Here is a 121896-nt window from a genome sequence, read left to right on the forward strand (position 1 = left end):
GGCAGCGTTCGCGGATGATTCATGTTCTCATTGCGGGAACATGACCATCGCAGTCCTGCGCTCAAGACTCCGTGACCTCACTACAGGTGGAGTCCCCTCTGCCACACCCCAATCTATCCCCTCCTCGGGAGGTGATACTTTGGCTGGTTGTCAGGGTGACCTGAGGGTTACGGTGTGGAATAAAGCCCCGACGATGCTTCCTCTGGCCACACCCCCTCTTGCGCACCACAACCCGCGAGTCTTCCAAGTGGAATCGCGGGGCCGTCTACGGACGGGGCTCCAGATGATGAGACGATGTCGATCGCCGCATCACAAGGTGGGTTGGAGTCTTCTGAGGATGAAGATTCGGCTGTGCTGCCGCCTTCGGGTGTGCCAGCATTGTCCGAGTCCAACCCAAAATCGACAGCCATGCTTTCCGGGGCCGCTGCGAGCATCGAACTAAAGTGGAACCCTCCACCCTCTCCTGAGCTCTCGCGCTTGGATGAATGCTTCTTGAGGGGGCTGCACGCACTGACACACGTCAGCGCACCTCCCCAGTTCCTTTCTTCCCGGAGGTGCAGGAGGAGGTCACAAGATCATGGAAGTCCCTGTTGTCTTCCCGTGATCATTCTGTGACCTCCTCCGCCTTCTCTACCCTTGAAGGGACTGCAGCTAAAGGGTTGTAGTGGATTGTTTAATAGATAAAGATTAATTATGTTACTAACCATAAAGATCTGAAGTATATTAACATTTCATGATAAACTTTAACACTTCCTTTTCTCCCTATGTCTGAAGATGACTAAAATTTCCATTCCTGATTCTAACAATAAATCTAAATCAATCTTACTTCCTTTTTCTCTAGGATGTAGCCATCAGACGAAATGGAAAGGAAATTGGACTAACCGTTATATTTTGAAATGATTGACACTTCACAATGTTTTTAATGATACAGGATATTTTTGCTGATGTTACTGACAACATGGTTAACGATGTTGGAATGGAAACGGATATGAGTATGGAGAGTACTTCACAAAAGACTAGTTCAGGTTCTGCAGTTAGCAAAGTCATTGAACTCCAAGCTTGTGTCTGTGGCTGGAGCAAGGCGACAACGGTCAGGGGGTTGAAGAGTCATCAAGGGAAAATGAAATGCTTGAGGGAGAAAGGACAAGGGCCTCGCATTGATCAGTACTTCTTACAAAGTCAGTCAAGTCAGTCGAATGAAATCCAGCGACAGGAAGCAAACCACAGTTCGCAGGATATCAGTACCCCTGTCATAGAGGAGATGAGGGTTTAAACAGTTAGTGATGAACACATTGATACTTGTGAACCCGGTCAGACTAACCAGCATAAGAGAGAAAAGAACCTCAACGGGCATACGCCTGGAGTTAGATGGCCAATAGCTTGTGAGAAAACTGCATGGGACACGGTAAACACAGATCTATGCTTTGCATTGGAAAAATTAACTGGTACAGTTGAAAAGAAGCTGGATCAATTTGGGGACATCATTTACGCATATGGAAGTGAGAGGTTTGGTGTGGAAAAAAGGAAGGAAAAAGTACAAACTACTCCTGCTGTATCTAGACGGCAGCAGAAAATTGAAGGGTTAGTTAGAGAAAGGAGACAGCTGAGGAAGCAATGGAAAAAAGCAGAACAAAGTCAGAAGGAGGGACTCAATCTCTTACAAAGGGCCATAAAAGATAAGCTTGCAACATTACGCAGAGCTGAGCGCCTACGGAAACGCTACAAAAAGAAGGAGCGTGCGAGGGCTAATTTCTATAAGTACCCATTCAGATTCGTAAAGAAGTTATTCACCAGTGAGAAGAATGGCACTTTAAAAGCATCTAGGGTTAAGCTAGAGAGATATTTGGAGGAAGCGCATACAGATGCAAAAAGGCATGAGCCTTTGTCAATTCCGTCAGATATCCCACCTATCAATCCACCAGAATACCAAATGGAGGTCTGTGCACCTAAGTGGAAAGAGATAGAGCAGGTTGCGAGAAAGGCAAGGGCTTCATCATCTCCAGGGCCTAATGGAGTTCCGTACAGAGTGTACAAAAGTGCTTCAGGAGTTCTACGAATTCTGTGTAAATTAATAAAAGTGGCATGGGAAAAGCAGGTTGTACCTAGAGCATGGCAACGAGCAGGTGGAGTCTTTATACCTAAAGAAAAAGATGCTACAAGCATCAGTCAGTTTCATCCTATTTCACTATTAAACATCGAAGGTAAGATTTTCTTCAGCATTATTGTGCAGAGATTGTCAACCTACCTATTAAAGAATGGCTTCATTGACACTTCAGTTCAAAAAGCGGGCATTCCAGGGTTCTCAGGATGCTTAGAACACATCAATGTTATCTGGCAACGAATTCAATCAGCTAAAAAGGAGAGGAAGGAGCTCCATGTGACATTCCTGGATTTGGCTAATGCATATGGTTCAGTGCCACAAGAGCTTCTTTGGGCAGCATTTGTTTTTTTTAGAGTACCAATGTCCATAACAAATTTAGTGAAAGCCTATTTTGGAGATTTGCAATTTAGTTTCTCAACTCCGAAATTCAGCACCACATGGCAATGCTTAGAGGTTGGAATAATGGCAGGATGCACCATTTCTCCACTGGCTTTTACCATGGCAATGGAAGTAATCATTAGGGCATCAAGATGGGTAGTAGGAGGAGAGCGCTTGGCTTCTGGGATGCGACTACCACCAATCAGAGCATACATGGATGACATGACAACCATGACTACAACAGTAGCCTGCACTAATCGGTTATTGGGGAAGTTAACAGATAATATCGAATGGCCACGAATGCAATTTAAGCCCTCTAAATCAAGGAGCATCTCGATAGTTAAAAGAAAGGTAGTAGATAAAACATTATTCACTAATGGTGAGGCAATCCCAACAGTTTCTGAGAAGCCAGTGAAGAGTCTTGGGAGATGGTACGATGGGGATCTAAAGGACACAGTTCGAGTGGGATAAGTTAGACGACAAGCAGTGGAAGGGTTGAAGAGCATAAACAGATGTGCTCTATCAGGCAAACTAAAACGCTGGCGCTTTCAGTTTGGTCTACTTCCAAGGTTGCTGTGGCCACTGACTGTGTACGAGGTTTCTTTGACAACAGTGGATAAGCTGGAGGCGTTAATAAGTTCATACATCAGGAAATGGTTGGGAGTTCAACGCTGCCTCAGCAGAGTGGGACTTTATAGTAAAGGAGTATTGCAGCTGCCAGTCTCCACTTTAACCGAGGAGTTTAAGTGTGCCAAGGTCAGACTGGAAATGACTTTAGCAGAGTCACACGACAAATGTGTAAGGGAGGCAGCCCCTGTGGTAAAAACTGGTAGAAAGTGGTCAGCAAAGAAATCTGTAGTAGAGGCAAAGGCTGACCTTCAAATTGGGGATATCGTGGGACAGGTACAGCATGGAAGAGGGGGTTTTGGGCTCAGTTTAGCTCCTCCTAAATGGCACAAGGTAGGCCAAGCTCAAAGGAGGAAGCTGGTAGTCAACGGGGTGTGAATGCAGGAGGAGAGGATGAGATTTATAAAGGCTATTTCCCAGGCCAAGCAGGGAGAGTGGATGAGATGGGAGAGTGTGGAACAACGCAAAATGGGCTGGCAAGACCTTTGGTCAATGGAAGAGAGTAGGATCAGTTTCCTTATTAGGTCAACATATGATGTTCTCCCATCACCGCAGAACCTAAACCTCTGGGTAGGAGAGGATCCCTCTTGTCCTTTGTGTTCATCACCTGCCACATTAAGGCACATTGTGACAGGATGTAAGGTGGCTCTTAGCCAAGGTCGGTTTACTTGGCGCCATGACCAAGTATTGCGATGTTTGGCTTTAGCATTGGAAGGCAAGCGTAGTATGACCAATAAGTTGCCGCCTGTTCTAGCAAAACATTACACGCAGAAGACAATATTCCTCCGCCCAGGCGAGCAACCACCAAGAAAAGGTGCTAACACCAATTCTCGTCCAGGACAACTGGAAGCTGCTAGGGACTGGAAGATGCTGGCTGATCTTGATCAACGGCTTATTTTTCCACCTGAGATTGCCACCACTAACCTACGACCAGATATTGTTTTGTGGTCTGGATCAGCACGCATTGTTCAACTGATAGAGTTAACAGTGCCATGGGAGGATGCGGTAGATGAGGCATATGAGAGGAAGAAACTGCGGTATGCTCATCTGGCCACTGAAGCAGAACAGCGAGGATGGAGAGTCCAGGTTTATCCAGTGGAAGTGGGTTGTCAAGGTTTTGTGGCACACTCTACAACCCGGTTCCTCAGAGATGTCGGATTCAGTGGCCAAGAGTTGCGTCGCACAGTAAAGAACTTATCTGAAGCAGCAGAAAGGAGCAGCAACTGGCTGTGGTTGAGACGGAAAGATTCTAGCTGGCTGTGTGCAGGCCGCCATGCTACGGTTTCGTAGAATTCTTGAAAACTTGAAGAGTCTGTTGGTTTATTTGTATAGGTTGTATAGTATTTACAGTCATTACGTTCCTGTGTATATTGCGTTAATGACGGGTGGTTGGGCAGATATTGTGGTTTGCGGTAGGTGGTATGCCATACGGAACCGTTGCCACTGAAACTGCATATTAACGCACCAGTGGGGCTCGACAGCCTTAGTCAAACGGGTTGGCGCGTATGGTTGGGTTGCGGAGAGATTGTGAGATTGTGGTTAGGTCTCAGCAGCAGGAGGGTTGTAGAGGTCAGTAAGCTGGGCTGAGTTGAGTGGCGGACGGAGGGGGGTGACTCTGGGATGCCAGAGTCACTGTCGAGCCCTCTTGAGGTGTCGTGGGCTAGTCGACGAAACACTGAGGACGGAAGGTGCCCACTTGAAGACCCTAGAGATGTCCCCTACTCAGCTCAATCCAGACGGTTGTCATGGGGGGACCGCACTGTGGTTGCAGCCGTTGTTCGACAGAGGGACCCATTCCAGACGGGCTAAAAGGACTTAAAGTATTAAAGGGATAATCAACTTTTTTGGGGAAATAGGATCATTTTACAACTCCCCCAGAGTTAAACTGTTGAGTTTTGCCGTTTTTGAATCCATTGAACTTCCACACGCAATAACCTAGAATACTGTTTAACACTTGATGGCTGCTCTGTCAAGTCTTCGTCGTCAGTTAGGAACCTGGGTGTGCTCTTTGATGCCAATCTCTCATTTGAAAGTCACGTGTCTAGTATCTGTAAAAGCGCATTTTTCCATCTTAAAAATATATCTAAATTACGTCATATGCTCTCATTGACAAATGCGGAACAATTAGTTAATGCGTTCATGACCTCAAGGCTAGATTATTGTAATGCTCTACTGGGTGGTTGCCCTGTACGCTTAATAAACAAACTACAGCTGGTCCAAAACGCAGCCGCTAGAGTTCTTACCAGAACCAGGAAGTATGACCATATTAGCCCGGTTCTGTCAACACTGCATTGGCTCCCTATTAAACATCGTATACATTTTAAAATATTGCTGATTACTTACAAAGCACTAAATGGTTTAGCTCCGCAGTACTTGAGCGACCTCTTAACCCATTATTGTCCTTCACGTCTATTGCGATCTCAAAATTCTGGCCAGTTGATAATACCTAGAATATAAAAATCAACTGCTGGCGGTAGATCCTTTTCCTACTTGGCACCAAAACTTGGAACAATCTTCCTAACATTGTCCGGGAAGCAGACAGAGTCTGTCAGTTCAAATCTAGACTAAAAACACATCTCTTTGGCTTAGCATACACATAACACATTATAGATTGCTATAATTCAATGTTAGGCTGCATAGTTTAGATCAGCCGGAACCGGGAACACTTCCCATAAATCCTGATGTACTTTGTACATCATAAGAAGGATGGCGTCTACGCTAATATTAGTCTCTCTGTTTGTCCCGAGGTTTACCGCGAACCGCCGGATCCCGGCCATATCTAGATCTGAGGAAGGACCATCACATGGCACGACAACAACGCATCCCTGAAGTGCCAGCCTCATCAACACTGTGAAGGCCTCATGGACACCTCAACAAACTCATCTCCATACCGGCGTGATGACTCCGACCCCGACCAGATGAACTGGATAAATATTGTGAAAGTTCTGATCGAATCTGACTTCTGACCTATTATGCCGCCTAAATCATAATCATACACTGTTCGTTTGTTGGCCAAAGGAGGAGTGGCCCCCCGACTGAGCCTGGGTTCTCCCAGTTTTTTTTTCTCCATTCTGTCACCTGATGGAGTTTTGGTTCCTTGCCACTGTCGCCTTTTTTATTCGCCTTCATTCGCCATTGGCTTTTGACTTGCTTAGTTGGGGACATTTAACATTTAATTTTGAATTTAACAATACTATTACAACTTTACTTTCCTGTTATCTCTGTAAAGCTGCTTTGAAACAATTTGTATTGTAAAAGCGCTATGTAAATAAAGGTGACTTGACTTGACTTGAAAGTTAACATTCCCTGTTAGCTGGGAAGGCATCAAGAGACGTCCAAATCCAATGATAGCTTCACTTCCTGTCTCCTGAGATGCCTTGATCTATATATTTTTGAAGGCAGCATAGATGTATCCTTCTCTGCCTTTGATATCCAACAATCCTGTGCTTTCCATTCTGTGACAGTTGAGCTAAAAATTAAAGATTGCTTCTGAAAGTTGCAGTTGGTGGTCAGTTTGTGTAAATGTATGTTTTTGACCAACATTTTCCACTTTTGATGTCATTCTCATGAGAAATTACTTTTGTAGTAATCAAATATTCGGTTAGTTTTCACCAAAGCTCGCTCCATTCTGCTGTAGATCATTAAACTGTTACGCTGCATCAGATATATCTGTCCATATCAGTTCCGTGAGGTGCCTTCATCCACAAACGCTGCTTGCAAAGTCATTGCCTGATAAGGCAGCAAGGCAACAAGCCAGTGTCCCTTCAGCGTTCCTGCTGTCCCTGTAAGACAAAGACATATTTTTTTGTTATTCATAACGGTAACCAAAATGTGTGTGCGGATATAGCCTACTTACTGTAATGATTATATCCACTGGAGTGTTGTATCGTAGATACCGAGGAAAAACTCAGAGACAACGGCAACTTCAGGATGGTCTCGTTTTATTAGGACTCATCTCTGTAGCTAGCAATACACACACAAGTTCCCCACACTGCGCGTTCTTCTCTGCTTTTAACAGTGCAACAGCCCACAAACACAATGCGCCATCGCCCCCTACTGGACAAACCCAATACCACCCTTAACATACAACAGGAGGCAAGTTGAAGTGAGAACCCAAATGCAATTTATTTACAAAACGTGATCAAACATAAAACAAAGGCATGAAACTGGAAACTCAAAACAAGAACATAGACAGGAAACATTTACTCGACCAAGACAGAGGGCAAACATGAAGGCTTAAGTACACAGACTAATTACAAGACAAGGGACACCTGTGAACAATGATCAGACAATTAACCAATGACAAGACACATGGCAGGATCACATGACAAACAGGGAATCACCTGACAAGACAGAAACATGACAATAGGCTTGTTCGACTTCATGCAGCTCTGCGCAGACCGATCGGCGGCAGACTTGAAGCAGTGCATGCCGGTTAGAAATTCTGTCCGACTTGATGCAGCGCTGACTCCACATGACTGTGACGTGTGCTATCAAAGTACCGCGAGAGCGATGCGAGAGCAGCCGCAGGATTCAGCCAGCGCAGATTCTCAAGAGCGGCTGCACAGGTTCTGATGACGACACAACTGATCCACGATTGGCCGGATTCACTGACAACACCGATGACGTGCGTTTCAAGTTTATTGCGAGGAATTCAGTTCCAGAAATTCTCATATATGGACTTTTAAAACAGTTCATTACGTTTTAATGTCGTCTTCATCTTATAAATCATATTTATTAAATATTGTTTTACTGTATTTACTTTATTGTTAAAAGCCTATAGGGTTTGTGTATGTTTATTTGGCATTATTTTTCATACAAACCTTTTACAGTAGCCTATTCAGCTGCATAACCTATTCAAATGAGCTTTTTTTAATAACTCAAATGTTAATCTTAAAAACATACAATCTAATGTGGTTATAAATGTATGCTCATATACAAATGATGCATAATAGGCTACATCATGTTCCTCCATTTGTTCATATGGTTTCTTCATATTCTCTAGTTTATTTTGCTGTGTTTATACTTCACCTGCATGTGGTTAACAAACTGCTAACAACTTGCTGTATCTTCAACTTAACAACAGGACAACATTCTGTTCACTTTCAAAGAGTTGGTCTAAATCACAAAATAAATCCAACAGAAATGTGCTTTTTTTTGCATATGAAAATGAATGGTGTTTTGTCTCAAATGTTAAAAAGAGCTCAGGTGGAGGGTAATGTAAATCATGTTGCTAAAAAAAAAACATACCCAGCAGGGAATATAGCCTATATATTTTTTTAAAGGTAACTTTTATCATTTTGCATTAGCAGAAACACCCATGTCAAACTGCTAAAGTATATATCCAATATGTTATCTTGTCCAAAACACCTCTTATACACACATCTCAAAAGTGCGTTAATACCATGGTTAATACATAAAGTTACTTAAAATCACTAAATCACGAAAACAATGGAAATCACTGCTAATTAATGTTGAGCCAAAACTGAAGGTTGACTTAAAATGGTAATTGCATTTGTTGCTAACTATTAGTAATAATGAATGCAACAGGTGTTGGCTATGGTCCCATGGTTCCTTAGGATATATAAATAACCTGGATTACCCTGTGTAACACACAACAAAATGGACAACATAACCATTAATGTGTTAGACAGCAAAGGTAATGTTGTCATGCTAACAGTTTCCAAGGACATTGCAGAGAGGATGCAAAATGGTAAGTAAACAGCATAACTGAAATAATTACAAGTCACCAATGATTTGTGCAAGTGTTTTATTTATCATTTATTCCCCCAGATCAAATGTTCCTTTCTTCTGTCATGGAGCAAGTATCAGCTGTTGAAACAAAAGGTATACATTTACTTAATGAACAAGAATATACTGGAATTATTTCTTGGGTGACACTGACCACATCTTCTCTCCAAACAGCTCTCCTCAGTGGCCCAGCTTCTGCTGCAAAGCTCCTCCAACCTCCTATTTCATGTCTCACTAGGTCACCGGTACCCCTAAACCTCAGTTTTGTGAAACCATCATCCAGCCAGTGCCCCACTAGGCCCTCTGTACCACCATCATCCAGCCAGTGCCCCACTAGGCCCCCTGTACCACCATCATCCAGCCAGTGCCCCACTAGGCCCCCTGTACCACCATCATCCAGCCAGTGCCCCACTAGGCCCCCTGTACCACCATCATCCAGCCAGTGCCCCACTAGGCCCCCTGTACCACCATCATCCAGCCAGTGCCCCACTAGGCCCCCTGTACCACCATCATCCAGCCAGTGCCCCACTAGGCCCCCTGTACCACCATCATCCAGCCAGTGCCCCACTAGGCCCCCTGTACCACCATCATCCAGCCAGTGCCCCACTAGGCCCCCTGTACCACCATCATCCAGCCAGTGCCCCACTAGGCCCCCTGTACCACCATCATCCAGCCAGTGCCCCACTAGGCCCCCTGTACAACTTACCTCCACTGTCAAGTACCCACCGCCTGCCACTCTGCAACCTGGTGCAATGTGTGGAAACCCTTCAGAATCCATTCAACCTTCATCCCCCTCCTTCCAGTCAGACAGACATGAATCTCAAGGTATTGCATCAAATAATAAAAGGAAGATTAATGTCAATACTGTGGTTAATTTACATTTTTCTTTGTTTTGTAGTGTTAATCTATTTATCTCCTTATCCCCTCCATTTTACAGAAATAACACATCAAATGACACTATTTCTACTGGACCTTACAAAAACTCATCAGCAACTTTATTTTAGGAACAAAATGGCCTTCTATAAAAAAAATGCAAAACTCCTTCTCACAAAAGGGCTACAACTTATCAAGTGAGAAAATTAGAAAAAAACTAGCAAACATGTTAACCACATATAAAAGGGTAAAAGACAGGCGCCGTGCAACTGGGGAGGGGAAGATCACCTGGGAGTACTATACAGTAAGTTGAAGACTGCTTTACTTTGTTTCTGAAATAACATTGTCATGTCTTACAAGAAACATTGGTTATTTTTCATTTTACATTTGAAATTCACCCCCACCAGCTAATGGAAGAGTTATTTGGGTCATCGGGAATCGGTACTGCACCACCTGGCACCATCCACTCCACACCTCTGGGTTTGGAAGAGACCTCCTCCAAAAGTAGGCCCACATCATCTTCCCAAGACCAGCCAGCAAGTGCTAGTATAGATGAACAGCCAGGAACCTCTACCATACCAAATACAAACATCACAAACAGGCAAAGACGATCACAACCCTTACAGTTTCTGGAGGCGTATGAAGAGCATGCCGAGAGAAGGACTGCTGTGCTTGAGTCCCTGGTAAGGCCAGATCTGGAGAGATGGCGGCGACTTAAGGAGAGGCGCAGAAGGTCCTTTGAAAAAAAGATGTTGACCAGCTTGGGAACAATTGTTGAGGAGCTAAAGAAAATGGGAAAAAGACAAGAGCAAATTATGCATCTATTACAGAACCCATGAACCTCAATAATGTAAAGGTTTTTTTTTTTCTTGATTTGCAGCTTTCCCCAAAATGTTTTTTTGTTTTTGTTCCCAAAGAACACAATTTCCAATGACAAACTAATCATGTTCAATAAAATATATTTCCTAATTTCAACACAAAATGTGTTTTTTTTTTATCATTTGTTGACTATTTCTGTACATTCAAATCTTTTTTTTTTTTTTTTGTATGTTTAGTATACATCAGTTAGATCTGGCCACAAATCTGGTCTCTATGATGACATGCATTAGTGTTGTGGGGTTGCTGGTGGTGTGGTTCATCATCAACACCATCTACCACAACAACTTGATCACTGGGCTCTAAACAAAGATTATGCAAAATGCAGCATGCTGAGACTGCTGAACTGATATTAGAAATGCTTCTCATTTGCAGGTAATGGAGCCTCCTAAACTTAGATTTTAGAATGCCAAATGCATGCTCAATGACCACACGAGCTGCATTGAGCTTTCTGTTAAAGTATCTTTGCCTAGCAGACAAGTGGCCATTGTCTCTATAAGGCCTCATAAGTTGAGGCAACAAAGGGTAGGCAGAATCCCCAATTATGTGCATTCCCTGTGGAACAAGGGAATGAGGATCTTCTTCAAGAAGACGACAAACTTCTGTCAAGCGAAATGCTCTGGCATCATGCCAACTCCCAGGGTGACCCACACTGATGTGACAGAAGCGTCGCTGACTGTCACAAAACCCAGTTAAATTTACAGAATAAAACTGTTTCCTATTCATGTATGCTAGGGGATTATCACAGTGGGGTCTCATTATAGGAATGTGACACCCATCCACTGCACATACAGTGTTGGGGAAACCTGCTGCGTCAAACCCTAACTTTGACATCTCCAGCCTTTGACCTCTGGGCCAGGAAATGTGGTGGGCCATGTATGTGTTCACATTAAAACAAAACTCATGGAGATGCTTGGCAAGAGTGGATTTTGACATGTTGAATCTATCTGCCACCCCACGATATGACTCCTGATTCGCCAATGTCCAAAGGCAGGCAAGAACACTGTTTGTGAGTGGAAGTTTGGTCTGTTGTAAATTCATATAAACAGGACCAAGGGTAGTAATGACATCCTGCAAAGGTAGAAAAATAGGTTATCAAGACAACATACTAACACTTGTTTTCAATTAATTGTATATTAACCGATATTAACCAGTACAAACCTCAACTTGTTCTTTGGAGAGCCTGAAATGACCTCTAAATTCTGAGGGACTGTAGAGAGGGACAACATCCTCCACAAAATTGTCTATTTTTGGAACCATTCTATATAAGAACAAAAGGAATTGTACTCATATATATATGTAGCCTAACTGAACACACATGTAGTCAAAATTTTATTATCAGTGTTTTATGTTGAATGGGGATTTTAATGAAATAATTAGTGTATACATAAGTGTTGAAATTGGAGTAACACTCCATTATTCTTTGTAAGAATGAGTAATTTTCTATTTAAACCAAAATAATAATAATTATTATTATTATTATTATTAAAAGGCAAGCAACAGTAGCTATTGATTACAAAAACCACCCATTACATTAGTAATACATTGCAAAGACTACAGTACAGTATTGTAAAGACTATCGATACAGTATTTGTATTCAACATATAATTGTCAGATATAGTAACTTGACAAGTAAATTGATAATGTGTCTATAATTTGTTTAAAAAGATACTCCTTACATTTAACCTTTACTCACTTTCGTTGCTCATTGTGCTCAATGTCATGCAATAATAATGGAATTTCTATCGCTTCCAGCTCGTCTGCGATAAAGAAAGCAAACACCACGTGATCTGCCATGACTGACGTAATTGCAGCAAACTACGGCAGCCACAACGTGTCCGGCTTTATATCTCCGTTTGCAGCTCCTCCCCGCCTGCACGCGGCTACTCTCGCCGATCGCTTACATCCAGCCGCAGCCGATGTCGAACACACCTAATGACAAAACCAAAACGTGACACTTACTAAGTGAAGTTACAACCTCTATCATCATCTGCTACCCTAAGAACTGAAGCATTATTCTCATCGTTTTTGGTATATTTGGACACTAGCTGTTCAATAATTTTATTTCATCCATCTCTCTCTCGAGTCTGATATTCCCTGACATGTTTTACCAAAATAATTATTAAAATCTTGAGGTACTTCATGTTTAATGTTCGCTTAACACTAACACCTTACACATGGTAGAATTCACTTTCCATATTAAGAAACTTCCCTTCAATGTATACATTTGAGATACATTGCATCAGTGGAAACATTCCTTTCCTTGTAAAGCATGGCTACTGTACACATTTGAAGTATCACTATCAGTGGAACATCTCTGCTCAGTGAACATGTTACATTGCACACATACCTCTAAGCAAAATATATAACTCTCCCAGCTCTCTGCTCAGAACACATGTACAACATACTCTGACTTCACAATATATATTATGACATTTTTATGAAACTGAATAAAGAAAAATAATACAAAAAAATAACATTAAACAGTAAAATTTTTGTCTTCAATGTTCAATGCGCAAAACTCTTCAACATTTTAAAATCCTCTTTATTTCTTGCAGGATCTGTCCTTATAATGCTTCTCAAAAGTGGTTCTGCGAAACAATACGTGCAAGCAAGAACACAATTTTACTTTCACAGAAACCTTGGACCATCAGCTTTTCAGTTCTTCTAAAGCAGTTACTCTTAATTAATCACATTGAGAGAATTGTGAAGGGCATGCTTACATGTTGTTGTCATAAGAAATGAGTGAAGTCATTTCAGAGGCAATTATCAGAGGCATTTTGATTTGAAATTTACCCAAACAAACCTTGTTTTTTTTTTCTTCTGTAGAAAAACACGTATTAATAAGTCATGCAAAATAAGACCAGAAATGCACGAAGAAAGAAAATAGGGAAAATGTGAAACAGAAATTTGAAAAAACACTGAAAAAAAGTTGCTGCCTTAAATTAAGTACAATCAACTTGGATGTTCAAGTAATTTCAACTTAAATTACATTAAACTGACTTAAAAAAATATTGAATCTTGTATAACTTATAAAAGTAAAAAAATTGCTTAACTTATTTTGATGAGTTAAAGCAATGTAAAAACATATGTTCTCATAACTTATTGATCATATAATTTTTTTTACTGTAAAGACCAGCGTGACAAAGCCTGGCCCAAAAGTAAAAAATTGTTTTAGCCTTTAAGTTTAAAGAGATTTTTCGAAGGTAAGTTGTTGCTAGAGCACTCTGAGGGATGCTAGGTGGTTGTTATGGCGTTTTGGATGGTTTGGTATTGTGGGTGACTGAAAAAGCAAGACAGACAGATAGATAAACAGATCCTTCTATGCACTTCCGATGGAACAACATGTGCTCTAAACTTCAAATCGAAACAGATCATTATTCACAAATACAGCCATCAGACAGCATAGATTTGTTTAAGTCTAAAATGTCAAAATTAACTTGATAGATACAGGCAGCATCACCCTCTTAGTGCTGCATGGACCTTCAGTTAGACAAGCTGACAGGCTTTCTCAGGTGTTCAAAAAATGATGAAAAGTGCATTGTCTTGTTTTTATATGGATCATTTGAAGCAAACATGGTTGCTCCCCTCCTTGTTTATTTCAACACAAACAGTGGTCTTTGTGCAGAAGATTATAGTACATCTCAAAGGAGGCAGGAACCATATCAAAACATCGCTATATAACTGCATATAGTGCTCAAAAGCTTGCTGTCGGTAAGATTTGTTCATGTTTTTTTAAAATAACTCTCTTATGCTCACCAAGGTTGCATTTACTTGAATAAAATACAGTAAAACTTTAATATTTGAATTTAAAATAACTTTTCTGTTTAAATATATTTTATGGTTATGAGTAATGTTAATAAACTACATGTACTTACTATAGAGTTACAGTTTTAGGGTTAGAGTTTGGTTTAGGGCTAGTTACTTATAATTATACACAATTTGCTGGTATTACTAAGTACATGTTACTAACTACTTTACCTTAATATAAAGTGTTTCCCATTTTATTAATTACTGTAATTTATTTGTGTGATCAAAGCTGAATTTTCAGCATCATTATCCAGTCTTTAGTGTCACATAATCCTTCAGAAATCATTCTAAAATGATTATCTACACTGTAAAAAATGTTATGTAATTTTAACAGTAAAAAACTGTAAAAGAGCAACGGATTTGCATTCTGGGCGATATTTGTCCTTTTTCGAGAAAGTAGCCTAAAGGAATATACTGTGAACTAACAGCACTCAAAGTTGACACTGAAAGCCTGCGTTCCAGATCATATCCTACACCCTCATTCACTATTCCCTTCATTAGTTCACTAATATAGTCCTCTTGACTGAGTGAATAATTACATAGTTAATTCAGTAATTTTTTTAAGTTAATGTAGACAATGCTGAACACCTGCTGTTAAAAAGCAGGATCACTGAAGGAAAGAGGAACATGAAGAACAGAAAAAATATGAAATCAACTGAAGATAAAATACATTAAATCTTAGAGGAGGATTAAACAACTCCACAAACAGCATTACCAGCTTCACTTATTACTAACCAGATTGACTTTATTTCTGTCAGACATCTACAGAAGTTCTTATTAAAAGTTGACAGAGGTTTAAATGTCATTTTATTTTAATTTGATGTGACCACGACGGTGATCAGTGTTTGCTTTAGTTGGGCTCTTGACCCTTTACTTTTGAACATTAGTTTTTTCTTTGGCTGCTGTAGCTGTGTCTTGAAAATAAATTTGCTATTGCAAAAAAGCTGAAAGAAAACATGATCAGATGACATTTTGTCAATAGTCACAAGCATCATCTAGTGGCTCGATTCATTGATCTCTTTTGTTGTCAACAGTATTTATTTGGGTGATGTTTTACATTTACATTTACATTTATTCATTTAGCTGACGCTTTTATCCAAAGCGACTTACAAATTGCTATATTTCAGAGGTCGCACGCCTCGACGCTCACGTCGTCTTATTATATTAGCGCGCGCATCATCTGCTCCTCAGATTTCTCTGCCGAAAAAGGAAGCTTGTCGGTAGCGCGAGGAGCTTGGCAGCGAACGCAGCGTCTCGTTCCCTATTCAGAGAACATAGGTTACATCAGTAACCAGAGACGTTCTCTTTCATAGGTTCACTCTACGCTGCGTAGCTAAGACGCAGTGAGAATACAAACTCGCCAAGCGCTGCCGTTCTAGTGCAACGACCAGATCACTTACATGACTGGTTCAAGCAGACAAAACATGGGAACCTGTAGCCATGTCGCGATTAGATTACCCTGGTAGTAATCTCTATTAATCTCCAGTATTATTACATTGTTTGATACAATATTGTTTTATTTGATATTATGTAAATGTGACTTTTTATTTTATATTGGTGTATTTATTATTACCATATATGTTACTTGTATTTATATTGTTTAAAGATTGAAGTTAATATTGTGTCAAGTTTGGCCCTGTAAATAAAAGGGTATTATTTTTTGACAAAGTTTTGACAACACATTTGTGGGCATCAAGATGGCTGCCATGCTCTGTCTCTGAGTTCTCCAGCTCTCTACAATCTAATACAAATCATTGTAATCATATATTGGACCATTACTTTAAGGTCAACATTTGTTCAATATATGCACTTAGTCTTTACATTTTGAATATAAGAGCTTTGTTCAAATCATTATGGATGGAAATGCAAAAGGGCTGGATGGTGTGATTAGAGATGTACAAGAACTAAAAACTAGTTTGCAGTTCACACAAGGCATCATGGATGAGATGAAAGCTAAGAAGAATGACATTGATATAAAAATTAGATCATTTGAGAGCAGCATTTTAAAATCAAAGAAGGAATTGGAGGATCTGTTTGAGAAGACGGATCACATTGAAAATCAGTCAAGGAGATCTAATCTTCTGATTGATGGGATCGCAGAGGAAAAAGGCGAAACAATCAGTGGATTAGAAATGAAGATTCAACAAATGCTGTCCAATAATTTGGGTCTGGATAGTTCTACAATTGAGATGGAAAAGTTCCATCGGATTGGCCAAATCCATGAGGGGAGAACGCCAAGAAAAATTGTTGTGAAGCTTCTTAGATTTAAAGATCGACATCGCATCCTTTCCTCCACCAAGAAATTAAAGGGTACAAACATTTATATCATTGAAGACTTTTCTGATTTGGTGCTGCAGAGGAGACGTGAACTGCTGCCAAAACTGAAAGAGGCAAGAGAGACAGGTGAAAATGCCAGCTTAAGGTATGATAAGCTTATAATTTGGCCGGCAAATGGACAAAGGCAAGCATCTGAATAACTGTTCATGACCTTTATTTGTATTTTTATCCTGATGTTTTTGTATTGATGTTTTTAATCTTGTTAATATTACAAATTTACTTTCAAACTAGCCTAAGAAAGGTCTAGTTTTAGCTCATTTGAACATTTGTAGTCTCAGAAATAAGGTTCATGAAATTATAAACATCTGTTCAAATGGGATTCATGTATTGGCCTTATCAGAAACACACTTAGATTGCAGTTTTGATAATTCACAGCTAGCTGTTGAGGGGTATAGACTTTGTAGCGACTGACCGAATCCTGTTTTCCTTTCACTACTGAACAAATATGAACATATATATGTTTAATTCACAAAACCTTGAATCATGTGAAATGGTGCCCCAATGTCTGCCAGCAGGTCATTGATTAACTCCATTTATGACGCATTCCGCAATCAAGAAACAGGTCCCCGTTGTTCTCGAAACCCTCACGTGGTACACACCACGGATGGACAGATGCTGAAAATAAGGATATCCACACATACCCGCACACAAACGTCCTTTGTGTGCAACTTAGGATAGGAATGTCCTTAATGTATATAACACAGAATTGTATCTAACCTTCCTGTATGCATGCATATCTAATTAGTTTTGTCTTATTCTATAGATGTAATTGGAGACTGGTCTGTAACTTCAAATCTTAAGGGTATTTCTAAAGAAAGATTACCTAACAGTATCATCTTCTGTAACTCTCCCTCTTGCTAGGTCATAAAACTTTATGACCCCCAAAAGGAATTCCAAGGGAATCACAGCTCCCACTTCTGATAAAGAAAGAGGAATAGACTCTGCAATTATATATTTTCTATAAGTATAACCACTTAAGAAATGTATAAACATGAATTTGATCTTTCCTAGGTCATGGTAGCCGGTATTATGGCTTTATAGTCGTGTGAGTGAACATTAAATGTGTGTAATTCTGCATATGAATGTAACTTTATGTTTCTTCTACTCTTTCCGGCCATTCTTGGTACCTGTTTGACCGTCTTGTTTTGACTAAACAAGATATACATAGGATATTACAGTAAAATGTATTGTTCTGTGTGTACAATCTTTCTGGCTAGAAATGACAAAATGTTATACCATCGTAAATTATCCTGACAAGACAAAGAAGAACTTTTCCCGCTCGAGATGCTCTAAGATGATTGGTTCACATGTGCGAAGCAGGCGTGAACCCCTCCTCTCCATAAGAGACGGACACAGAAGTTTCTAAAAGAGCACTTTCCCTGTGAGAGGTTTCCGGTCCCATGGCTCCTTAGGGAGCTTTACACCGCGTTTCTTTTCTTTTCCTTTCTTTACTAAGTTTTATTTTAATTTTCGCCTCTCCCTCCCGAGGGAGATGAACTCTGAACTATTTCCTTGGTAACTTCACGTTCGGTGAACCTTTAAAACTTCCCGCGAGTCTGCTCGCCCCGGAAGACACGAGAGAACAAGCCTATAGCGCCGAAGGACAAACACGCATACGACTCTGCGTTCCTCAGCAACACAAAGAGAACCATATGCATTCGCAAGTATAGGTTATTGATTTGATTTTATTGAAGTGATTTCTTGTTGCCTCTCTAAGGGTTATTGTCTGTGATTTTTGCCATGCTGCGATCACCCCGGTGATCTCTCTCATCCTGACCGTTAGTTTCACTTTCTCATCCTCTATCTCTCTCTCTCTCTATATATATATATATATATATATATATATATTTCACTCTCTCTCTCTCTCACTCAATCTCTCTCTCTCTCTCACTCCCGTTGTTATTCGTTTGTCTCGTTAGTTTTACTGTTTATTGTACATACATGTATCCCGGGTTTAAATGTAGAATTCTGTATCCGTAGTTTCATTTTATTAAAACCATTATATTCTTGATTGCTAATTGTCTAAAGTGCTCATTTTTACAAAGTCAATGAAGTTTTCGACCCTTTAGCTACAAAGCTTTACAATTCGTTACTATTTCAGTAACCTAAATTTTATAATAACAAGAAGGTGATTTTTCATGGCCAGAAAATAGCTTTTTTGGAATTATAAGTAAGAGATACTTTTTGTTGAAAATTGATAAGTTAATCTTACGGCCGTTTGCTGGACAAACAGATTGTTCATAACTAAATTAATTCCATTTAAGGTTATCTCATATAATCGATCTGTGATAGGAATATTGATTTATTAATGACGAACCATAACCCATTATGGTGATCATTCATATATACAATCGATCTATTTTCAGCTTCGATAATTTAACTGTAATATGCAATATATTAATCATTCATGATTAGTTATTAAATTCCCTATAATTTGAGCTAATTTAATGTAAGACTCATTGTCGCTACAACTTTTTAGAAAAGATAGAAATCAAAATGGTGGGGGTGTTGCATTCTATATTAGAGAGAACACTGCAGTCACTCCAAGGGAGTATTTGATGGGCAACGAGATTGAAATGATATGGCTAGAGTTAAATATTCAGTTTAACAAACCCATTTTAGTGGGCTGCTGTTACCGACCTCCCAGTTCAAATGTAGATTACTTGGAAAAGATGTGTGATAACATTGAGAGGGCATCTGCTCAAACCAAAGATATCTTTCTTTTGGGGGATTTCAAAATTGATTAGTTTTCAAAAAAGTGTTATTTACGTACAAAGATGATTACTATAACTAAGGCTTCTAACCTTAAGCAAATTGTTACACAACCCACAAGAATTTATTTGAATGGTAAATTTAAATCGACATGTATTGACCACATCTTTACAAATGTGTACGAATTGTGTTCACATGTCATCTCAGTTGGAGTAGGATGCAGTGATCATAATTTAATCATCACAACAAAGAAAACTAAATTGCCTAAATTTGGTGCAAGGATTGCCATATCGAAGATCTTATAAAACGTTTGATCCCAATGCGTTTGTGGAAGATGTTGAAAGGTCCACTTGGTCGCGGTTTGTGAAGAGGAGGATGTTAATGCTTCTATGCGTATTTTTATGGACAGGTTTGTGGAAATAGTTGACAAACATGCACCAATTAGAAAAAGGTAAAAAAAAGGCAATAATGCTCCTTGGTTAGATGCCGAGCTAAAATCTATATTGAGGGAAAGGGATCATGCCAAAGCCGAAACTCTAAAATCTAAAAGTGATATGGATGAGGGTATTATTGTAAGTTGAGAAATAAAGTGACAAAGTTAAATAGATTAAAAAAGAAAATATATTTTAGCCAAAAGATTAGTAAGTCATCAAATAATAGCAAGCAATTGTGGAAAGTTATAAATGAAATAATGTGTAAAAAACCAAAGTGTTCTAATATGTATTTGGAAACAGTAGAAGAAATAATCACTAAACCTTTGGATATAGCAAATCATTTGAATGTCTTTTTTAAAAAGAAAACTGCAAATTTAAGATCCTAGTATGTTATCATACCCTAAGGATTCACCTTGTAGTAATATTATGAATATTATGAGGAATAAATCTTGTTCATTGTCATTTGATACAGTTAGAGAGGAAATTGTGAAAGGATGTTGCTCTCCCTCCCGGAGGAAAAAACTGCAGGTATAGATCACTTGAATGGCAAAAATTTTAAAACTGTTGCTAATATCTTATGCAAGCCTATCAGTCACATTTTTAATAGATCTGTAATAAGTGGGGTGTTTCCGGAGATCTGGAAGCAGACTAAAATTATACCGTTAGTGAAAGATGATAGATTAGGTCTCATAGAAACAAATTGTAGACCAATTAACATTCTACCTATATTGAGCAAAATATTTGAAAAGTTACTTTTTAATCAAATGATGCAGTATTTTGTAGCAAATGATTTGCTCTCTAATTCACAGCATGCTTATAAGCCAGGATACTCCACTAACACTGAATTGGTACAAATGGTACACCAGTGGCTAGCTTTTATGGATGACAAAAAGCTTGTGGGTGCTGTGCTGCTGGATTTCACAGCAGCTTTTGATGTTATCGACCATGATATTTTACTGTCTAAGTTTAAGTGCTATGGTTTTTCACATCAGTCTGTGTCGTTGATACGCAGCTATCTCTCTGGTCGAAGTCATTGGGTATTTTTCAATGGGAGCTTCTCTGATTGTAAGCAGTTGTCATGTGGTGTTCCTCAGGGCAGTTGTTTGGGTCCATTGTTATTTTCAGTGTTTGTTAATTATATGTCACATGCCGTTTCAAGAGCAGATGTTGTACTTTATGCAGACGATGCTACAATGTTTTACGCAGCATCTACAATAGATGACATAGGTTGCACCTTGCAGAATGAACTTAATGCCATTACAAATTGGGTGAAACTTAATAAATTAGCTCTTAATATATCTAAAACTAAATGCATAGTCTTTGGTACTAAAAGTATGCTTGGCAAGCCTTGCAACTTAAATCTAATTGTTGACACATCTGTGGTAGAGCAGGTGAGTCAGACTAAACTATTGGGTGTGAGGCTGGATAGTCAGCTCTCCTGGGCTGATCAGATTGATCACATTGTGTTTAAAATGGCTAAAGGCATTGCTTTTTCCAGGAGATGTTCAGTATATTGTCCACTCGTAGTTATGAAAACAGTTGTCCAGTCTTTAGTTCTGTCACATCTGGGGTACTGTCCAGTAATTTGGTCCAGTGCTGCACAGGGACATCTGAAAAAATTACAAATCGTTCAGAATAGAGACGCAAGAGTAGCACTTGGTTGCTCTTTTCACTCTAGTGTGGATAAAATGCACACCTGTTTGGGCTGGCTAAAGGTGGAGGACAAACTTAATATAAGTCTTTTCTGTTATATGCACAATGCTCTATTTAAAAACAATCCAAAATCTTTTGTAGATAAATTGGTTTTTAGTGGGTATTGTCACGGACATGTTACGCGTCAGGTGAGCTTAGGTGTGTTATTGGTTCCATCTGCAAGGTCCAATTGTATGGCAAGAACAGTATTAGTTAGATCATCATCTGCTTGGAATAAATTGGATTTAAAAACAAGGCATATATCCAACATATGTAATTTTAAGAAGACTCTAAAACAGATTACAATTAATAGTATTACATCAGTTAATTAGTGATTGTTTATAGGTATTGATATTGTCAAATGCTGTATGAGTGTGAATGTGTATATGTGGATAAATGTATACATGTGGTAATGTTATAGGAATGTTATATTTATCTATGTTATATTAGTGCATTTTAACTGTACATATGTTTCAGTACTTTTATGGGCCCCAGGAAGACTAGCAACCACATTGTGGAAGCTAATGGGGATCCAAATAAATAAACAAATAAACAAATAAACAAAGTCTGTGCGGTTTCGTTTTCTTAAAGGGATAATTCAACCAAAAATGAAAATGCTGTCAGTAGGCTATTTACTCACGAACTTTTCGGGGCTGGCAAGTGTCAATTCGTTAGAAGCCTATGGAGGAGTGATCCAGCTGTCAGATTTAATCAAAAATATCTTAATTCGTGTTCCGAAGATGAATGAAGGTCTTACGGGGTTGAACAATATGAGGGTGAGTAATTACTGACAGAATTTTCATTTTTGGGTGAACTATCCCTTTAAGTACCGTTTCAAGAACCGTTTAAGCACCGGAACCATTTAAAAAATACCGAGTAGGTACTGGTATCGGATAAAACCCAACCGATTCCCAACCCTAGTGCTAATGTTCACTGCAAATTGCAAAGATTTGTTAAAGTCATGTTTTTAATTAATTCACTATTACACTATTATTTTCTTTTCTAACTTTATAAATGTCTTTACTGTCGCTTTTGATAAATTGAATGCATATTTGCTGAATATAACTATGAATTTCTTTCCAAAAAATTCAAAAGACCAAAAATTACTGACCTCAAACTAACCCCAAAAAGAGTTATTGGTATAAAGTAAAGAGAGAGAACACTGTTGTCACAAGGATGAAGAGAAGGAGAGTTCAAAAAGGTTTCTATAAACAAAATGGTTCTTTAATGAAAACAAACTCAGGTAATCCACGACGACGAAGAGAAGGTACAGTGTGCCATGCACACAAAAACAACAACCGACAAACACATAGTGAAGGTGAGGAACCTAATGGCTAATACACAGTGATAATTATGAGTGTCCATGGCAACTGATGAGTGGCGGGGAAATCAAACAAAGGAACACATGTGATGAATGAAAACAAACTGAAAGTCCATGAAAGTGAAACTAAAGATGAATAAGTCCCGATAACTCTAATAATTGTGAACAGCAGCAGTGACTTAAATACATTTTTTGGTAACACTTTATATTACGACCCGCAAACAACTGCGTAAGTAAACCAAAATTAAAGTGTACGTTTCTGTAATTATAGTGTACTGCCGTGTAGGTATAAGGGAACAATATGTTAAGTTTTGGGTAATAAAGGGGTAACTAGCAGATATACAACCTGCAAAGAACTTTGTAAGTAAACTGAAATTACGGTGTACGTTTCTGTAATTATAGTGTACCTCCGTGTAGGTATAAGGGAACAATATGTTAAGTTTTGGGTAAAAAAGGGGCACAACCAGATGTACAAGCAAATTATTTATAATGTAATTATTTTAAAACTAACAGCTACCAATTCTATATATAAAAGGGGGGATATAATGTGTTACTTTGTTATTTGAGTATACTGTAGAAAAGACAATGTTTTATTAAGATGAAAAAGTGTTTTTAAATTTTTTTGTAAAATAAAAGTCCGAAATTAAATGGGATCCTATATTTACTGCACTTACCCAGTAACTACACAGACCAAGGGGGTAACAGTCGCCACTTTAATTTACAGCCCGCAGGAGTTACACTTACCCTGTAACTACAGTTGAAACGGGTAAAAAACACTACTTACTATGTAGTAATATGAAACAACACTATTTGCACAGTAATTACAGAGAAAGGTAGTCTTATTAAGAAAAAAAAAAACGTTTTAATTACACAGTATATTTGCCCTGACATTTAAGTGTCATTGCAATACAATGTGATAAGGTAAGTTCTAAGTACTACATGGTACGGTCTAAATTAAAATCATAGCAGAAACTATTTTTTTGGCTTAATGTTAAGTAGTTTAGTAAGAAAAGCCAATAAATTCAATTTTTATCATAGTGTGCTTACATACAGCCATATATATATATATATATATATACACACACGTTTAATTTACAACCCACAGATGTCAAAATTACCCTGTAACTACATTGCACAAGAACATATTTTGCCAGAAATGTGATAAAACCTTTTATATACAACAGACGTACAATTTTTGCCTGGAATATATTAACAGAATAGGTACCTGTTAGTTTTAAAATAATTACATTATAAATAATTTGCTTGTATATCTGGTTGTACCCCTTTATTACCCAAAACTTAACATATTGTTCCCTTATACCTACACGGAGGTACACTATAATTACAGAAACGTACACCGTAATTTTGGTTTACTTACGAAGTTCTTTGTAGGTTGTATATCTGCTAGTTACCCCTTTATTACCCAAAACTTAACATATTGTTCCCTTATACCTACACGGAAGTAGGCTACACTATAATTACGGAAACGTACACCGTAATTTCGGTTTACTTACGCAGTTGTTTGCGGGTCGTAATATAAAGTGTTACCCATTTTTTCCAAACAAACCGACTGCCTAAAATGAACTGAACTCATTTTAAGTGAACACATTTAGCTCAATATATTCCTACATGTAAAGCTATCTTTGAAAACAGCTGTGCTACTGTCATACAATTTAAAAATGTATTTTGTGGCATTACTGCTTAAACTTAGTTCCTTAACACTGTAAGTAACACCAGAGATTGTGTGAAATTAAAAATAATCTCCCACAACACATTTTTCTCCTTTTTTCATGGAAAAAGGATCCTCTCCCCCCATAATTGACAATGCACTCATATGCCTATTGATTATGATTTATTGCCTGTAGAAAAGCTTTTCATAATTCATCATACTGAGGGTGAGCTCTATAGTTGTTTCTCTCAGTCTATTTTCATTTCAGTTCAGATTGATAACTCTAATTAGAGAGAGGAAACTGGCTAATTAGACGAGACCATATCAAGCATGCAATTGATCATCGGAACATGTGGGCTGTTACCAAAAGAAATCTATTTGACTGACTCCCTACAAATCCATATGCAAGCTTGGATAGACATCCATTTTTCATTTCAAACTGCTCATTAGGTTGTAACAAATGTATTTGCATATGTATATGTGAATATAGACCTCAATAAAACATGTTTTCCAGTCCACTGAAGCTAACTCATGCGGCTATCAGAAATGCTGGTGTGACATTTAAGAGACAATGATTTCTTTAGTACAGTTCAGTAACTGACCATGATCATTCTCCCTGACCTCCCATGTAGAATAACGCTTTTCTACTTTGATAAATGGTTTTATGAGGAGGCATATATGTCTGTGGAGCTCCAGGTCAAAACGGACAAGTTCTTTCTTTTAAGACATAAATGACAGTGCTCCAGTAGCAGAGCAGGCTCTATAATGCATTATTTATATGTCTCATATTTCTCATGCTAGATACACAACATTCTTTTTATGTGTGTTTGTACTGCCCTTAAATTAATATCCCGTGTTCAATATAAGTTACGCTCAACCGAAAGCATTTGTCGCATAAATGTTGATTACTACAAAAAATAATTTCATCTTGTCCTTGTCTTGTAACATCAGCCTCATTCACTTCTATTGTAAGTGTCTCACTGTAACCCAGATTTATGCTTTTTTTAAAGAAAAGGAAAGGGAAGATTTTTATTTTACATTGTCACAAACGTTGCTGATTAAGAAACTTTTATTGAACCCAGAATATTCCTTTAAAATCACCATGAAAAGTGTTGCGGTGTTTATTATAAACTATTCTTTTTTATCCGTGCACATCATCTTTAATTCATGTGCCTTCATATAATTTAATCCAAAACGTTAACCTCCACTCGCCCTCGAAACGACATCTGTTCTTCTTAGGCTATGACGTGTGTAGTAGCAGTTTCATTCGGATATACGTTCCAATAGAGAAGAAAAGACTATTGCAACTTCCGTTTCATGCCGACTATAAGCCTAGCTGCATCCATTTGCACATTAGCTCTTTCCTTGCCAGCGATAAAAAAATAAAAAAAACAGTTGCCAGCAACCGCCAGCGTTTTTGATTATTTTCACCAAATTTTCATGGCACCCAGAATATGTTGTTGTATGAATATCTGAATGTAGTAGTATGGGATTTTTTGCCTTCGCATTGGTTACCCTTATATTGGAATTTGTAGATGGTATAATTAAGGCCTGTGTATTTAAATTCGTAGACAGTATGCACTAGAACGTAGCGCCCTGTCCCAAATTGTGCACTTCATGTGGACTTAAATTGCGCGTGCTCGCTGAGACTACGAGTCCGTAGGCCGTCCCATTCATCATTTTAACGCTCTGAAGTGTTCTCAGCAGCGCCCCCTTTGTACCCTTGAAGCGGTCTTCCGCGAAGCCCGCATGCAAGCCCCATACACTTTCACTACCCAGGAATCCTTGCGAAAGGCTAATCATCTAACGGATGGGAGGAGATTTCATTCACGGACAATTGCTAACATAGCTGAGAAGAAAATATTATTAGTATCATTTTTGGGTCAACTATTCCTTTAATCTCTTCTTTTTTTTTAAAGTTCAGTTTTGCAATTGCATGTCAAGTTAGCTTTGCAGATTTATTTTGTCAGCCAAGACACAACATGAATCATGGAAGAGTAGCTGAAACGCATCTTTCTTAACAGACATTACAAATTCTCATTATGCTTCGCCAGCTCTTGCCACCTTTGTTTAGGGGATATGTTAACTAGCGGGGTAGAGCTGATGTCTTCGGGCATCTTGGCACTGACATCTGCCACCTTTGCCTTTGTTAGCTGCTTCTTTTCGTGCATAGGCTATGTTTTATTGATTAGTTGAACTTTGCTTGCTGCAAAGGGTAGGCAATGTATGCAACAAGTCAAACTGGTTCCCCTACTTTCCATTTTGCAATTTATTTGATTCAAGCTTTTACTGTCATGCACTGGGAATCATGAGCACTTCACATCTTTCCATAGCTTTGACTAGTTAAATGCTTAGTCTAAAACTATATATACTCTCAGTGTGCAAGTATATTGCTTTTGAATGTTTTAAGCTTTGTTTCGGTTTTACAAATTATGTAAAATGACAAGCATCCATTGCCTTGAAACTAAATGAGTATACTTTAAAAGCTGACGCATGCCTCCGGAGACAAAGTAAAACAATAAGAATCATTGACGTTGTACAATCATTGTACAATTACGCTTAATGGATCTTTGTATCTATCCTTAATTAAGTTGATAAGTTGAAATACTCCTAATGACTGCTACTTTACTCTTACACACCATGAAACATACCATAAAAAATAAAGTAAATCAGTAATATTGTGAAATTATTTTACAATTTAAAAGCGTTTTCTATTTTAATATATTTTAAAATGTAATTTATTCCTGTGATGGTAAAGCTAAATTATCAGCATCATTACTCCATTCTTCAGTGTCACAAGATCCTTCAGAAATAATTCTATGATAGAAATATGATGATCTGCTGCTCAAGAAACATTTCTTATTATTATAAATGAAAACATTTTTTTGTGGAGACATTTTTTTCAGGATTATTTGATGAATAGAAAGTATTTATTTGAAATAGAAATCCTTTGTAACAATGTAAAATTTGTTAATGTCAACTTTTTATAAATGTAACGTCCTTTCTGAATAAAAATAGTAATTTCTAAAAATAAATACTTACTGACCCCAAACTTTTGAACAGAAGTGTACTTTCCAAGGTGAAAAGTACTTTTCCTTACAAATACAGCAAATTATTATTAATTTATAAATATCACTTAGGTTTTTAACATTTAACAATCAGAACTAACCTTGCCTTTGTCATAAAAAGGTTAAATTCTGATATTTTACGAGACTTGATACTATTTGTGAACAAAATAACATGAAAAGGGGTGTTGTACCATATATGTGAACCTGGACCACAAAACCAGTCACATGATTTATAAATCACATGAAAGCTGAATAAATAAGCTTTCCATTGGTGTATGGTTTGTTAGGATAGGAAAATATTTGGCTGAGATACAACTATTTGAAAATCTGGAATCTGAGGGTGCAAAAAAATCGAAACATTGAGAAAATCTCCTTTAAATTTATGTTCGCGATTGTGCTGCATTCACTCACAAAAATAAGTGTTTTATATATTTACAGTAGGAAATTTACAAAATATCTTCATGGAACATGATCTTTACTTAATATCCTAATTATTTTTGGCATAAAAGAAAAATCGATAATTTTGACCCATACAATGTATTGTTGGCTATTGCCAAAAATGTACCCGTGCGACTTGTGACTGGTTTTGTGATCCAGGATCACATATATCAAGTGATTATTTTCAGTGTGTTGTGATTGGTGTGTTTACACAACACCATTTTCAACCAAAAAATGGAAAAATGTATTTTGATGGCCGTTCATTTACACGACAATGGCGGTTTGGGACCCTAAAAATGCAAACTTTAGAAAACATGTTTCAAAGTGCACGTTTAAAAAAAAATGTATTTATGAAAACGGAGACGGAGGCGTGTGCGTATCACTCCTTCAGTCTAAAGGCGTTTAGTGTATCTTTACAAAGTGACTTCGCCAACTACTGGCCTGGCATGAATAATACAGTGTTTTTAGTTGTTCTCGCAGATCCGTGTGAATGGGGATCGCTTTGACAGCATTCTCGTAGGAAAAACTTGCATCGATGTCGTGTAAACGTACCCTCAGTCTAATTCTTCCTTTTTATTCAAAATGATTTGCAGAATGGATCTTGTTTGTTTCATCAAAGAACTTAGCATTATCATTATCAGAAAGCACTCATTGGGAGCAGTAAAAGTGCAGTGCAGGGATTTCTTGTCCATTAGCATAAATAGTGATTTTATTTATGATATGATGAAGTAGTCAATTTATCTCATAAGAATATAAGTGTAAGCTCAAAAAATTACGAGTGATAAAATTAGCCCTTAGCAGAGTAGTTTCACTTAATGAATAGGCTTACGTTACAGAGCTTCCTTCCAGCTATCTTTAAAGAATGTACTGCACTTTGCCTCAAGCAATTATTTTTCCCAAGATGCCTCCATCTTACACTCCAAATTACAGGTATGCATTCGGAGGTTACAGTGTATCCCATCATTCAATACTAACACACACTGAGTTAAATTAACAGCTACGCAGACAACAGCGCTGTAAACTCACATCTGCTGTAGTTCTTCTCCAACTGCAAACTCCATTGCCCCATATGCAAATGACTCTGATTATGTAAATGCTCCTAAATATGACAGCTATTCAGGGAAAAGACAATTAAAGTAGCATCGCTCTATGGAATCAAGCTCTGTGTAACTGGAGCCAAGACACATAGGGAACGTTTTACTCTGCGTGGGCCTTCCTGTTATTTAATGCATCGTTCTCTGCATGAGAGTAGGTTTATGTTACTTCACACAATTTATAATAATGCCAAATCAGATTGTTGAGGAAAACAAAGAAGAGGTCAGCCAATGTCATTTTAAAAGGTGTGTGGTGGGGGGGTGGGGGAATTCAGTGTTTGTGAGAATATTATAGTCCTTGCATTCTTTTGAATCATAGATATATCTTGTATTGATCACACATTTATATATTCTCCCACATGTAGTGGAAAGATATTTTATTAATCAAAAAAGGAAAAAATCACTGTGAAGTGTAAATGATTAGCGACATCTCAGTATCAAAATTAGATGAGAATTAACTGCTGGTGTTACCGTGGTAACAAGTTGGAGACTAGAGTGTAACTTTGCTGGAGACTTTCTGTAAAAGCACTACTATCCAAATGTTTTGTTGTACATATACAGTTTCATAATATGGACAGAGATTATCGCTGCAGAGAGCAACACAAACACAAGCAGCTTCACAGAGAAGACATTTTGCCTAGTGCTGGCTTTCAAGTGCAGAGAAGACTGAGGGGTTTTGTCACATTGGGGAATTGTCTCAAGAACTATATTTTTAAGCATCTAGTTGGGAAAAAAGATATTCATCATTATGTGATCCAAATTAAAACTTAAGTAGTGTCATGTTTTTGATCTTGGATGAACACAATTAAGCCACACAGATTATCACAGATACATTCAGAAAAGCCACATGTTAAATAAAGTAATTATTGTGGATTTTCACTGAAAGTTTTAAGTAGCCTATATACAGTCATGGTCAGAATTAATCGCACCCCTGGTAAATATGATCAAAACTGGCTGTAAAAAAATGTGCATCGTTTATCCTTTTGATCTTTCATTCAAAAAATTGCCAAAAATCTAACCTTTCATTGAAGTAAAATAATTGAAAGTGGGGGGGAAATCACATTATGAAATAAATGTTTTTCTCCAAAACATTTATTGGTACCCACAATTATTGGTACCCCTAGAATTTTTTACGAGTAAAATATCTCTGAAGTATATTCCCATTAATGTTTACCTTTATTTAGCACACCAGGGTGACTAGGAACATGAAACTGCCTAGCTATGACTTCTTGTTTCACAGGAGTTTAAATATGAGGAAACACAAAGGCCAAATTCCCTTATTAATCCATCACAATGAGTAAAATCAAAGAATATAGTTCTGATGTGCATCAAAAGATTGTTGAGCATCACAAAATAGAAAGTGGCTGTAAGAAAATAGCTAAAGAATTGAAAATCCCCATTTTGACCATCAGGGCAATAACTAAGAAGTTACAATCAACTAAAGATGTTATGAATCTGCCAGGTAGAGGACGTGTGTCTAGATTGCCTTAATGCACAGTGAGGAGGAGAGATTGAGTGGCCAGAGACTCTTCAAGGATCACAGATGGAGAATTGCAGAGATTACTTGAGTCTTGGGGTCAGAAAGCCTATTTAAAAAAAAAAATCAAACAACCCCTACATCACCACATGTTGTTTGGGAGGGTTTCAAGAAAAATCCTCCTCGCTCATCCAAAAATAAACTCCAGCATAGTCAGTTGTCAGAATGACTGGAACTTTAAACGGCACAGGCTTCTGTGGTCAGATGAAACTAAAAAAAAAAGCTTTTTGGCAGCAAACACGCTAGATGGGTTCGGTGCACAAAAGGATAAAAAGTACCCCATGTGTACAATTTAATGTACCGTTGGATCTTTAATGTTGTGGGCATATTTTTCTGCTGGAGGTCCTGGACTTCTTGTTCAGATACATGGCATCATGAATTCTATCAAATATCAACAGATAAAAAATCCAAACCTGACGGCTTCTGCTAGAAATCTTATAATGGGCCATGTTTGGATCTTCCATCTGGACAACGATCCAAAATAAATATCAAAATCAACACAAAAATATTTTACAGAGCACAAAATGAAGCTTCTGCCATGACCGTCCCAGATCCCTGACCTGATGAGTTGAGTGAACTGAAGAGGAGAAGCACCAACATGGATCTGGGAATCTGAAGGATCTGGAGAGATTCTGTATGGAGGAATGGTCTCTGATCTCCTGTCAGGTGTTCTCCAAACTCATCAGACATTATAGGAGAAAACTCAAAGCTGTTATCTTAAAAAAAGGAGATTGCAAAAAGTATTTAATAAAATGGTTCCAATAATTGTGGCCAACGTGTTTTGGAGAAAAACATTTATTTCATAATGTGATTTCCCCTCCACTTTCAATTCTTTTACTTCAGTTAAAGTTTAGATTTTTGGCAAATTTTTTAATGAAAAATCAAAAGGATAAACGACGCAGATTTATTTTTTACAGCCAGTTTTGATCATATTTACCAGGGGTGCCATTAATTCTGACCATGACTGTAACAGGACAATGGTATTTCCATGTTAAAGTTGTTTTACTTTTGAATTTGTCCTGAAAAACCATAAACTGCGTTTAATAAGCTGTTCAATGGCTGGTCCTCTTTGTGACAACATGCCCCTTACAGGTCATGTTCACACAGCAGCGGAATATGGTTGTCAGACCAGAGTAGCCTAGGCTACTCTGTGGCTACATTCACGTTGACACAAATTTTGTTTTTTAACGAGAGTAACTGAATTTTATAACCGAAGTGAGTGACATTTCCGGTAAACCTGTGGCCGCATTTTCACTATCTCCGACAAACGACCCCGCGTGGAATTCTGAACATAATGTGTTTGCCGAAATTTGGGATACGATTTGAGCTTCGGATGCATTGAAATATTTGCACCGCAATCAATGCGAGAGTCACTCTTCCCTGTTCACCTGCTTGTCTTGTGTGTGTTGCGTCATGTTTGGTTTCGGTAACTCACAAAAACAAAGTGCAATATAACTGTATGTGTAGGCCTACTTGCTTACCTGTCTATTAAAACACATGTGAGAGTCTCTGTCCATCTTGAAAACGCCACGCGGATATTGATCCTTGTTTGTTTTCTCTGTTTTTCCCAACGCCTGCTTGCCTCAGTTGATCTATGTTTACGTTTTTTAGGGGGAGGATTTTCTGTACTCGCAATCAATAATCGTGAACCATTATGACTGAACGACACAATAGCGGCGTGCGAGATACTTTATCATAGAAATATAGGCTACATAGATTCTCTTTGGTGGCTTACGTATAGCGGCCCATTGAAACGGCCGCTAATGAGGAATCTATGTATGCTATGGTTAATTCACACGGAAACCGAGGATAGCGTGGATATTACGTCACCATAGGTGACAATGACAAGGGCGAGCCATTATTTAAAACTGGAATTTCTCTGGATTTACAAAAACTTTTGGGATAATTTAGGCTAAGTGTACAACTGGGTGAAATATATCATACTGTGAAAGTGTTTTTTTAAATATTTTATTACAAAAATATGTGTTACGCAGTAGTCGCTATACGCGGTGGAAGCCCTTTTCCGACAAATAAGAAAACAAAATCATGCTTTTGGTAAATCTTAATTATGACATAAAAAATAATTGTTATTTTATGTCATAATTATGACCTTTTCTAATCGACTTAGTGTGTAATAATTTACCTTTTTTAATATTCCTCTACATAAACATGTGTAGATGATATGATGTAAAATTTCCTCTCGAGACCCACTCTCTTGTTTGTGATCCATTTCTAATTATTTTATTGTAGAATGTATACATAAAGTAGTTGACATGAACACAGTAAATGCATAAATTGAACACGCAAGTCACACGTGCACGGCCACAATCTAACTTGTATAACTTCTCCAGGGACGAGGTCACTCACTTTCACGCAATGAAATCAATCAAAGCACATGCACTGCGACGGCTAAACAAGGGGTGAGGGGGGCTTTGCATTGAGATCCCACTCAGAAGACATGTAGGCCTACCTCTCTCTGAAACAATCCGGCTGTGGGACCGAAATAGAGAAAGACTGGAGGGAAAGGTACACACAGGATGGTACCGTCGCTTACTTTTTGGGCTGGCATGTGTGCCAGTCCCCTGTGGCTCCGTGGGGAATGATGGGTGAAGAATGGAGGTGACAGAACGGACTATGGCGTTACGCAATAGCCATCCGTCGTGTGTGCCAGTAGATCTGACGTACGGCTGAGGAATCACGGACAGCATTGGGATGTCAACAGACTGAGAAAACAACAGCGATAATGAGATATCATTGTTCACCGACGGGCTGAGACTTGTGTAGGAGTGCAGGCGACTTATTTCTAGTAGCCAAATCTCAGTAATGTATTCAAATCATCTGTATTTTTAATTCTCATGTTACTATGGGGACCTAGACATAAAGAGATAATGAACTATTTATTTTTTTACAGCACATCACTCCATGAAGGAAGGTGAAGCATGAGGTGTCAACGAACTAAAAAGCTGACTGATTAGCTAACATATAGGCGTGTGCGTGTGTGTGTGTGTGTACATATATAAGGTCTACTGTCAATAATAATAGTTTTCTACTAGTTCATTCTGCAAAGCCTTCAACGTAGCAAGCAATATAAAATTAAATCCAAAAGCACCTCTGTCTAGGGCTGAATGCATAATGCATTTTGCAGACTGTATTTACTTTAGTTTTAATTAGCCTGAATTTGTGTGTTCTGTTCATTTAGTTGTGTAATGCACGTAGTCTAAAACATCTGCGGTTCTCCTAAAAGTACAACTTTTTTGCAAGGTGAGTAGAGAATGTGCCAGAAATAAATGGATCAGTTTATTTTACTGCACTGATTAAGCAAAGATTTTACAATCCCTTTGGGAATGAAACTCAACTCATTAGCATAAACAAAAATTCACCATGTCCATTCAGACACCGGCTGTCATTTCAGGTCTTCTCTTTTCATACAATCAAGATGCTAACATAATTCACTATATTATATATTATAATAAAAGTTGACACTTTATTTTACAGTATGTTACATGTGCTGTTGATTATGCATAATTACATGCAACTAACCCTAAACCAAACCCTATTTCAATTAAAATAATACAATTATTATTATTATTATTATTGCATCTTGATTATACATGAACTGAAAGATTTTCCACTATTCCTTCAAGCGAGTTCATAACACTAACTGACTTCATGCATTCATAATTTCACTCATTTTCTATCATTCTTTTACACTGTACTTACAGCTGTGAACATAATGTATACTATATAGCAATATACATAATCAAGATGGAATAATAGTAGTGGTATTGACTAAGACATACACTTTTCCCCTTAAAAATAATAATATAAAAAGACTATACAGGTATATGCAGTTTTGAAGAAGAGTGTTCAAATAACACAAACCGACTTCATAAATTCATAATTTCTGTTCCAAATCTGTATAATTTTCTGTCACACTACACTTACAGCCTGTGAACTTAATTTATCTCTGTTATGAATTTCTCATATTTCTAGGCATCTCAATTTGCACCTGTTCTCACTCCTCAAGATTATGATTGTTACCCAAAATTAAGGTCAACTTGAAACGAACTGAATAACCTTTAAATAATGTGGCCTCTTTTCTTGCTGCAATTTAATTTAGTAAAAAAAGATTCATAGCAACAGAGCAACCTTCCTCTAGCAATACTCACATACGGCGCTCACTTAAAAAGTATATAGTTTGTCTTTACTTATTTATATGCAGTACCAATTCATTCTTCAAACCCTTTGCAAGCAGTCAGGATCTCAATAAGTTATCAGAGGAGCGTCTGGATCTGCTAGATGTATATGTGATGCAGTTTCTGTATTTCTGTGAATCAAATAGTCATTGAATAAGGTTTGTTATCATCAGAAACAGACGGACTGTCATTCTCCAACCCTATTTAATCAGCCAAGCCACAGGACACCAGGACCCGCATGCCCCATACTGGGAGCCAATCGTTTCCAGCTTTAGCTCTACAAAACTGGGGAAGGAGAATATTGACATGGAAGTAACTATATTTGGATTTATAGAGGCAGTTTTCACAGACTTCCCCAAGTCTGGCTCTTGACCAAAGAGTTACAATAGAGTCGCACTGCAAAGTTCTTCATAGTCTTGAAATAAACTTCACGTAAGAATGCGAGGAAATTATGCCTCAAGATATTCATAGCTGTTCATCTGTTCATTCATACATACTTCACTCAACATAATCAACATGAAGACGCACTTACTGTACAGAGGCAATTCTGCATGAAAATGGAATAAAAATAAACAAATATAACAGAATGTTAATTCACACCACTCAGACTATATTTTATGTCTTATAACATACCATATGCATACTTGACACAAGGTGATTTAGAAAAGACCAAAGGCAGCTCTGAAAAGAATAATTACAATGAGCCATATGGCGAACGGTTCTACAGCTCGTCGAACACTTTCACAAAGGCATTTTTTCTGCTAGAAAATGGAGGGACAAAAATACTTTTTTTTCCAATCAAAATGTTTCATGAAGGTCTGACCTGAATTCACACTGTCTTTTTGTGGTTGGACTATAAAATCGGCCTATTCCTGCTGCAGTAGCTACTTACCTGACAGCTTTTAAGAATGATTGACATAATCACACTTAGCTGTCTCAGTCAATCAAACGATATGTCTGGAGAAATCATACTAAGTGGTACAATTCAAGCTTTTGTTCCTGTTTCTAATTTGGTCTCTTTGCTTATGAATATGTCAAGATCAATGGAATGGATTGGGCTGGAACGTTTAAGGCAAGCATGCTAGATATTCACCAGGATTATATTTAACTAAAACTAAAACCATGGAAAAAAATGTTAGTTGAAAAAAATAAAATGAATAAATGGACATTATGTAACCTTCATCATCTAGTGGTTAAAAAAACCTGCATGCATTGCAAAAGAAAACATTGTTTTGGTTGTGCTTCGGCTCTGCATGACTGTGTGGATGAATATGGTTATCCTACTGCTTAAAGAGAGAACCCTCTGAGGTCTAAGGTGTTTTTGGGGTCCTTGAGATGTTTTAACATGCCCTGACATTTGTGCTTTTTTCAGTTGCTTATAAACATATAAATAGCAAAGGTGTAATTACACTATTTAGCACAAACAGGGCTAACATAATATGTGAGCAAAATGTATGTACATGTTTGCATTTTTTAGAGAATATTGTTTATGCATGGTTATTAAAAAAACTAAAACGTAAAGTGTCTGAAATAAGGCCACAAAACACATACTGTGCTTCATATGTGTCCACAATACTTTTGACTAATGGTTGTTGTTGCCTAGAGTTTTTGCTTCAAAATGATCTGAAAATCATCCTGCCTAATCATTTACACAAAACAATACATTGATTTAAATTTTATAAGACACCTTTTGTTTGGAAAGGCAATATGCGCCATAATGTGCCACATACATAATGAGCTGCATATTAATTAGCCTTTCACACAGGTGTGTCACAGGATCCCAAAGAATGCAAGGACAAAAGAAATTATCTATATATACATATTTTACAATTAGAAATTGTAACCAATTACAAATAGGTTACAATTACAACAAAAATTACAATTTTAACAATATTTCAAGTGTATTCCTTCTTTGTGAAAAGTATACATTTTATCATAGGTACTAAAAAAGGTAAGGATTCATTAGTTTGAATATTGGAACAAACACTATAATAACATCTTAGTTGATAATTCAATATACCTACTTTATTTTTGACAAAACATCATACTATAGTATATTTAACATATGAGCAAAAATTGGTGAACAAAAGCTTAACTATTTAATGTGACAGTAGTCTTTTTTTACAGTCATAACTTTATAATCTATCCAAAACTAATCACAAAATCTTAAACATTCATATTTAGTCTAAAACATATTATGTATGATATATTAGCATATACATGTTAATTTGCAGTTTGTTGCTTAAACAGACATTTTATTTCAACATATTTCAGTCTATTTTTACTCATCTTAGTAGGCTATAGCAATATAGTTTGGATGTGTTCATGTAAACATAACGTTTACTAATGTAGGTGCGAGAGTGAATGAACGGCACAGAGCGCTGTATAACTGTAGTAAACAAAACGCGCGCGTCTGTGCCGTTCATTCATCATTTAGCCTACACACAGACACGCAATTCATATTTAAACAGTCTTTTTGTGGTGTACAGACACTATTCAATTTCACGATTAGAACAAAGCACTTAAGAATAAATGACTTACTACATCAGCTGAATCCGTTGCTCCTCGAAATGAAACTACCAGCACTTCTGGTACATTTTCCAGGGTTATTACATAATATTATTCTTCACAGCAAGACGAGGTAAAGTACAAGTTTTTATTAAACATGATGTGTTTTATAAACCAGCTGGTGGGCGTTGCATGTTTGAATGGCTTGCCTTAGATCATTTGCGTTTGAATACAGCGCGCTGTCCGTGGGCGTGGCACATTAGCAGAATAATGAGCTGAGAGAACGATAATGAGATCGGCTGATCTCTTTTTGTATAGATTACATAAACAGAGAATATTTATTTTAGTTTTGAATTAGATATTTTAAAAGTACAAACTTAAATGATTGTAAAGATATGTTGCTCATGCTTGGGTGAATAGTATTCGCTGAGTTTTGTTTAAGTTTAGAGACGTGCTCCAGAAAAAAGGTTAACGGAGATGGAGAGACAGAAAGCACACCCTGTTTATTTTCTTTATTTTATAAAAGCACGATGTTTTGTTTCGATTGCAAGTGGACACATAAAAAAATAGACATTCATCAGTTTATTTCTTTATATTTCTTAAGTCTGAATGACCAAAAATGACAGAGTATTTTAAGTCTATTTTCCTGCTATGTGAAAAAAATCGAGCAAAATGCGCCACGCGTTTCTCGACCCCAGAGGGTTAAACATTCAATATTGGCTTAGGAGATTGTAGCTGCATCCCAAATCAGAGGTTGCATCCTTGGAAGGCAGCATTTGAAGGCAGATTGTGTCACAGTGGCACGACGAAGGCTGTCCCAATTCAAAGGTTTCTTCAAATGGCACAAGAACAATCCATAGGCTAGAACATCCTACAAAACCGACCTTCACAGCTTTTGAAGTCCACGTCCTCCATCTCCTTTTTCCACGTCCTTCATCTACAAAAAGCCAATCCAATGGTGATTCTTGTTTTATTACGAGCTCTGTTGCATTCTCTTTTTCTCAACAGACTCTCCTCTGTTCAGTGTTTTTTTTTTAAACAGGCGATTCTCAGGAGGTTCGAGATTTAGCCTGTCCATGTCAACCTTTCTCGCTAACTAACCTATGCCCCTCCCACACCACACACGCATCAATGTAGCCGGAGCAACTTCTCTCTATTTACGGATGCGAACGAGACAGGCACGGGACGAATTTCCCACCAAAACCATCCGGACAGGTCTAAAATATAAACGCTAGGCTTACCATAGTGAATCAGGGTAAGACCAAAAAAAAAACGTTTTGGAAGAAGGATTGAGGATGTATTTACTTATTGTTTGAAACAAACAGAGTTACATAGTGTACCTTTAACTGACATAAAATTAAGGGCCCTATTATATACCTGGTGCAATGCGGCGCCAGGCGCGACGCAAGAGTTTTTTCCTAGTTTCAGCCCGACGCAGTTATAATTTTCACGTCCTGCGCCACGTTGTTTAAATAGCAAATGCATTTGTGCCTATTTGTGCATCCATGGGCATGCTGGTCTGAAAACGAGGTGTGTTCAGGCGCATTGTTGGTGCGTTGCTATTTTGAGTCAACTGAAATAGACTGCGCCATTGACCAACAAAGACTTGGTCTAAAGGTCAATGGCGCAGTATTATTTTTTTGTTATTTAAAGGGTGCATTAATATTATGCGCCAATAGAGGGGTCCACAACGTGCATACACTCTGCTTATTACACACACACATTGACGTGCAGCAGCACACAAATTAGCCAAATATTAAAATAAAATATTACAATGTAAAAGATTACTATTGTGTACATAAAGATATGGTGGAATCCGGCTTGTCCCATAGATAGTCTGCATTCGCGCTTTAACCTTGCGCACGAGCAGATCCGTTTCCTCTCTGGAGACGCATTCAGTCTTTCTGCTTGCAAATTCTGCCATGTAAATAGCAACCAGCCATGACGCGAGCGCAAATGGCTTTTAAAGGGAATGGGAGATGAGACTCGGATTGGTTTATTGCACGTTACGCCCAAAACACACCCATTACTAATTTAGAGAATAGGGACAACCCCGCCGACCATTTTTCCCATCGTTAAACTAGCAAAAGTGGATTTGGACATGCCCTAAGTACTTTAGACCATGCGCTCAGATTGTTAAAATAGGGTCCAAAATATTAAAAAACTTTAACTATTAAAAACTAATTCATTATTTATTATCTTAATGATACTACAGTAACACTGCTATTCACCAGCATAACTGTGTAATCTGCTCAGTTAGAGAATACACAAAATTGTACATTAAAAATAAAACAAATTGCTTTACATGTTAGTCAGACAGTCTTTTCCTGTTTAATTGGGCGGTTCTTGGTCAAAAGAAGCCATATAGTGGACTAAACTATGCCTTATAGGTCTAAAGTCTGGCTTCGCAGAACTTTTCTTGGATATGACCCAATACAAAGTCGCCACAGTAATTTATTCTGCACTGGATCGATATGTGAACGGCCAGAGGGAAAGAAACAACTTCCTGAACACCTTGATTGCTTTCTCTTTTTTTCCTGATTCAGGCAGAAAGACCCACTCTAGAGCCACTTACAGGCTGCCTATGAATGATGTGTCACAATGTGATTGGATAATCAGTAAGGGCTATAGGGCACAGAGAAGAAATGGCAAATGGCCACTTTAGTAAGCGTAATTTCACCGGAAGGATCTCTACATCCAGAAGGAGATGATCTTTGAAACTTGCAAATAATGCAGCCTTTTAAAGGGATAGTTCACCCACAAACTCAAATTATGTACTCGCATCATGTTGTTCCAAACATGTATAACTTTAGTTTTTATAAATTGTTAATTAATAAATTAAAAAAATAAATTGTTGAAGATTATTTTTTTATTCTCTTATCCATGGAATAACAATGAGGACAGAGGTTTTAATAAAAAGAAACCAAAAGTTCCATTAAAAAAACAATTAAATTAGACTTGGAAATAGATCAAAATTAAGTTTTATTTACGGATCCTCGATTTCAACTCACTGATTAAAGGGTAACTAAACCCTAAACCAACTTTTTTTTAGTTAATGATCTGTAAGAATGGGGCTTTATTAGTACTTTTCATTGATTCGAGTAACTTTTTTGACATTTGTGTATAAAGTGTTTTAATTCTACAATATATTGTGTAAAAACGTCTGAGTGCTGCCCTCTTCAGGTTGAACGGTGGCTACTGCAGTTGAATTTTCCTATTGGATGTTTGGGGTGGTTCGTGATGTAAGGGGTTGTTGGTGAGGCAAGTTCCATACAGAGAGATGTGTCTCCGGTGCACGCCCCCCTCCGCTGGGCTCTGCCCACTTTTCCAGCATTTTTCAAATATTGCCAGTGGGTGGAGTCAGGCTCGGACCAGGGGTTTAGTTACCCTTTAAGTGATCTAGAGAGGAAGATTATCAGTGAATAGAGACTATGAAGGGATAGTTCAACCAAAAATGAAAATTCTGTCATTATTTACTCACCCTCATGTTGTTCCAAACCTGTATAGATATATTTCTTCTGCTGAACTCAAAAGAAGATGTTTTGAAGAATATGGGTAACCAAACAATTAATGGGCCCCAAGGATTTCCATCGTATGGTAAAGATTAAAAAAAATACTATGGAAGTCAATGGGGTCCATTAACTGTTTGGTTACCAACATTCTTCAAAATATCTTCTTTTGAGTTCAGCAGAAGAAATAAATCTATACAGGTTTGGAACAACTTGAGGGCGAGTAAATGTTGACATACTATTCTTCACGGAAAACCTTGACTTCAGAAGATTTGAAATGCAGTATAACAGTTCATTTATATGGAACATTTTAAGATGCTTTTACTGTATGACTTTTTTGCATCATTTGTGAAGATTGAAAGCTTCAGTCCCCATTTATTGTAATATCAAATATCAATCAGCACAGAATTTGTCCTTTTTGTGTTTCACTGAAGAAAGTCAAAGTGGTTTAAAGACATGGGGGTGAGTAAATAATGACTGAATTTTTAGGTTTGGGTGATGTAGTGCAATATGCATGTGTGAAGTACGTGAATGGTAAAGTATTCCTTTCACAATTAATCTTTTTAGATGGTGTTTCTGGCACACGTTTGAAGGAGATGTCTTTAGTCATTTTGTGTGTGGTTAATTATTAATGTTATATACAAGTCATGCATACTAATTATGAGTGCCATATTACACCGAATTTAGAAAAAGATGGACTAGAAGAAGTGGAAACTGTTTGAGAGAAATGCAGTATGCATGTTTTTTTTTTGGACACATCTCTGCTTTTCACCTCAGCTGTGATTAATGCAGCATGTGGCATTGCTGGAAGCTTTAGATAATGATGGAGGCTGTGCACCTTAAGTTCAGTACACACGCTAATGTGACCGCCTGTAACCTGTCTGGATTTCAAAGTCCACTCAATCACTAAAAGTGAGTTCACAAATGGAAAAAAGTGCATATATTGCTGCTCAACGGAAGAAGAAAAAAATAGAGAGAGAAATATAGTGATTTGGCTTCCACAGCTCAAAACATTCAGATGAAACGTTGTGGTCAGAATTGTCAACAATGGCAATAACTCTTCCTTTATTCCTTTCCTTAAATGTCAGAAATTCCTTGTCAAATGTCAGAGGCTTATATACATGTATAAAGAATTATATAATAAAAATTAAATGTTTAAAGATGCTTGCACGGCTTTCAAGTTTTTTTTAATTCAGAAAAAAAGAGTCTGTTTGTGAAAGTGCAGCACATCCTAGTGGATATAGAGGAACTCAACTCACTTTTGGCTTTGTAGTATCTACACACCAACAAAAAAAATATATATTTTGTTGTCTTTAATCAATATATAAATCCACATACACAAAATAAAACACATAATTTGATAAAGCAACAAAAATGTAAGTACAAATTGTTTTCAAAAACATAATAATAGGGTTGCAAACAATTGGAACAATCCTCATTTTCTACAAAGAAGAGGACCTTGTTTGAATAGGCTTTGATTAAAAAGCTAAAAGATAACAATTATTTACATATAGACATATTTGCAAAGATACCATATATAGTGAATTTTCTCAGTAGGCAGTAGATGCAAAGACATTTCATACTGGCAGAAAATTAAAACTAGTGGAATTTATGTCAGTGCAATTACTGTATAGTGTTTTCTAGCATTCTGACCAATAAAAGCATATAAAGTAGAATTTAATTGCTCTAAAATGTTTTGATTATTAAAAAAAATTGGAGCTGTGAAATGTTTGGTTAAACTGTAAACAGTTCAACTTTGTATTGGCAGACTCATTAGCGGCCAGACTACAGGGCGCAGTGATACGTAACCAACTCCTGTGACCTGCAGTGCATTTAATAATTTCTTCAGTTGCACTCTGAAAGAGAATCCGTTTATAATGTTCCTCCATGTATGAGGTAGGTACAAGTGGGTGGAAAGCATGCATGCATGGAGGACCAAAGATTGTCAAGAAAACTGAAGTTTCTGCCAAATAATTACTCTAATCACATTTAAATGCATCTCCAATTTGCATGAAAACTTGAAGGTACAGCTAAAAATTATACTTTTTTCAGCATTCTGTTTCACATTCACATGATAAAATATTCATATAACCGTCCATAAAAGGGCTTTGATGAGGTTTCTAAATCATAATGTGCTCTTACTGTCAAAATAGGAATTAAAGAAGAATCAAACGGCACTCCAAAAATCAAATTTGAAAGGGGCTCATTGTAACAGCTTTAACATTTGTATTTCAAATTCAGTTTCATCAGCAACAGCAGGGTGCAGAGAGCAATGTCCTGTATTATTTATTTCCCCTTTGATTTGCAACTCTAGCACATAATATACGATTTTTAGACTACAGTTATCTTCACTGAGGTCTGGCCCATCCATCAGATAATGTAATTTCCATTAGTTGGACAGAGGAGTGTGCGTTCTTAGGTTCCAGTGTACTTGAGTGGTCCTGAGATGTCAAATTAATTGTGACACCCAGTGTCCCCTTTTATTCTGACCATTAAGATCTGTGTTGAGGGTAACCATGCTGTGTCCAATCCATATTCAAGAACATACAAACATTTGGCTACAGTTTTGACACACAAATTTAAACATCTTAAGTGTATCAACACAATTTCAGACTACTTAAGGCTAAGGGGCTTAAATGAAAATAGTGCAGCCTGATCAGCATGAATGGTGTACCTACTGTTAGTAATCAAAGAAGCACAGTGTCGGGCTCTGGGTTTGGGAATGATGTGAAGCTCTTCCGAATCTCATGAGCAAGGAGTGATTCTTGCTCACGGTGAGGAGGAAGAATACTGGGAATTTCAAAGAGTGGAACAGATTCCTTCAAGCCAGCCGGAAGGTAAAGACCTTGGGTCAAAAAGACAATGGAGATGAATAAAACCAGAAAGAGCAAAATGCCTTGAATACATTTAAGTTCAGATTTTTTTAACTGGTCTTCATAATTTTACTTTCACAATCAAAAAGAGCTGCATTATTTCCAAGGTACAGTTATGCTGTGTGGTACATTTATGGTACATGCCCACAAACCATGGAATTGCCAATGTAACATCTCCAACAAATATGTAGTTAGTGAAGGAACAACTTTTTGCTGAGTTACAATACAAAGCAAGCATTTCTCTTACTTTTTTGTTTCAGGTCTAAATCTGGCCTGCCCTCATCTTTGGTAGTTCTGCCCAGCTTCCCTTGAAATTGAAGATCTCTTCGTAGACCGGCCTTGCTCATTGATACTTTGGGGTCCACAGGATGCATTTGGACGTAAGTAGAGTCCCACTCATAAATCTCATCCACAGAGCCTTGTCTAGATCTAAAGTCAGAAGATAAAGTAATGTGCGATGGTTTTGAGTCTAATGTGACACATGGATTCCCTTACATAAATCCACTGCGGCATTGGACATGTACACGCACCCCCCCCCCCAGTAATAATAATCATTAATAATCAATTTAAATCCTTCAAAACCATTTTTATCAAGAAAGACAAAGAAAGCCAGTATTACCTTTCAGGACGCTGTAGAGCTGCCTCATCTCTGTCACTGTCCTCTGTGATCTCTGGTGAGCTGGTGAGAGGGGGGCTGAGAGAAAACTGCCTGCTGTTAGGAGCATCCATGCTGCCTCTGCCACTGCTTTGACTTGCATAACTTCTATAACTTCCCTCCGTCTCTGAATTCTTCCTGTATCTGTTAATTTCCACATCCACCTCCTGCCCATTTTCAACTTCCTCCCCTCTTTCCACCTCTTGGCTCTGTCTTACAGATGGCAAGGCTGACAGAGAGTGGCCATAAGACAGGGGCCAGCTAGAACCCCCCGGATATAATAAGGCAGTATGGGTGCTATGTCCTGATTCTAGGTTTTTGCTGGATTGTGAGTCATTGATGGAGCCATCGTGGGATTTAGAGGCCTGAAGATGGTGATCTTGCGTTTGACTTTCTGAAGGCACAGATGAATCTGTTTGCAATTTGGGACTACTTTTAGGCTTATCTGCCACAGAGTTGGGTCTGCACGGAAAGGGGGACATTGTAGAATCTCGACTAAGTGTCAGCGAATCTACCCAGGCATCAGGGGTCAAAAAGTGGTCCTTGAATAATTTAGAGTCTAAACTATGCATGCTCTTGTGTCGATTCCAATTGTTTGGCCCAGGACTCTTTGTCTTCCTAGGTATTGTTCCAGAGACATTCATTGTAGATACAGTTTTGCTTGACCAATTGTTCAACTTCTCCTGCTTTCTTGTTCTCACATGTCCTGAATCTTCTGATCTGTCCTTATCAAGCTCTGATAACCTGGGTCTCTCATATTCTAGAGTCTCATAACTGTGGTCCAAGCCCAGTATGGACCTTGAATATGGAGACTGGCTCTCAAGATCAGGTCCATCCACACTCATCTCTGAATAATCAGTAATTGGAATCATCTGTCTAGTGCTTTTTTGTATGGCCCGCTCCTGCTGATCATCTAAGGAGTCAAAATATTGTTGACTTCTGCTAGATGTCCTATGGGCTCTATGTTCTACAGCAGTTTGGGTCTTATCCAAATTGTAGTTTAAGGGTGCATCCATTACACGACCAAAACTTGAATCAACAGGCGTCCTGCTTCGTCTTCGGTCCCATGTTTGGGATTTTTGGTGTTCCCCTCTGTCTAGACTTCGAGACCGTTGGTAGTTGGATCTCTGGATAGAATGATAACCTTTTTGATTCTGCCTATACTTGCTATCCTTTCCATAAGAGGTATGTAGGGGCACCAAGCTTGCAGAAGAAATGCTGTGTCTTTCTTCCCACGGAATGCAAGAGGCAGCTCTTCCCTTCAACATGCTGGTTTTCTCAGATAAAATGCCTTGTCTTATGGCTTGGTAGTTAATATGAGATGTTGAAGTTTCTTGAGGTTTCCAGATTTTTCCATATTCATCATCTGTCTCATTATCAGATGGATTTCGATCAACAGTGAACTTGCGCAGTTCTCTTTCAAGCTCCTCTCTCTCACGAGCCAAAGTCAAACAGCGACTTAGGTTTCCTTGTTCCCTCTCATGCTCCATCTGCAAAACGAGGGTGCTGGCCGCAGAGTGGTTGGTACCTTGTTTCAGGGACCGTTGACCCAGAGTACTTTCTAAATGGGGATAGAGATAAGAGCCACTGCTATCTGACGAAAGACTTGTCTGGTCTGGTCCATTCAAGATCTCTTGCTCCCGAATGGGAATGTAATGGCCATTTAACGAAAGGTGCTTAGCCATAGCTCGTGTTCTGCTGGAAGAAGGAATATCTGATCTAAAAGGTGGAAGATCCACTGAAAGGACAAAGGGTGGCTTTTTTCTTTCATCTATATAGGATCTCAAAGACTGGGATTTCTGGATTCTGAAGCTCCTGTTTCCATCTGATGACCGATGGGAGTTTTGACTTGGGTTTCTCTTAATCTGAGAACTGACAATGTTGTCATCTTCAAGAGCATGGACAATAAAGCGTCCATCTGGGCCTCTATGGATGAACTCCACAGAGGACACAGGGGCAAGCGATGCCCGTTGGAAATGGCTCTCAGCGAGGGAATGGTGGGATGGAGGGTTAGCTTGAGGCAGGAGATGTTGGCGCTGGGCATGACAATCACTGTGACTGGACTTGTCAAGGGAGGAGTGATTGGAAGAGGAGGAAGTGTAGGAGAGTGGACGAGCTGGTAGGAGCCTTTGCTTCAGGGTTTTGCCAGGGCTGCTAAGGTCATGGATAAGAATTTAGTACATTCTACAATGAATGGAAATTTTTTGGACAAAGAAAAAAGTTGTTTAAGAGGTGATGGTGGTGCACTTACTTTACAGATGGGTTGCTTTTTATTGTAGGAGGGAGATCTGATAAGGGAACCAATTTTACAATGGAATGAGTGTCAGGATAATTGAACATGCACGAAAGGTAATTTCAGGAGTGAGAGCATCCTCAAAGGAGGATAAATTGCGGCAGACTTTAAAAACAGTTCTAACCAGTTCAAAGTGTTGTTTCTTTACCCTTGTTATTCTGCCTGCGCCTTCGGCCCCTTTTGTAAAAAATGAAACAAACTATTGCCAGAGTCAGGATAAGAGCAAGGCAAAGGAGTCCCACTCCACCCATGACACCAGCCATTAGCCTGTCAGGAAAGTCTAGGAGGCGGGAACTTGCTGGGTGCATATTCATTCCTGTGGAGCCCAAAGAAAGTGTACCATTTAATGGTTAGATGGGTTGAAAGAGTTCCAGGTTTTCTTGAAAATAGTTTGTGTAAATAGTGTTTTTTCTAAATTCCAATTATTAAATTCTAACAATTTCTTTAGAAAATATTACTGACCGATGGTGGAGACACTGATTGTTGGACTCGGCATGCTAAGCTGATCTCCATGCCGAGAAAGAAGCCTCAGTTTATACTTGCAGTCCTTCAGTGAGAGAAATACACCATGATGAAATGACAAAATAAGGATGAAAGTAAAGGAAGAAAGGGTTGCATTTATAAAAAATGGCAAGCTGACTGATTTATGAAAATTTCTTCGAGAATATTTACCTTACATAACCCCTGAAGAAAGATCTGGCTCTCAACTGGGCTAATGTCCTCTTTCAGGTTAACCCATTCTCCACCCTCAAGGCGTGACTGTATGATAAAACCGTCAATGGGTGGAGACTGGGACTGGGGTGCTGACCACAACAGAAGAATTCCCTCTGAACTCCTATTGACTGAGAGATTTGTAGGGGGTTCCAGCTTGGCCACAACAGGAAGTGCATCTGTAGAAAAATATTAAATAAGGGAGAGATTGAAATTAATAGCTTGTTTTTATTCAATTATCCACAGTGCGTAACATAAACACAGATGGTGTATTAATTTGAGTCGCCATGAGGTAGCCAACACATAGGCTAATTGTTTTAAAGATTAATACAATCAAAAATTGTTTTTTTTTTTTGTCTTTTATACCATATCTATTAGCTTTGACTATGCTAATGTACTCCTAAAAGTTGACTTAACTAATAAAAAATTAGGATGTATCCATATTCAAATTTACAGGCTTTCTCTTCTTTCTATAAACAATATTTGTCCAACAAAATGCCATCCCCCAAATGTCACATGCCACCTAATAGCAACATAATTTAGCAAATTAAAGCCCATTCATGGTCATGAAAAGTAGGCTGGTAAACTCATTTCATAGGGTTTGTAGAGTTTCTTATGCACAGCTAATGTTTACCCATAGTTGTGATGGTGGTGATCTCACTGAAGGGCCCAGTGCCAATTTTGTTTTGAGCCATGACACTGAACTGGTACTCAGTGGCAGGAAGAAGATTGGTGACCAACAGACTATTCTCGGTAGAGAGGTCTGAGAAAGACAACCACTCTTGCTTTTCCGCTATCCTTACTGCTGACACCTGCTTATACCTGGAAAAAGAATGTTCTTATGAGTTTTTAAAAACAGACTTATGAAGACATGCATAAACCTGTCAAAAGTCAAAACTCGGCTACCAACTTAGCTAAATTTTTTTCAGAAGCATGGAATTATCTCAACTATTTTTACAGTACAATTTTAGCTAATAAATAGCAATGTAGCATGACAAAATGCTACATGATTTTTTATTTTGTGTTGTGCATGCAGCTTTGCAACTTTGCATTGTATAAATTTAACAGATAACTACTGCTCTTATTACAATATTATCTGAAAGACTACATTTCAAAATTGCTTCCCAACATTTACAATGATAAACAGACACCAACCAGACAGTGAATTTCTGGGTATATCCTCCATCAAAGCCAGCCACCCAGGAGACATTGGCCTGGTTAATTCCTGGGATCACAGATACTGACGACACTGCATGAGGACTTGTACCTGTGAAACAGAACGATGAGCAGAAAACAAGATATGTGTGACATGAAGTGTGACAAATGTGTGACACATGACGACAGCAAGTTCAGAACTACTCAGGACTACTCAGCTACAAGGCAAGATTCCCTTTATTTGCCTGAAAAACAATGCTTTGTATGCTTCTTAACTAGGGTGACCATATTTTAGTTTTCAGAAAAGAGGATGGGGAGGGTGGTTAACGGGATGGGGGAGTGTTTTGGGGGGTTGAATGCATCAACAAATACTTAACAAATGCATTCACAACTTTTCAACTATGTTATTGTCCTTTAATACATAAAGTAATACATCCTTTCCATTCAACTTTTGGCCCGCAACAATAGAATAATAACAAACAAATAAAAAAAATACTTTAGATTTTAACACCTTTTACATGACACTGTTTCTTTACAATAAAAAATCTACTACACTATTTTAGTAAAAAATAATTTCAGTCCTCCTGATGTTCTCTTGTATACTTTCCTTATGTGGGCTTCTAGGTCACTAGCACCTTTATTTGACACTGACACGTACGTGCCAGCTTTGCAGGTCATGCATTCTGCTTTACACGGATCCCGACCGAGATGAAAACACATAATTCCTGTGTTTTAATATTTCTTGTGATGTAAACACTTTATATTTAACAATTAGAAGAATCTGAGAGTAATTATTACTGTTACAGTAAACATCACACGAACATAAGAATGGCCTAAGGGTTGCATGTGGTAGTGGTGACCCAGATCCTTCTAGACTTACCGAGCACAAAGACCGTTGTTCTGATGGATACAGTAGCCACTCGGTTGGTGGAGCTGCACTCCCACTCCCCCTGGTGGTCTTTACTGAGAGGATGTAAAATGAGGGAGCCATTCGCTGCTACAGTGAACAGTGAGCGAGAGGCTGTACCAACCTAAGAGGAGCAGTGCCATAACCAAGCATATAATAAGGTTAAACACCCATTTTAATTAAAAATTGATTTCCAGCTGTAATGGGGTGCATTATAATATTTGGAGAAAATTTAAATTTGCAGTTTTTGTGCATAGGATTGATGCTATGATTTGACATGTTAATCAACACAGTTTCATATAAGCAATTGTAATATATTGCTGCTGAACATTATATTATAACTTCTAACATGACATAAATGTTCTGAGTTAAATATGTGTTTAGCTCAATCAACAACATCTGTGGTACATTGATAAACACAGTCATTCTACTAATTGGACATTAGCAAAGATAATTTTCTGTGATTTTTTTTTAATAACATTTGGGTAACTATTAGGGTCAAAATTTGTTTATTGTAAATACTGTTCTTTTGTGTGTAATAAAAAAATATGGTATCATAACTTCACTCTGACAGGTGATTACCAAGGGATTTGTGCTAGAGAAGATTGTAATGACATTCACCTTTTTCCAGCTGACTTTTGGAGCAGGGCTACCATCCATCTGGCATGGAATAACAAGTATTCTCCCCACATCCTGTCTGTACTCCTTACGAGGTAAAACTTTAAATGAAGGAGGATCCTAAAAGACGAAAACACAAAGTTTAAGGCTCCTAAATTATAGCTCAAAAACTCACACTGACCATGTTTAATTTTATTTCCATAGCATTCCACCACTGTTTCCCAAACTGTTTATATATATATATATATATATATATATATATATATATATATATATATATATATATATATATATATATAAACACTAGATTTAAATAAAAACGTGGATAAAAAGTATTTAAATAATTTAAATTAAAACGTGTTTTGACCAATTTATAAGCCTTTTTATTTTCACTTATAAAGTGAAATTTTATGACAACCCACTAGTGAGGAAATTGTACTGGTCCTCACTAGTTGGTTGTCTTAATATTTCACTACATAAGAGAGGAAATTCGGCCCTCACAAGTATAGCCACTCCTGTACACACACACACACACACACACACACACACACACACACACACACACACACACACACACACACACACACACACACACACACAAACATATGAGTGTGGTTCAGGTATACCCTACATTATGGGGACAAAATGTCAAAGATGGTGAAAGCCAAAATCCTTGTGATTTGAAAATAAAATAAAAATGACAACACACAGTAAAGCCCCACCTGTAGTAAAACAGTGCTGGGCTCAGACTGGCCCATTGTCCCAAAGCTATTGTAGGGAGTACACGCGTATACGCCTGCAGCGTCATCATTAGCTGTTGCTATGACGATAGAGCCTTCTGAGGTCAGTGTCCATCCAGGATACTGTTGAAAGAATTTCACAGAGTAATTTTTTTTAAATAATGTTCTGGAGTGATGTGAGGTCTTTCTAAAGTACGTCATGAAGAGAGGGGTGTAAGTGTAAGCACAGCATGGTGTCACCAAATCAAAATCAATATGTCAAGCATTAGTAGTTCAGAGAGCACTTTGGGAAGCACTTAGAAGTAGCAGTGTGCTTATACAAATGTACATATAAAAGGTTAAAAGGTTTTTTGTATGTATAGTGAAAAAAGCAACTAACAGTTACTCACCATGTCTAAATCAAGCGGTTTGCCATCTTTGATCCAGTCTACATGTGATAATGGTGGTTCAGCTCTGATGGGGCACGCAATGACAGCCCTCATGCCAGTGGGGAGGAAGGTCAGACTGGGCATCTGGATCACCTGTGCTGGGTCTGTTAAACAAGAACAAAGTTATCAATAAGAATTACTATAGAGTCTTGAGTATATATATATTATATATATATATATATATATATATATATATATATATATATTATTTTTAAGAATGTGGTTGGTAAGATTGATTAATGCTTTTGAAAGAAGCACCCACTGGATGTGCTACATCTCATGTATACACCAATTTGAACGTATTCGTTGAAATTATTGTACTTTATTGTTAGATTAGGGTTATACTAGTGTAGGAAATCTTGTACAAGTGCAGGCAAATCCACATTAATTATTCTCATTTTGCAGCATGATATGTGAAACACTTACGCTGCACAGTGAGCATGGCTGAGGCAGAGGGGGACACATGAAGTCCATTAGTGGGCATGCAGGTGTAGTTCCCTGAATCCGCTGGAGTCAAACGTGATATGAGTAGTGTACCGTCCACTATGATCTTAACACGAGACTTCAGAGACCTAAACAAACACACAAAAGAATATTACATAAGCTACCTGTTTCCGTAAATATTAAAAGGAATGTTGACAGTTTTAGAACAGAACTCACTCAATGTGGTGAATGTCTTCTCCTTGTCTTTGCCACACATATGTCATGTTGGGTGGGTCAGCCTCAGCCTGGCACTTCAACTTGGCATTCTGGGACATGTTGAGAACAGTGTCGGTTGGAGGAATTAGGATCACCGGAGGACCTGTTGTTAGAAAAATACATAACATTACATAATGCAAAACGTAGAAAAATACTTTCACCTGCTTCTCCTTGTGAAAAAGAAGTACACTTTAGCATGCTTTTAAAAAGAGTCCGTAATATGTAAATAATATACTTTAAAAATATACTTAAGTGCAAATCGAATGTAATGTTTCAGTAATATTCTGAATGTTTTCAGACACTAAATTGCATGTACAATTGAATTAAACTGTATTATAGTTTAAATTTATATTAAAAAGCAATTAGTTGAACTTAAGAGCTCTTTTGACCCACTTATGTAGGATTTAAGTATATCTTTATATGTCATTTAATAATTACTTCTATTGTCTTTGAAATATGGTTAAATTATACTGCTGAATGTACTGACAAGCATCTATGGTAAACTAAAATAGGCCATTTCTATTGAAACTTGTATTTCATGTATTTATTTTATATATATATTTGTAATTACATGTGATGAAGTTGCAATTTAGTATTTGTATTTGTATTAGTATTTAAAATATATTAACTTTAAACAAACTACAGTTAAAATTATAATCAAGTACTTTACATGTGATTTATGTTAGTCAACACATCACAATAAGTGTACACCTGTAAAGCATTTTTGATTTGACATTATTTACAAAGTGCACTTTTTAAAAGTACACTTAATTTTGTTAAGACAGTCATGAAAGTATACTTTCTTTAAGTACACTTAAGTGGCCTTTTATTTCTTTAATATTATATTATCTGCACGTACTGAACAGTTTTTAACAAAATATATACTTTTAAGATTTGAAGTACACTACAAGTGCATGTTCAATACAAATAAGCATATATTTTATCCCTTTATTTCCTGGTAATTAAACCCATGACTAGGCACAGTACTGTACTCTTTGAGCTACAGACCCTTGTGAAAGTGAAGTTTACTTAAATGTAATATAATGCAACAGCACCACTAGATGGCGCCATTCATTTAGGAAATAATTATAATGGCATGAGCAAAGGGCCAAGGAGAAAACAATACAATTAAGGAGAAACTAACCCCATCCCTTTTTTGTCAATAATCATATTTTAAGTCTAAAACAAACCGCTGCCAATCAGTTAAATGGCAGTCAATCAACTAAATGTACAATCTGTAAGCAGTAATCCTATCATGACTTGCATTCACATACCCAATTTCCTCCAAATCAGTTACTATTACAGGGCAAATGTTATGCCACCTAATCAATATTAATATTAATGATAAAGATTGATGACAACGATTTATTTTGGTCTCCCCAACACTTTTCAGATTGTTCTAATCAAACATCAATGCTGACTTACCAATGACTTTGACCTTTGTGATGTGAGTTACATTTCCTTCAGTGTTGGAGGCGTGACACTGATACTGGCCTGATGTTTCTCTGCTTACAGCCTGGAAAGATACACTTCCATTCATGATCTGTAGGATTAAAATGAGAGATATGAAAGAGTTTGTGGAAGCCTGGAAGAAAGAGTAGGGTATAACTGTATTCTAGGTTTGGGCCTCCATTGCATTTGTGAATTTAATTATTATCAAAATGTAGGTTTTGTTGTTTTTTATCCATGTCCGTTTAAGGTCAAAGTTAGTACAGTCCTAAAAGTTGACAAAACAAATGTTCTTTTCCAGGAAAATAAATGAAGAATGCAGATGACTCATGTTGTTTGCAGGGTGTACATATTTTTGACCAATCAAATACACTCTAGAATGAGCGTTATCAAGTAGCCAATCACAATTTTTTCCAGGCTGTGATGTGAAGTAAAGGTTATTGGCAATTTTTAAAAAGGACAGGCATTTTGAAGTCCCCATCCCCACTTTCAGTAGGAAATAGAACAACACAGGGAAGAAAACAGCATTTGTTAACCATTTTCATGGACATTTTTAAGTGAAAAAACAGTAGATGTGATCATATTAACTAGATAGAAATCCCCACCTTTACTTTGTTTTGAGATTGTATTGGTCCTCCATCTTTAGACCAGGTTATTGTAGGCCGTGGATTCCCCCGGGCAGCACACTTCAGGGTTACTGATCTTCCTACAAATACTTCAATGGCAGGAGGTGAGGTTTCCGTAAGCACAGGAGGTGCTAGACATGAAAGTAAGCAAAGAAAACAGTCACAATCGTTCAAGGATGGCAAAGATTCATTAACAATCAAATGCTATTAAGAGCGAATATATTCTCCATGAAAGAATATATTTTAAAATGTAATTTATTCCTGTGATCAAAGGTGAATTTTCAGCATCATTACTCCAGTCTTCAGTGTCACATAATCCTATAGAAATAATTCTTATTATTATCAGTTAAAATCAGTTGTGATTCAAATCTTTTTTTTTTTTTTTGGGAGAAACCATGATAATTTTTTCAGGATTTTTTGATCAATAGAAAGTTCAAAAGAAAATCTTTTTTTTAATAGAAATCTGCTGTACGATTCTAAATGTGTTAAATATTTCAAGAAAAAAATATATTACCCCTTTTTATTAGCAGTTTGTAGATAACTACTAATTCAAAATGCTAATCTGACTAAACTAATTAAAATTATGAGTAGCTTGTAGCTTTGAAAAGTTTTAAAGTACTGTCCTCAGCGCTAATCATAGTTTATCAACGTTTTCTTTTTTGCTTTAATGAAAGGCACAGTGGAGTCAAGCCAGGCCTGCAAGATGCTCTTTCTGCTTGGCGTCCTGTGGCTCAAACAATTGACAAGTTGAAAACTGAGCCGAATATGAGCACAGGCCTCAGATGGCTTGTTCAATCTGGCCAACACTGCGTCTGAGTGTCAGAGAACGGCCTTAAGGTGTGGCCACAGACACCGAGCTGCTTCTGGAACAGGTGCACAGAGCACTGTCTGTAACAGGTGCATGAAAACAGGCTAGGTTGTGTATTCATTCATTGTTCGCTGCATGTTGTATTGAAGTCATTGGATGAGGATAATGGCACTGTGTCACTGGTCTGAGAAAAAGATAAATGCTTTGATGGTTCAGATTCAGACTGCTTGTAAAATTGGATATCCTTTCTTACAATAAATAATTCAGGCCTTCTCACTGGATATGGTGAGTCTCACCTGTAATGAAGAGTAGAGTCCAGCTCCCGTTGCTTCCAGCCTCATCTGTGGTTTTGTCTAGCGGGAGGATCCGGCACTCATACCAGCCTTCATCCTCTAGGAAAAGCCCCGTGATCTGCAGTGATGTTCCCCTGATGAGTGACACTCGACCTGGGCATGATCAGGAGAGGGAAGGGTTGGAGAACCAATCACAAACTTGTACAAAACAAAAGTAGAGCATATTTGTTGCAGACACATTTTTTAAAATATTATTTCAATTATCAACAAGCTACAAGGAAAGCTAAATATAAAAATAAAATTCAATTTTAAAAGTGCATTTTTAAAATGATTTTATTTTTATGAGTATTAATAGTTTTTATATTATTATTATTATTTAGTTATATTAAAAGTAAATTGAAATTAAGTTCTCAATTTAAAAAAAAAACATACACTTGCTATTTTGAGTTTGTACAAAAATGCAAAGTGCACACGCTGTAGATATAATATTTTACACTATTTTAATAATTTAGCAAGCTACAAGAAAACAAGCTAAGTATAAAATAGGTCAATTTAAAGTGGTCACAACCTAAATTAAATATGATTTTAATGATGTTTATATGAGTATTAATTTTTATTTTTATGTATAAGTGCATTTTAATTAAATACACAATTGTTTTATCAATTTAAATGATTCATGTAACATACACTTGGTATTTGTGAGTTTGTACAAAACAAATGCAAAGTATATATTCTGTAGTAGACATAATATAAATTATACTATTTATTTCAACAATTACCACAAGCTACAAGAAAAAAAAAGATAAATATTAAACAAAATTTGCAACTGTCTTTTGTAGTGTAAGCACATGTAAATGATTTTGCTTTTAACTAAACAAAGTTTTAATATTTTATTATTTTGATGTAGTCCATTTACATTAAGTTTTCAATTTAATTTTCAATTTAAATAAAAAAAATATAACAATTAAAAACATAAGTCATTGAAAGTTTGAACAAATGAAGTATATTGGTTTCAGGCTTAACATTTTTAAATGAACTCAAATTTATTTCAATAAAATATAATAGTTTTACGTACATTTTAATTTAAATGTAATAAATGAATTAAAAATCTAAAATACCCATTGAACATTTAAGTGTTCAATATAGAACCTATTTCAGTTGGACAAGGCTCAGATAGACTGAGTGTTTAGTCTCGATCTTTAGCGTTTGAAACTCTATCTCACAGTTGCCAGGTGACTGCGTCCCATAGCGACGGTGTTTGCTGACTCACCCCTCCCTCCCTCCTCTTTCTTCTCTCTCTCTTTATCTCGCTTTCATTCAACCAAATGAGCTTTTCAAAGACTTGTTTGTTTCTCAAAATCTATAGTCATTTAAAGAGACCAGCGGTCAAACTCTTCACCACAGAAGCCACATCAAAGATAAAACTGACTTAAACTAAAAATCCATCATCTGCAAATATGTGTGCGGCCGATGCATGGTGTACAACTATGATGTATTTATGAAAACAGCCGGTGAAAGCGATCATTAACTGAGCTCCCAAGAGGAGAGACTGTGGAAACAGAACTGGGCATGAGATAACAGCTGAGAGCATCATGGTCCATCCGCGCCTGTTTATTTTACCCACATGGAAGCCAGAGGTCACGGAAAAAGGGACATGGACACCAACCCAAGGGATTTGGGATATATAACCTGTTCCTGTCCAGCCCAAACACCCACAAGCCGGCACTAAAATGCTGCCATGGTACCTGCTGCCAGTGGGGTGGATTTGAATTTAGTTGCTGTGGTGACAGGGATTAAAATCAAAAGTTCGGGGGCGGGGCATAGAAGGAATTTAAATTCTCAAGTTACTCGATACTACTGAACAAAAGCTGAAGAGAAAGTAAACTGTTTCATTTAAAAATGTAAGATGAAAAACAGCTATAATAGTATGGAATTCCAAAGCTGCCAAAATAATAAATAAATATAAAAATACATAAAAAAATTATAATAACATATTTATTGATAATAAAAATGATAATAACATATTTATTTATTTATTTTTCTTTGTATATTTATGTATGTATTTATTTATTATTTTGTCAACTTCCTTAGTAGCAGGGAAAGCAAAAATGGAATGACAAAATAACTTGAATTAGATCATTTTAGTATCGCTCTGTTTCTCCAAGAGAGCAATGAGGTTAAATGGAGAGCAAACTGAGACGTCTGCTGAAGTCTCTCGCTTCACAGATTTGTCTCCTGAGAAAAGGGTCCTGGGTAAACACTCCTTCTCTAGATAAACAAGTCTCCTCTAGAGTTTCTGAAGAGATCTCAATAATGTCTCACACTCAGATTTGTAAAACTTTGCATTCGAAAAAAGATTTCAGTATGAACTCAAATACTGGTTCAGCAAAGATTCATTTGGAGTTTCACATTTAAGTATTAACTCACTTGTTTACTTATGATTTACTAACATTTCCCACTGAGCAGATAACCGCCGAAAAAACACACACTCGCTCCGTTACTTAGTCGGTGACGAGTCAAATCTCAGGAGAAACTAATATTCCTTATTGTATGGAGCAACATATGCTGTCATTTGTATCTATTTGCTTTATCACCTGAAACCAATGTTAGAACAGGTTTATGCTGTAGAAATACAATTATTTTAACGGTGTTCAAGAAAAATAATGTTTAAAAAGGAATACGCTGGAAGAATGACCTGTAATAAAGTCTGTTTGAGTAACACTAGTCACCACTTCCACCTATTCAAATTTAAAAAGGTTTGTTAGTTGCAGGTTTAATTCAACCAATGACTTGAGGCTATGAAACTTGGAGTCTAAATCCTATCCGCTGCCTTGTATCCCAGAGACATTGTGTCACCTCTTGGCACAGGTACAGGTTTCCCAGGTAGGGACTCTCCAGTTTCAGGTCAGGAAAGCGAGGGTCGGGTTTCAAACCACAGTCGTCATCTGTATTCTTTTTATTGTGTTTCAAGACACAGTTATCTTTTAAAATTTGAATCATCATGACGGGCTACTGGGAAGCTGCTTGGTTTGATCCGACCAATGGGCTTTGAAAATAGCGTGCTGCTCATTAGGAAGGTTTTTGAATGCTAGTAGTCGAGGGGGATGGGTGCTCATTTAGAATATAGAGCTTCACTCTTCACTGCAATCTGTAGATCTCGTATACTTTGTGAAGTAATCTTATATCACAAATTCCACCACTGCAAGTGTCTAATGTAATTTTAGGTTTCTAGAAAGATGAGTGTTTTGTTGAGTGTGACAATTTTACACAGAGTGGACACGAGACACTATATCCCAGCTAACAAAAACATGTTCTAAGGACGTTTTGCTAAGGTCTGTTATTTATGTTCTCTAAATGTTAAAAACATTTTAAAATGTTCTAATTTTTTTTTTCCTTGGTTATACGAGCGTTAAGGAAACATTCCATTTTATCATTCTGCAAACATTATGGGAACGTTACATTTGAACGTTGTCTGAACATTCTGTGACATTTAAAATACGTTAGATAAATGTCCAACTAAAACGTTTAAGAAAAAAAACACGTTCCATGAATGATGTATAAATAATGATTTTGTGCTAAAGATTTGAGAACATTATTAAAGACCAGATAACTTTCTATTAACGTTACTGGAAGAACGTTTGTTCATAACTTTGGGAGAACCTTACAGGAATGATCTCTGTTAGCTGGGATATAGCCTAAGGCAATGAAATTCACACCAAGCTCACCCTTCACCTCTTCCCATGCTTCCCCTCATCCCCACCTGCGGTTTGGCACCGCTCAAAAAGTCCTGGCTTTACACCTTTTGTTTCTTTTCTTTGTTCCACATCACAGAAAGCGACATTTGTGACGCCCTCTAACCTTTATTCGGCTGTTGGTGTACATGAAGCCATTCATTCCCGCCTTTAGTTTACTTGAACAGATGTGAATAAAATTATATTCAGTGGCATTCAGTCTCGTATGAGCTACAAAACACTAAAACATGCTAAAAATGTGGAGCCGTCATTAACTGAGCATTTGCCTATAAACAATAGCTTGTTTTTTGTTGTTGCTTAAAATTAGATACAATTTGCTTACAAATCATTGCTTGTCACACAAGAAAATGAATTTTAAAAAAAAAATTCTTTGTAATCCATTGCTTGTCACATAATTTAATCATAAACAAATGATTATCGCAAGAGCAAATTCATTTATCAAAACTATTGCTTGTTAAATTTGCTTATTGTCACAGTCAGTTCAGTTCAGCCACTTATGAGTTGTCGTGGTTACTGATATGATTAGTCCTCTTAGTTCAGCCGAGTCTCCTTGTTTGTACCACTACTTAAGTTCCTTTGGTCCCTCAGTTCTTGGTTGGTTGTTGTCAGTGCACTAGCTCACTGTTTTGTATGTTGGCTTGTTATTCTCAGTTCATAATACATCTTATGTTCTTTTATAATCCATTAAAAAGATGTTGTTTGTTGCACATGTAAACAAAATTGATCATGAACTGTTGCATGTTGCACAAGTAAACAAACTCACTTAGAAACTTTTGCTTGTCGCACAAATAAATATTTTTTAAATAACTTGTAAACTGTTGCTCGTTACACACAAAAAAAAATCAAACACACTTGATTGACGCACAAATAAAAAATGCACTTATAAACTGTTGCTTGTTGCACAAATAAAAAATGCACTTATAAACTGTTGCAAATTCACTTAAAAGATGTTGCTTGTTGAACATGTAAACAAATTTGTGTATGAACCATTGCATGTCGCAAAAGTAAACAAAATCACTTATAAACTGTTGCTTGTTTCACAAATAAAAAATCACTTATGAACTGTTGTTTGTCATACAAGTAAACACATTTACTTATGAATTGTTGCTTTTCACACATGCAAACTAATTCACAATTCGTTATACATTAGCATATAATCCATTGCTTGTTGCATAGGTAAATGAATTTGGTTATAAACCAAGTGATGAGTTGACTTTTTCCGTTTTTGCTGGTGCTCAGTAGCTTTGCATTCCATCCATTGCCAGGGCACCATCGCGATGCACAGGTGCAGTGCAGTCTTCAAGAATTTGTTTAATTGCAAAGGGACACACTGCGTTCATGCATAAACTGCAGGGTTGAACCTGTCATCCGCTCACTGTGTGGAAGGTGAGGACTAATCCAAGCACAGAAACTTGCAGTGTTACCGAGGCAGCCTCTTTCTTTCTATGTTAGAGCCATTGTCTTTTTAAGAACAGGGGGAAAAAAGGTATTTTCAGCCATTGAAAGACTTTTCCCTGTAGACACCCTTTGTGCTCCCAAAGACACAATAGGGACTTCTAAAATGAGAGGGGGAGAAACTAGCAGGTCCCACAGAGCATACAAAAGAGCAGAGTTACTGTAAGACGAGACACGCTATGACCAAAGTGGCACTCAGGAGTACAAATTATGAAAGAGGTGAGAGATACCGCATTGTGGATAGTAGGATGTGGGTTACAATATGGCAAGTCCGGTTCAGCAGCCGTTTCAAAATGAAGTGCCATTTTTAATTTTTCGGCCTTGGTGATATATCGGTCGACCACTAATACACTGAACAAAATTATAAACGCAACACTTTTGTTTTTGCCCCCATTTTGCATGAGCTGAACTCAAAGAAAATACTTTTTCTATGTACACAAAAGGCCTATTTCTCTCAAAAACTGTTAACAAATCTGTCTAAATCTGTGTTAGTGAGCACTTCTCCTTTGCCGAGATAATCCATCCACCTCACAGGTGTGGCGTTTCAAGATTAGACAGCATGATTATTGCACAGGTGTGCCTTAGGCTGGCCACAATAAAAGGCCACTCTAAAATGTGTGGTTTTAACACACAGCACAATGCCACAGATGTCGCAAGTTTTGAGGGAGCGTGCAATTGGCATGCTGACTGCAGGAATGTCCACCAGAGCTGTTTCCCGTTAATTGAATGTTCATTTCTCTACCATAAGCTGTCTCCAAAGGCGTTTCAGAGAATTTGGCAGTAAATCCAAACGGCCTCACACCACTCCAGCCCAGGACCTCCACATCCAGCATCTTCACCTCCTAAGATCATCTGAGACCAGACACCCGGACAGTTTCTGCAACAATCGGTTTGCATAACCAAAGAAATTCTGCACAAACTGTCAGAAACCATCTCAGGGAAGCTCATCTGCATGCTCGTCATCCTCATCGGGGTCTCGACCTGACTGTAGTTCATCGTCGTGAACCGACTGGAGTGGGCAAATGCTCACATTCAATGACGTCTGGCACTTTGGAGAGGTGTTCGTGTATGGTGTCGTGTGGGTGATAGGTTTGCTGATGTCAACGCTTTGGATCGAGGGGCACATGGTGGCGGTGGGTTATGGTATGGGCAGGCATATGTTATGGACAACGAACACAGGTGCATTTAATTGATGGCATTTTGAATGCACAGAGATACCGTGACAAGATATATATATCACCTGACCTGGGCTACAGAGAAGCAGCACTGGACTTCAGGCATTTTGGCATTTCCTTCTCCCCAGTCTTCCTCCAGACTCTGGCACCTTGATTTCCGAATGACATGCAAAATTTGCTTTCAGCCGAAAAAAGTACTTTGGACCACTGAGCAACAGTCCAGTGCTGCTTCTCTGTAGCCCAGGTCAGGCGCTTCTGCCGCTGTTTCTGGTTCAAAAGTGGCTTGACCTGGGGAATGCGGCACCTGTAGCCCATTTCCTGCACACGCCTGTGCACGGTGGCTCTGGATGTTTCTACTCCAGACTCAGTCCACTGCTTCCGCAGGTCCCCCAAGGTCTGGAATCGGTCCTTCTCCACAATCTTCCTCAGGGTCCGGTCACCTCATCTCGCTGTGCAGCGTTTTTGCTAACTTTTTCCTTCCCACAGACTTCCCACTGAGGTGCCTTGATACAGCACTCTGGGAACAGCCTATTTGTTCAGAAATTTCTTTCTGTGTCTTACCCTCTTGCTTGAGGGTGTCAATGATGGCCTTCTGGACAGCAGTCAGATCGGCAGTCTTACCCCTGATTGAGTTTTGAGTAATGAAATAGGCTGGGAGTTTAGATAGGTGTTTAGAGTTAATTAGAATAGGTGTTTAGAGTTAATTAGTTGATTCAGATGATTAGGTTAATAGCTCGGTTGGAGACCCTTTTCATGATATGCTAATTTTTTGAGATAGGAATTTTGGGTTTTCATGAGCTGTATGCCAAAATCATCAGTATTAAAACAATAAAAGACCTGAAATATTTCAGTTGGTGTGCAATGAATATAAAATATATGAAAGTTTAATTTCTATCATAACATTATGGAAAATAATGAACTTTATCACAATATGCTAATTTTTTGAGAAGGACCTGTATATCTTTATATCCCATAATTTGGACTTTTCTCAAAATTACGGGAACACAAACATGTATGAGATATAATCTCACAATTGTGAGGAAAAAAATTGTCAGAATTATGACGTAAAAAGTCGCAATTACCCTTTTCATTTTATTTTACAAGCTTCGAAATATTTTTGATGCACGGTTGCAAAAAATCAATTTTATGTGCCTAAGGTTGCTGACCCCTACAGTAAGCTCACAGTGTTGAGGCACTTACCGTCATAGCTGGGATGCACTCGAAGATTGTTCACTCCAAAGTGCATGAGGATGGGAATATCGTAGTCCTGACGCACCCACTCTATGACGTGCTGAGGGGCAGTGCTGCCCTTGTCTGGGGCTGGTAGACTACATGTCAACACAACAGTGTCCCCTTTCTTGGCACGGACGTGGGCTTCAGCTACACTTGTGTGAACTAAAATGATGAGAAAATAATTGTAAATTTTGTAAGTAAAATTAAAAGTTGTGAGTTATTTTATAAATTAGATACAATCCGTTTATTCACTTTTTAAGAATAGAATAGAATAAAAATTTCCAACTTAAACTGTCGTATATCTTGAATGCTTTAGAGCACAGACTGAAGTTTGATCTCTTTTTAAAGACAACACTTGGCAGACTATTGTTGAAGTGAAAAAAGTTTTTAAAAAGTGAACTTAAAAAAAGTTGCAAAATTATACGTTTATTGTTATGAAAAATGCACAAAGATACTATTTTCAGAAGGATATTTTTAGAAGGAAATTTACTTTTTTTGTTAAATATATATATATATATATATATATATATATATATATATATATATATATGTATATGGACAATGTCTTATGCTCTATTGTTTTTTCCTATTCTGTACTGTCAATGAAAACCAATAAACCAACTATTTTATGAAATATATATTTTCAAAAACACGTTATGACTCTAAAACTGCAAGAAAATCAAAGCCATAAATCAAAACAAGTATTACAAGGAATACAAGTGTGACTATTGTTTTCAGGACCATTTAACCTTTTCGAATCATGTCCATGATTTTTTTTTTTTGTGTGTGTGTTCACGCACTAAGGGCCCTATTTTAACGATCTGAACACAAGTATCAAGCGCTAAGCGCAAGTAACTTTGTGGGCGGGTCTTGGGCGCTGTTGCTGTGTTACCGGCGGGATAAATGACTCTTGCGCCCGACGCAAGTTTAAAAGGGGTTGGTCTGAAATAGCTTCATTATTCATAGGTGTGGTTTGGGCGTAATGTGAAATAAACCAATCAGAGTGTCATCCAACATACCCTTTAAGAGCAGGTGTGCATGTTGCATGGCGGATTTTTATTATTATGGCGAATTTACCAGACGCGCTTCAGAATCGGTTCTCAGCCGAGGAGATCGATCAGGGCCGTAAAAGAAAGAGAAGTGACATTGGGGATGGGACAAACCCACCCAAATTAGCTTCGGTTAAATTTGGGTAACTGTGTAAGCTTTATGCCTATTTTTCCCCTAGTCATAGACACAACAATGATTTCCCCTGTGTTTTAATATTTTTCCTTATAATAATGTATAATTTGCAAAAAGGAAAATGCATCTGTGTAGATGAGAGAATCATCTCCAGTGTATGCGCGTTGTTCACACTCTGTATTATGGCCAAGCATGCACGCTTAAAATAGCATCTGAATGTACGCGCAACGCGCCACTGACTTTAGTTTTTTTCTGGTCAGTGGCGCAATTGTTTTCTGGAACTGCAAAATAGCACCAGGGATTGTTTGCGCCGGAACACGCCTCCTTTTTTGCGCTGAACCGCCCCAGGGAGCGCAAGTTCATTCCCTAGTTTGCCGCGTGCGTCTGTGGAGGGAAAAGTCCGCTTTGCGCGGGTGCGAAATACGAATGATACATGCGTCAATGTAAAAAGTCAATTGCACTGGGTGTAAGATAGGGCCCTAAGTGTCAAAACCTTTACCAAGTTTCGTACCACTCCGATGTAGTAAAAAATTCTAAAATATAAAACAAAACATAACATTTTTTGATCAAAAATTACCAAAGAACACCAGAGGTTTAAACCAGTGACTTTTGATCCTGCATGTTTGTGCATCAGTTGTAAAGTAGTTACTGTAAAATACTCACTGAATAGGGACAGTACTGCAACAATGACTTCCAATAGAGGAAGATTCTTCAGTAGCATGATGGGTATTCATACAAATTCACATACCTGCAAAACATCAAACATACAAGATCAGACAACAGGCAAACAAATCTCAACCACAGTGAAAGCATACAGTAGCTTATGTCACAAAAATAACCACACCTCTTTTGCTTTGCCAGTTTCTATAATCACAGAGCACACAGGAGGATTATGGGATCTTATGTACGGATTATATTGTACAGTACCGGTATATATAACCACAGTAAGTTAGCGCAACAACACATCTGCATTGAACTAATTCATTCATGAATAAACTTAAAACTGTAAAATGAGATTCATACGCTATGACTCAATCTCCAGTACGACATGTGATGCCTTCAGCTCAAAAGAGATGACATACACTGTAACTACTGAAACAGCCTCTCGTTTATTACCAATCTATGCAAAAATTAAACATTTACATTATAATGTAATTCCACTGAAATGCCTTTTCTTCGGTGGCCGAGAGGTGCAAAAATAAATCACAATTATAAAAACAAAATAACAATTCAGAAAACACAACGACAATTCAGAAAACAAAATAACAATTCAGAAAACAAAATAACAAGTCAGAAAACACAATGACAATTCAGAAAACAAAATAACAATTCAGAAAACAAAATAACAATTCAGAAAACAAAATAACAATACAGAAAACACAATAACAATTCAGAAAAAACAATTACAATTCATAGAAAACGGAAAAGGTAGGTACATTTTGAGAATGGCAGACTTGTCGCTGATTGGACGAGACACCTGTCAATCAAACTTTACAGGAAGTAAGAAATTTGTGATCAACTTTGTTTTGGTAAATGCGAAAATGGAACACATTAAACATTACTTTGAAGAAACATTCATATGCCGTGATTGTGGACATGCTGGCGAAATCGTTGTGTTTTCTGACTTGTTATTTTGTTTTTATAATTGTGATTTGTTTTGCACCTCTCGGCCACCGTACTTTTCTTTAAAAATCTTATTTATGTCATAAATATATCAATAGCACTGTGGCAACAATCGAGCAGATGAAGCTAAAAAACACTTTGAATCTTTGAAAATATTCGGTAATCTTAATGAATTTATTAATTAATTAAAGTAAATGTATATATATAATACATTTTTGACGCATTATTTTTTTTTATCTGATGGTGTTGACTGAAATTGTAAATATACAAATGCATGTCGCACTGCAGGAAACTGGTGTCACTGCTTGACAGGTCATGTCAAAGTATATATACTTAACCTGTGCAAAGACGACTTCACAGTATACCATTAATAATGCCTATGTGGGTAGACAGGAAGTTGCAAGACGATTGATAAAACGCCCTCAGAGAGCATACACAACTGCAGCCGAATGTCACTGAGTCATCAGTCTAAGATTGTGGTCTTTGGTAAATCATTAACACATCAGGAAGCATTAGGTCTGTTAGGTGCCGCTGTAAATACTAAAGTGTGTGATTCGTGCGAAGGGTAAAGCTAGCACTCCACTTAGCTCACTGTGAGCCTGTGCTATGCATCAGGGCACAATGCAAACTCCCGCTCATTACCCCCCGTGTGCAATGAGCGAGAGCCATTCTTAAAGAGCTTGCTGAATGGGGTCCAAAGACAATCCCACAGGTCACACGTTTCTCACCGCACACTCAGCTACCAGCCTGTTCCCTATTCAGCGTCTATTTAGCGATTCAGAAACCTTGTGGTACAAAAATCTGAGAACTTGAGTAATTAAGTAGTACGTTTTTGTACATTGTAAAATGCACCACATAAGCTCTATGGGATGCTGATAAACCAGTTCTTCTCTGACAAAAGCTGGTAAGCTTTCTGCTATGGTTTGCTGCCTTCTAAGGGTAGACAACCAGCTAACAGGGAACAGAGTTATCTGGCCTTTAATATCATTCTCAAAACATAAGAGCAATTGTTGTTCATGGGACGTTTTTTCTGAAATATTTTAATTTGGACGTTCGTCTAAGACATTTGTCTAAATATTAAATAAATAATTCCCATTCATATTTTCTCTAAGTTTCACGTAACCAAAAAAAAAAAATGTTTTAAATATTTGAAATCTTGTCGTTTTGAACATTCAGAAAACACTTAGAAATACCATTTTCATATCTTCATGGGAGCATTAGCAACACCTTCTAAGAACATATTTTTGTTAGCTGGGCAACACCATCCCAGCTAGACCAAAGTCCTACATAATTTACCAAGCACACAAAAGCTGTCTTTTTGATTTACTGTTCCACTATAGTTTCAATAACCAATAGTAAAATCCTAATTATTAACCTTTGGGGGCAAGGGTTAGAGTACTTGGCCATTAAAAATAACCAGGAAACAAACGTTGTATTATACCGTTTTATGTCTATAAAGACACCAAACTGGGACCATATTGTGGGTTATGCTAATTCCAGGCTCTGAAAGAGTTGAGTCGTCCATTCATTCTTGGCTTTTACAAAGGATGGGTTAAACTCGCATAATAAATTTCTCTCAGTCCATAAATCTGTCTTTGTTGTGAAGGAACTGGGCCAAATCGAGCGTGAAAGCTAAATATAGTGCACTCATTCTAAGCTTAACCTTAATGAGAAAGGATCAGCAGTCACTCGATTATTCATATCTGACCTATTCTGCATACAAGTAAATGAAGATGACCATAACACTCAGAAATTTAGTTGGCTGTAAATATGTTCTAACATCAGATAAAGGAGTGTTAGGCCACATTTTTATTGTATGACTGGGGTCAATTTGATCTTAAGTCAACAAGAAATCAAAATTGACACTTTTGTAACTTGTTTCCTAGTCTAATTATGTAAAGTTTATTGGCATTATGTTATTACAAATAAATAACACAAAAGTTCAAGATATTTTCACTTTATTCTACAACATAAAAAATACATCAGAAATACCTCTTTGTTATTTTTTAAAGCTTTTACCTGTCTTGTAAAATAAGGTTGCTGACGTGTGGTTAAATGAGATTACAGAGGTTATCAGAACATTAAACGTCATCAGAACAAAGGTAAACTCGTCTACACACTATAGTCCGCTTTCATAGACTCATTGTGCTTATAATCGAATAAAAGAACTTACAGTGAAAATGCTTTTAAACAAAGAGCGAAAGAGTTGTCAGAAACTTAGTGATGGTGACGTCATGCGCCCGTGGTGTAGTTTGTTTATAGTCTACGTTTAGCTTTTGATGTCTGCTGATTGTTTTTACACTTCAAAATTCACAAAAGTTGTGTAATCATAATGATCAAAAACATGTACGAAATATGTACTTTTGTTGGTCACAGAGCTTATTTTCTGCAATTATCCATAAGCCTAAGGAAAACTCTTATTGGGTTTTTGTCGTGGGAATCAGGGTGATGCGAAGTTGGTCTAATGTCATCACCGTAGAACTCTACATAACGCCCAATTTTGACATTAAAATTCCCAATTTATATCCAGTATTATGGTAGTAAAATGATATTCAAAGGGTGATTCGTGACTTTAAATGAGGCCAAAGATGCAACAAAACCTCACATGATTGTGCTCCTTTGAGATGTGGCAAAGCAATAAACTCAAGCTTCAATGAAGCAAAGCAAACATTGTAAAGGACGAAACAAACAAGAGACGTTCACACTAGTAACCTGTAAGAGAACTACTAAGCCTTTCAAACAGTCATGTCATACTGTGAAAGTGAGCTCTATATTTACAAAAGCATTTATTCATTAGAGCAAATAAACAGATTAGCCGTAACAGCTGGACCTGAAACTCCGAGGCTCAGAGCAGATTCCCTGCTGACCAACTCACGGATTTAATCAGACAAATGGACTAACATCGATTTGTAGAGGTCAGAAATGTTAACCCACTTTCCTTATTTTACAAAGCTACCAACAATACCCCTTTTATGAACCGACAGATGATGTAGCCAGATGTGCACTTTAAAAACAATTGCAAACTCATTTTAGAATGATAATAGAGATTTAGCTGCTATAGATGGATTGTTTTGGTTGTATTATAAACCAGTTAAAATTATCTAAAAATGAAAGAAATGAGATCACTGTTTGTGTAAGAAAAATTTTCAGTGAAGCCAAAAGTTGACCATGAATTTGTCAGTCACCAACATGCAAATGTCCTACTGTGGCACCAATACAAACAAAACATTTCCAGTGACAGGAAAAAAAGCACGCACAGATTGTTAAAGTGTCAAACAATCAGCCATTTTGTGAAGAGAGAAAGAATCATATCCATGACAGAGTTGATTACAGATTATCCATTTTCCAAAAAAGTGATAATCATTTACAAGATTGTGTATGCAACCATCATAATCCATACATTGCATGGTGCTGTGCATGAAAGCTCAGTGATTCATGAGAACTGGGATCAGAGTGTTATCCGGGATAATCTGGCTGCAGTGAGCCTGGGAAAAAGTGACTGATTAATATCACAGTAAATGACCGGCATATACTCTGTGGTATACTGGTGAATTTGACTACATTAAGCATGTGACTCCCTCTGAATCTATGCGTGAGTCAAACTGGGCTAACTCTGACAAAAAGGAAAATCCATTGTCACAACCTTTGTGTACACTCAATAACGATTGTTTACACTCAGGAAAGTTTGATCAATAGATGCTTAATGAACGTCAGTAATGGAAATACAATAAGAGTTATATAAGAGGGGGAAATGAGTAAATGCCTAAATGTAGTATGGTGTGTTGTAGAAGAACAGGTCAGAAATTTAAGGTTAATTTACAGATTTCTAGCCTAAGCCTGTTTTGGATATTGTAAGAATGTTGAATACCCCACTTTTTCAAAAACAGCATAGCTACTGCAGCATAAAAATATTGCTGACAATGTACACACATCTTAAGTTTAGCAAATGAACATGATCCTGTGATTAAGGCTAAATACAGACAGATAGATAGATAGATAGATAGATAGATAGATAGATAGATAGATAGATAGATAGATAGATAGATAGATAGATAGATAGATAATTTGGATGTTCATACTTGTTATTTTTGAATGTTATACGAATATTCTGAAACGTTCCCATAATGTTGAATGTTCGCTTAACGTTCACATATCCAAGAAAAAAATATTGGAAGTTTTAAAACTGGACGTTTAAAGCGTTCAGGGAACATTAAAAATAAATCTTTTGTAACTTATTGGGAACAAAACCAAAACATTATTTGAACATATGTTTGTTAGCTGCATAAGCGCTTAAGCGTTTTAAACTTAGACGCTGTTGCCGCTTATTACACAAACCCCACAATAAAATGTCAATTACATTTTTAATCTATATGTTTTTTCTTCCCTACCTATCTTAGAAAATGAAACTTGTGACTGACTTAACTGTGTGTTGTGTATAGCCTACTCACCTGTATCACTTCATGTATCAGCTGTAGTAAGCAGCGCTGTTTTGCCTTGATGACGGAAAATACCACGAAGACAATATTCCAAAAGTAAGTAATTATATTCTCTCATGTGTTAATTCCACATCACAATCAATTCTCATGGGCAACTTCAGAAACTCTGCCAGTTGCCTAGTATATTATTTTCCACTTATTTCTATAAATGAGGTGAAGAAAACAAGAGAATAAACTTTGTCTCTATGGGAGGTTTGAGCTCGCGCATCGGCGCTCCTCTCGCGTTGAGTTCACTCCTCCTGCTGCCGTTTAATCAAACGAATGCTGTGCGCATGCGCAGAGCACACGGTCCAGAAGGAACGAAAAACAAGGGGAAAAGGAAAAGGGAGGAAAAAACTTTTTAATTGCCAAGAAACACTTCAAATGTTTTTAACTTTTAGTACAGTAAAAAAATTGCTGTGTGCAATTACTAATCAGCTAACGTTATACATTTATATTGGCATAAGGTAGGTTATTTCACTAGATAACACTCATACCGAGGAGTGTCTGTTGTACTTTGGTCAACATTCTGATCTTGTTTGTTATCTGGGCACACGTAAATCACTCCTGAGCCTGCAAGCACCCAGTAGGCTACACTGATGAACGATGACGATGACAATGAACGATGTGTTTGTGTTGTGGGTTGGATAAAATATGGCCTAGTGTCTAATTGAAAAAAATGCATTGTGTGTTGCCATTAATTTCAGTGCTGATAATGTATAGAATTGTATGAATAATACAAACATACACAACAGTTTATGCTTTACCAGCAATGAAAATCATAGGATCATTACCCAATAAATGTTGTCTTATGAACAATGTTTAATTATTACTATTATTAATTATCATCACCATTAACATTAATGATAGGCTAATCCTTATTCGTGTTGTTATTGATATCATTATTATTAGGCTACTATTAGATAATGCCAAATTTCTTAAAGGGAGAGGGCCTGTAACTGTTTGGTTACGGACGTTCTTCAAAATCCCTTCTTTTGTGTTCAACAGAAGAAAGAAACTCGTACAGGTTTGGAACAACTTGAGGGTGAGTAGGCTAAATGATGACAGAAATTTCATTTTTGGGGGAACTATCCCTTTAAAATCGTTTACTTTTTATTCGCCTTGACGAGCTCACTAACCAAAAGACATTTAATTTGACCAGGCCAAATGCTCCTGGTAACATGCGGTATAAAAATTAGTGTTTTTTTAAACAGTCTGTTTCAAACCGTCTATTGGGGAGACCGGGTACAGTTGCAACATGGTTTATTTCTCCAACCAGGAATGACATCAAAATATAATATTAATATTACACATTCTCAGTTAGCCTTCCTTCCTGGAAGAAAGCTGCCACATGTGACCATTCCTTCTGCAAAATAATACAAGTTAAAAATGTCTTTCCAAAACAAAGTCTGAGAAAATCAAGGAAACTCAAATCCACACTCTACGCTTTATGAGATGAAACACTATTTTGAAGGCCCTCTAGCGGAAGACAGCTTGATATGCCGTGGGTAAAAACACTTGAACCTGTTTACCAGTAGAGGACAGTAAAGTTTTTTCTCTCTCTCTCTCTCTCTCTCTCTCTCTCTCTCTCTCTCTCTCTCTCTCTCTCTCTCTCTCTCTCTCTCTCTCTCTCTCTCTCTGTTGATATGATATGGATAGAAAAAGACAAAAAAATAAGACAAAAAGGTAAGGTAGTACACCACAGGGTTGTTAGTTAACACACTAAAACAATTAAATATAAATAAAATCAATGTTAACTGAAATAAATTATTTAAACGAATTGAACTGATTTTATTTCAGCTGTTTCAACATTTCTCATTTTTTATTTAGTATAACTTGATGTTCTAAAATAACTGAAACTGAAATAAAAATAAATTAAAAGAATGGAAATGTTTATAAAGATTAACAAAAATGACAAAAAAACAATAATAATTACTAATACCAAAATAAAAATGTAAAATATAAAATATAAAAAAAACAAATTCATAATATTAATAAAAATACAATAATGATACTAAAATAACACTGGTAGCCCACACGATTCAAAAAAAAAAACTAGTTTTTTCTGGACTCTTATACCTATGAGCCAAAACATTATAACCACCTGCCTAAAATGCTGTTGGTCTTCTGCATGCTGCCAAAACCACGTCGACCCGCCGAGACGGACTCTACAAGATCCCTGAAGGTGTATCTGGCATCAAGACGTTAGCAGATACTTCAAGTCCAGTAGGTTGCGAGGTGGAGCTGTTGTGGAAAGAACTTGTTGGTCCAGCACATCCCACAGGTCAATTGGATTTAGATCTGGGGGAAAATAGGAGGCCAGGGCAAAACCTTGAACTCTTAATAATGTTCCTCAAATCAGTCCTGAACAATCAGTTGCAGGTTGCATTATCCTGCTGAAAGAGCCCAGGGAACACTCTTGCCCAGAGCATCACGCTCTCTCCACCGGCTTGTCGTCATCCCACAGTGCATCACTTTCAGGTAAACGGTGCACACGTACACGGCTGTCCACTTGATATTAAAGAAAACTCATTGGACCAGGCGACTGCTCCGAGGTCCAGTTCTGATGCTCATTGTAGGCGCTTTCGATGGTGGACGGGTCATTGGTCTAAAGCTACGCAGCCCCATACACAGCAGAGTGTGACATTCTGTGTTGTGACACATTCCTCCCATAACCTTCATTCAAATTTTGTGTAAATTTGTCCCAGTCGTCTTGCCATAACAATAGTCATAAGTCATTAGATCTTTATTACTGCCTATTTCTCCTGCATCCCACAAGATTACAAAGACTGATTGTTTACTTACCATCTAATCTACCCAGACCTTAATATGTGGCCTTGTTAGGAGATGATCAATGATTACCGGTCAAAAGTTTGGATTTGGTTTTAATGTTTTTGAAAGAAATCTTTTATGCTCATCAAGGCTGCATTTATTTGATCAAAGATACAGAAAAAAATATTATTGTGAAATATTATTACAATTTAAAATAATGGCATTCTATTTTAATATAGCCTACTTAAAAATAAAATATAATTTATTTCTGTGATGAAAAGCTAAATATTTATCAGCCATTCTGTGTCACATGATCCTTCAGAAATCATTAATATGCTGATTTGATGCTCAGTTATTATCAATGTTGCATGACATTTTTTTTTGGAACCTGTGATCCTTTTTTCAGGATTCATTGATGAATAAAAAGTTAACAAGAACTCCATTTATTCAAAATAGAAACATTTTCTAACAATATAAACCCTTACTATTACTTTATCAATTTAACTCATCCGTGCTGAATAAAAAGTAATTTCTTTCAAAAAAAAAAAATAATAATCACTGACCCCAAACTTTTGAATGGTAGTGTATATCGTTACAAAATGTGTCTACTGTAAATAAATGCTGTTCTTTTTCTTTTTTACTTTATATTCATCAAAGAATCCTGAAAAAAATATCACAGGTTAAAAACAAATATTAAGCAGCACAACTGTTTCCAACATTGATAATAAATCATCATTAGAATTTTTTCTGAAGGACCGTGTGACACTGAGTGGCTGTTAAAAATGCAGCTTTGCATCACAGAAAAAAAAAATATTTTTAAAGTATATTAAAATAGAAAACCATTACTGTTTTTTCAAATAAATGCAGGATTGATGAGTAATAAATATATATATATATATATATATATATATATATATATATATAGTATACATACTGTAATACTGTCACCCTTTTCAAAGAATATTATTATTAATATTTTAATTTATATAATATTTTAATTATATTTTAATCATATTTTATTAACCTTCTGTGGTTCTCAAAATACAACACTTTTTGCTCCCTCAAAATAAAGCAGCACGAGAAGGTGAACATCAATACTTCATTCAGTCGTTTATTCCACAAAGCAATACTGCCACAGCAACTTAACTATACTACCAGTAAAACACATTACCGCAGTCTTTATTTTTACTATTATCCACATTTTAAAATAATGGCAAAAATAAAATATTTAAAACTACAAATTAACATGTGGAAGTATGGGAACACAAATAGAAGTGTATGGAAAAATGTAAGCAAAAAAGTGAAACAAATCATAATTATCTTTAATTATTGCAGCTACTACACTGTTTTACATTGTGAAGAAGTTCACATGTATGTTAGATGCTTTTTGACTGATTTTCTTCACTTTCCAGGCTAACTTATGCAGGCAAAAAAAAAAAAAAAAAAAAAAAATATCTTATCAATTTACATTTCTGTACAAAATTATCTCATTTAAAATATAAATTGTGTCCAAACGTTTCACTGATAGTGTATATACAGTAACTAACAGATTCTCTATTACAGTAAACATACATTTCTAGATTTTAAAATGATACTTCTTTAAACGGTTGTACAAAAGCTATATATCAGCATATTTCTTGTTGGCCTTTTACGTGTTTAGCTAAATAAATACTCTTAATATTGCACTTAATATTGCACTTCGAAGAAATCATTTTTTCTTTCGGTAAAATAAAGGTATTCAGCTCAATAAAGCTCAGCCAAGTCACTGTGTGCCACGCTTTCTCTCCTAGAGACTAATAGTAAACAGAGAATAAGTGCCTGAAGGCAAATCGTGCATAACAGCAGCAGAAAAACACACAGAAGTAACAGCATTTTGTATGACTAGATCCGTTTAGTTATCAAAGTCTGGGATGTCATCGTAAGAATAACCACGGTAACCCTTGGAAGCATAATAAGCAATCCGCAAATGATAGAATCCAGGAAGAAAGATCAGTACGCCGATGATGAGAACTGGAATTGTGCGATCTGGGTGCTACAACAAGACCATATAAATTACTGTCAAACATAGTGACAATTCACCTTTTTCAATTACAATACAACAGTTTTGTCTACTCACCGTGACATTAATGTATCCCGCCAAAAGAAGTGATCCAACAATTATCAATACAGAGCCAACCAGAAATAGGAACGTTGCCAGGGCAATGGCCTTGTAGGGTACTTTAGGTGGGGTTTTCTTGAACTGTAAAACAGTGTTTAATTGAATACATGACACACTAGATACATATGGAATACCATTTACAGTCATGTGAAAAGGAAATTCTATGGTTTTACAAATCAGGACAGAATACAAATCATCTGGTGGATAGCAGGTCTTAAAATTAGGTATACAACCCAGATGAACAACAGCATGGCATATTACACTGCATCATCATTTATTTAACAAAAACAAGGCCAAAATGGAGAAGCCATGTGTGACAAACTAAGTACACCCTTACAGCTTCCATAGGAATAAAGAGTGTAAGTAGCAGTCAGGAGCTGATTAGCAAATGTCTTTGATTTATTTATCATCAGCAAGTGTGATCAGATCTATAAAAGCAGAGGTTTTTGCTGGTCTGGAGCCTTCAGGTAGATGTTAAAACACAATGCCATGGAGGAAAGACACCAGCAATGATCTTATTGAAGCTTTTGTTGCTGCCATCAATTTGGGAAGGGTTACACGGCCATTTCCAAACTATTTGAAGTCCATTATTCTAAGGAAGATAATTCACAAGTGGAAAACATTCAAGACAGTTGCCAATCTTCCCTAAAGTGGACGTCCCAGCAAATTCACCCCAGGGTCAAACCGTGCACTGCGCAGAGAAACTGCAAAAAACATGGTAAATGTTAAAGTTCATTACAGTGCAAATAGAAAAAGACTTACCAAAACCACAACACTTGTGAAACAATGTCCTTTGAACAGACGACACCCACGTGGAGATGTTTATCCATAATGCACAGCAAAAACCAAACACAGCATATCAGCAAAAACACCTCATACCAACTGTCCATCATGCTGATGGAGGGATGATGATTTTTGGCTTGTTTTGCAGCCACAGGACCTGGGCACCTTGCAGTCATTGAGAGTTGACCATGAACTCCTCTGTATACCAAACACCAAAGTATTCTAGAGTCAAATGTAACAGCTAAAGCTTGGCTGATATTGGGTCCTGCAACAGAACAATGATACAAAGCACACTAGCAGAATGGCTGAAAATGAAAATAATCAAGGTGTTTCAATGGCCCAGTCAAAGTCCAGACCTCAACCCATCAGAAATGTTGCAGCAGGGCCTTAAGAGAGCTGTGCATAAACAAGTTCCCGCAAACCTAAATGAACTTGAGTAACTTTGTAAAGAAGAGTAGGCAAAAATTCCTCTACAACGATGTGAGAGAAAACGATTACTTCAAGTCATTGCTGCTAAAGCTGGTACAAGCTATTAAATCATGGGGTGTACTTAGTTTTTCACACATGGCTTCACCATTTTGTCTTTATTATTGTTAAATAAATAATGACACAGTGTAATATGTCATGTGTTGTTGATCTGCGGCTGTATTTACCTAATTTTAAGACCTGCAAACGATCAGATGATTTTTATTTATGTCCTAATACATAAAACCAAAAATTTAAAGAGGGTGTACTTACTTTTTCACATGACTGTAGATATTTTCTGCATTAAGCTTTCTCACCTGTAGATCAATGTAGCCTTCATCACTATCTGCCAGCCTGGAGTATTTCACCTTATTGTTCGGAGCAGCACTGGCTGTGTTGTTTCGTGTCGCAATCATGATGTATAGATTTGTTGGGCCTTGAGGATGATGATGATGTTGATGAGGATGAAAAGCAGCAAATTATACTGAGACTATCTGAGAGTGCATCCACTCCTGGCGTGGTTATTCTGGGAGACCAGAAAGAACGTTCTAACTCTCATAACAAATGCAACACATTTAGTTCAGCATAAAAGTCATGTTGGATTAGCTAAGCTTCCTTTCATTTGAAATTACACATAAATTCAAATACACTACAGTCATTTGATAGCATCCTGGTGATATAGTCTATTATCTCAAGATAGATTTATTTAATAGCAGCTATTATATGTTTATTTAATGAACCCAACGGGTTATTTATGCAGTCTGTGTAATCTTGTATTGCGGTTTCAGACTTCATCTGTGTTAACGTTATACACTGAAAAAAATAATAATGTGTAGGATTTACTTTAAAATAATTCTTACAAAAAAAAATGCTTGTAAATTTCAACAAACAGCAAGTAACACGTTGAATTAAACGTGACATTTTGAAGAAGAATGACTGAAATTGCATGTTCTTGTAAAATGTACTCCAATAATTTTTGTGTCATGTACAACTCCGAAAAAAAAAATGTTTTACAGTGTGGTTGGTCAGTTAACAGAAGCGTTCATGTACTCACCAGCTCTAATACAAAGTCGTGCATTTAAGCATATTATTTCACTAGAGACAAAATAACCAAAGCCGTCGTTTTCGATCAGACGATCTGAATTTTGATCTGTTACTGCCACAGCACTACAGAAAACTTTGTTTTTCCCCCTGAACACACTACTTGTCCCTCTGTGGACATTGTTTACTTCCTTATTACTTCCATTCCAATCTGCGCGCGCGCAGGAAAGAAGACCAGCGGCAGCCACTATACTAGCAAGTTAGCAACTCGTCTTCTGCAAATGACAGAATATCAACGAGTAAAATAATTAAACGACAGATTTTGCTCTATACATTAAAAGAACGACATATGAAATCAATTTTAAACATTACATTATTGAAATAAATAATTACAATTAATAAATATGCATGCACCAGAAGTAAAATATAGCGTTTAAACCCATGAATGAATAGGATGAATGGCAAAATGAATTTAGATTTGAATACAGTGCATCAGTAAAACAACTAAATTTAAAACCCATCAATAAATGGGCATCAATTATATTAATTTTGACTGTTAAAAAATTTCAAAAACAAACGTACACAAAACAAAAAGTAAACAAACAAATAAAATAAAATAAAATGACTCAGTTATTACTCAAAATGTCCTTTTTTTTATCTAGATTAGATTTAATAATATAATAATAATAAATTACATTGATCAAATTAAATTTACCAGTCAGATGCAGATTAAATTAATTGAAATTTGCTTTGAAAATCAGTGCATTTCTCCACAAACACCAGCTCACAGTACACTAAATTACCAACAAGTCACGCTTTTTTGTCCATTTTGAATAATTTGACAGTACCTGCTGTCCGGAATAATAATGCTGAGCAGAGTGAGTTCAGTGAGTTCAACGAGACTCTCAGTGCTCAAGTACCAATTCATCTTCGGGTGGAACTTGATATTTCTGTATGTGGGAGCAGTAAGATTAAAAATCAGTCAGAAATTGCTTGTGACATATTTATTTATTTAGATATTTTTCCCAAATATTATTAATTTCATTTTATATTCATAAACATAACTTGTATGATATTGATACAGTGAGAATAAAAACTATGACAGCGACATGCTGGTATTTTTTGTTTATTCTAATATTCTGTAATGGATCCGTTGAATTGGATTTGTGTTCTACAGGCCAATACACTTTTCAAGTGCTAAACCTCATTCATCTGATCTGTTGGTTGTTAGTTTCCTTCTTCCTTCCATATTCTTTATGGTTTGTGCAACTGCTGACGTTGGCTGGCTTCCAGAGTAACCCTACAACAAAACAATAAAGAACCCTTAACATTCGCAGCACGTCTTGAGACTGCAGCTTTTAGGCAAGAGCTTCAATAGCTTAAAGTGACAACAAAGGAGGAAATGAATGCCAACATATTTAAATTCAATGCAAGCAATCCGTCATGCTTGCATTAAACTTCAGCATAAAGTTCTGTTTTTGATGCACGACAAGGGGGAATACGAAGAACATAAGAAATAAAACAAACGATAGATTCATGCTATTGATCAAAAGCTCATGGACATTAGATGAATAAGAGTTGCTCTATGATGCATGTAGCCAATAAAGAAATAAATAAAACTCATTCTTCTGAGAAAGAAGGTGCATATGTTCATTTTGTCTTTGTTTTTGGAGAGAAATATTAAATTAAAATTGTGTTCTTATTTACTCTTTCTCCAATGTCATTCTAAACCATGATATTCTGTCTTTTGTGGAACACAGAAGTAGATGTTTTGAAGAATGTTCATGCTGCCCTTTTCCAATCAATGAAAGTGGATGTGGACCAGGAGCTGGCAATGGACAGTTAGAGAAATGCAGAGCGACATTCACAGCCACAGACATGCCATTTTAAAGCCACAGAAATCACACTGTGTTTTGTTGCTGTCTTTTTTTTTTTTTTTTTTTGGCTGTGATATTCACTTTCATTACCAATGCTGATAAATTACACCTTCACAAATTGCTCAGTTTCATATCAAACCAACATCTAGTCTTAAAGGCCCACAAAAAAGGTAGTTTTTAGTTTTAATCCTTTTTTTTTTTTTTGTCAGTTCAGATATAAACATATATAAAATGAACATATATATATATGAAAAAAATTGTAAGTCAAAAATACTTGAAACAAAATACAAAAATACAAAAAAACTAAAAAATGTCATAATTAGCACATTTATTATTATTTAATAAAAAAAGTTTTTATAGTAGCTTGAAAATAAAAATAATTAAATAATGATTGTATAGTACTTTGTAATTGATGTTTACACCATTTTAAGTTGTTAGAATCATTCAATCTAAATTTGGGAGGAAAACAGTAGGCTGAAGCTAGCCTAGATGTTTCATCCAAATATTTTTTAAAACAACGATACATAGAGTACAGGTACATTCCTCATTTTTACCATCTGTGAATGAGAGAGAAAGAGAGAGAGAGAGAGAGAGAGAGAGAGAGAGAGAGAGAGAGAGAGAGAGAGAGAGAGAGAGAGAGAGAGAGAGAGAGGGGGGGTATGGTGAGTATGGGATGTTGGCACAAACAGTAATACATCCCATCAGATTCCTCATCAGACTCGTGTTATTTGTTTTCCTAAAGATCACGAACGAATGGAATTAAAACTCAACCTCTTTTTCAGATGTTGCTCTGGATTATGGTAAGTGTGTACATTTTTTGAAGGATGTTTAGTCGGAATGATGAAACATCAGCAATAAAAAAGTTAATTTATAATTGCGAACGCAGCATGCGATTGTTACAGACGCGATTATTATTATGGAATCATAAGAACCTGTTTCTCTTACCGAATAGCTTTTAATTAATCGATTTCAAAGTGAAATTGAAGGCTATTAAGCTATTAAGTGTAGCAGTGTGTTGGTGTCTAATTTGCCAATTTTCCGAGACAGTTAGCCTAGAAGTTTTAAGTCCTATAGTCTAATTACACAAATTCTGTAATTTTGTAGGCTATACATCAAACGTCTCGTTCAAACGGTCCTAACTCATTTAATCCCCATATTTTCCCAGATTAGTGAGAGAACATGTATTACACTCGTTGAATAGTCGAAGTATTCCTGGTCATAACTGGAAAAAATTGCCCAATAAAGAAAGTTTCAAAAAACAAAGTAATAATTTAATAGTTGCCTATCAGACATATAAGAAGCCAAAATTAATTAATAGGCTATTTCATTTTTCATTTAATTAAGCTATTAACTGATTTTATAACGTGTGTCAATCCATTATTCAAAATGGGGCTCACAAATGTGACTAATGTCTTGTGATGAGCAATGCAATTTATTTTATTCAATATTATACATATGTATCAAATATGGTATTGTGTGTGAATAATATCGTTTTATGGAGCTTTGGCGTCGTCTTTCAGAGGCGCCAACTGGAATCATACAGCTCTGGTCATGTGACTTTACAACAGCCATGTACAAATGTTAATCCGAATTGTTTTACCATATTTTTTGGTGTAGCTTTTGTGTAACAACTGAACAAAAGAAAACTGACATACATTTAGACAAGGGTCAACTACAACAACTTAACTTTTACAGTTAAGTTGTTCTTGTTCCATGAATTCTTATTAAATTTAGCTGAATTTATCAGTGTCATTTATCAGTGAATTTATCAGTGTCAGTTTCCATTGTGACAACTTACCCCCTTAAATGTCTTTGATTCTAACAAAAATACAGGAAGCAGTTTGGTCCAGTTATAATTTGTCATTCATTACACTGTTTAATAATAAAACCATTACCCATAAGATTTTGGGCACTGTATATTTTGGCCCAGAGCCAGTGGTTCACCAGATGATATACAGACTATTAGTCAGCACACACCCAAATGAAAACAAAACAAAACTACCTTGAGTCTTTTGTTGTATCATACATTTATAGTTTTAAGGTATTTATCTAGGTTTTGTTTGTACGCACAAGGCATATTTATTTCCAATATGTCATGGGTTGTTGAAATATTGCTCTTGCCAAGATGTGGATGTCCATAAATTTCCTCAAGCTTTACTTAATCAACTTGAAAACCTTTTTTATATAATTTTTGGCATCTCACCTTGAATTGCATTTCTAAAGGTTTTTTGAACAGGAAAAGAATAACTGCAGCATGAAATGCTTTTGAGACTTCTTAGCTCTGCTTCAGTGAAATATTTGGCCTGTATGTGAGCTTCTGCAGTTATAGTTCACTAGACCAAATTGACAAATAGATGAGCCCAAAAAGGCATTTGTGAATTGAGTCTGCATTGTGGCAAAACTATTATACCAAAACAATTCACAGAATACTAACTTGAAGAAGCAAGCACTTTTTCCATCTCATTACAGAGCCGTAAGTGGTTCACAGTCAGATACTGAGATGTTTTATGATAACATTTATTTTAGCTGAATTGTGAGGCCATGCAGCTGAATTGTGGTCTCCTCACTGACTGCATGCAAAAGTAAACATACCGTACACAATCTGCCCCAGTCAATCTATATGGTTCATTTGAATGAGTCAGTGAATTAGTCTGAACAGAAAATACTACTAATTCTGCTATATTAAAATATCGACTGAATGATATGTCGTTATTGAAGCCATAAACTCAATAAGAATAATTGCTCATTAAGAATTGCTAATTTGCGAACAATAAAACTGAAGTATGGTTTTTATGAATCAATCAATCAAATTGAATCATTAAAACTGACAGGTGAATCTAAATAGAACACAAAGTTATTGGTCTCAATCTTGGACTTAATAATTCACACTGATTGGCGAATAATTATGAATGAATTACGTCTGAAGCTGTGTCTGAAATTGCATAGCTAACTGTCCGAGGTACTACATTTGAATAAAAATCTCTTCTTCAGGTTATTCTGCCTGACTCAAGCCAAGAACCATTACTGTTTTATTTGTATTTTTGGAAAGCAATGCTGAAATGCTAATTCATAACAAGGTTAATAGAACTTAAATTACTTCTGTTACTTATTGACTTGTATATATAGATCAAGGGCGTAGGTTTAGGGGGGGACGCTAGATACTTGTCCCAATCAATATTTTGAGATGACAAATTTGTCTTCAGGTTATTGAAGTGTGTGTGTGTGTGTGTGCGTGCGCGTGACGACGCCGACGGTAAGTTACCAGGGCTGTCTCTCTGCCTGCCATATTCAAAGGCCAGAGTAAAACATTTTAATATTCTGTTTTTTTGCCCCTTTTTGTACTTTGTAGATCAGCTATGTCACCCAAGCTTTTTTCATAAAGCAGAGTGTAAGTAGGCAAAAAATAACTAGTCACACAAATAACTAGCAGTTAGTAGTAGTGACTGACCAGGCTTTCAAATGCAGATTCTACTGTGGAAAATAGTATTAACTGGTGATCCTGCTTTCGCAGGATATTGTTACAGTTAAACCTAGCTTCTGCAATCTTTCAAGGTTAGGAGTATTAATTAGGGATGTGCCGCACGGATAGACTCATAGAAGTCGCGCTATCATGATAGAATGCTAACTTACGTTAGCAAGTCACTGAATGTTAATTAGCATACCTTAACTTAGAATCTTGCTGTCATAAACAGTGGATCATCTGAGACATTTTTCGTTTCTACATTCTGTTTATCTAATGTATTTGTGAGTGTAGCCTACTTGCTAGACACATGTGCTGGAAAAATATGTTGGCAATATTAAAAAGGCAAAAGTTAACACTGTCGGTTATTCAAATATAATGAATCATTATTTGATTGATAATATCCAAATAACAATATCTGGTAGGAGGGTTAAACTTGCTAGCCATAGGATAGACTACAAAATTAATTTACCATTTTGTATGCAGGAAAAGATATAGCATCAAACCACAACAGATTTACATTTATTCATTTAGCAGACACTTTTTATCCAAAGCGACTTACAATTGAGAACAATAGAAGCTGTAAACGTAGGATAACAATATGCAAGTTTTATGACCCTTCCCAGTTTAATCTAATGCACTTTTTTTTAAGAATAGAACGGGGGAGGGGGGGATGTCCCCACCAAACCTGAGACCAAACCTACGCCCATGATATAGATACATATCCACGACAGGGTTGAATAAAAAATGATGGAAGCATTAAAAGATGGGGAAAATAGCATTGTTTTTTGGTTTAGCATGTAGGCACTGGAAAAATGTATTGGTTAGGGTTGATGCAAAAATAAAATCCTGTCAGAAACACAGAATCATGGACTGAATCATTCAAACAATTCACTTTCCAACTGAATTGGATCACTCACTTGCACACTGAACCGCAGGTTATTCTGCCTGACCCAAGCCAAGAACTATTGCTGATTTATTTGTACTTTTGAAAAAGCAATGCTAAAATGCTAATTTATAAGGTTAGTGAAACTTAAATCTCTTTAGTTATACTTATGAGTCGTTAATAACAACTTGTAGTTAAGGATAGATAAATAAAAGGTATGCATAAAAAATGGTGGAGTTAAAAATGGTAAAAAATGATGGATATAAAAATAGCATTGGTTTAAGATGGGTTAGCATAAGTCAGATTGCTTGCTGGGGCTGGTGCAAAAACAAAATCATGTCAGAAACATTGCTTATAATCTGTTTTTTTTTCTTTTTAAGGTTGCAAGATCATAAAAACTATGATGGCTGATAGCAAAATTTATACCTGAGAAACTTAAATGGCACACAAATGTCCTCAAGTGTGACTGCAATGGCTACTGAAGCATGTTGGAGTTAAAACCACAAAACATGGTAAAAGTCATGGATGGTTATCATCTGCACAACATGTTACTACAGTTTGCTACTCAAACTTAACTTCGTAGCTTGCATAGAGACGTCATGACCAACGTGTTTCCAGCAGAAGATAACATAAGTTCAACCTTTTTTCCTGAGAACTGTCCCAACTGCACTGCGATACCTGCGTTTGAAATAGATCTCACAAAGACACTGGCTTTGGGCCTGGTGCTGATGCTCTTCATAATATTCGGTGTGATGGGTAACATCCTGGTCATCCTCTCCGTGGCCTGCCATCGCAACTTTCGTTCCGTGACGCATTATTTTATTGCCAATCTGGCCGTTGCAGATCTGCTTCTGAGCTCTGTCGTGCTCCCGTTCTCCGCTGCATCTGAAGCCTTGGGACGCTGGGTATTCGGCCGCCATTTATGTAATGCCTGGACCGCGCTTGACGTGCTTTGCTGCACGGCGTCTATCCTCAGCCTCTGCGTGATCTCTGTGGATCGCTGCATCGCCGTCAGTTACCCGCTGCAGTACCCTTCCTTGGCTACGAGTCGAAGGGCACTAGCGGCAGTGGCGGCTCTCTGGGCCTTTTCGGCTGCCATCTCTGTAGGCCCACTGTTTGGATGGAGGGAACCAATGCCGGAGGACGAGTCCGTGTGCAGAGTTAACGAAGAGCCAGGGTACGCCATCTTCTCCGCTGCATGCTCTTTCTACGTGCCATTGGCTGTGATTTTGGCAATGTACTGTAGGGTGTACGTGGTGGCCCGGCGGAAGACTCGTTCCATGAGTAAGAGAAAGCAGAAGAATGGGTTGACGGAGCATGGAGTAATGCGGATTCACTGTCGTAAGGAGGAAGTCGTCCCCTTGAAGCACTCGCACTTCACCTTCATGATTAAGTTCTTCCAGGAGAAGAAGGCAGCCAAGACTCTGGGGATTGTGGTGGGCTGTTTCGTGCTCTGCTGGCTGCCTTTTTTCCTAGTGTTGCCCATAAGTGAGTACTTGACATGTATGTGAACACACAGCAAAGCCCATCCAAAAACAAATTATAATCTTAAATATAATTTAAATTAAAGTGCCCCAATTATGCATTTTCAAAGGTTTCTAAATTGGCTTTGGAAGTCTCCTACAACAGCATTCAAGTTCAAAAAACACTTTCATTTTCTCATAATATACTGTACACTGTAGCATCACTTTGTTTCTGACAGTGTCTGAAACGGTCCGATAAAGGATTCAGTCTCCCTAAACCCCTCCTTCCTCTGCTCTGATTGGACAGATGGCCCAGTCTGTTATTGGTCTACCGCTTACAATGGAATCAGAAACAAAACAGCCATTACAATATCTAAATTTCAGCTCCAGAGCTTCCTCAGCAGTTGATGCACAGTGATACATACAACAATGGTGTCGGTTTTACCATATCAATTTAAGTCAGGGTCCTCATCCTTTGTAAGTGCATGCAAACTGGATTTGCTTTCGCAGCGGTGAAAACAGCAAGTTTTAACATATCGACAACATTAACCAAACTCTTCGAGGCCTCAGCTACAACTACAGTGTTTGAGGGAGGGTCTATGTAGATGTTTTTACCAGGCAGTTAGTGAAGAACATAAGCGAGAATTATGCAAATTTGTTACAAAACTACAGTATGTTAGACTTAAGGTCCTTGCTCACTGAGTCCGAAAAATCTCATCCGAATTTTTCGCATGTTAAAAAATAAATACGACTTCACTCTGAGTCAATCATGTTTACCCACTGCCTCCGAAACTATTGTCCGTCATAAAAATTCGAATCAGGTCTGATTTTCTGCATTTTTCGCATTTGTTGCAAGCATTTTGAGAGGTGTTTTGACAATTTAGAGCAACCGAATGACGAATACGAAAAAAACGGTCCTTACGCGTTAGGTCAGTAGGCAGACAGCAGGCGGTCTTTTGCAGCTGTTCGAACACTTTCGTCCACATGAGTGTTTACGCTAAACCAATCTGGTCGAATGCGTTTTCGACTACCTCTGGGAGCGTTCGAAAGTGGACAAGCTCAAAACGTTTTAGACCCCGTTTACACTTGTATTTAGCGTCATGCACTTATGATCCGATCGACAAAAACACATCTTAATACCAGGTGTAAACAGGGCCTATATGACACTACTGATGAGGCATATTCCTCTAAGTTAGCTCCTTGTGCAAGGATGTCCCATTCAGAGCTGAGATACTGTTCTCCCTCCATACTTGCACATACTTTACCTCCAACTTAATTCCACTGATCTAGGGTTTGTAAGGTGGAATAAGAATCACTGAGAGATGGTCTGATAATCCAAGGTGTGAAGATGGTGAGGCTTTAAATGCATTTGAAAAGTTGGTATAAACTTGACCTAAAGCAGGGGTAGGCAAGTTCGGTCCTAGAGACCCAATGTCCTGCAGAATTTAGTTCCAACCCTAATCAAACACACCTGAATAAGCTAATCAATGTCTTCAGGATTACTAAGGCTATAGGCAGGTGAGGTTTTTCTCAGTGTTGGAGCCAAACTCTGCAGGACAGCGGCTCTCTAGGACCGAACTTAGCTACCCCTGATCTAAAGTGTTCTCCCCTCTTGTAGCAAAATGCACATTATTATAAAACTACCCGACATGTGGTATCTTGCTGGGCACTGGGCAGTGATGGAAACAATATCATCAGGTGGAGTGGTGTTTGATTTGTAAGCTCTGATGGTTAACAGTTCCAGTCGACCGTAGGATTTCCGTGCATCGGTATACAAAAACATACAAAAACACAAGTAAACATTAAAGCTGCAAGCAGCGATGAAGAGGGCCCTCGCACCTGTGCCGCCGCCACCCGGCGGTTTTAGGAAGACAGAGCACAGTGGGCAGTGTGTAATGATAATAAATATAGGATGACTATGTGTTCAGGACAGGACTCTTATCAAACATTTGAAGTTTGGGGCAGATCGGACATTGTATGCCTGAGTTACTGCAGGCTGTCTGTGGTTGTAACACAAAAAATACAAACACAAAAGTATTTGTATTTGCCACACTTCCTGCTACCAGCAGGTGGCGCTATTACAATAATCTAATATGAGCATGGTCATGTGTTCAGGACAGGACTCTTATCAAACATGTGAAGTTTGGGGCAGATCGGACATTGTATGCCTGAGTTACTGCAGGCTGTCTGCGGTTGCCTAGCAACATCGGAACTGCAAGCAATATTGAACTATATGACATATTCATGCACAAATCACCAAAAGGCTGAAATTGGGTGTACATTTGTTAGGCCGCCAAGGGCACACCCTTAGACGAAAACTCAAGATCTGCGCAATTTAACGTCGCAAAGGCCTTAAGATTACACTCACCAAATTTGAAGAGGATCCGATCAAAACTGTAGGAGGAGTTCGTTGAAGTACAACGTCTGAAATTGGCAAAAACTACACAAAATCTGAGAGGAAATTCAAAATAGCTGACTTCCAGTTGTATTTAGGGCTATGCTCTAAGAGACTTATTTGTAGGTATTGTGTCATTACATGTATGTACCGAATTTCACACCTGTGCGTCAAACGTAGAGCCGGGGCAATAATGTAGAGGGCGCTATTGAGCCATTTTGCCCCACACATTTGTCAGGCCGCCGAGAGCACACCCTTTGACGAAAACTCAAAATCTTCGCAATTTAACGTCGCAAAGGCCTTAAGATTACACTCACCAAATTTGAAGAGGATCAGATCAAAACTGTAGGAGGAGTTTGTTTAAGTACAACATCAGGAAATTACGAAAAATGCACAAAATCTAGGAGGAAGTTCAAAATAGCTGACTTCCTGTTGTGTTTAGGGCTATGCTCCAAGAGACGTTTTTGTAGGTATTGGGTCATTACATGTATGTACCAAATTTCATACCTGTACGTGAAACGTAGAGCCGGGGCAAAATGTGGGGGCAATAATTTACAGAATTTGCCCCACCCAATTTTGAAAACCATATCACACGTAAGTTTTCACCACTTCTGAAGCGTGTGCAAAGTTTCATGAGTTTTCGAGCATGTTTAGGCCCTCTAAAAAGCGATTCATTTAGGAGAAGAAGAAGAAGAAGAAGCGGAATAATAATAAACGGAGCAAAAACAATAGGGTCCTCTCACCATCGTGGCTCGGGCCCTAATAATAGATAAAAAAGACTGCAGCTACTAGGAAAGTGCCAAGCCGCCGCATGTGTATGCGCCGCCATCTTCATTAGGTTCATGCAGGAAGTAATGCTGCATCCCAATTGACCTACTTATACTACATTCTAAAAGTATGTACTCTTTTTGTAAAGAAAAAGTAGATACTTTTGAAAGAGTTGCAGAAGAGTAGACAAGCTTAGGGACATACTATCACATCATACAATTGCGTCTTTAACGGTTGCTCTCCGACGCATCCTGTTACAGTAAACCGGCCTGTCAATCATCTTGTCAAAGTTAAAATCCTCCACATTTCATTTCATTTCATTTCCTACCGTATCAGAGAGAAATGCAGTAGCACACTGATGTGCAATCGCGGGTCTTTCATGCGGAGAATATGCATTTATGTATAATGATAAGGATCTTTATACAAGTCCACATTGTTATTCTGAAATATAACATGGATAACATTAAACAAATATTTTTTTATCAGATTAAACTTTGATATCAAACTCAAACCTTTATCTATTCTCAAAACTTTATAATGTCAAACCTTTAATCTAAACCTCTCACCGTTGGTTGCGCATATCCGCCATGTTTTGTAGTTTTGAAACACTTTTTACTCATGTTTGGAGTTCTTCCTCCAAAGTGAAATGGGTTGTGAGCAATATTAGCCTTTATAGTGAGCACGGATCCACACTTCGAAAATCTACCGGAAAAAGTAGACCATCTGGGGACTTTTGACATACTCTTTTCAACATACTATGCTTTGAGATACACTTATTCTAATCTCACATAGTATTTAGGATGGATAGTAGGGACTTTGGGATGCAGGGTAAGACTGGCATTACTGGTGACTCGTTTCAGGCAGTTCTTCTTCCTCTTCTTCTTCTTTTGGTTTTAATGACAGTTGGCAAACCAAACTTAAAGGTGCATTACAGCCATCTACTGGACTGGAGCGTTGGCAGCAGTAAAGGCATAATAGGGGCACTTTAAGGCAAAAGGTTAATTCTTATTTTGTTTTGTTTTTGCATTTTGGTCACACCACACAACTTTGATTTGATTGGACAATTTTTTTTTTCAAATATTAATATGTTTTGTTGAAATAATTTGTTTTACTTCGAAATAATGATAAAAGATTATGCCAAACTACTTAATTGAATGTGCCAATTTGAATATGTGAAAGTACGAATGAGATTTGAGAGCTACTGCAGAGGGGACATTATCGTAAATATACACGGCCGAAAATTTGATTATTTGAATAACTTAAATCGTGGTCTATTCCTCACACAAATGTGTTGTATGGCTTCAATAGAAATGTAGTGCATACAGTAAGTGTCATTTTTAATGCTCGGCTGCTTCATTTTCATTACTCTGAAAAAAAACAGTTTTCAAAATAAAGTACATATTTGTAACAACACAAGGCCGAGTAAATGATGACAACTTTTGGGTGAACCCAACTTGCAATAACTCAGAGAACATATATGTGCTAAGGAATGCTCTGAATAAGGCATGTGTAAAAAGCGTGTTTTATAGACACGTTGTTCTCAAGTGAAACACATTTTAGATGTTATGCTTTAATTTATATTTTGTTATTCTCACACGTTTCAAAACAACCCAAGGTTCTCCTACACGATGACTCTATGCGTAAACAACATTGACATAATTCTTGCTGGTCCCTTTGAGATTGCTTTTAAATGAGCTTGTTTACAACGAAAGAATGAATTATGAAAGAAAGAGAAAGACTGTTTTAACCCTGCTAGTCATAGAACACACTTAGAAAAGAGGCTTTTGCATACTAAACAGCAGTTCAGAAAACAAAATATTTTGAATGTATTACAAATGTATTTGCAAGCGAATGTGTATCATTTGTTCTTACATTTAATGTTTTATGGAAATACAGCTTATTTATCTGCCTTTCTGCTTAGTAATTGGACTGCTAAGATGCTATTATCATTTGTGCGTCTGGCTCAAAGCTTTCAGAATACTAAGAAATGCACACATCAAAGCAAAGCCTTTGAAAATATGAAACATCCAAAACCATTTGACCTGCCGTCTTGGAGTGACCTTATGAATGAAGCTGGAGACCTCTTGCCGCATATAGTAATTTTGTCTTTTCTTTCTCACTGTATCCCTAAAGGCTCAATTTTCCCATCTCACAGACCCCCAGACACTGTCTTCAAAATTACTTTCTGGCTGGGCTACTTCAACAGCTGCCTCAACCCCATCATCTACCCGTGTTTCAGCCAGGAGTTCAAGAAGGCATTCCAGAACGTTCTCCATGGCCGCTGCCTCAGCAGAACGCACAGGACCTGGAGCCCTCCGGCCTCTTGTCAGAACCCTACGACCCTGAATGGACCAAAATCTCCACAGGGTTTACCATCTAGATTTACTGACTCCTTGGCAGCTAATGAATCACCTTCTGCTGTGATACTGAATGAGTGCTCATTTACTGCACATGCACATAGCAACAGTGCTCTGAATTCACCTGACACATCTCTGACGCTGAAAGTTCATCAAATTTCCATTTGCAAGATGGAAGGTGAGGCTCTATGAAATATTTCTGAAAGAATGAAAACCTTTCTAAGGTATTTTAAAAAGACATTGCGGTGGAATTGAACAAGAAATGACCTAGGATCTGGCAAGATTTTGTAAATAAGAGCACCACCTTGTGGCAACATCTATATTATGCAGCCGCACTTTTGTTAAAACTGTGAGGATTCATACATCTGGAGTGTAAAAATCCAGCTTGGTAATGAAATGAATGTTGACAGAGCCATTTGAAACAGCTCATTTGTTGATGTTAGGGGTGTTTTTGTATTGTTTTGTGACCTTTTTTCCCCAAAGACCTTTTTTTTTGTAAGGTCTTCAAAACTTGCTTTAAAAATACAAATACACATACAGTCGAGTGAAGAAAATGTAATTTTTTTGTGTGTGTTTTTCCATATAATCTAAAAAACTGAACATAAAAAAGTTCATAAAGTCTTAAACGTTTCTTCAAATGGTTGGTTAACACTTTACAATAAGGTTTCATTTGTTAGCATAACTACAATAGTTAGCATGAACTATCTCCAAAAATGATACTTATCAGCATTGTTAAACCCTTTCATGCATTAACCCAAAGTCATGTTTTTTCGCCCTGTGTTTTTATTGCTCTAGTCCAGGGGTTCCCAAACTTTTCCATTCCAGGACCCACCTAGACAAGAATAATCTATCTCAAGACCCACCAAAATAATTTTAAAGCATGAATGTGGGGTGGGGTGGGAGGCGTTTAGAGCAGTTTTTTCCTTGTCATAGTTTGAAAGACATATAAGTTTAATTGCAATACAAACTTATGGTACATTATCAAAAAAAAATTAGAATTAAAATAGCAGCCTAATGGCTGTTGAAATAAAGTGAAGAATACTGAGTAGTTCTTGTCTGCTGCCTCAACTAATTTACCCAGACACAGAACAAATTTATGAAATTAAAGATTAAGTAACCTTAATCTTAACCAAAGGTTTGATATAACAACAAATCATTTTAATTTTGATTGGAGCAAACGATGTGTGTGTGTGTGTGTGTGTGTGTGTGTGTGTGTGTGTGTGTGTGTGTGTGTGTGTGTGTGTGTGTGTGTGTGTGTGTGTGTGTGTGTGTGTGTGTGTGTCTGTGTGTGTGTGTGTTTGTGTCTGTGTCTGTGTTTCATTCATGGAACGTAAATTTTGCTGCAGCCAATAGTGACTGCGCGACCCACCTCTTTCCAATCTGCGACCCACAAATGGGTCTCGACCCACAGTTTGAAAACCCCTGCTCTAGTCTAAGGGCATGAAAAACAAGGTTTGATTTTTTTAATACACATATTTTTCAAAGAGATGTTCAATATTGGTTTTACCTGAAGATATACTGTATAATACAATAATAGCACAGTAATACTGTGTGGATTGCAATGCAACTGTGTGGAAGCAATGAATAAAATGTTATAAAATCACGTGAAAACTATCAAATATATACAAAATATATAATACAGCTTCAATTATTGCAAACTCAATAGAGTTCCGTTTGACTAGCAGACCAAGAAGAATTTACAACATACAAATCGAATGTTACGTGCATGTCTTTGTTATCAGAACATGAGGACGTGATTCCATCAAAGATCTCTACAACCGGTGAAGGTACAACTCTGTGGAAATCTAACTCTGACAACGCTCACCCTCCCTCCAGTCTACCAGAATATTTTGATTTGACCTTATTACCTGATTATTCTGATTATTTCTACCATAGCTCTCCCCTCAGACTGAAATCTACATTGATCTATTAATTTTTGCAGACTGTAGTAAAACTGGCGATCAGGTGTTTTCAAATCTTATCTTAAGTGAGCAGTGTTTAGTAGGCATTATTAGTAACATGCATTACATGCATGTTACAGCCTACTGCAGCTTTGTCTGTTCTGTCTTTGTTAAATGTTTCCATGTATTTTGTGTTTGAGCACATGGCTTAGTCTTTGTTTATGTTGGGCATGTGCTCCCCCTTGTCTTGCCTCCTTGTTTCCCTTTACCGTGCACACTCGTTTAGTCCTTGTTTCTCTAATTGTAATCACCTGGTCCATGTGCTCTACTCCCTTTATATTGTGCTTCCTTGCTTCATGTCTTTGCTGGGTTGTGTTGCATTTATGTCATAGACTTGTCTCAATTCTTATCCGGGTGTAGTTGTCTCTAGAGTTCTCAGTAGTTACTGGTGTCCTTGCAGTTCTTGCCTTTGGTTAACGTTTGAGTTACTTTGGCTTTTTATTTGATTCTATAAGCCTGGGTTTACACTGATTTATGCTTACCTTTCTCTAATAATTTGTTTTGGCTGTTGTTTTGTTCTTTTCCTTAGATTGTATAGGTGTAGTTTATAAGTTACTTTATTCTAGTTTTTTTGCTCTGCCTTTTACTTATTTGGTGTTTGAGTGTCTTGATTTGTTCTTGTCGTTTCTCCCCTGTTGTGTGTTGGTTGGAGTCCCATCCTGCCCAGCCCGAGACTCCACTGACTGCTGGTATCCTGGCTTGCTGGCTGCTTAATCTTGTCCCCATCTCCTTTCCAACCTGTTGTTGTGCATCACCTGTTGCACATCGATTCCTGTTTTTTCTAATAAACATTCACTGCTCATCTCTGTGCTTGGGTCCTATTATTACCAGTGACTCCCTGACACTTACTTTTTTGATGTAACAAGTAATGCATTACAAGTAACGTGCATTACATAATCAGATTACTTTTTTGATGGAGCGAGTAAAGTAACGCATTACAAGTCATGTGCATTATATAATCAGATACTGTTTGATGATATGAGTAAAGTAACGCACTACAAGTAATGTGCATTATGTGATCAGATTACTTTTTGATGATATGAGTAAAGTAACGCACTACAAATAATGTGCATTATGTGATCAGATTACTTTTTGATGATATGAGTAAAGTAATGCATTACAAATAATGTGCATTATGTGATCAGATTACTTTTTGATGATATGAGTAAAGTAATGCATTACAAGTAACACGCATTATGTAATCAAATTACTTATTGATGTAACTGCAAATTACAATCTAATGAAGCAAATACATTTGTTTACAGCCAAAAAAAGTTACTGCAGATGAAGTATTTTCTAGAACAACAGTCACACAAATTGTAGCTGAAATATGGCTAGTGGTGCATGGTCCAAATTAGTGGACATATGATTAATCAGATTTTTCTCCCAAACTTGATGTTACCCTTTTTTTTTTACCTGCATGAGTCTCAGAATGGATGGATATTCATAGCAACTTGGCATTTCTGACTGGAAGTCAGCCATCTTGGTTTGGAGAAAACAAAAGTTCCAGGTACAGAGGCTTTCCACATGGTGGCAGTGTATAGGATGATGCACTAGTATCCACTATAGAGGTTGATGTGCAACTATACCATCAAAACTCATGCATATGCAAAAAAATGGCTTTTTAATTACCTCTATGCATGAAAGGGTCTTAGGTAATGTTAATTTCTATATTTACTAATACATTATTAAAATAAAAAGTTTTATCTGTTAACATTAATGCACTTTGAGCTAACATGAACAAACAATAATGGATTGTATTTTAACTAACATCAGAAAAGGTTATAAGGGATGTAAAATATAATCCTCTAATGTTAACTAATGAGACCCCAGAATTTTTTTTAATTGTGAAAAAAATGTTTTAAGTGGAAACTTTTGACCCCACTGTGTGTGTGTGTGTGTGTGTGTGTGTGTGTGTGTGTGTGTGTGTGTGTGTGTGTGTGTGTGTGTGTGTGTGTGTGTGTGTGTGTGTGTGTGTGTGTGTGAAACGATATAGTAGTAGTGTTTCTGTAGTTTACAACAGTACTCGGATTGAAATATTAGCCTATGTCTTTGGTCATATTGATGATAATAGACTATTAAAAGACTCATAAAATGTTAGATTCATTTGTCTGCTTTAACATTGTCTTTGCTGGTTTCCTGATACTTTTCATATTGTGCATATTGCTGAAAATCAAAGAAAGAGTAGAGAAAATATTTCCTTTCTCCCCCTTTTATTAATTTTCCATTTTTGTAACATCACCATCCAAGGGATTAGACACTTTTCAGCGCAAGCGAACATCCTCAAACAGCACAGCCAACAGTATAAACACCAGCACACAACAGGTTCACTTCTGGACTGGGGTTAATGGGGAAAGAGAGGGGCAAGAATAGAAATCATTGGCAACCTCAGACTGAACCATCTTTCAGTTCCTATCTGCATTTTACATAGATTACATACCACGCATAGAAGAACATTCAAGCATAAATAGCAAAGTGTGTGTGTGTGTGTGTGTGTGTGTGTGTGTGTGTGTGTGTGTGTGTGTGTGTGTGTGTGTGTGTGTGTGTGTGTGTGTGTGTGTAGTGCCGACAGCTGCTCTGGGATCAGAGGAAATGCCTATGGCATGTTTTATTTGAACTCTTGCATATGCTCATTTAATGTCTAAAGGAAAAGTCTTGGAAAACTCACATAGGACAGCTCTGTTCTCAATTTATGCCATATTTCCACACCAGCTTAAATTAAAATAAAATAATTAGCTTAATATGTTTGTCTTGTTTTTTTAAATAAACATCATTAATTAAACTAACCATTAAGTTTAATTGAGAAGCAACATTGTGGAATAATAATAAACTATGCTTGTATGTGAAAAATACACACTGGCAAACCATACACATAAAATTGTTCAGGTTAAAAACGAAAGAAAAAAACTGTCCATGATGTTCGGATTAAAAAAAAAACTTAATTCAATAATCCCTTATAACTTTATCCTAACTCAGTTTTCTTTCTCAATATTTTTGGTCTTGCGTTGCAGATGTTTAAACCAGACAGAAAAACCAAATATGATTTTTTTTTTTTTAGCTGTCTCTCAGTCTATCAATCCACAGTTCCGAGAACAACGTGCCACCAAGAAAGGCATCAAACAGATTCTGTCAGTTTCACTTTTGGAAAGGTGGGTACTACTGTACATATAGCCTATGGTTTGTGTTGCACTGTAATCACAATTTAGTTGAAACGATCCAGCCATTCGATGTTGTTTTAAAAGCACCAAGCCCAGAAGGGTTGCTATAGGGCATATGCTTCCGATGTGTAATGTGTTGCCATCACAAATAAAATAGTCATCATAGTAACAGTAGAAAGGCAATGAGGTCAGAAAGAAACGAACAAAAAACAGGAAGAGCGAAAACAATAATAACAGTCATGAGGTGATATCTAGCAGATATACTTTATGAGGTCAGTGACCCCTCTCACCGCCATCATTAATACATCAGTCCATGCGGACAGAATGAATCATTATAGACCTAACCTCGCGCCACAATTTATTTGAGAAGAGACACATTCATTCCAACAGAAAGAGGCACAAAGACAGTCTCGCGATGCAACAACAACGCCTTTTTTCTCGCGCTGTGGTTTCGCTTATTGAACTATTTGCGTAACAAACCATAAGAACAATTTTAAAACGAGTCAAAATGAACATTTTAGTGAGGATAGCATAATGTCCTGATAACTTGGGGGACTGGAAGAAAAACTTAATTTTCTTAATCTGTATTTTTTTTGTGCTTTCCAGTAAAAAGATTAAAATTCTTAAAACAAGATACATTTATGTTGGATGCAAAACTGCAAAAGATGTGAAGATTTTTTACGGCATTCATATAGGCCTACAAGGAAGAAAAATAAATGTAGGCTACGTGTAAATTATTCTATTATTATTATTTGGTCTAAGCGGTAACAAAAAACCCACTTTGGAACAAACAATTGTATATCTTTGAGTACACAGAGGTGTCAAGTCCAGGTTCAGAAAGTAAAATTCCTCCTCAGTATTTTGTTCCAATCACCTGGATTTGCTAATTAGCACAGTTTTTCAGCCAGAAGATAGAACTAATTAGTGAAATCACCTGGCTGAGTTAATGGGTGGAATAAACATATGGCAGGACTTTTACTTTCTGACCCCTGGAATTGACACCTCTGCACTAAGCAGCAGTGAATATACAAGGTTAGACCTTGCCAGTGCTGGAATGAACTGGAGCTTGTGTGTGTTTGTGTGTGTTTCTCTGTGTTGAGTCATAGAGGAAAAGGAAAGCAATGAAGAATGATGATACAGGCCAAGATTTTACTGATGTGCATGAGGCAAAAGAAAACCGCTGCAGGACGGGTTTAGTAAATGAAAAACAGATTATTCATGAAAAGTGCATGTCAAGATTTAAGAAAGGCACATTAAAACCTGTTAAAGCCTTTTATTACTGCGTTTTACTTTTATACTATGCCTCCTTCGTCTCGGCTGAACATAAGGTTTAGCACCATCCACAAAAAGTGGATTATCGTTACGGTTAAAACCCCCATCAAATTAAAATTAAAATACAGTTTTGTGGCGTTTAGTCGATGTCTATTATTGTCTAATGTACTCGTATGTTAGCAGATAAACATTTAAAATATACAGTCTTTCTCTTCAGGAAAAAGTAATCAGAAATATTGATGACTCATCTTGTACTACACATTTTTGTCCAATCAAATGCACTCTAGAATGAGAATGTCCCTCCCACAATACCACATGCAACCGACTAGCATTAGCAAATACCAAATCATAATTAATGGTTGTGATGTACCCTAAAGCCATAAAAAAAAACCATGATCTTGTTTAGCCAAACTCCATGTTTCAATAGGAAATGTCAAACACAGGAAAAGAAAACCGATAACGCTCTAAAGGCTATATCAGCTAACCTAGCGAGCTAGCTGCACAATGCATTGCCCTTTGTGCTTTTAGGGCATGTTTTTCATGTTTTCAGACCAACTTGGATGAAAAACAAACAGATTCACAGAAAATCTCTTTCATTCTTTGATATAAAAAAATAACAACACTAAAACATGGAGCTGCCATGTTGCCATGTTCAACACAGCTGTTGAAAATCCCCTTTAACTTACTCTGTTTTATTTTTATGATATTATGACAGTAGCATTTTACTACAGCACTAAAAATGGATGCCAACATTAACAATGGCGCTGACAACTCATACTCAGAAAAGCCTTCCAAAAGCACTATGACGAGTTAAGAGAAAAAATGTGGCACCTTTACATCGGTTATCCGGCTATTTTACATTTGAGAGTTAAGAGAAAAATCTGGCACCTTTGTTATTGGTTAACCGGCTATTTTACATTTAAGAGTTAAGAGAAAAATCTGGCACCTTTGTATCGGTTAACCGGCTATTTTACATTTAACAGCCTTTCAGTCATTTCAAACAAAAAACACGAACAAGTTCTTGCAGCAGTACTCAGCGTTATAAGTCCATCTCCGGCACAGCTCGGAGTTAAAGATACAAAAAAAGACACATTAGCGTAAGGTCTGCGATAGCACATTTTTTGACATCGAAATTTGCGGCATAACCACTCAATATCGTAAAATCTAACGACTCACAAGGCTTATTCGTACTGTGCAGCAACCAAACCTACAGAAACATCCGTCTGGGTTTTTTTGGCCCTCAAGCCAAAAGTATACTTCGGTTTTTACGCATAGGTATAGGTAAATATCATCACGTAAATGTCAGCAGCATAGTAGCCTACACGAGCAGTCTGGTTTTTGTAAACTAGTGTACTCTATAAGATCAGCTAGCACATGGGTTTTGAAAAAGAAAGAAAAAGAAAAAGATGATTAATTTGTCCACAAGGTGGCAACACTGGCTCTCGTCGTTGTTTCATAGCGGAAAAAGAAACGTGGGGATTAAGCGTTTGTGTGAGAGATTAAGAAATTCCCGCGACTCTACTTTAAACGAGTAAAAAAATACTTTTTTTAATAACATTTATGGTCATAACTTCGATGAGAAATAGCGCAGACATGGGATAGGATGTAACATTCTAAGTGGCCGTTCACAAAGAATGCGTTTTTTCCATTCCACTGCGCTACTTTTCCAAAGTTTTTCTATGTAAACAAGCGCTAGACGGACGTGTTTGACCGTTTGACTCACGTCTCGCATCTTTTGCAACATCTCGCACACGACACTGCGTTTTAAAAACACGCCGCTGAAGTTAAAAGAAGTTTAACTGTCAAAAAACAAGTCTTGAGACCTTGCTTTTTTTTTTCATTCAAATGCCCGCGACCCGCGTCTCTGTTCTGTGTGAACCGGCCCTAATGCGCATGTATATTCGTGCAAACTCGCTACTTGTTCGGCTGTACGCATGTCAAAAATTTAAGTATACTTTAGGCTCTAGTGCATTAGGAAATTGTTACTAATTTCACAGCGCCACATCCTCTTTGTTCTTTATAAGAGATGTAACAACCCAAACACCTTTAGCTAACACCTGCCAAGTTCTCAATAATCCTCACAGAAACAGCCCTCTATTTCTTCACAAAATACAACCTTGACTTTCTCCTATTCTTAACCTTGAAGAATTAAAGCAGCTTGTGCAAAAAAAAAAAAAAAAAAAAAGAAGAAGAAAAGATCGAATTTCTTTTGGAATGAGGACAAGACAAGGAACATTTCCAGCTTGAATCACTTATGGTTATCTTATTTTCTTTAACGTTGCTATGCTGCTTGTTTTTACATGCGGTTTCTTCTTCAATAACATTAACATTGTTAATTAAATATCTCTTGTTGTGAAACAAAACATTGTTTTTAATTAGCAACCACTGGAAAAGCTTTCTTTTATTGACCGGTACAGAAATGAATCGCATTGAATGCCACGGAAAAGCCGGAATACGGTCAGGTGTTCATTGATGTAAACTGATTGTTTGAGTTAAAAAAATAAAATAAAATAAAAAACGTAATAAAAAAAGCCTTAAAATATAGACATTCCCAATGTAATAAAAGCCCTAATAGACTTTTTGCCACAAACAATGACACAAGAAACCCAGTACTCTAACCCTTGCCTTGTTAATAAGTAACAATGATAAACAGCTTCTCTAGTACACACACTTGATCCCTCCGATTTCAAAAATCAAATAAAGTTAAATACAAAAATAATAACATGCATGACTCATGGTGGGTAGAAAGTACAGTATAAAAATCATACAATCAGAAGTGCTCAAATGTGGATGTTACATTTTTCCTTTCTTCACATGAGGCAAATACTTTTTTTTTTCTCTAGATGTCTTCTTTAGGAAGTGGTGTAGGGTTTGGAAAAGAAAAACAAGGGAAAAGGGCAAGAGCTCGGGGGTTGGGAGAGTAGGGAGTGAAGAATCATAGGCCCTGTGGAGGGTTCGGTTCTTGATTTGACACGGTGGTTTCAGCAAACTCCTCCGTTTATAGACATCCCTCCCCTAACCCACTGTTCTCCTGTCGGCTGGAGGACAGGGGTCTAGCCCAGGCTGGTGATGTTGGCCCTGCCACCAGGGGGCGCAACGATGCGCTGGGTGTTGCGGCGGGGGATGTTGTCATCAACCTGAGCGCCTGAAACGGATAAATCAAAAGGAAACCACCTTACGATGCATATATTTTTTACATGTTGACACTGTTCCTGTGTCAAAGTGGATAACAGATTTAAGTAAATTATGTAAAACAACAAGTATTAAAATAATATCGCTAATATTAAAATTCTGGCTGGTACAGATGAACCGACAAATAAAATGAAGTAAAATAGTAAAACTTAAAATAAAATACTACAAGTGAATTTAGATACTGATATGTCATGATTTCCTTGCGATGCTCACCAGAGAGACTGAAGCCAGACTGGTGCAGGTTGCGGACCGGTTGACCGGGCTGCTTGGCAGGAGAGGTCTTGGCAGAGGAAGCAGGGGTCACGGCTTTGGGCGTCACTGAGACTTCACAGACCGGCCCGTCGTAGAGACCCCGTGGGACGCCCCTCAGTTCAGCAAGCTAAGAAACAATGGTGCATGATAATATTAGTAAAACACTCATAACCTAAAACATTTAGAAAACCACAAACAATTTAACCTTTAATAAGCATTAAGTGACATTTATATTAAAAGGTAAAATATACTAATTAATGAATAAGTATATTTATAACAGAATAAGCATATATGAGCAATATAAAGTGAGTAGCAGTGCAATATAACTGTATATCAGAGCAGCTGTGATTCGGATGTAGGTAATCACTGCGTGCTGATATATGCCATATATGTACAGCTCTGAGTGTGATATTGCGTTTATACAACAGTTTGACGGCACAAGTGAGTAAATAATTAAGAAACAATAACAGAGTATCTTCAAAAACCCTACTTCCTTCCGGCACGGATTCAAATCTCAAAAACTCAGCTTTGCTTCACAGGAATAAATTACATTTTAAAATATATTAAAATAGAAATCAGTCATTTTAAATTGTAAAAATATTTTACAATATTAATTTTAAATAAATGCATAAATTATGCATAGATGCACTATATATATATATATATATATATATATATATAAACATGTATACTGTATATGCCATACAGTATATACACCCACTGCGGCTCAAAACTTTGAAATAATTACAATCTTTTTAATGTTTTACAAAGAAGTCTTGTATGATCACCAAGGGTGTATTTAATTGATCAAAAAGACAGTAAACCATTCATATTGTGAAATATTATTACAATTTCAATACTGGCTGCTCAAGAAACATTTTCATTATTATTAATGTTGAAACACCAATAATAGAATATTTTTTATGGTATAATATTCTAGAAAAAAATATATTGTAATATTTAAAAAATCATATAATAATAATAATTAATTAATATTAATTACACACACACACACACACATATATATATATATATATACACGCACACTGACAATGAATAATTATAATAATTATATGCAATTAATAAAAATAAAAGTAATAATAACAATAACCGTATCAATATAGTCACCGGCAGATTGTGTATCTATAGATTTCAGATTAGAAAACCTGATTAAAAAAAACGTTGATCAATAACTCACCCTGCTGCGAGCCTTTATCCTCTTGTAGACATAGTCAGGGAAAGGCTTACGGCTCACGTAGCGTCCAGATCCCTCTGTGGTGTGGAGATTTCCATCCTCCAGTACGATCTTTCCCTGGCTGATGACCACCAGGGGCACCCCGCGCACCTCGGTACCCTCGAAGATGTTGTACTCCACTGCCTGGAAAACAAGAAGCAATGGCATGACACTGCATGTTGAAACTCAGGATCAGCACACAAAACAAAACCATACTGATGATTTGCAGACATTCCCGACGTCATTTACACAAACTCTGCTCTCCTTGAGGGATAGTTATGTTGCATTGCTTTAAAATTCATTCCACATACTGAAGCATGATATTCCAGTGAAAATGGAGGTGATGATGATATCCTATGTTTGAAATCATTATTGATCCTTTCAGAAAGCCATTTAAACAAAATGTTGAGGACAAGATGTCAGAATAGACCATATTTGCAGCCCACCTGTTTAGAATGGTTGTAGAAATACAGTGCAAAGAAAACACGGAATGTTGGAAATGAGAGGGAGTGAATGAGGGAGGGAAGTACTGTATATTAAAGTTTACACAAGACCCCATGTCCCACAAGACCTAAAAACAGCATGAGGTTATTCAGTGAATCTGATAATCAACACACACACATGCTTAAACACCAAGCGGTTGCCTATGGTCCTGGACACGCACACACACAGGACTTTTGTTTTCCAGTACTGTCACTGAGAAGCAAAACTGTGTAAATATTAAGCGGGCACCACCATTCAAAAGTTTGGGGTCTGTAAGATTTTAAAAGTTTTTAGAACTTAAAGAAGTCTCTAAAGTTTACCAAGGCTGTGTTTAGTTTAAAATGTTCAAAATTCTTTGGTATGAATAGAAAGTTCAAAAGGACAGCATTTATTTGAATTATAAATCTTTTGTAACATTGTAAAAATTTAAAAATTGTCCTTGCTGAATAAAAGTAAACATGACCCCAAACTTTTGAATGGGAGCGTATTTTAGCAAATATATATCTTGAATTACGTTTATTTTTCTATTATTTTTCTGTTTTCGCCATTGGGAAATAATTACAATATTTGGTGAGGTTTAGGCTTAAAACAAGAAAAAGATAAATCTATTTGCAAAATAAAATTGCCCAGATTTTATTTTCTAAAACAAGTATATTTTATATTAAATTACATATTGCTCATTTATTAATAATATAAAATAAATATATTAATGAATAAATAAACTATAAATGAATTGATATATTATTAATGTTATTATTAATTATACTATATATATATATATATATTATTACATGGATTATATTTTACATGAATATAATATATTTAAATATTTAACACAAATCTTTATTTTGGGATGTTTAGATATATTGTTAAATATAAAATCCACTAGACAAAATAACACAACTCTCCAAGGCAGATGTGTTTTTAAGCTCATGTACACAAATAGAAGACATTAAAAAAGATCCTCATGGCATCCTGCACACTGTTACGCCTCCAAAGCAGGAGGGACACATCAATTACCCAGGCAGAGCTCAGAATGACATCACTCGCATGAGTAATAATGCCCACGCCCAACATTTGGTCAGCACAACCAATGTTATATGGTCAGGACTGCAAACCAAATCCTTAAAAACACAACTTTGCTCACTGGTTAACTATACTGTGAGGCACATACATTTGATGGCATGAATACAAGTCAAATCACATTAACACAATCAATCAATAATGTGCATTAATGAGTCACAGTAAGACCAGGAACATGTGTTAGGAAAGTAAATAGGGTCTATTTTGATGTCTAAAACTTTCTGAGTGTTTGGCATGGAAATGGATATGACAGTGTTGGTATGTTTGGTCTTGGCGGAATAGATCTGCTACGCTGCTGCTGTTATTGCTGCTGCTGCAGAGCAAATACAGGACTTGCTAATGCCAATACATTCACGACACGCTGCTAATAGACATGCTGCTGCTGTACAATATATCATGAATTACCCGTAGAATATTTATACAGGTGGAGCTGGGGAAGATGGAGGGTTTTTGAAAGCATGCTGCAAAATGCTACAGCAAATGCTGAACAAGTATTTGAAGGTTGAGCAGTGAGTTCATTTGCTACTGATGCGGCAGGAACCAATCATCTGTGCTCTATAAATAATGATGTGATTGCAAGCAGATTGAGTTAAGGACATATCAGCCTGCGCCATCTAGAGTTACATGACCGAACTTTGTATTTCACATTGGTTTTAAACACACATGACATTGCTGACAGCAGAACTCACCAGATTGTGGCTCTTCGCTGAGATGATTTTTGTAACATCAGGCTCCCACAGAACCAGATCAGCATCTGAGCCCACAGCAATGCGGCCCTTACGTGGGTACAAGTTGAAGATTTTAGCGGCGTTGGTGCTGGTGACAGCCACAAACTGATTTTCATCCATTTTTCCAGTGACCTACAAATGACAGGGACCACAGGGAGAGATTTGTCTTGTCTGTGTTTGTGTCCACTTGAGTGTGCTTGTCTGTTCAGCTCGGACTATTTAGACTTACATGACTACTGACTGATTTTGTTTATATGAAGGAAGAGTAGATGCTGCACTGTGGAAGCTCGTAACTCCTTACTGTTTGCAGACTAGTATTTCTGTCTCACCACACATTTGTCCCAGATGATGGACATCCTTTCCTCAGTGCCATTGGTTCCTTCAGGGATGAGGGTGAAGTCGTCTTTACCCACAGCTCTCTGGGCGGTGTTAAAGGTGCAGTGAGCGCTTCCTGTTACCTGCAGATCCCCACTATAAAGAAACAAATATACTGTTAGGACAAAACAAATGGGTCTCTTCTACAAACAGTTACATTTATATACTAAGCAACCCGTTTTCACAATTGAGTCGTCTTTAAAGACCCCCTGTGGTGAAAATAAAGTTTTTACCCTAAACAAAATTTTCTGAGATTTTAACAGAGGTATGTGTGTTAAACATCATTCAAGACATTGTTAGCATCTGTTAGATTTAAATGTAGGGGGAATTTTTTTTTACGCTATTTTCATCTTCCGGGTTTAAAATGTACATTGTGTCCACGTCACAGGTTGTAACTGGCAGTGCACTATAGTACTTCGGTGACGCATCGGTGTCTCATAATTATTCATGAGACTGAGTTTTGTGAGGTAGACTTGAGCTAAAAGAGCTCTTTAAGACAAACCATGTGGAAATTCATAAAATCTCAAAAAAAAACGCGGTTTGAAATCGCCAGTGTTTCTGACGTCACACCTAACCCTGACCAATCAAGTCAACGTGCCGACGGGCTTTAGCATTTCATCATTACTATGCTCTGATGCTGGGGAGTCTCAAGAGAAGCCAGGTTATCCAGGTATATTTTTCTGTTGATATGAATAATCGTGTACATTTAGCAATATAGCGGGTGTATGATGTATATGATATATTACAATATTATGATGAACTACAGTATATGCCTTTCTCCACTGACATTCTGAGTTGTTCACTTCAAAGCATTTCTAAGGATACTGATTTTTAGAAGGCAGACTGAAACTGAGAATGGCAACGGGAACATGGTTTGTGTAACATTAGCAACACATTATTAGCTGTTTGATAACATATTCAAGCAAAAGGCTAATCATAATAATTACCGTTATGTGTCCGAAGTTGTAAAGAGTGATACCTATGTGCAGCGTTTACTACAGTAACTTGAGTAAAGTTGCCTGAGTGGATCTCTGAACTGGTATCAGTGTAGATCATGTCAGAGTCAGTGGAGGTGGGGCTAATTAGCATATTCATGATTCCTGATATACTAAATGAAGCAAGGGTGTATAGTTACATTCAAGATATTTTAAGGCATAAATAAATTTTGATGAAGGAAGAATGAAGAAAAATTAAGAAACATTTAAATATGTCATTTTGGTGATCAAAGAGGAGTTTTAAAGGATAAAATTATTCACTACAGGGGGTCTTAAAAAAATCTGACTAAAAAAACGGACTAAAAAACCCACCAGAGTGAAAAAGATTACACTGTTTTGTCCCTAAAAGTGCCTCAGAAATAATTTAGATACATTTTAGTTTTGATTATGTTTCAATCCACATTCTATTTACCATTATTCACCATACAGTTTTTTATTAATATTTTTGGTGCTTTGACCACTACAGTATATTATAATTATTATTATATTGCTAACAATAAATATTAATTTATTAATAATAATAATAATAATAATAATATGTGATTTTATGATTTTATCATTTATTATATTCTTCTTCTTCTTCTTCTTATTATTATTATTATTATTACTATCATTTGCATCATTAAACTATATAATTAATTTTATTACTATTTTATTGCTATTATTATTAAACTATTTTTGTATTAAAAATATCATTAAAATAATAATAATAATGTGACTAAGAATTATTATATTTTTATTTGTTTTAAATAAATGTATAAAATATAATAATAATAATAATAATAATAATTCTTAGTCACATTATTATTAATGCTGAAGAAGTATTGTTCATTCTTAGTTCATGTAAACTAAGGTAGTTAACTAATGTTAACTAATTAACCTTATTGTAAAGTGTTACCATAATACTTATAATAATGTAATAATTGTATTATTATTTCTTAAATTTGGAAGTAAACAACACAGCAGACTAAAACTGAACTGTACTCACTTTCTGAGTTGGTCTGAGTTCAGTCTTAATTTGGAACTTATATTAGCCACAGTTTTTTTAACCGTTCTCAGACCCCATAAATTAAGTTAATTTCTCAAAGTACACTTAGGGCTTCACAACCAAAATCATAAATGCATCCTAAAAATAAACAGACATTAAGTGATCTTACCATGACAGCAGGGAGTTGAGATAGTCCGGTGTGGTGGGATCTGGACTCAAGGGTGGGGATGTGACGTAGGCGGCGGCCTTGGCCCAGTTCTTGCTCCAATAGTGTGAGCCGTCCGTGCCAAGACTTGCTGTGATTGGCTCTCCATAGACTACGGTGCCTAAATGGTTCAAAGATACCGAATTAGAAAAAGCATATATAATTTCACTCTAATTCCCTTGCCTAATTCTGGAGCCTAACCACTATGATGTCATTTCTTGCGGTCTAGCCAAGAACAGCTGAGTCATAGCATGCTGTTTTTTTTTTTTATTACACTACTGCAGTGCATCCCTGCTCATAAAACCTGCCTTGCTTGTCGAGTCTAACAATACCTAATTTTAATGGCGCGGACAGAGTGGGATTAGATCAAACCACCTCAGAATGTTCTTCCATTTTGGTAATTCAACCTTGAATGTTTCAGAATGGGTCAGTTGATAGCTTGATTAAATCAAAGGCAGGCCAATCCTAGAGTCGCCATATTTAGTTTTATATTGCAATATATATTTTTTTGCATCACACCTTTTTTCCTGGCCTGGGCGATGACATCAGCAGCACTTTTGCTCATCACCTTGGTGACGTAAAGAGGGCAGTTGGTCTGATTGGCCACTGTTACAGAGCGGTTGACTGCTTCCGCCTCCACCTAAATGATCCATAAAACCAATTCAATACAAAGGTTTTCTTCTACGAAACTATGTTTCCTTCTGATGAGAAAATGGAAAATATCTGTTCCCAGTATTCACTGCCATTCACCTCCTCTGGACGACTGAGAACATGTCCCTCTGGTCCAGTGATCCCCAACTCGAAAATCCTGCGCTGCTCCTGTTGAAAGAAAGAAAGAAAGAAAGAAAGAAAGAAAGAAAGAAAGAAAGAAAGAAAGAAAGAAAGAAAGAAAGAAAGAAAGAAAGAAAGAAAGAAAGAAAGAAAGAAAGAGATCGGGATGGGGAGATAAGAGTAGCATGAGATCACTGAATCTTTAAATAATCGTGTCATAGTCTCAGTATATACTGTATACATTCAAAGACAATATATTTTATCACCACAACCAAACTTTGTCCTCATTACAAAGAGTTTGCTTATCTTCATAATGATAAATACACATAACCCGGAGTCAAAAGTCATCTGCAATTAATTATATCAACCTCATGTAGGAATATTTGCTTTGGCTTTGCTCGCCAATATAAAGTCTGAGTGTTCATTGTGGAACATATGTTTTGATTTAACATCTCCAAACAGTTTATTGTTGATAGTAACTCTGAGTAATGGAGCTCAGTGCTGGACTCTCTGAAGATCTCACCTCGGCTATGATGTCTCCGTTCTCAGCATGGACCTGAGCGATGGCCCCGAGGTCCCGAATTACACTCAACACTTCGTAGATCTGCACAGAAACACACATTTGACCTCACTCAAGAAGGGACGCCAAATATGACAGAAGCATGCTTAAAACCAATGCAATGGTCACCGCCAGATTATTCAAGCATCATTTGTTTATAATTGGCCAAGGGACTCTATTTAGATGTACTTTTCTCCTTTTTGCACAATTCTCAATGAGAATTAGAACATAAACACCCAACCCCAAGAAACTTGGCACTTTGTCCCCTAAAACTGAGATGTTAACAGATGGAAGACCTTTTTTAATTTTTAAAAACATTTTAAATGCATAACTCTTATGAGAAATCATGGCATCTCTGCCACATCATGCTTCAACGTACTTCAAAACTGCAAACTTAAAAATCAATGGAATTAATAATTGAACAAACAAACAAATGTGCTTCAAAAATTACTATGGTTTGACAATGGTACATGTACATTTTTAATCCATAGTCAGGCTTTTTATCCAGAAAAAAAAGTCTTGATAAACTGCACACTCAAAAACAAACAAAAATATAAATAAATGAACCAATGTACATTTGCAAAACAATGCTAATACCATCCTTTCTTTGGGCCATTAAGGTGCTTTACGTTGTGAATACTTTCATGACAATTTAGCATTTGGTCCAAAAAAATTAAAAGAGGTTTAACTTTCTTATCTTTAAATTCTCTTTTGATTTTGTGGTTATATATGACCTTGGTGTGTTTTTGACAGGTTTCATGAGATCCTACAAGACAAGTAAGAATGTGCAACTCACGGAGGAAGTCATACCTGGGAATCAGTGAGCTGGAAAACGTCCTTGTAAGCCAGGTAGACGAGGAAAGAGTTAATGCCTGCACACAAAGACGGGGTATGAAATTACAGAGGGAAATGTCGGTGAGACATTAGGTGAAACAGCGCAGCAGCAGAATTCCAGACCGATGGAGTAAACTCTAACTCTGGTGGGTTTGTACAGCAGATACAGATGTTCACATTAGGGAACGCTGGCAGTGCTTTACCGTGATCTTTGACGAGCGTCTCCATGTCCTCTTGAACACCCTTGTGCCATTCGGTGATGTCCACGTGAAGGGAATAGTCGCAGCACGCTTTGCTGTCCGCCCATTCCCGCCACTGATTGAAGGCTGAGATCAAACTCGTCCCGGGTTCAGGCACCACATGATCGACTGTTCACAAACACACAGTGGTTAGGCAGATATTAAAGAGCTCCTACAGATTAAAAAGCACTTCAATCAGTTAAGTAATGCCACTCTGAGCTGAAATGAGGACAAACAGAGACATAAAAACTGACTCTTGTACTATTTTACGCACATGATGGCTGCATGATAAAGGATACAGCCAAACATCACAGCTTTGATTGGGCCTTATAATATTCTTGTCCCTAGATATTAGCAGTTGCTAAAGTGTTTTGAGTAGTGTTTAAAGTGTTTAAAGTATTTGCTCAGGTGTTGTGGGTGGTTTCCAGTATGGTGTATAGTGGTTGCTGTGGTATTGTGGGTTGTTGCCAGGACGCTGCTAAGTGGTTACTTTAGTGTTGTGGGTGGTTTCTAGAGGGTTGCTAGGTCATTGAGGGTGGTTGCTTTAGGGCATTGATCACTAGCCCAAGTCGCTTAGATTTTCTGGTCCATAGATAATAGTGGTTGCTAAGGTGTTTTTGAGTAGTGCTAATAGTCTTACTATTTGTTTGCTCGCGTGTAGTGGGTAGTCGCCAGGGTATTGCTGGCGGGGAAATAGTTAATGGCCAGTGTTGGATTGAGGCCCTGCAACCGACCAAAGGGGATGGAGCATAAATAAGTATTAATATTACTTTTAAAAAGAGTAATGAAAAATAAAATAAGTTTTTGAGTAACACGCCCAACAATGGTTGTGAGTTGTTGTTGGGGCATTTCTCGTTGGTTGCTATGGCATTTCTAGGTGGTTGCAAAGGCATCATGAGTGCTTGCAAAGGTATTGCTAAGTGGTTGCTATGATGTTCAATATGGTTACTATGCACACAGTATGAAGACTGATCTCAAGTTAGTTTCTCCGTCAAACTCAGCATACTGAGGACAGTTTGACACGTACTGATCATGGTGGTTCCTCCAGCCAGTGCAGCGCGGGTGCCTTGGTAGAAGTCATCTGCAGAAGTCATGCCCCTGTCAGGCATCTGGAAGCGTGTGTGCACATCAATGCCACCTGGCATCACCATACGCCCATGAGCATCGATGGTTTTCACCCCACCGGGCACTATCAGATTTTCTCCAATTTGCCTATGAGTGAAAGTGAGATATGAAAAATGCAATACAAGTTATACTATTGGATGAATCTAAATTTAATTTCAAAAGCCAAATTTAAAGGCTATTTCATTATCTCATTATGTGTCATGTGATATAAAGGCCCATTTTGTACACACTAACCTCATAACCTCAGACTGCTGATCTATCTTTCTTTCTATCTATATATATTTATATATATATATATATATATATATATATATATCAATGTCTGTCTGTCTGTCTCTCGTTTGATTAGCAATCTGTTACATATTCATTTAAGAATCTCTCATACTCACTTGATCAGGCCATCCTCTATATAGATGTCGGCACAGAATGACTGATCATCATTCACAATCTTAGCCCCTTTAATCAAGAGACGGTCACTCTGTAAAGACAGATAAAAGTCGCCTTAGTATCCCATCGAAGTACATGTGCAAACTGTCTATTCACCTTGGCACAGCACTGAAGAACACTGCTGCAAGGTGAAGTTGGTGTTAGAAGCATTCATTAAATATACACTCAACATAAGTCAGGAGGACTGATAAGTATAAAACGTAATATACTACAAATACAAATTTAACAGGAGCCAGTAAATCAGCTTATAAGGAACCAGTATAGTGTCGTCCACATTCTTTATAAGGAGCATCACTCAATTCTGTGGCCTTCACAATTATAAACACATGTTCACCATGGAACATTTATCTGTCACTATGCTACAATGTGCTCTGTTAAACATTGAAGGCACTGATTCACTCGTACAACCTGAGCTGAAACTGCTATTTCTAGTCTAGTGTGTACTGAATCAGTACTGGGGATTTTAAATTCATCTCAGTAACTCGAATCTTTGAAGCCATTCAACAAAATAATTAGTTCCTATTCACTCACTGATTCATTTAGTGACCTTTCAACAGGTTATTTACACCAGTAGGTTGGTTAAGTCTTTTGTGTGTTATGAGTGAGTCAATTAATAATTCACTCAACCAATTTGATAAAAACTCTAAACTTAAAAAATGCTAGAAGTCTTATTACAATATAAATGTCTACAAAACTACTAGTTAGGTTTATATCAAAATTGAGTATGGTACACATATAATACACATTCATAATTCATCACATTTATCTCTTTTTAGTGAACAAGACTGACTCACACACATAGCTGAAGCAGAAACTCATTCTCAATGTTTCAATTGTTCAGTTCGTTTACAAGCGAGATGTCCCAGTTCATTGAGCAGTCTCGATCAGACTAAAAACACTGACTTCAGTGAAGGGGGCGTGTTCGTTCAGCAGCTAAACCAATGAAATGCTCCTTCACAGCCTGCACTCGAATTCTATTGGTTTGCACTTTAGGTCAGCCTTTTAGACTTCAGTGAATGAAAAACATGAGACAGTACAAGAAAGTGAACAAGAATGATTTTTTACTTATTTACGAAAATGTATTTTAATTTTACAAACACTTATATTTATAAATGTATTTGCTTTAAGTTTTTGTAGTTATTCAATAAATAATTACTTGAATGAAGACACATTTATAAATTAATAAGAAAAAAAATGACTTTATTTAGTAAATAAATAATGAAAACATAAATGTTGAAGCAAATAAATAAATATATATATAAAATATTTATTTACTCCCTGATGTGTTTATTTTTTGTCTTTTACAGTCAGTCTGTAGAAACTGCAAACGACAATGTAACAGAACTACTGACCGTCAAGTCAGTTATTAGTAAATGATTATGCAATAATTGTAGTAACTGATTAACATGAAAATAAGTGAATTTAACTGATATTTTACTGATATTTTTTTATATATTTATTTATTTATTCAGTTTACTTAAGTAATTATTTATTTAAGTGCTACACAAAGATTTTAAAAAACGAATCTTTCTGTATTTATTACATAAATAATTGCTTGATGTAAAAATAAATATGTACATAAATATTAACATAAAACTATCATCTGTATAAAGCATTAACACTGACTCATTCAGTGAAAGGGGCATGTTTGTTCATTAGGGCCATCCAATAAAATGCTGCATGAAAGTAGTCCTGCATTAAACAAAACAAAACAAGAAATTACACTACAATAAAGTGAACGAGAATTAATTGTTCATTACAAAGATTTGTTCCCTGTAGTCATCTTAATGTCAAAAAGTGTCCCAAATATGTACTTTATATATTTCCCAAGCAATCAATGAATAACAGCATCATGCCTCCCAACAGTACGAAGGGTAAAGTTTGGCTCGACACCCCGATACGGACACCGCCACCCAGGATTCTCTTTACATTCAGAGCCCCAGAAGAACATTCATTTTTCTGAAAGGGGAGCAGTGGAACAATTCCAGTCACAAGGCCCTCGGCATCGTACGGGGACAAAGGCGGCTCTGTCTGCGTTACTGCCTCTTTGCGTGCTTGTTGGCAACCCAGCAACATGAGGCCCTCGGTGGCTTCCCAAGCCCTGCCCTGATTCATTTAGTGATGAAAGAAAATACTCCACTGACCTGACATCTCCTACTATACATATCTCAGAGCACCATTAAAGAGGAAAACAATGCCAGATACAGTCCTTAAACCAACACTGTAAACCCTAACGCTCAAAATAAATAATTGGTTTGAGTAGGGAAAACTTAAACAAATTAGTTCAATCCAATAACTTTAAAAAAAAAAATGTTTTTAGAACTTTCTTTTTCTTCTGAGTTCATAAAACTGACACATTTTAAGTGATCTGAATTGTTTCATTGTTTTGAGTTTTATGAACTTGTATCTTTTAATTTAGACACATTTGCATTTAACTGAACCTAGTTCTATTTCCTAGCATGCTTTGCCATGGCACTCGAAAAGGAATAGTAAATGCTGAAATTAAGTGTTATATAATCCTTTTCGTGCAAGATTAATGTTAAGTGGGGGATTTAGTAGTGTTTAATCCTTTGCTATGCTAATTTAGAAGAGTTTCTATTATGTTGCGTTTTTTGGAGTTACCATCATGGCGACAAGTGGAGCATGAGTCTGGTATGTTAAATGTTCTATATCGCCATACTCATTCAGCAATTGTTATGCTATGCTAATGCTATCAAAGCGTTGTATTATCATTTAGCAAATTAGCATTTATTGAATTAGCTAGTTAATGCTAGACAAGTTTCCTCTACTAAACATATTTAAATTGAGACTACACGATCATTTTAAGTTAAATTAATCAATAAATTAGTCTAATCAAATATTTCAAGTTAAGAGCAATTAAAATGTCAGAGTACAAAATAAAAGTTCTGCTTAAACTTGTCTTAACTTAAAACATTTGATGTAGGCCTAACTGATGTGATTACATCAAATTCTTTGTGTTTTGCCAACTTATTCAGGTTTACAGTGAAACAGTGCTTCATTTCCTTTAGTATTTAGTGAGTTTAATTTATACAAACCACCAGTGTCTAAGAATGCCTTCTACTCTGAATGTTAAGATCTTCGCAGAGGGGCTTCTGGGACCATGCAAGTAGCTTTGGCGGTCAGCTACACTGAACAGCTGCTTCATAACATGCATTACATAACCACGACAATCACTTCAATCCATTTCCTCAGTCTCTGTGCACAAATCAACCAATCACAGCCGTCAATGCTGGGTTAAAGCACGATGACATCATCAGAAAGGTCATAATGTTAATTAGAGGAACTCTGAGAAAAAAAATTAAAAACAGGGACTTGAAACGGACCAGCTGAACTGGTGTTTGTTTTGGACCTTTTCCAGAGTCACAATGCTAGATATTTAGTGCATGAGAATGCTCACAGGAAGTCTTCTGGTCTGCATGTTTATAATAATGACCACTGCTTGCCATAAATGATAACGTGAGTTTGAACAGACATGCTAACATAACATTATAATGTCACATGAACACCAAAAGTATGGTATGAACTATAAAGGACATTACATTTTAGACAAGAAGACAACTAATTTGGTCAGTTGACTGACTTCCAGACTCAGGGTTTAACTTGAAGTTCCATCCCTCACTTATTTAGAAACAGATTTAGTTGAGTCAAAATCTAGTTGCCAGCTTAATCCGCATATGATCCTCTTTAAAGTAAAACTGAAAGTGTGCTTTGCATGTTTGCGTACATGAGGCCTTTCCCCCCTCATTGACTCATGAAGTCATTATGAATGAGAAATCCTGTATGTAATTTGGCAGGTATGAATCAGAGTGGAGATTGTGCTTTGTGCTGGGGACACAACAGCAGAGCATTCTGCACTGGAGCTGCTGCGGTTGCCATGGTAACCAGATGACTGGGCTCAGGGTTTTTTTTATTGGAATCACTGCATTTTAGAATTAGAATAACTGCAAAATTCAACCACATGCAAGAAAGATGATAATATAGTCTTATTTTTAATATCCCTTTAATTCCTTATACATTTTTTCCATAAGAATTTGTAAATATACAAGAAATGTATAAAAACACAGTACTTATTTACTTATGTATTTCTTGATTTACTAAATATTTTATTTTAATAAGTGTGCATTTATTTCCTTTACTAAAGTAAATTATTTAATTAGTAAAGAACCATCATAAATATTTAAAATAAAACTATCATCTTTAATTAGTAAATAAATGGAAAAATATACATTACTTATGAACTTACATGTTTAGTTTCTAAATACAGATCATAGTCTTATTTTAAATCCATCTTTATGATTTCCATCCTTAAAAATGCTTTTAATTTAAAATACATTTATTTACTAAATAGTTTTTTATTGTAATAAATATTTTTTTAAGTTCCTTTACCATGCTCATTTATTTAACCACTACTAATATTAAAAACAAGACTTATATTTCTGTATAGTAATTAAATAAGTATGCAAAAAGTAAATAAATAAATATGACAATAATCTATCATCTTTATTTAGTAAATAAATATTTTAAATGCATTGCTTAATTACAAAATATTTATGCATTTACTTACAGATAGTTTTATTTTAGATACACATTTTATTTACTAAAGAAATATATATTTTATTGTAATATTTATTATTTCTATATTTACTTTATAAATAATTGAGTAAAGCAAAACCAAATACATACTAAAATATCAAACTTTCATCTTTAGTAAATAAATGAATAACTATTGAAGCAAATATTGAATATAAATATTTACTCACACTATTTATTTTTTTCTTTTACAGTAGGTCTGATGCTGAAAAATCTAGAAACTGGAAACAACATGTAACAGAACTATCATCCATCCATAAGTTAATAATATGTGATTATGAAACAACGCCGGTAAGTTATTGCAGTCAACGAATTTGCAGTCAATGAATTTATGAATATTAAAAATGCTTTGATGTCTGACCTCATAACTACGGCTAAAAGTGACCAGGCATGTGGTGAATTAAAGCTAACATTCATCTTTAATAAGGCACAAGAAGATGTCAGTCCTCCTCCGCCTGTCTGCGCAGCTGACCAATGCAGCTGGTCCTCCCAGTCCCAGACCCACCCGTCAACCATTCCAGCCAGCCCACATCACATATGCCTGTGTGTCAAATATGTGTGCAGCAAACCACGCCTGTGGCTATTTATGACAGGAAATACAGATCTAATAAGGTCAATCTGAGTTTGCGTCTGTCATTTCCATGGCCATTTCAATTTCTTTTAAATTCCCGCTCTACAACTTGCACCAGAACAATTCACCCAATCGTGCTGAAGCTTTTATGAGGACAATATTTATGCACAGGGTTTTATGTCACAGTGTGCTTGGGAGGTCCGCAGTGAGCAAATTTCGGGTCGAGAGACTGCACATGAATTCCACTACAGTACAGGGAAAACAAGAGGTGATGACTGATGGGGCCAAGCTGTGACTACAGTTAACCGAAGCAACAAGTAAAAATCCAAACCGAGAGCCCTTTGCACTAGAGGGGCATGTGATGTCACTCGACAGATCTGTTTTAAAGCGTTTAATTCCCATACTTTCCGATGTGCCATAGACGCAACACTAAAAGACTGTATAGGGGTGTGGCAAAGACAGCTTTAGGCAACTCCACAAGCATTTTTCTCCATGAGGCTTCAGATAGGACATTCTTCTCGCAAAATTTCCCCTTGTTTCTTATCTGAATACATTCCTATCTGCATATTTGCATGCATGCAATCCCGCACGTGCTATAATGATGGAGTCTGGGACTGGCTGTTCTCCAACCTCTTAGATCTTAGTAAGAGCTGGATGTGGTTTCGCTAACATGCTGGATGGAAACCACAGCCCACCTACTTCTCATTCAACATAGCTAAGAGAATCTAAAAGGGTGTCCTAAAGCTCTCCCCCAAAACCTCAGCTGAAAGTGCTTCCTTTGAAAAGAAACAAAGGCACACCACCAGCCGAGCCGAGTGGGGGCTCCATTCGACTGTCTCCGAACAGCTATTTGCAGCATGTTTTACAATAAGACAGATCGAATTAGGTGCATTGTGATGGCATAAATATTTGTTTTAATCGAAGGGGTGGGGATGCATGATAATGTCTATTCTATTGTGACTCTACAGACAATTATGTCAATGCAGGCTTGTCCAAATGCAAAAATGCATAGACATGGGTCATGAAGTGCACCTATCTTAAATCAAGCCCACTTAACTGAGGAAGGAAATATGATAATGTCCTCCCGGTTTGTCATGCGTTTTTCCATTATCCAGTAGGCTACCGCTCCCTCAAACACGTTTGTATGCGTTTTGTTAGCGTAAAAGTCACATTGGTCAGATTTGATCATTGCAATCACTGGATACACCGTGGAATGCTATGCTCGTTACACATTGTAACATTCTATGTAGCAACGCGAGGTAGTTAACGGCGCAAACAGCTCCATTAATTATAAAGGGAACGTTTCTGTTTTGTTGCGTCGTGTAGATGGGGTGTGATTCACAAAACCAGTCCTAGAAATACTGCAGTAGCCTACTGCTTCAAGAGCTATGTTATAGACTTTGACAGATGAATGTCGCTTTAGAAAATCACAAGTTAACCGGCTACAAGCACATGAGTAACGTAATGTAGCGGAGCAGGGGATCAGGGTTCGTGAGCGTTGCGTTTAGTTCGGATCAGTGTTCATTAGCATTGCAAATCAAACACATTCATTCTCAAAGGATTTTAAATATTTCTAAACATGCTTTATACTTAGTAAATAATTAAAGAAGATATTCCATAACTCACGGTTATGCGGGGAATATTCTTCTTGCCCTGATAGCCAGACATCTTCGTTCTGCTCTATTCCCTTTGATGAACCGTTATCACTGTAATAATGGATGCAACGGTCTGTTTGGGAAGGGAAATGGCTTGGTTTAGGACAATATGTGTAGTCCTCGAGAAATTGGGAGGCGAACAGAGTAGGCAAAAGCGCTAGAAATGTAAAGGACAAAAGACCTGTGCACAATTTCTCCTCTCCACTGATGCACCAAGTCCACCCAGACTGTCTGAGACAAAACGAGAGATTTTCATAGCGGAGAGCAGCGCGCATGCGCAAAACCCCGCCCTGGATAGTCGGCAGCTCCTCCTCTGAGTCCAGAGAGGTCACCCTTGTTTCAGACAATGGTGTTTTGCATAATTTGATCAAAACTGATGGAAAAAATAAAACTGTTTTAGAAATGAATATTACATATGATTGTATGCTAACGATTATGCAGTTAATTATGCATTTTTTTTTTGCTGGGGCAATTAATATAGGCTAGCAATTTAAAAAATATCCAACATAATGACTTCTAAAGTTGTATGCATCCTTGACCTTTTTACTAAGAAAACAACAGAACATATTCATGCCTTAAAAGAATTAATTTCTTGACATTTTTTGACCATTATATGAAAAGGCTTGTTTTATTCATGTCAAACCCCTAAAATTACTATTCATGACTCAAAAATCCATTTTTTAAATGAATACTTTTTTACTTTGAATATCATGTTTGAAAATGCTTTTAAAATAAATGGTTTGATAATAAAGTTGTGTGCACAGTAAGCAAATAAAATAAATGTGATTGACTCAGATTGCTAAAGCAGCAAAACGATATGTTTGCTTAATCTTTTGCCTCAAATCAAGTGTATGTGCATAAAGTCTATAGCTCAACATCCGGGTCCTTCAGGCTACTTTGGTCTCAATGCAGTAGATTTAAACATGCTATTGATCTCTGCAGTCATTCAGGCCTGTCATGGGGAAAAAAGCATGGGAGTGGCTTTAAATCACACTTGCCAAACATAAAACAATTTCCTGTTCGGTATGGGTGACATAGCGCTTTTTGTATAGTGTCACGTACAACAGTAACGGCATTCAGTGAAATAGCCATAAAGTTTTCTCTTCCATGGTTTATGTGAATATAGCGAAGGTAAACAGGCATATGAGCTTTAACAGTTGCCTAGTTATTGCTCTTAAAGCCCAATCGGGGCATACTTCAATCATCGTTCAGCATCATTGTATCTGTAGCTATGGTTACCGCATCCAGATACCAAGGCCCACACATACTTGAATTATTGAGCTCTTGGGAACAAGAACTGGACTCTAAAGTCATCTTATTTTGGATTTTTTTTTTAATTAAAAATATTAACTAGCTAGAAGGGCTGCACCTTATTTCTAAATGCACAAACCTTTGCAAGGTATAGACCTTATGCACCAGATAAACAAACGTTCAGACATATTTAGAATTTTGTATTTGAACTTAAATTTTAGCAATAGCTCTGTATGTTTCGACTCGAGTAATTACCTGATTAAGTGGATTTACTTATTGTTAACAAAAGTTATCATCAGCATTGTGATGTTTGAAGCAGATGTCATTACAGATATCCAGGGAGATTATAAAACGAGCGGTTCATTCATAAATCCGTAAGATCTTACCTTCGTGCTGTGGAAATACAAACGGGAAGACTGAAAAGGGGGCGGGGCTACATAAGCTCTATAATGACCTCTGAAGTTGTATGCATCCTTGACCTTTTTACTGTGAGAACAACAGAAAATATTCAAGCCTTAAAAGAATTCATGGTTTTATTATTCACCCGCAACAACCTTACAAATAAGTATAGAGAATATTGTACGTCAGCTGGTTGTTAGCGTAAATCAAACCCAGACAGAATGTTCAGATTTTGTATCATCCTGAAGGACTGCATTTTATGATATTTCATATCACTACTTGCTAAATAAGTAAATCAATGGACATTGAGCTGAATTTATTTTTTCATATTTAGTATTGTAGGAGATTGGTTGCCAGGGAAAATGTCAAATATACTGTTTAAAGGTAATTATACAAAAATATCTGACAACAGCATGCTGCAATTGACCAATCAGAATCAAGTATTCCAGAGAACAGCATAATAGAGTGCAACAGTGCCCACCCACTTTTTCAGGGCGCTGGTTCCGGAGGTTTTTTCCATTCATTTCTCCCATAGGGATACAAAAAAAAAATTTTTTTTGAAAGCATTATAGGCCATGAACCAAGCAACCAGCTACGAGGTGAATCACAACATTACAAACTTTCATTTGAAGCAAACAAATATTTGAAAATCAGACAAAAATACAAAGGTGAAGGAAAGAACTACAATCCCATGAGGCATTGTGAAAAGCATACTAGAATTTAAAATATATAGTATATATTTAGGGAGTGTAATTGTATGACTTGATTATGTAATTTGCAGCGCTTCAATGGACTGAGCGGAGCTAAAGAGATCTATTGGCACATTTAGCTTGTTTCAACTCACTGATTGGTGTAATTTTCTGTACAGCATCATGGGTAATGTAGTTTTTCACCACGAATTCTACCGTTAAACATGATTATTTTAAAACTAAGTTTAAATAATGTGGGCTGACGGCTTCAACAGAAACAAATACTATCAATTAACAACCTCGCAGCTCAGAGTAAGGCTGTCTGAAAAGGTTTAAAAGTTATCGTAGAAAATTAATTTCCCTATGGAGAAAATTAATTGAGGTTGCACTCTATAGAGTGGTGCAGGGATGACATCACAAACCAATATGGGTGTACAGCAAAACGTCCAAAAGTTGTGGAGCAAAAAGTATCAAGTTATGTTTACCACAGACTTTATTTTACTCATAGACCGAAACCCCCCATTATAAAAACCCATGGGAAACTCTTGAGGGAACCAGTGACAAATTAGTCTTCCAGGTTTTGATGTCATCCTTGGACCATGCTATAAGTTCACATATGGACTGCAAATTAATAGATCTGTATCAAAAATCATGTAATAAAAAAAAGAATCAAGGAATTTTACACAAACCACTTTCAATTGTTTTAATGATTTTAAACAGTATTCATAATTAATTGGATTCTACAGAACCATCTTACCTTATTAGCTACAATATGGAAACACTTTTCATATCCAGGTAGGCCTATATAAATAAACTGTGATTGTTATTATAAGCAAGGCTTCATTTGAATGATTGATATATGGAATCAGACTGATTCATCCATATGCACAATCCCTGCAGCTCTTACCTCATCCTTCAGGTTCTGCAGATTCTCTTTCCCGGCACTTCTTCTGATCTCCACCTTTTGTGGTTTGGAGATATCCTTCTGCCTCTCGATCACCCGACCTTTCCCTGAGGACAGCGAGTCAAAGTCCAGCGTCTTGTTCTCGGATGAACCCTCCACCGGGCAGAACATGCCACAGAATTTCTGCCGTGGCTGGTTGGGACTGGAGCTTCCCATGTTCTGGAAGAACGCAGGCACATCTCCGACAGCAGACATTTCTCTCAGTGAATACTGTCAGATGGATGCAAAGGCATGTAAACCTCCGTTTAGAAAGCAGGAGGTTGCTCTGTGAACACTAAATGTTAGTTTTTTCCATTGGGAGGTGAGAAAGAGCATCACATGTAAGGCGAGGAGGTTCCTACAAATCCTAAAGGAATGCTAATGGATGTTTTTTTTTTTTCTTTTCTAATGAGATCATTCAAAAATGAATCCTCTAGAATAAAATAAAAACCTACTGGGTTAAAAATCAGTAATTAAATTAAAATTATGATAGAAATTCAATTAGCATTTCTTCAGGATATTTGACTAAATGAGTTGTCAAAACAATGAATTTCATTATCCACACCATGCGTTCAGCCCTGCATATAACATGCAATTGATCGCAACTAGCAAACACTTCAATGCAAATCCCTTTAGAAAAGATGCCTACTCATCTTGAACAATCTGTTGAACAATACAAAACATGAAGAATGTATGCAAATAACTGTAAACCATGCAAATTATGTTATGTCATGTTATTTAACGCAACACATCAAGTATTATATCGCGAAGACACAGCTAGAGAAAATCCAGGGATGTTACCGTACAGTAGACGTGAGACCGACGGAGGATGAGGTGACGCTCTGCTGGAGAGATGAGAGGAGAAACAGCGGAAGCGATGCGGTTTTTTGAGGGTTAAAGATGTAATGTGTCCATATCTGAGGGCTCTTTCCCCGGATGACTTGTCACTTAATGCCCATTGTGTGGTAGCTTACCATTGTTAGCGTTCACGCCGTTTGTTTGGTGAACGCGTGTGATGTGGTAAATAAAGTCGATAAATGTGTGTTAGGTTTAGTCATAGAATGGATAATGACTCTTAATGTTTCTTATTTTCTTCTGAAGAGTCTGCTCTGTTGATAGTTGAAGCGCCACGCCCATGCAGGTTAAAGTTAAGGGCGCTGTCCTTTCAGCACCACGCGACGAATCACGGAGGGTATCATTCACTCTTTATTTGACTTTCTGTTCTGTTCTGTCTTTCTGTCTGAGCTGTTCTCATGCACACATGTGTCAGATTGGCCGTTGTGTTACGTATCGCGAAATGTATAAGAATTGTATAAGATTCCACTTTCATTTCAGTAATTTTGAGGAATAAATATTCTGGGGAAAATGTA

The 121896-nt window shown here is 37.0% G+C and overlaps 4 protein-coding genes across 8 annotated transcripts; 1 reads left to right on the forward strand and 3 right to left on the reverse strand.

The window, feature by feature from the left end:
- Window positions 1-42229: 42229 nt before the first annotated feature.
- Window positions 42230-70600, reverse strand: igsf9a (immunoglobulin superfamily, member 9a). Of its 2 annotated transcripts, none has more exons than XM_077242945.1 (21): window positions 70055-70600; window positions 64647-64731; window positions 62769-62963; window positions 55190-55339; window positions 54065-54216; window positions 53436-53553; window positions 51972-52113; window positions 51738-51883; window positions 51273-51415; window positions 50866-51006; window positions 50147-50263; window positions 49499-49649; window positions 48619-48730; window positions 48098-48285; window positions 47425-47642; window positions 47215-47299; window positions 46901-47068; window positions 46711-46747; window positions 44424-46613; window positions 44052-44233; window positions 42230-43776 (listed from the first exon to the last, which is right to left on the reverse strand). In XM_077242945.1, the coding sequence occupies exons 2-21, from the start codon at window positions 64702-64704 to the stop codon at window positions 43619-43621; spliced, it is 4851 nt and encodes a 1616-aa protein (XP_077099060.1). In that variant the 5' UTR covers window positions 64705-64731; window positions 70055-70600; the 3' UTR covers window positions 42230-43618. The 2 variants fall into 2 exon arrangements, with proteins under 2 accessions (XP_077099060.1, XP_077099061.1); XM_077242946.1 differs by having other exon boundaries at window positions 44424-46610; window positions 70055-70346.
- Window positions 70601-74309: 3709 nt separating this feature from the next.
- Window positions 74310-77521, reverse strand: tmem230a (transmembrane protein 230a). Of its 2 annotated transcripts, none has more exons than XM_077242951.1 (4): window positions 77314-77521; window positions 76577-76785; window positions 74970-75092; window positions 74310-74885 (listed from the first exon to the last, which is right to left on the reverse strand). In XM_077242951.1, exons 2-4 carry the CDS (start codon window positions 76673-76675, stop codon window positions 74745-74747), a joined length of 363 nt encoding a protein of 120 aa, XP_077099066.1. In that variant the 5' UTR covers window positions 76676-76785; window positions 77314-77521; the 3' UTR covers window positions 74310-74744. The 2 variants fall into 2 exon arrangements, with proteins under 2 accessions (XP_077099066.1, XP_077099067.1); XM_077242952.1 differs by having other exon boundaries at window positions 76577-76695; window positions 77314-77416.
- A 6601-nt stretch (window positions 77522-84122) lies between these two features.
- On the forward strand, window positions 84123-93269 carry adra1ab (adrenoceptor alpha 1Ab). Its single transcript, XM_077242950.1, has 2 exons — window positions 84123-85011; window positions 90283-93269. The coding sequence occupies exons 1-2, from the start codon at window positions 84123-84125 to the stop codon at window positions 90696-90698; spliced, it is 1305 nt and encodes a 434-aa protein (XP_077099065.1). The 3' UTR covers window positions 90699-93269.
- Window positions 93270-94663: 1394 nt separating this feature from the next.
- On the reverse strand, window positions 94664-121632 carry dpysl2b (dihydropyrimidinase like 2b). Of its 3 annotated transcripts, none has more exons than XM_077242947.1 (15): window positions 121333-121632; window positions 120491-120757; window positions 110350-110438; window positions 109863-110047; window positions 108800-108964; window positions 108573-108634; window positions 107727-107807; window positions 107183-107251; window positions 106952-107072; window positions 106397-106553; window positions 104199-104340; window positions 103831-104001; window positions 101540-101719; window positions 100303-100468; window positions 94664-100042 (listed from the first exon to the last, which is right to left on the reverse strand). In XM_077242947.1, exons 2-15 carry the CDS (start codon window positions 120740-120742, stop codon window positions 99951-99953), a joined length of 1932 nt encoding a protein of 643 aa, XP_077099062.1. In that variant the 5' UTR covers window positions 120743-120757; window positions 121333-121632; the 3' UTR covers window positions 94664-99950. The 3 variants fall into 3 exon arrangements, with proteins under 3 accessions (XP_077099062.1, XP_077099063.1, XP_077099064.1); XM_077242948.1 differs by having other exon boundaries at window positions 121328-121632; XM_077242949.1 differs by lacking the exons at window positions 120491-120757; window positions 121333-121632 and adding exons at window positions 117216-117317; window positions 117426-117523.
- Window positions 121633-121896: the final 264 nt, after the last annotated feature.

The sequence above is a fragment of the Siphateles boraxobius genome, unplaced genomic scaffold (assembly GCF_051911475.1).
Source record: "Siphateles boraxobius isolate OS27281-9 unplaced genomic scaffold, OSU_SipBor_1 25, whole genome shotgun sequence".
Classification (NCBI taxonomy): Eukaryota; Metazoa; Chordata; class Actinopteri; order Cypriniformes; family Leuciscidae; genus Siphateles; species Siphateles boraxobius.

Coding starts and splice junctions, on each gene's coding strand:
- igsf9a (XM_077242945.1), bottom strand. CDS start 64,704: ATGCTACTGAAGAATCTTCCTCTATTGGAAGTCATTGTTGCAGTACTG. Junction 62,964..64,646: donor TGCAGTACTGTCCCTATTCA/GTGAGTATTTTA, acceptor TCATCATTTTAG/TTCACACAAGTGTAGCTGAA. Junction 44,234..44,423: donor GCTCTACAGCGTCCTGAAAG/GTAATACTGGCT, acceptor TTCTGACTTTAG/ATCTAGACAAGGCTCTGTGG.
- dpysl2b (XM_077242947.1), bottom strand. CDS start 120,742: ATGTCTGCTGTCGGAGATGTGCCTGCGTTCTTCCAGAACATGGGAAGC. Junction 107,808..108,572: donor TCCAGCTCACTGATTCCCAG/GTATGACTTCCT, acceptor GTTTCTGTGCAG/ATCTACGAAGTGTTGAGTGT. Junction 107,073..107,182: donor TTCTCAGTCGTCCAGAGGAG/GTGAATGGCAGT, acceptor TGGATCATTTAG/GTGGAGGCGGAAGCAGTCAA.
- tmem230a (XM_077242951.1), bottom strand. CDS start 76,675: ATGATTGCGACACGAAACAACACAGCCAGTGCTGCTCCGAACAATAAG. Junction 75,093..76,576: donor AAGGCTACATTGATCTACAG/GTGAGAAAGCTT, acceptor ACTGTTTTACAG/TTCAAGAAAACCCCACCTAA. Junction 74,886..74,969: donor CGGGATACATTAATGTCACG/GTGAGTAGACAA, acceptor GTCTTGTTGTAG/CACCCAGATCGCACAATTCC.
- adra1ab (XM_077242950.1), top strand. CDS start 84,123: ATGACCAACGTGTTTCCAGCAGAAGATAACATAAGTTCAACCTTTTTT. Junction 85,012..90,282: donor TTTCCTAGTGTTGCCCATAA/GTGAGTACTTGA, acceptor GTATCCCTAAAG/GCTCAATTTTCCCATCTCAC.